The sequence below is a fragment of the Schistocerca americana genome, chromosome 11, assembly GCF_021461395.2.
Source record: "Schistocerca americana isolate TAMUIC-IGC-003095 chromosome 11, iqSchAmer2.1, whole genome shotgun sequence".
Taxonomy (NCBI): Eukaryota; Metazoa; Arthropoda; class Insecta; order Orthoptera; family Acrididae; genus Schistocerca; species Schistocerca americana.
In genome coordinates this window covers 25,957,751-26,101,929 of record NC_060129.1, presented here as the reverse complement: position 1 = coordinate 26,101,929, position 144,179 = coordinate 25,957,751, and the positions used below count along the sequence as shown (strand labels likewise).

Here is a 144,179-nt window from a genome sequence, read left to right as displayed (position 1 = left end):
GCGTGCGGAACGATTTGAAGTGGAATGATCATATAAAATTAATTGTTGGTAAGGCGGGTGCCAGGTTGAGATTCATTGGGAGAGTCCTTAGAAAATGTAGTCCAACAAAGGAGGTGGCTTACAAAACACTCGTTCGACCTATAGTTGAGTATTGCTCATCAGTGTGGGGTCTGTACCAGGTCGGGTTGACAGAGGAGATAGAGAACATCCATAGAAGAGCGGCGCGTTTCGTCACAGGGTTATTTGGTAAGCGTGATAGCGTTACGGAGATGTTTAGCAAACTCGAGTGGCAGACTCTGCAAGAGAGGCGCTCTGCATCGCGGTGTAGATTGCTCGCCAGGTTTCGAGAGGGTGCGTTTCTGGATGAGGTATCGAATATATTGCTTCCCCCTACTTGTACCTCCCGAGGAGGTCACGAATGTAAAATTAGAGAGATTCGAGCGCGCACGGAGGCTTTCCGGCAGTCGTTCTTCCCGCAAACCATACGCGACTGGAGCAGGAAAGAGAGGTAATGACAGTGGCACGTAAAGTGCCCTCCGTCACGCACCGTTGGGTGGCTTGCGGAGTATAAACGTAGATGTAGATGTCATTGACAAATATTTTCTATTAAATGTTCTGTTAAGTTAAACAGTACCGAAGCATTTCACCTTTCCCCGTCCCTACTCACTTCCTACATGCGGCCTACCCTTCAGTTTACAGGAGTAGATCCACACGCCGCCCATCCAGGCGGGATACAAAATTCCGTGTACACGTGCCTCGTGCCTGCAATGGCTATTCAGCTGCACACAACCCGCTCCACTCTATAGCGTTAAATATCACTTTAGTACTACAAGAGCGCAGATTTAAAAAAAATCTCTGCTGGGCTGATTCACGATGAGAGAGCATTCCCACTCTAACGCGTTTACATCCACTTGAATTTAGGGTGAATGACGTATTCCAAACGTATAAGTATACCTGTTGCGATGTCTGTGTTGGAGGTTACTCTAGCTGCTCATCTGGAAATCGGAGAATAAAGCGAGTTAAGTCAGAAGCCCGCAGCACACTAAACCTTAGTGTATATGGCAGAACACTGATGATGTTTACTTTTTAGGCGTAGCCTGACGTTTCGTAGTGGTCATGTTACCACGCCGATTGTGCTTTGCAAGCTGAAACCATCACATACACTGCTGGCCACGGTAAATGCAACACCAAGAAAGACAAGAGGTAGCACAACAAGATTTAATTTGTAGATAACATGTTGACCAAGTATCAAATGATTACGTTTACAGACGTCTGTGACATGTGGTTCCTGCCAGAATCAGTAGCCAGAGTAGCCGCCATTGTTGGAGATCACCGCTGCCACAAGTCTCGGCATTGAGTCAAAGAGACGTTGGATGTGTTCCTGGGGTACAGCAGCCCAAGCAGCTTCCACACGTTGCCAAAGATCATCTGGTGTGGCAGCTGGGGATGTAATCTGGGTCACTCGTTGAGCAACCGTGGACCACATGTTTTCTATCGGCGAAAGATCCGGAGAGCGAGCCGGCCAGGGAAGCAATTCAATCTGGTTATTGACGAAGAACCTTTGGACAATGCGTGCCACGTGTGGTCGCGCATTATCCTGTTGAAATATGGCTGTGGCCGAGCCCTGAAGGTAAGGAAGGACAACTGGCTCCAGCACCTCGGATATGTAGCGCCGGCTATTTAAAGTACCGGCAATGCGTACTAGAGGCGTGCGAGAGTAATATCCAATACCGCCCCATACCATAATACCCGGTGCAAGACCAGTGTGGCGGTGCATAATGCATCTGTCCAGCATCCTCTCTCCACGGTGTCTCCACACTCGAATCCGACCATCGTGGTGCTGCAGACAGAAGCGTACCTCGTCAGTAAAGACAACGTCATTCCATTCTGCCGTCCACATCCGTCTGTCATCGCACGTCTGTGGTTCTGCGTCAATGGTAGACGAAGCAATGGACGTCTTGCGGACAGACCACTCTGCTGTAAACGGCGTCGAATGGTACGCGCAGTCACTGGATGATGCGTTACAGACCCAATGTGCTGTGCTATGGTTCGGGATGTCACTGAGCGATCCGTCACTGCCATGCGCACAATTTGCCTATCAGCAGGCGCAGTGGTGCACCGAGGTGAATGCGATCGACCACGTCGGTCCGTCGTACCCTCCTGCATCCAACGGTCACATATCCGCATTACAATTGTTTGGTTACGTCCAACACGACTAGCGGTTTCTCTGTATGATAATCCACAATCTCGGTAAGCCACTATCCTTCCTCTGTCGAACTCGGGTACTTGATCAAAAGATGTTCGCTGATGTCTACGAGGCATAACTGATCGTCTTGTGAAACAACCACAAGGTAAACACACGTGCCGAACGTACGCTCGTCGAAATCGCCAAGCCTTAAATGGCGCTATGAGGTGGCGCCACAGGCGCGCGTGATGTGCGTCTGCGCTGAAATTCTAATCAGTTGCATATCTCATCGCTGCAAACCCATGGTGTAAATTTCACTTGATTCGGATGCTTCCTTCAGGGTGTTGCATTTACGGTGGCCAGCAGTGTATTAATGGTATATACAGGCCGTTCCAAAATAATGTATACACTCTTTGAAACAGAATATCTCTTTACTTAAAGGAAACAGAAATACAATTTTTATGGGTAATAATATAGACGGCGGTGAGAAATATAACTATGCTTTCTTTTGTTTCAGGATTCTCAGCAAACATGGCGTTATAATTTGAAGAACTGGAATGGGTGCTGAAGCCTTGTTGGAAAAACAGAGAATGTGAGTGTAGTTCCCCGACGTTGGAACACCACCACTGACAAGAGTAACAGTTACAAGAATCAGAGACAAGTTTGAAGTCGAAGGAACGGTGCACGATATGAAGAAGGGACATAGTGGACGAAAGAAAAGTTCAACAGACAATGAGAGTGTTAATGCAGTAATCCACGCATGAGTTGTTCATTAACAGATGTGAAGAACAACGTGTCCAAGATCGAATTCTTTGATCAGTTGAAGTGACGTTTAAACTTGATAGAACAATTAACCGCCATAATTGCGTGTACTGGGCCCTGGACGATCCATACGTAGCCGAGCAGAGGCATGTTAATCTGCCAGGAATAACAGTCTGGTGTGGTCTGCCTTCTAGAGGGTTAATCGGGCCGTACTTCTTTGACAACACTCTCACGGGCGACTCGTAATTGGAAATGATAACTCCTGGTCTTAGCGTTGTGTTTGAAAATGAAGATTATTACTTTCACCTGGGTGTGAGGTCATTTCTCAATCGTACATTCCCTGTCAGATGGACAGGACGGAGAGGGAATGTGGGGTATCCCGCTCGATCTCCAGATTTAACTCCTCTAGACTTCTTTCTGTGGGGTACTCTCAAGAACGCAGTTTATGCTGCGAGACCACACACACCTGATGATCTAGTGTGGTCCCCTTAATCCCACAAACCAACCAACCAACCAACCTGATGATCTTAGAGAGAAAATTGAGCAAGTCTCTGATGTTATTCCGTCGGAAACAATAAAGTTACCATGTCGCTCAGTTGTAAGTCGTTGTCGACGGTTTATTGCGATGGACTGACACCAGTTTGAACATTTACCACCTTAAGTCGCACCACGAGGCACCTGACACCACTAAATTGTATTTCTAACCCCTTTCAGTCAAGGGATGTTCAGTTTCAAAGAGTGTATACATTATTTTGGGACACCCTGTCTATTTATTTCGCAATGTCACGTTGGTATTTCATGGGAAAATTATGGGTCATGTGTTATTGTGGCTGAAGGTAAGGGGCAGGAACCTAACGTTAGAATCTTTGCTAGTATAGGAGATTGTGTGCATGTCTTACAGATAAGTTACCACAGCTCTATGTGGAATCGACAGTTAAATCAGTTGCACTATACCGATCACACGACTTAAGTCACTTTTTAAGTGAATGATTCTCCGACAGGAATTGCCTTTAATGTACGATTGTCACCTTCGAGCTTCCTTATTCACTAATTGTGTTCTACCAGCTTTTGATCAATGTATTTTTTGATCAGCACATCTCAGTGTTCAACACGAACTGTCTCGCTGCGATGTCGAAATTTGTAATCGTGCAGGATATTTCTTCGGAGCAGGCCAGTTGCTGCCTCAATAGTAGACTGCAGGATGCGAATGTGCGGCAATAGCAAGCAGGTTTAGACAAACGTCCTCTGTCGCGACACCTAACTACAGACAGGGCGAAAGCCGAGCAGGTTATGACACATCGAGAGTTTCCAATCACTTGAACACCTTTCAGGTTTTTCATGCGTCCTGGCCAGCACAGTGTGCTGCCGAAAGTTACACTCGGTTTCTGATGTGTCCGGTAGCCATTAGTGGATGCCGGGTAGCTCCGTGCGACAGCTGCAGGCGACCAGAGTGAGTAGCCAGAAGTAGGGTGGTGGGGAGGTGGCTGTTGCTGGAACGTCACCCAGACTTCCCAGCCCGTCCCTGGTCAGGTGGATAGTCAGTTGGTGTTGAGGGACTGGCTGCTCTGAGCGTCTGGCCACAGCAGTGGCGCCAGCCTGTGTGAAGCATTACACACAGAGCAGCCAAATAGACTGCTACACCTGCCTAATATTGTGTAGGGCCCCCGCAAGCATGCAGAACTGCCCCAACCCAACGTGGCATGAACTCGACTAATGTCTGACGTAGTGCTTGAGGGAACTGACATCATTAATTCTGGAGGGCTGTCCATAAATCAGTAAGAGTACGAGGTGGTGGAGATCTCTTCTGAGCAGCGCATTGCAAGGTTTCCCAGATATACTCAATAATGTTCGTGTCTAGGGAATTTGGTGGCCAGCGGAAGTGTTTAAACTCAGAAGAGTGTTCCTTGAGCCACTCTGTAGCAATTCTGAACGTGTGGGGTGTCAATGCAGCGGCATCACAGATTAAGATAGCGAAGTTAGATTTGATGCAATATTTCGGAGCGCACAAGTTACAGCCAGGTGTGGTCGAGATTGCAGTAAGTTACACTGGCCAGTGGTTGCGAATGTAATGGAGGCCACAGGGGCCATCGAACCGCTGAAAAGCGTAAACGCAGCAGTTTGCATGTTGCAAGCTATAGGCAGAGGGGGCCCACTAGCACAGCCGGGGTGTGGGCCGTACGTGACTCGGTGCAGCCGAGTATGAGTAGGTGGCTCATTCAGGTGTGGCAGCTCTCCTGGGTGGCGGCGCGTGTCACACCACCAGGCTGCACGCAGGAACAGCTGGGCTGACAGTGTCCCAGTCCATGGCGGGTCGTCGGTTCGACCCTCTGAGGTCGACACGGGGTCCGCAGCCAGCCAGGGCGGCCCACTCTTCGGGTCGCTACCGCGGGCAGTCGTCTTGTTTCCTGAGACTTACAAGGCGAGGGCCGCCAGCCGAGGAAGAAGCAGCAGCGGGGCCGGCCTACGGCTCCCTGCGGAGCAGTGCGGAGTCAACGGGGACGGCGGCCGCTGGCGCAGCCGTCCTGACGTAATCGGAACTCTACAGCTGGCGAACAAGGCCGGCACGACACAGTGTTGTGTTGCACAGGCCGCTGGGGGTACTTCCTCAGCAATGCAGGGCCTGTGACACGGACCGAGGTGAACAAAGCTCTGTAGTGGAAAGTTATCGCCGAGTTTTAATACGGCACCTCCTGGCACCCATCCACTACAGTATTGTCCTGCTGGAATTTCCCAGTCTGTCGCTATGCGCATTGCACATGAATGGATGCAGGTGATCACACAGGATGCTTACGTACGTGCCACCTGTCAAGAATCGTATCTAGACGTATCAGGGGTCCCATATCACTCCAACTGCACACGCCCCACACCGTTACAGAGCCTCCACCAGTTTGAACACTCCCCTGCTGGCATGCAAAGTCCATGGATTCATGAGGTTCTCTCCATACAGGAACGCGTCCATCCTCTCGATATAATTTGAAACGAGACTCGTCAGATAAGGCAACATGTTTCCAGTCATCAACAGTTCAATGTTGGTGCTGACGCCAGCTAGATGCACACCTTTGTGTCGTGCAGTCATCAAGGCTACACGAGCGCCCTTCAGCTCCGAAAGCCCGTGTGGATGTCGTTTCCTTGAATAGTTCGCATGCTGACACTTGTCGATGGTCCAGCACTGAAATCTGCAGCAGTTTGTGGAAGGGTTGTACTTCTGTCACGTTGAACGATTCTCTTCAGTCGTCATTGGTCCCGTTCTTGCAGGATTTTTTTTCCGGCTGCAGAGAAGTCGGAAATTCGACGTATTACCGGCTTCCTGATATTCACGGCACACTCGTGAAATGGTCGTACGGGAAAATCCCCACTTCATCGCTAACTTCGAAACGTTGCTGTGTCCCATCGCTCGTGCGCCGACTATAACACCACATTCTGACTCACTTACATCTTGATAACCTGCCATTGTAGGAGCAGTAACCGATCTAACAAATGCGCCAGACACTTGTTGTCTTATGCAGGCGTTGCCGACCGCAGCGCCGTATTCTGCCTGTTTACGTATCTCTGTATTTGAATACGCATGCCTATACCAGTTTCTTTGACGCATCAGTGTATTTTTACATATAAAAAAATTTCGAAGTGCTTTCCTTGAGCAAATGTGCACTCTTTTCTTAAGGAAATGTTTCATATTGTCTGCGAAGAATGCAATGAAACGTGTGCGAACTGTGAGTTCAGATCGACGATTCCACACAAATCAAGCTGTGCCTGACTTGAATAGCTAGGAGAGTAACTTCAAATGTTTTACAACAAAAATGAAAGTGAGAAGAAAAGCTCGTCTCTCAGTAGACTGTACTCTGAATAGGCTTATTTTATATAACTCGCATTATATATAATTAGTTTTGATTTAGGATTAAATATGTTTAAAACTGGTTATGTTTCTGTTCCATTTAAAATGAAATGTACTCCCCATAATGATTAAATGGTACACCATTTATGGTTCTTGTGATATTTGTTTCAGAAAGGCTAGCTGCACCCGCGAGCTCGGCAGATCGTGGTAGAGAGGCGCGAAGTGCCGAATGCAGTCCGTGTCCAGCCATCGACTTCAGTCTGCTATAGCAAAGCGCATCCCTCCGATTATTTGCGGATCATTTAACATCGACTTCCGATAATTTTGAGTAAGCACAAATTACGAATTATCTGGTCACAGTCTGCGATCTGTGAATCTGGTGCTCTCGTTTCAGCCGGCCTGTGTGGCCGAGAGGTTCTACGCGCTTCAGTCTGGAATCGCGCGACCGCTACGCTCGCAGGTTCCAATCCTGCCTCGGGCATGGACGTGTGTGATGTCCTTAGGCTAGTTAGGTTTAAGTAGTTCAAAGTTCTAGGGGACTGATGACCTCAGATGGGAAGTCCCATAGTGCTCAGAGCCATTTGAACCATTTTTTTTTTTTGCTCTCGTCTCTGTTATATGCAGGGCCCACAGAACTGACTGTCGTGCTAAATTACTATGGCTCATAAATGGTTAAATCTTCAGGAGCCAATTTTATTTTGAAATCATTGCAGGCTTTTTACACTAAAGAGGCAAAGAAGCTGGTACATCTGCCTAATATCGTGTAGGGTCTCCCACGAGCACGCAGAAGTTCCGTAAGGCTACTTGGCATGGACACAAGTAATGTCTGAAGTACTGCTCGAGCGAACTGACATCATGAATTCTGGAAGGCTGTCCATAAATCCGTAAGAGTGCGAGGGGGTGGAGATCTCTTCTGAACAGCATGTTGCAAGGCATCTCAGATATGATCAATAATGCTCGTGTCTGAGGAGTTTGGTGGCCAGCGAAAGTGTTTGAACTCAGAAGAGTCTTCCTCGAACCATTCTGTAGCAGTTCTGGACATGGGGGGTGTCGCATTGTCCTGCTAGAATTGCCGTCGGTATGTGCAATGGACATGAATGGTTTCAGGCGATCAGAAGGATGCTTACGTACATGTCAGCTGTCAGAGTCGTATTTGGACATATCAGGGGTTTTATGTCACTCCAACTGCACACGCCCCACGCTATTACAGAACATCCACCTGCTTGAACAGTCCCCTGCTCATATGCAGGATCCACAGATTCATGAGGTTGTCTCCAAACGTGTAGGCGTCCATCCACTCGATACAATTTGGAACGACCAGGCAGCATGTTTCCACTCATCAACGGCCCAATTTCGGTGTCGATGGGCGCAGGCGAGCCGTAAAACTTTGCTTTGTGTCGCTTAGTCATCAAGGGTACACCAGTGGGCCTTCAGCTCTGAAAGCCCATATCGACGACGTTTCATTGAATCGTTCTGTGGTATCGATAGCTGCGATGCCACAGCATAGGTGCGCTCTGCTGAGAGCTCTACGAGCCCCGCTCCAGATTCTGCCCATTTCATCAAGAGCAGACGGCCTAGAAACATCTGTTCAACCTCACAGGGTGCTGGCTTGCTATTCAGACTATGTACTACTTACGACGGGTCTAAGGCTTTGCACCTCAGTGTATAGTTATGTATTCAGTTAATATTGTATTACAGTAAAACCATTTCTAAGAGCAGTACCGAGAGATTTTCACCTTCTCCTGCTCCTACTCACTTCCTACATTCGGCCTACCCTTCAGTTTACAGGAGCAGACCCACGCGCCGCCTTCCAGGTGGGATACAAAAGGTTCACACACTGACACTTGCTGATGGCCCAGCCTTGAAATCTGCAGCAATTTGTGGAAGGGTTGCACTTCTGCTACGTTGAACGATTCTCTTGAGTCATTGTTGGTCCCATTGTTGCAGGATCTTTTTCTAGCGATGTCAGAGATTTGATGTTTTACTGGATTGCTGATATTCACAGTGTATTCGTGGAATGGTTGTACAGGTAAATCCCCACTTTGTCGCTACCTAGCAGAAGCTGTGTCCCATCGCTCGAGCGCTGACTATAACACCACGTTCAAACTCACTTAAATCTTGATAACCTGCCATCGTAGCAGCAGTAACCGATCTAACAACTGTGCCAGATACTTGTTGTCCTTCATAGGCGTTGCCGACCGCAGCACCGTATTCTCCATGTTTATGTATTTGCAAATTCATGCCTGTACTAGTTTGTTTGGTGCTTCAGCGTAGACACGTATGGGTAGTAGGAAGATTGCCCACCACCATCAGTAATGACCGTTGCTCCTTTGCTCAATGAGTGGAAAACAATATTCATTTGTGGACTTGATTTTTACAAATCCTGTCACTTTATTCAAATACCAGAGCAAAAGTAACACATCAGTAGGCAGCAGCTCCAGCCTCAGAGCGATGCTGAGGCTCCTGGCACCCACAGGGCAGTGCTGGTCGATGCCGTGGTGCGGCGCCAGAGTCAGCCACCGAGGTGTGGCGGGGGAGGCTGGGGCAGCGGGAGGGGTGGGGGGCAGTGGGGATCGTTACCCCCACCAGCGACGGGATGTGTCTTTGTTTATACAAACTTTGAGTATGCAGTGACTGTACACCTCTGAGTGAATAGTAGCACTGAGCCAGAATCTCCAGTCTGCCGCAGAATTCCACACTGTTATAAATAGCCCGACAGGTTCGAGCTGGATTGTGATATCCAGAGCTGTGCCAGTACTGGCCATCTCGTATTGCAGGTCAGCCATCTTGGATTCTGACATCCTAGTTAGGCTGCTGCTCATTAGAGATGGGTCGTTCGCGAAGTAACGGTTCCAAAGAAACGGTTCACCAAGATGAACGGAACGAGCGAGGAACAAATTCCAAGGAATGGTCTTTCATAGTTCACTTCGGTCGCGGATTTCTACTTATAGTTCCCGGGAACGGGAAACGGTCGGTCTTGTTCCCGCAACGACACATCGGCCGGTCTCGTTCTAGCCTCGGTCCCATTCCCGCCTGTCTCGGCCTTGGTCGGCTAGACTCATCCTTCTTCCCCGTGGCCGCTCGTCGCAGTTCCACTGCCGACTGCTCATAGTTCAGTACCGATTTGTTGTTGTTTGTATCGTTCACTTCTGACCCCCACTGTAGATCTGTTTCAAACCTTGTTTGAACTCTGTACTTTTGGTCCTTTTCATATTCTATTCAGCGTCCACAACCGGTAAATAAAATGGATTTTATAATTACATAAAAATTACGTGGTATGTAATACATACCGGGTGATCAAAAAGTTAGTATAAATTTGAAAACTCAATAAATCACGGAATGATGTAGATAGAGATGTACAAATTGACACACGTGCTTCGAATGACATGGGGTTTTATTAGAACCAAAAAATACAAAAGTTCAAAAAATGTCCGACAGATGCTGCTTCATCTGATCAGAATAGCAATGATTAGCATAACAAAGTAAGAGAAAGCAAAGATGATGTTCTTTACAGGAAATGCTCAATATGTCCACCATCATTCCTCAACAATAGCTGTAGTCGAGGAATAATGTTGTGAACAGCACTGTAAAGCATGTCCGGAGTTATGGTGAGGCATTGGCGTCGGATGTTGTCTTTCAGCATCCCTAGAGATGTCGGTCGATCACGATACACTTGCAACTTCAGATAACCCCAAAGCCAATAATCGCACAGTCTGAGGTCTGGGGACCTGGGAGGCCAAGCATGACGAAAGTGGCGGTTGAGCACACGATCATCACCAAACGACGCGCATCTGTCGGACATTTTGTGCTTGCTGTTGGTGCGGAGGCTTTCGTGCCTCAGCGATACAGATAGCCATACTGTAGGTGCAACCACAACGGAGGGGTATCTGCTGAGAGGCCAGACAAACGTGTGGTTCCTGAAGAGGGGCAGCAGCCTTTTCAGTAGTTGTAGGGGAACAGTCTGGATGATTGACTGATCTGGCCTTGTAACAATAACCAAAACGGCCTTGCTGTGCTGGTACTGCGAACGGCTGAAAGCAAGGGGAAACTACGGCCGTAATTTTTCCCGAGGGCATTCAGCTTTACTGTATGATTAAATGATGATGGCGTCCTCTTGGGTAAAATATTCCGGAGGTAAAATAGTCCCCCATTCGGATCTCCGGGCGGGGACTACTCATGAGGATGTCGTTATCAGGAGAAAGAAAACTGGCCTTCTACGGATCGGAGCGTGGAATGTCAGGTCCCTTAATCGGGCAGGTAGGTTAGAAAATTTGAAAAGGGAAATGGATAGGTTAAAGTTAGATATAGTGGGAACTAGTGAAGTTCGGTGGCAGGAGGAACAAGACTTCTGGTCAGGTGACTGCAGGGTTATAAACACAAAGTCAAATAGGGGTAATGCAGGAGTAGGCTTAATAATGAATAGGAAAATAGGAACGTGGGTAAGCTACTACAAACAGCTTAGTGAACGCATTATTGTGGCCAAGATAGATACGAAGCCCACACCTACTACACTAGTACAAGTTTATATGCCAACTAGCTCTGCAGATGACGAAGAAATTGAAGAAATGTACGATGAAATAAAAGAAATTATTCAGATAGTGAAGGGAGACGAAAATTTAATAGTCATGGGTGACTGGAATTCGAGTGTAGGAAAAGGGAGAGAAGGAAACGTAGTAGGTGAATATGGATTGGGGCTAAGAAATGAAAGAGGAAGCCGCCTGGTTGAATTTTGCACAGAGCACAACTTAATCATAGCTAACACTTGGTTTAAGAATCATGATAGAAGGTTGTATACATGGAAGAACCCTGGAGATACTAAAAGGTATCAGATAGATTATATAATGGTAAGACAGAGATTTAGGAACCAGGTTTTAAATTGTAAGACATTTCCAGGGGCAGATGTGGACTCTGACCACAATGTATTGGTTATGACCTGTAGATTAAAACTGAAGAAACTGCAAAAAGGTGGGAATTTAAGGAGATGGGACCTGGATAAACTGAAAAAACCAGAGGTTGTACAGAGTTTCAGGGAGAGCATAAGGGAACAATTGACAGGAATGGGGGAAAGAAATACAGTAGAAGAAGAATGGGTAGCTTTGAGGGATGAAGTAGTGAAGGCAGCAGAGGATCAAGAAGGTAAAAAGACGAGGGCTAGTAGAAATCCTTGGGTAACAGAAGAAATATTGAATTTAATTGATGAAAGGAGAAAATATAAAAATGCCGTAAATGAAGCAGGCAAAAAGGAATACAAACGTCTCAGAAATGAGATCGACAGGAAGTGCAAAATGGCTAAGCAGGCATGGCTAGAGGACAAATGTAAGGATGTAGAGGCTTGTCTCACTAGGGGTAAGATAGATACTGCCTACAGGAAAATTAAAGAGACCTTTGGAGAAAAGAGAACCACTTGTATGAACATCAAGAGCTCAGATGGAAACCCAGTTCTAAGCAAAGAAGGGAAAGCAGAAGGGTGGAAGGAGTATATAGAGGGTCTATACAAGGGCGATGTACTTGAGGACAATATTATGGAAATGGAAGAGGATGTAGATGAAGATGAAATGGGAGATACGATACTGCGTGAAGAGTTTGACAGAGCACTGAAAGACCTGAGTCGAAACAAGGCCCCCGGAGTAGACAACATTCCATTGGAACTACTGACGGCCTTGGAAGAGCCAGTCCTGACAAAACTCTACCATCTGGTGAGCAAGATGTATGAAACAGGCGAAATACCCTCAGACTTCAAGAAGAATATAATAATTCCAATCCCAAAGAAAGCAGGTGTTGACAGATGTGAGAATTACCGAACAATCAGTTTAATAAGCCACAGCTGCAAAATACTAACACGAATCCTTTACAGACGAATGGAAAAACTAGTAAATGCCGACCTCGGGGAAGATCAGTTTGGATTCCGTAGAAATATTGGAACACGTGAGGCAATACTGACCTCACGACTTATCTTAGAAGAAAGATTAAGGAAAGGCAAACCTACGTTTCTAGCTTTTGTAGACTTAGAGAATGCTTTTGACAATGTTGACTGGAATACTCTCTTTCAAATTCTAAAGGTGGCAGGGGTAAAATACAGGGAGCGAAAGGCTATTTACAATTTGTACAGAAACCAGATGGCAGTTATAAGATTCGAGGGACATGAAAGGGAAGCAGTGGTTAGGAAGGGAGTAAGACAGGGTTGTAGCCTCTCCCCGATGTTATTCAACTGTATATTGAGCAAGCAGTAAAGGAAACAAAAGAAAAATTCGGAGTAGGTATTAAAATCCATGGATAAGAAATAAAAACTTTGAGGTTCGCCGATGACATTGTAATTCTGTCAGAGACAGCAAAGGATTTGGAAGAGCAGTTGAACGGAATGGATGGTGTCTTGAAGGGAGGATATAAGATGAACATCAACAAAAGCAAAACGAGGATAATGGAATGTAGTCGAATTAAGTCGGGTGATGTTGATGGTATTAGATTAGGAAATGAGACACTTAAAGTAGTAAAGGAGTTTTGCTATTTGGGGAGCAAAATAACTGATGATGGTCGAAGTAGAGAGGATATAAAATGTAGACTGGCAATGGCAAGGAAAGCGTTTCTGAAGAAGAGAAATTTGTTAACATCGAGTATAGATTTAAGTGTCAGGAAGTCTTTTCTGAAAGTATTTGTATGGAGTGTAGCCATATATGGAAGTGAAACATGGACGGTAAATAGTTTGGACAAGAAGAGAATAGAAGCTTTCGAAATGTGGTGCTACAGAAGAATGCTGAAGATTAGATGGCTAGATCACGTAACTAATGAGGAGGTATTGAATAGAATTGGGGAGAAGAGGAGTTTGTGGCACAACTTGACCAGAAGAAGGGATCGGTTGGTAGGACATGCTCTGAGGCATCAAGGGATCACCAATTTAGTATTGGAGGGCAGCGTGGAGGGTAAAAATCGTAGGGGGAGACCAAGAGATGAGTACACTAAGCAGATTCAGAAGGATGTAGGTTGCAGTAGGTACTGGGAGATGAAGAAGCTTGCACAGGATAGAGTAGCATGGAGAGCTGCATCAAACCAGTCTCAGGACTGAAGACCACAACAACAACAACAGTTTTTTTACCTCTCTATCTATATTCCGTGCTTTATTAAGTCTTCAAATTTATACTGACTTTTTGATCACCCGGAACATCTTTTCAGGTAGCAAAACGCTGTATCAGCAGAAGAAATACTAGTAAAAAGTCAAGACTTTTTGTTGGTACACGTGCAAAGGACGTCGGCATGGCACACACGAGTGGCCATTTTCCGTCTTTTTTTGATGCATGGTAAAACAGCATGTTCATTGTTATGGAAGGTAGACCGAATGAAGCCCGTGCTTCCTAATCGAGTCTATGGTGTCTCATTTTGTAAAGAGAATATGATAACTCCTTCAATATTATTCCAGTGGTACAGGGTGGCGCACGAAAAATCGGCTCCGGATACTAGACTGCTCATTGTCGCCCACCAATCGTCATCTATTGTTTCGAAGTTGTTGTTTGCGTTAGCTTCTTTGTCATTTCTTCACTGACTAATTATTACATGTTTATCTATTCTGCTCGTAGCAGTCAACAAATCGTGCGTAGTTGGCGAGCAGTCTGTACTCGGGGACAGTTTTTTGTGTGCCACCTTATATTATTTCACTGCCATCAGCCACATAACGTTGCAGTTGGCTAAACGAGTTGTTTTGCAGATTCACGAAAATTACAAGTGTTTGAGATTTCTCTTATGAATAAAAACTCTGTACTCCTGGAGGGAGGGAAGTGCCCCTGTTGGCGCCTTCCATCTTCAGTCACCTACGCTACTAATTTTCAGTTTCTCATAAGAACCGTATACCAAGCACAATGAACAGTGAACGTAAAAAATGAACGGTTCCCAAAAAAGAACGATCACCAGTGAACTAGTTCCCAAGAATGAACGACTTTGCCCATCTCTACTGCTCATATTCCACGTCTCGGATAGTGTCATCAAAAGCCTGTCCTGGTATTCCTAGTCAGCAACCATCACAATGTATCATTTCTAACTTCTCCCAATTTATACTGTGCTGGTGTAAGCTGTTGCCAACATACTGCTCAGAAATGGTGAAGTGTGAAGATCGATTAGTAGCCATTGGATCTAGCGTGCCTATCATGAGAGAGGCCAGAGACACACCGACAAGTGACATGCCGCCAACGCCACATCGACAGCGCGTATTTTGGCCGCCCCCACTGACCGCAGGGCCCTCACTCACTCATTCAGACATCCAGTCTGGCATCTGTCAGTTTGCTCGCAGAGCTGATTTAATGCATCACAGGCTACGATACTACGTAGTGGCCAGATCAGTGATTGCTGCGGGACTATTGCTGATGAGCTTGTACCACAAAGATGGGCCCTATTCAAGTTAAATAAGTGTTTCAAGTTCATGTAAACAAAGACCTATACTAACCCACGTGTGCATTTGTGTTGTAGACAGTGGATACCAGCCACCCACAACAGCATCCTCTCCCTTGCTTCCTTGTGGTACAGGACTACATAGACTTATGACAGCAACAGGCCTCCTCCCGAGGGAGACATTAGTGCAAATAGACTGTTTTTTTAATTTCTCGCCGACATTCGAATTACCTCCATTTTATGCATAGGACAATCGGCCCTTGGCAGAGAGGGGAGGGGTGGGATACACCTATGACTCATTGATGAGATAAGCACACCAACACTTTACTGTCTGTCACCTGTGCACTGCTTAATACTAGATGGAAAAACTAATGAGAGGAACATCTGCCTGTTCACCAGGCTGTATGTGATAATTCCACTAATCGAGTTGAGATACAGGGGAAACAATTAGCCTGCTTCCTCAGACCGCACCTTTCGAATGTAAGTGCTCTCTGGCAACTCGTCCAAAATGGTGTTACTACGAAGCCATCCTTTGCCCGTTGGCTGCTCATTACTAAATGGGAAAACTTGCGAAACGAACATCACACACTGTCCCCTGAAGTATCGTGGAGACATGCAGATTTTAAATATTATTTCTTGTGATTATGTTGAATAAATTATCACTGTATTCAAAGTAAATTTATGTAGATGCCACTACACATTTGTTGTAAGTTGATTATAACCTCTAACTACCATTTATCATTATTCATTTAATTCAAATTTGTGTTTATTTAAATTTCGCTTAACTGGCCAGTGTTGTAACTATTCAATGAGAATATCACAATCCAAAATTCTTTCTTCAACTGTCTCAGTCAATCAGCACGAAAGCTGGCACGCACCACTGAACCCTTCATAATGTCGAGACACATTTTCTGAACAGTGACGCCCACTGGCCGAACACCGACGGACTACCAATCCCTTGATTTGGTGTATCACAAATATGGTTTCTCGTCAGGCAATCTGATTAGAGGACCAGGGATAGATTTCCCAAAGATGGTAACCCCCAAGTTTTCATTATTTACGGTCAATTACCACCATACAAATGTCTTATCTAAGTTATTTTGCTACTGGTTTTGATCTTCTGACGACTCTACTAGACAGTAAATGATAGCACCTTCTGCAAACATAGGGCTGCTCAGATTGTATCTTAAGTTATTTATATAGATCACGAACTATGTAACACCGCCATGGGGAACGCCAGACATCGCTCTTGCTTTCCATCGATTATTGTGTACTGTAACCCTTCTGAGAGAAAATCACGAATTCAGTTGCACAGCTGATGTGGTATTACACAGGCAAGCAACCTGATTAGAAGTCTCCTGTGAGGAACCATCTCAGAAGCCTTCTGGAAACCTAGAAATATTTCTAACGCCCCTACTTGTGAGAAGTTATTCTGACCCAGGAAACTAATGCTGAATTTAATGTTCGCTGCAGTGAGGGGGGGGGGGGGGGAGCGGTTTACTATCCATCCTTACACTTCCTCATACCATACCGAGTAACGTGCACAAGGTTCAGTCACAAGAAAAACTCGATGTCTTCAAATCCACACAAAAGAATTTGTGAGCGTTGTTTATGCATGAAAGAAAAGAGAGTGTTATCTTTTATGACGTTGCCGATTGAGACTACAATTAGAATCTGGTATCGTATTATGCCTCATAAGCCTAAAATGTTTATTTTCTCACTTCATACTGGAACAAGTGCAGTGAAACGAGAGAAGGAAATGAAGTATATGCTTATCAGAAAGGCTATTTACATGTGTACTACTATCGAGTCCAGAAAAGCTATACTATGTGATGAAAACTATCTGGACAGCCCCAAAAACACACGTTTTTCATATTAGGTGCATTGTGCTGCCACCTACTGCCAGGTACTCCATATCAGCGACCTCAATAGTCATTAGACATCGTGAGAGAGCAGAATGGGGTGTTCTGCGGTTTCAAACGTGGTCAGGTGATTGGGTGTCACTTGTGTCATATGTATGTATGAAAGATTTCCACACTCCTAAACATCCTTAGGTCCACTGTCTTCGATGTGACAGTAAAGTGGAAACGTGAAGGGACATGTACAGCACAAAAGCGTACAGGGCGACCTCGTCTGTTGACTGACAGAGACCGCCGACAGTTGAAGAGGGTCGTAATGTGTAATAGGCAGACATCTATCCAGACCATCGCACAGGAATGCCATACTGCAGTAGGATCCACTGTAGGTGCTATGACAGCTAGATGGGAGGTGAGAAAACTTGGATTTCAAGGTCGAGCGGCTGCTCATAAGCGACACAACACGCTGGTAAATGCCGAACGACGCCTCGATTGGTAAACATTGGACGACTGAACAGTGGAAAAACGTTTTGTGGAGTCACGAAATATTGTACAGAATCTGGCGATCCGATAGCAGGGTGTGGGTATGGAGAATGCCCAGTGTTCGTCATCTGCCAGCGTGTGTAGTTTCGACAGTAAAATTCTGAGGCGGTGGTGTTATCATGTGGTCGTGTTTCTCATGGAGAGGGCTTGCACCCCTTCTTGTTTTGCGAGGCACTATCACAGCACAGGGACGGCAATTGCATCTTTCAACACGATCGAGCACCTGTTCTTAATGCACGGTCTGTGGAGGAGTGGTTACACGACAATAACATCCATGTAATGGACTGGCCTGCACAGGGTCCTGACCTGAATCCTATAGAACACCTCTGGGATGTTTTGGACCACCGACTTCGTGCCAGGCCTCACCGACCGACATCGATACCTCTCCTCAGTGCAGCACTCCGTGAAGAATGGGCTGTCATCAAGGCTAAGGATGTGCCAACATCATACTGAATTCCAGCATTACCAATGGAGGACGCCACGAACTTGTAAGTCAGTTTCAGCCAGGTGTCCGGATGCTTTTGATCACAAAGTGTATTTAATTCCTTTTGACGCAGGGTAGATATGAGTTAGTGTTCGAATGTGGATCCACCCCATGCTATACCTGGAATGGCCTCTAGAGGTGAACCCACAATACGTTATGTTCAGCACAGGGCTCCAAAGTGCATCCACCCTACATTACACACGGAACACTGTCTAGAGGAGGATCCACAATGCATTACGTCTGGGATAGAGTTAGAGGGTGGATCCAACAGTGATAGGACAGACTCAGGTTTATGGGAGCCATGCACGACACTTGCGTAGACATAGACATACTGAAAATATAGCAAATGCACTGCATCTCTAGAAATATGGTTGGTTGTAAGTGACTGCGTGCGTTCTAGTACAGAGCTATATTATATCCTCCGACTAACGTGCTGTTTTATCTCGTACTTAAAAATAATACGCATGAAGGACTGTCTCCCTCCATCCAACAGACGTCTAGCACGCAAAATAGCCGAACTGGAACGATCGCGTGGCGTCATCATGGATCTTTAAGTGTGTAAAAGGAATTGCGATAGGTATATCAGGATGCTTTGTTTCGTTGCTATTACTGGAGAATCTAGACAATCTTGTTACGAAATATTAGTAATATAACTTGCATAAAAGATTTTATGCTCTTTAGCAGGAGGAATTCAAATGTGCTTACACCCCCTACAGAACCGTTTTTCGTTGAGTTTTTCGCTATTAGCAGGGCTGTTGCACTGTCGAAGATAACGTACAAGTGGTTGAAATCGAGACTTCCCGATTGGTGATATTCATGGAGAGTCTGTGTGTGTATGTGTGTGTGTGTGTGTGTGTGTGTGTGTGTGTAGAGCTGTCAGTGGCGAAGGTTGCGGTTCGAATCCATAACATGCTAACTGTTCGTCTATAAATTACGCTGGTGGGGAGACGCGCTCTGAATGTAGAGGGAAGGGAAACATTTACTGTCTAGGATGCTAAGTGCAGTCGACACGCTGTCAATTAACAAATAACGTATTAGTAGGGTAAAAAAATACCCTAAATCTGCAGTTTGTAGATGTCCTGACAGGGTTGTGGGCATGTTGAAAGGTATAAACAGAAGTAGTGAAGCTCATCTGGTAAGTAAGAAGAGCATATACTTAACGGGAAAAATTTCCGAGCAGCAACAGAAATCAACTCTCTACACATTTCAGCCCACTGCTGCAGATACCCACACGATACAGTGGAAGTCAAATGAACATGCAGAACTGTTTCCAGACTTGAAGTTTCAATCAACTGCATCACTACTTCAGTCTACAGACAGGCTTTGTGATGTATAGTAGTATTACACGGAAATTGTTTCCAGACTTAGAGTTTCCAATGTATCCGTCTTCTGCGCCACTTTCAAGTTCTAAGGCCTCCGATTTTTTTTCTCCGGACTTGAAAGAGATAGAAACATGCGCATTGTTTTAAAATGAGGCCGCGTTCATTGTCAATACGTCCCAGAGATGGCAGCACCGTAAGGCAGATGGAATATTACCGCCAGCGGCGAGAATGAGAACTGTTTTAAATACTTAAAATGGCGACGTTTTCCTTACTTCAACAGCATGCAATCATTCGTTTTCTGAATTTGCGTGGTGTGAAACCAATTGAAATTAATCGACAGTTGAAGGAGACATGTGGTGATGGAGTTATGGATGTGTCGAAAGTGCGTTCGTGGGTACAACAGTTTAATGAAGGCAGAACATCGTGTGACAACAAACCGAAACAACCTCGGGCTCGCACAAGCCGGTCTGACGACACGATCGAGAAAGTGGAGAGAACTGTTTTGGGGGCTCACCGAATGACTGTTGAACAGATCGCCTCCAGAGTTGGCATTTCTGTGGGTTCTGTGCACACAATGCTGCATGTCGACTTGAAAATGCGAAAAGTGTGATCCAGGTAGGTGCCACGAATGCTGACGGACGACCACATGGCTGCCCGTGTGGCATGTTGCCAAGCAATGTTGACGCGCAACGACAGCATGAATGGGACTTTCTTTTCGTCGGTTGTGACAATGGATGAGACGTGGATGCCATTTTTCAATCCAGAAACAAAGCGCCAGTCAGAACAATGGAAGCACACAGATTCATCGCCACCAAAAAAATTTCAGGTAACCGCCAGTGCTGAAAAAATGATGGTGTGCATGTTCTGGGACAGTGAGGGCGTAATCCTTACCCATTGTGTTCCAAAGGGCACTACGATAACAGGTGCATCCTACGAAAATGTTTTGAAGAACAAATTCCTTCCTGCACTGCAACAAAAACGTCCGGGAAGGGCTGCGCGTGTGCTGTTCCACCGAGACAACGCACCCGCACATCGAGCTAATGTTACGCAACAGTTTCTTCGTGATAACAACTTTGAAGTGATTCCTCATGCTCCCTACTCACCTGACCTGGCTCCTAGTGACTTTTGGCTTTTTCCAACAATGAAAGACACTCTCCGTGGCCGCACATTCAAAAGCTGTGCTGCTATTGCTTCAGCGATTTTCCAGTGGTCAAAACAGACTCCTAAAGAAGCCTTCGCCGCAGCCATGGAATCGTGGCGTCAGCGTTGTGAAAAATGTGTACGTCTGCCGGGCGATTACGTCGAGAAGTAACGCCAGTTTCATCGAATTCGGGTGAGTAGTTAATTAGAAAAAAGATCGGAGGCCTTAGAACTTGAATGCACCTCGTAGGTACGAAGCGAGTGTTGTTATACTACAAGGTATGGGTGTGTCAGCAATATGACCATACAAATACGGAGAACTACCGAAAAAAATTGAAAAAGACACAATATCGATAAAACTCGAGGAACAATTGGTATAATTACGACAAATTGATGGCAAATAACAAAAATTGAGGGAAATACGATGAAATATGTAAAATCATGAAAACCTAGCAAAATTACGTAAACTGACTGAGAATACATAAAAGTTGAGAAAAAGTACCATGAAATGCGGGGAATTAAGGTGGGTTGTGGGGCAGCCAGACACTCAAGAGCGAGAAAAGCTTAAAAGTTATGCTCTGTCTACATTCAATCTTAATGGGTTTTCGTAACACATACTTCAAGAAACGCAAAAGAAGTATTGTACTGAAGCGCTATATTAAAGCAGGCGAAAAATATATATTTCACTCCAGCACAGTGTTCTCACACATGCTGTCGAATATACACGATGTGATCAAAAGTATCCGGACACTTGGTTGGAAATGACTTACAAGTTCGTGGCGCCCTCCATCGGTAATTCCGGAATTCAGTATGGTGTTGGCCCACCCTTAGCCTAGATCACAGCTTCGACTCTCGCAGGTTTACGTTCAATCAGGTGCTGGAATGTTTCTTGGGGAATGGCAGCCCATTTTTCCTGGAGTGCTGCAACTGAGGAGAGATACCGATGTCGGTCGGTGAGGCCTGGCACGAAATCGGCGTTGCAATACATCCCAAAGGTGTTGTATTGGATTCAGGTCAGGACTCTGTGCAGGCCAGTCCATTACAGGGATGTTATTGTAGTGCAACCACTCCGCCACAGGCCGTGCATTACGAACAGGTGCTCGATTGTGTTGAAAGATTTAATCACCGTCCCCGAATTCATCTTCATCAGCTGGAAGCAGGAAGGTGCTTAAAACATCCATGTAGGCCTGTGCTGTGATAGTGCCACGCAAAACGACAAGGGGTGCAAGCCCCCTCCATGGAGAACACGACCACACTATTACACCACTACCTCTGAATTTTACTGTTGGCACTACACACGCTGGCAGATTATATTCACCATACACACACCCTCCCATAGAATCGCCACATTGTGTACCGTGATTCGTCATTCCCCACAACGTTTTTCCACTGTTCACTCGTCCAATGTTGACGCTCCTTACACCAAGCGAGGCGTCGTTTGGCATTTACCAGCGAGATGTGTGGCTTATGAGCAGCCGGTCGACCATGAAGTCCAAGTTCTCTCACCTCCTGCCTAACTGTGCTAGTACTTGCAGTGGATGCTGATGCAGATTGGAGTTCCTGTGCGATGGTCTGGATTGATGTCTCCCTCTTACACATTACCATCCTCTTCGACTGTTAGCAGTCTCTGTCAGTCGACAGACGAGGTCGGTCTGTACGCTTTTGTGCAGTACGTATCCCTTCACGTTTCCACTTCACTATCACATCGGAAACAGTGGACCTAGGGATGTTTAGGAGTGTGGAAATCTCGCGTACAGACGTATGACACAAGTGACACCCAATCACCTGACCACGTTCGAAGTCCGTGAGTTCTGCAGAGCGCGCCATTCTGCTCTCTCACGATGTCTGATGACTACTGAGGTCGCTGATATGGAGTACCTGGCAGTAGGTGGCAGCACAATGCACTTAATGTGAAAAACGTATGTTTTTGAGGGTGTCCGGAAATTTTTGATCACAGAGTGTAGATATTAGCGAATTAGGATTGGTTTTCACAATCAATGCTATTCCATAAGTATTCAAGTTGTTTTTTCGTCGCTCTGTTTCCTAGTGAGACATAGCCACACCCATCAAAACCGATACTACTAATATTACTAATGATAAGTATGACTGACATGGGAAGTTTAACTGAACATACGTACATTTCCAACTTAAAAAGACGTATAAAATCCTTTAATTGCATAAGAGACAGAACAACAGTCTCCACACTTTGTTCTAGTTGGTTTATAAGCAGTTCTAACTGTGGAACCACACTGACGATGCCCTCCTAGGACACCAGAATAGTGTAGAAGGAAGTAGTTTTCTCATCCTAAAATTTGTCACCATAGTGAGTGGGGTAACATACTTGTGGAATGAAAAAAATGGTTCAAGTGGCTCTGAGCACTATGGAACTTAACATCTGAGGCCATCAGTCCCCTAGACTTAGAACTACATAAACCTAACTACCCTAAGGACATCACACACATCCATGCCCGAGGCAGGATTCGAGCCTGCACGGTTCTGGACTGAAGCGCCTAGAACCGCTAGGCCACCGCGGCCGGCTACTTGTGGAATTATTGTACGTCTGATGTTGTACAAATACACTACTAGCCATTAAAATTGCTACACCAAGAAAAAATGCAGATGATAAACGGGTATTCATTGGATAAATATATTATACTAGAACTGACATGTCATTACATTTTCATGCAATTCGGGTGCATAGATCCTGAGAAATCAGTACCCAGAACAACCACCTCTGGCCGTAATAACTGCCTTGATACACCTGGGCATTGAGTCAAACAGAGCTCGGATGGCGTGTACAGGTACAGTTGCCCATGCAGCTTCAACACGATATCACAGTTCATCAAGAGTAGTGACTGGCGTATTGTGACGAGCCAGTTGCTCGGCCACCATTGACCAGACGTTTTCAATTGGTGAGAGATCTGGAGAATGTGCTGGCCAGGGCAGCAGTTGGACATTTTCTGTATCCAGAAAGGCCCGTACAGGACCTGCAACATGTGGTCGTGCATTATCCTGCTGAAATGTAGTGTTTCGCAGAGATCGAATGAAGGGTAGAGCCACGGGTCGTAACGTCCACTGTTCAAAGTGCCGTCAATGTAAACATGAGGTGACAGAGACGTGTAACCAATGGCGCCCCATACCATCACGCCGGGTGATACGTCAGTATGGCAATGACGAATACTCATTTGTAATGTGCGTTCACCGCGATGTCGCCAAACACGGATGGGACCATCGTGGTGCTGTAAACAGAACCTGGATTCATCCGAAAAATGACGTTTTGCCATTCGTGCACCCAGGTTCGTCGTTAAGTACACCATCGCAGGCGCTCCTGTCTGTGATGCAGCGTCAAGGGTAACCGCAGCCACGGTCTCCGAGCTGATAGTCCATGCTGCTGCAAACGTCGTCGAACTGTTCGTGCAGATGGTTGTCGTCTTGCAAACGTCCCCATCTGTTGACTCAGGGATCGAGACGTGGCTGCACGATCCGTTACAGCCATGCGGATAAGATGCCTGTCATCTCGACTGCTAGTGGTGCGAGGCCGTTGGGATCCGGCACGGCGTTCCGTATTACCCTCCTGAACTCACCGATTCAATATGCTGCTAATAGTCGTTGTATCTCGACCAACGCGAGCAGCAATGTCGCGGTACGATAAACCGCAATCGCGATAGGCTACAATCCGACCTTTTTCAAAGTCGGAAACGTGATGGTACGCTTTTCTCCTCCCACGAAGCTTCACAACAACGTTTCACCAGGCAACGCCGGTCAACTGCTGTTTGTGTTTGAGAAATCAGTTGGAAACTTTCCTCATGTCAGCACGTTGTAGGTGTCGCCACCGGCGCCAATCTTGTGTGAATGCTCTGAAAAGCTAATGATTTAGATGTCACAGCATCTTCTTCCTGTCGGTTAAATTTCGCGTCTGTAGCACGTCACCTTTGTGGTGTAGCAATTTTAATGGCCAGCAGTGTAGGTATATCCTCCATTAGAGTATTAAGAGCGTTGCATTTCACACAGACTAATACTTCGGAAACAGTATGGCTTTAACAGTATAGGGTGTTTAGGTGCAGAACTATGTGTTTATGCTCTATGATCACTTCTGTCATGCCAGTACCTTCCTGGTACTGACTCCGGACAGTGGAATAATGCTTCAGGATCAATTGCTCGGTTTACTTACGCGAAATGTTTCAAACTGCATATGTGTGGACCTCCATCATGTATATAAACCGTCTGTTAGCAACGCAACACTTTCACGTCTACTGTCCACCGGTAAGAGGTTCGACCGTCCTCGACACACACGCACCTGCGAGACCTTGTGCTTTTTGGATGGGTACCGTGGGTAAGATTATGGCTGCAGGAAGGATTGGAGGAGGAGAAAGTGGGAGGGATCTGTCAACTTCCGACTGTATCCTACAAACGCGACAATACTCTGTGGCGCCCATCCACACAGGGAAAGATGGCCAGTCTTGATAGTAAATTCTGCACTACGATCGATGTACTGGAAATATGTAGATAACCTCTTTGCATTGGTCGAGGACACTGTCTGCTATACTTTGGTGTATATGGTCGACTGGATGTACAGCACTGTCATCTAGCTGCATTCGCAATCTAATATATGATACTTCCATAGTAGTGGAGAAGAGATTTAGCAATGATTTAGAAATTGGGAAGCGCTCTACCACGTCATTGAATGGGGTTGAATTTACGGAACACATGGTAAACTTGATCGTTCTATCAACTGTAATGATTATTATAGCACATTGTCCCATATAGACGGTGTCTTTTCCATCCCTTCCATCCACTGGTATGCTGTTCATTGCGACATAGTGATTGACTGACACCACTTGTTTGAGATGGAGACAGCCTTGGAGGAGCTCTGGACATCTGCTACTTGTCACTGTGGAACATGGGTTTCAATGTAGAGGTCATCAGCGTCAGATAGCTGTTCGGAAATGTTGCCCAATGCAGCGGACTCGTGTTGTTTGCATATGCTGCGATGCCTGTCACAATTTTTTCCACCAATAAAATAACAGTACCTCTTTTTATTTCTACTACCCTGTGGAGATGGTCAACACTGTAATAGTGATCACGTACATGGCTGCAATAAGAGGAAACAATGTTCTCGGTGTCTTTGAAACAGGAAACTGAGACTCTGCTACCCCATCACTGTGGAAAATACAAGGGTCACTCCAAAAGAAATGCACACTATTTTCTTCTTTTAAATCCATCTTTTATTCTACATATTTGAAAGTGTGTAGATAGATCCTTTAGGAACAATGTTTTCATTTCTCCAAATAATTTCCATCCCTCTCAACTGCCTTACGCCATCTTGGAACCAGCGCCTGTATACCTGCACGGTAAAATTCTGGACCAGGCTGTTGGAGCCACTGTTTGGCAGCGTGCACAAGGGAGTCATCATCTTCAAACCTTGTTCCACGAAGAGAGTCTTTCAGTTCCCCAAAGAGATGAGAGTCACACGGAGTCAGATCAGGACTATGAGGCGGGTGTTTCAGTGTTGTCCATCCGAGTTTTGTGATCGCTTCCATGGAATTTTTCACTGACATGAGGCCGTGCATTGTCGTGCAACTGCAAAACATCCTGCTTTTGCCGATGTGGTCGAACACGACTCAGTCGAGCTCGAAGTTTCTTCAGTGTCGTCACATATGCATCAGAATTTATGGTGGTTCCACTTGGCACGATGTCCACAAGCAAGAGTCCTTCGGAATCGAGAAACACCGTAGCCGTAACTTTTCCAGCAGAAGGTGTGGTTTTGAATATTTTTGCCTTGGGTGAATTTGCACGATGCCGCTCCATTGATTGCCTCTTCGTCTCTGGTGAAAACTGATGGAGCCATGTTTCATCACTTGTCACAGTTCTTCCTAGAAATCCATCTCCACCTTTCTCGTACTGTTCCAAAAGTTCGCTGCATACCGTTTTTCTTGTTTCTTTGTGAGCCACTGTCAACATCCTGGGAACCCACCTGGCACATACCTTTTTTAACGCAAACACTTTCAGTGTTCTGCAAACACTTCCTTCCCCTATTCCAACGTAGCACGACAGTTCGTTCACTGTGATGCGTCTATCAGCAGTCACCAGTTCGTTAACTCTCTGCACATTGTCTGGAGTGTGTGCAGTACGAGGCCTGCCACTGCGAGGACAATCCTCAATATTGCCGTGGCCGCTTTCATCACGTAACCTGCTCGCCTACCGACTAACTGTACTGCGATCGACAGCAGCATCTCCGTACAGCTTTTTCAACCTCTCGTGGATGTTTCCCACTGTCTCGTTTTCACAGCACAGGAATTCTATGACAGCACGAAGCTTCTGACGAACGTCAAGTGTAGCAGCCATCATGAAGACGTCCTGTGACGGTGCCACTTACGGGAACAGGTTGAACTAAGTTTGAAAACAAGCGGGAAGGATGTATCTACACACTGTAAAACGTTCACACATTCAGAATGAAAACTGTATTTTTACAAAAATAATGTGTATTTCTTTTGGAGTGACCCTCGTAAGATTAAATGTATAGGGGCCATCACCTTCGGACAGCAGTTTGGCAACACTCCACAATGCCAGAACGTCTTCCAGTGTCAATATGTTGCGATGTCCTCCACATTTTTGTCAATAAGAAACATCAACTCTGTGTTTTATTTCCACCATTCTGTACGTTGTGGGGGCAACATAGTTTACACTATGTGATGTCCAGATTTCTGTGAGAGCCAATGGATCGAAACGTGTTAATTTCAATTGAGTACCTGACTCAGACCTTGCAGTCATAGTAGAAAAACAAAGTATTTGGCGGTGTAAAAAGCTGTAGTCATACACAGCTAGGATGCATTACAGCTGAAACAACTGTGCATCAAACTGTTTATGAAAGCCTCTTTTGTGATTGATAGTCTACGGGATATGGTCTTCCTCCAGCACAGGCATCAAAGCCTTATATAGGTCTTTGACTTCGATCACTGGGCACCTGCTCCAATAGACAAATACACGTATACGTAATATGGCCGATGTCAACACGCAGATGGTATTTGTTTTTCGATATATCGGAAGAGGGAGATGTGGTAAAATCTTATAGGGCGACGTTATTGAGATTCTATTACAAGAAACGGTAAGACTGGATAAAGTTTGGATACAGGTAGTTCATAGTTTTTTTCTACCTACTCTGGATGGTAGAAAATAATGATGAGAAGTGCTCTTGAACATAATAAAGAAATGTATATATGCTGACTTGTATCGGTGTTTCATACGTCTGAAATGAATGTAATGCCCTCGTGCATGACAACTTCTAACCTGAACACACAGAGCGCTCTCAAACTACACCGATGTAGCTCATAACACTAATGGAAGTCGACTGTATCTACTTTCGTCAAATCATGACTGTTTTCATTATTATCATCACGATTGTGTGCTTAAAATATGTAATACTGCAAGTGCTCCATTGTTCATACTTCGTAACTTCTAATTATAATGTAGCCAACACTTGAATTACAGCTCCTTGTGGAACCTAGCAATGATAGTGTTTCCTCCTACGTATGATTAAATTGCGTGAAACAGGCTGCTCTGTGATGACCAAATTGCTCAGTAAAACAACAACACAACAATCTGCTGCTATTGTGACTGACGGTCTGCTGGATGTTAACTTCTTCTTCAAGTACAGGTGACAGAAACTTTACACACAGGTCGGTATGCACCAAAAATGTCAGATGTTAGCACGCAGATGGTATTTGCTTTCAGTGCATCACTGAAATCTTATAGGGTTCTCTGCTAAGTGACATTAGGAGGTTCTATTACAGGGCATGCTCTCACGATTTGTTTTTTTGTGTTTTGTAGATGCCAGTGCGTTATACCATTGCACTGGTGAAATGTGACCTGCCACACTGCACAAAACAACAACATCCTCTTGAATTACAGCTTGTTGTTGCCAAACGTAAAATGACTGTGTTTTTTCTGACATGTGAACAGGTAGCAGAAAAGACTGTGTTCCCTAATGTTATCTCACATGTGTAAAATGTTTGTAATACCCACATGCTTGACAATTTATTTACAGAGTGATCCGAGCGCCAGAGATGCTCTCAAACCATGTAATTTTGTCCATCAACCTGAAAGAAATCGGTTAATAGAGATGTTTCGTTAGACTGTATGTTTTTTTCTTCAGAGTTTAAATTCTCACGTTTTCTTTATTCCAATGAAAGATTCGAAATATCAAAGACATTCTGCAGTGATTGGAAGTTTTTGCAGCAAATAGTGGAAGCTTTTTCGATTTCATGCAGGATGGACATGCATAGGAAGTGTGAGATAATTTAATACATCTGTCAGATGTGTCGCTATAGAGCTTCGACATCTGCAGTTCGGTCATCCGTAATCGGCGACAGTGCTGTAGCTTTTCGTCACATACTTGGAAGTCACAAAACACTGGGAGGAGGAGGGGGGGAGAAGAAATAGAGAGAGAGAAAGAGAGAGAGAGAGAGATGCGACTTTTATCCCGCAGTGCTTAGATGCCATTCTATATTGGTAATTCAATTGTCTGAAAAGAATGTAATGCCCTTGTGCACAACAATTTGTAATTTGAACATGAGGAATGCTCTCAAACTATACCAATTTTGTTCATAAAACTAAAAGAAAATGGACTGCGCCTATTTTTATTGAAACATTACTGTTTTTTGTTGTCATCGCGATTGTGTTTTTTTTTAATACACACAAAAAAAAGTTTCGCATCACCCCAGTTCTCAGAACCCCTGAAGGTAGACATTGACTGGATATTGTATCACAGAGACAGTCCATGTCCCTAAACCAGCGAAAAGATGTAAACAACTATGCGTGAGGAGCGCCTATGAGATGGAGAGGGTCCAACAGCCGAACAGTTCCAATCATTCCAGCAGGAAGGAGGTACACAACTCGTGTTGTCTGTAGTTCAACCGTGCCTAGACGGCCAATACCGCCGTTCGATCACGTCCGCATTGTTACTTTGTGCCAGGAAGGGCTCTCAAAAAGGGAAGTGTCCAGGCATCTCGGAGTGAACCAGAGCGATGTTGTTCGGACATGGATGAGATATAGAGAGACAGGAACTGTCGATGACATGCCTCGCTCAGGCCGCCCAAGGGCTACTACTGCAGTGGATGACCGCTACCTACGGATTATACCTCAGATGAACCCTGACAGCAACGCCACCATGTTGAATAATGATTTTTGTGCAGCCACAGGATATCGTGTTACGACCAAACTGTACACAATAGACTGTACGATGTGCAACTTCACTCCCAACGTCCATGGCGAGGTCCATCTTTGCAACCACAACACCATGCACCGTGGTACAGATGGACCCAACAACATTCCAAATGGACCACTCAGGACTGGCATCACGTTCTCTTCACCAATGAGCGCTGCATATGCCTTCAACCGGACAATCATTGGAGACGTGTCTGGAGGCAATCCCAGTCAGACTGGACGCCTTAGACACACTGTCCAGTGAGTGCAGCAAGGTGGAGGTTCCCTGCTGTTTTGGGGTGGTATTATGTGGGGCCGACATACGCTGCTGGAGCTCACGGTAGGTGCCGTATTGGCAGCATATTGGAGAGGCATGCGTCTTCATGGACGACAATTTGCGCCCCCATCGTGCACATCTTGTGAATAACTTCCTTCAGGATAACGACATCTCTCGACTAGAGTGACCAGCATGTTTTCCAGACATGAACCCTATCGATCGTGCCTGGGATAGATCTAAAAGGGCTGTTTATGGACGACATGGTCCACCAACCACTCTGAGGGATCTAAGCCGAATCGCCATTAAGGAGTGGGACAATCCGGACTGACAGTGCCTTGATGAACTTGTGGATAGTGTGCCACAACTAATACAGGCATGCATCAATGCAAGAGGACTTGCTACTGTGTTACAGAGGTGCCGGTGTGTACAGCAATCTGGACCACCGCCTCTGAAGGTCTCGCTTTATGGTGGTACAACATGCAATGTGTGGTTTTCATGAGCAATAAAAAAGTGCACAAATGATGTTTATGTTGATCTCTATTCCAATTTTCTGTACAGGTTCCAGAACTCTAGGAACCGAGGTGATGCAAAACTTTTTTTGACGTGTGTAGATGCTCGCTTATATGAGATGCGTTGACAATGAATACAGCTGTTACACTGAAATGTCTTCCCTCGCAGAACGGTGGGGGCCAGTGGACGCAACCAGTTACGGCAGGGGGAGGGGGGAGTGCTGTCGCAGCTGCACTCTCAGGCAAACAACTTGTAGTCTGGTGGACGATGAAGGAAGGCGGCAGTGGACGTTAGAAAAAGCGTTCCGGGGCGTTCTCTGGAATTTGTTGTTGTTCCAGAGGGGTTGTCTCTGTGTGGCACCAGCATCTTGTCAGTTGAACACATTTACAGGTAAAAATAAAGATATTACCCTCCACTTCAGCCTTTTCCCACTAGCCGTAGGTGAAGGTGAAATCCTATGTAGAATTTCACGACATCTGGCACTAGGTTCAAGTGGTACTGTGAAATTTTTTCCAAACAGGATAACACCAGTTGTATGATGTCAATTGAGCTGCATTGCGATTTTAGGCGCTCCTTGTGTAGCGCAGTACATATTGTTGTGTAATTAGGACCGGTCTTTACTTCAATTTAGCACTCAAAGTAAATACAAAAAACGAATCTAACCTTCCTGTCTTGCACCTGGACAGTTTCCCTGTGCTGGGATTCGAGTCCCTGAAATGGCACCGCCATTTTGGATTTCCCTCCAGTTCCCCAGTGAGGGGTGGAGTGGGACGTCAGCAAAGCCTCGGGACAAAGAAATTCCTATCACCTTTTGAACTTCCCGCCAAAATAGGGTTGATAGAAGAGATAGAGAAGATCCAACGGAGAGCAGCGCGCTTCGTTACAGGATCATTTAGTAATCGCGAAAGCGTTACGGAGATGATTGATAAACTCCAGTGGAAGACTCTGCAGGAGAGACGCTCAGTAGCTCGGCTACTGAGCTTTTGTTAAAGTTTCGAGAATTTACCTTCACCGAAGAGTCAAGCAGTATATTGCTCCCTCCTACGTATATCTCGCGAAGAGACCATAAGGATAAAATCAGAGAGATTAGAGCCCACACAGAAGCATACTGACAATCCTTCTTTCCATAACAATACGAGACTGGAATAGAAGGGAGAAGCGATAGAGGTACTCAAGGTACTCTCCGCCACACACCGTCAGGTGGCTTGCGGGGTATGGATGTAGATGTAGATGTAGAGTATAGATTTAAGTGTCAGGAAGTCGTTTCTGAAGGTATTTGTATGGAGTGTATCCATGTATGGAAGTGAAACGTGGACGATAAATGCTTTAGACAAGAAGAAAATAGAAGCTTTGGAAATGTGGTGCTACAGAAGAATGCTGAAGATTAGATGGGTAAATCACATAACTAATGAGGAGGTATTGAATAAGATTGGAGAGAAGAGAAGTTTGTGGCACAACTTGACTAGAAGAAGGGATCGGTTGGTAGGACATGTTCTGAGGCATCAAAGGATCACCGGTTTAGTATTGGAGGGCAGTGTGGAGGCTAAAAATCGAAGAGGGAGGCCAAGAGATGAATATACTAAGCAGATTCAGAAGGATGTAGGTTGCAGTAGGTACTGGGAGACGAAGAAACTTGCACAGGATAGAGTAGCATGGAGAGCTGCATCAAACCAGTCTCAGGACTGAAGACCACAACAACAGGACAGGAAGAGGAGGGGGAGTGGGCAGGATGCATGTCCTGGCTGTGGAAGACTCGTGACGTCATCTGGGGATGGAATGAGAGCAGGGGGTAATTAATTGGTCAGTTAATTAATTTGATATCAAATTGTTATTGAAGGTGTCCTCAGAAGCCCATTTCTGAACGACCTGTTGCACGGTCGTCCGCAGAAGGAGGAGGAGGAGATTAGTGTTCAGCCTCCCGTCGACATCGAGATCATTAGAGACGACGCACAAGCTTGGACTAAGGAAGGATGGGGAAGGAAATCGGCCGTGCCCTTTCAAAGGAACCACCCCGGCATTTCCTGAAGCGCTTTAGAGAAATCATGATAAACCTAAACTGGGATGGCCGGATGCGGATTTTAACCATCGTCCTCCCGAATGAGAGTTCAGTGCACCCTCAGAACGGACTCCTAAGGTGAACTTTTAAAAGCCAACCATATCTGTGCACTTGGTCTGTGTCGTCTGGTATGATTCTTCACCTCAGCACATCCCATCTGCATAAAATTCCTGTACCAGCCGGGTTTCGACGTCCGCAAGGGTATTTATTCGTATATAATTTTCGAAGTTCCTTTGAACATGTGTGTCCTATCAGGTCTGAATAAACCATTCCACACACCGTACCGAGCCTTTTGTCGAACTGTTGTCATTAAGCTTCACCCACGACATCCTAGAACACACGCAAACAAAACTTTGTGAGTTTATGTGTCTCAAAAGCCAAACAACGTGTACTTGGCACTCACATTCATAAAAAAGACACAGTTATGCGAAATTCTATTCCAGTATCTCAAGAGTTATCTACAATTTTGAAATGGCTGACAACTATCACAGATTTCAAACAATGATCGACGTTATTATGGAAACATGTGAAGCAATAAATGAAGTATTAAAATAATAGTTATTATATTGCCATTCCACTTGTACATCGTGCAAAGGCTATAGTTTCTTTTTATTTATGTCTTCCTGCACAGTACAGTATTTTGATAGAAAACACGCAACACCTGTTCCATTTTGGTAATGGCTAGTGAATTTTTGAATTTGTCCACATAATCCTTTGATATTAGGTATAAAGAGATAAGCAGAAACAAAAAAAACCTTTTCCAGTTAAAATGTGCAGTGAAACATCAACATTCGTACGGTTTCTCATCCCAAAGTCTGACAAGTAACTAGCTTTTTTTGACAAACGCAACCATACGTAGTCAGACTTATTTGCCAAACCTGTCACAAATCAAAATTTCTCCCATACATGTGAAATACAGGCCAGAGTTGACAAACACGTCAAATAAAGCAGTACACTGCCAATTAATTTGACAAACACATGAAGTTTGACGAATTGTTAGATCGTCTACAGGGACCTTTAAAATTGCTACTTAGGTACCTGTAAGGTTAGCGTCCACCAAGGAAAGCGACCTCGATCGTGCGACATTGACATTGGCCGAGGACCCGAGGGCCTGTGTGCGATTCCTATATCCATTCTGAAATTTTAATACATCACCAAACCCGTCACAATTCAAAATGTCTCTCACACATGTGAAATACAGGCCAGAATTGACAAACACGTCAAGTAAATCAGAAGACTGCCAATTAATTTGACAAACACATCTAACTAGCTGGACATAGCCACTTCCACTTAATAATGGGTTCAGTTGGACTAGAGGACCCGCTCCATTCCACGTAAACACAGCCCACGTCATTATGGAGCCACTACCAGCTGGTATACTGCCTTGTTGACAACTCGGGTCCGTGGCTTCGTGGGGTCTGCACCACACTCGAACCCTACAATCAGCCCATACCAACTGAAATCGTGACTGACCTGAGCAGGCCACAGGTTTCCAGTCGACTAGGGTCCTACTCACATTGTCACGAGCCCTGGAGAGGCACTCCAGGCGATGTCGTGCTGTTAGCACAAGCACCAGTCTCAGTCATCGGTTGCCAAAGCCCATTAACACCAGATTTCGCCACACTGTCCTGACGGATACGTTTTTCGTATTTTTTTTTCTTTTTTTTTTTTTGTTATCAGTCTACTGACTGGTTTGATGCGGCCCGCCACGAAGTCCTTTCCTGTGCTAACCTCTTCATCTCAGAGTAGCACTTGCAACCTACGTCCTCAATTATTTGCTTCACGTATTCCAATCTCTGTCTTCCTCTACAGTTTTTGCCCTCTACAGCTCCCTCTAGTACCATGGAAGTCATTCCCTCATGTCTTAGCACATGTCCTATCATCCTGTCCCTTCTCCTTATCACTGTTTTCCACATACTCCTTTCCTCTCCGATTCTGCGTAGAACCTCCTCATTCCTTACCTTATCAGTCCACCTAATTTTCAACATTCGTCCATAGCACCACATCTCAAATGCTTCGATTCTCTTCTCTTCCGGTTTTCCCACAGTCCATGTTTCACTACCATACAATGCTGTATTCCAGACGTACATCCTCAGAAATTTCTTCCTCAAATTAAGGCCGGTATTTGATATTAGTAGACTTCTCTTGGCCAGAAATGCCTTTTTGGCCATAGCGAGTCTGCTTTTGATGTCCTCCTTGCTCCGTCCATCATTGGTTATTTTACTGCCTAGGTAGCGGAACGCCTTAACTTCATTGACTTCGTGACCATCAATCCTGATGTTAAGTTTCTCGCTGTTCTCATTTCTACTACTTCTCATTACCTTCGTCTGTCTCCGAATTACTCTCAAACCATACTGTGTACTCATTAGACTGTCCATTCTGTTCAGCAGATCATTTAATTCTTCTTCACTTTCACTCAGGATAGCAATGTCAACAGCGAATCGTATCATTGCTATCCTTTCACCTTGTATTTTAATTCCACTCCTGAACCTTTCTTTTATTTCCATCATTGCTTCCTCGATCTACAGATTGAAGAGTAGGGGCGAAAGGCTACAGCCTTGTCTTACACCCTTCTTAATACGAGCTCTTCGTTCTTGATCGTCCACTCTTCACCCTCATAGAAGCTTTCAGTGTATTCCTTCCACCTATCTGCTCTCTCCTCTGCATTTAACAGTGGAATTCCCGTTGCACTCTTAATGTTACCACCGTTGCTTTTCATGTCACCAAAGGTTGTTTTGACTTTCCTGTATGCTGAGTCTGTCCTTCCGACAATCATATCCTTTTCGATGTCTTCACATTTTTCCTGCAGCCATTTCGTCTTAGCTTCCCTGCACTTCCTATTTATTTCATTCCGCAGCGACTTGTATTTTTATATTCCTGATTTTCCCGGAACATGTTTGTACTTCCTCCTTTCATCAATCAACTGAAGTATTTCTTCTGTTACCCATGGTTTCTTCGCGGCTACCTTCTTTGTACCTATGTTTTCCTTCCCAACTTCTGTGATGGCCCTTTTTAGAGATGTCCATTCCTCTTCAACTGTACTGTCTACTGCGCTATTCCTTATTGCTGTATCTATAGGGTTAGAGAACTTCAAACGTATCTCGTCATTCCTTAGTACTTCCGTATCCCACTTCTTTGCGTATTGATTCTTCCTGACTAATTTCTTTAACTTCAGCCTACTCTTCATCACTACTATATTGTGATCTGAGTCTATATCTGCTCCTGGGTACGCCTTACAATCCAGTATCTGATTTCAGAATCTCTGTCTGACCATGATGTAATCTAATTGAAATCTTCCCGTATCTCCCGGCCTTTTCCAAGTATATGTCCTCCTCTTGTGATTCTTGAACAGAGTATTCGCTATTACTAGCTGAAACTTGTTACAGAACTCAGTTAGTCTTTCTTCTCTTTCATTCCTTGTCCCAAGCCCATATTCTCCTGTAACGTTTTCTTCTACTCCTTCCCCTACAACTGCATTCCAGTCGCCCGTGACTATTAGATTTTCGTCCCCCTTTACATACTGCATTACCCTTTCAATATTCTCATACACTTTCTCTATCTGTTCATCATCAGCTTGCGACGTCGGCTTGTATACCTGAACTATCGTTGTCGGTGTTGGTCTGCTGTCGATTCTGATTAGAACAACACGGTCACTGAACCGTTCACAGTAACACACCCTCTGCCCTACCTTCCTATTCATAACGAATCCTACACCTGTTATACCATTTTCTGCTGCTGTTGATATTACCCGATACTCATCTGACCAGAAATCCTTGTTTTCCTTCCACTTCACTTCACTGACCCCTACTATATCTAGATTGAGCCTTTGCATCTCCCTTTTCAGATTTTCTAGTTTCCCTACCACGTTCAAGCTTCTGACATTCCACGCCCCGACTCGTAGAACGTTATCCTTTCGTTGATTATTCAATCTTTTTCTCACGGTAACCTCCCCCTTGGCAGTCCCCTCCCGGAGATCCGAATGGGGGACTATTCCGGAATCTTTTGCCAATGGAGAGAAAATCATGACACTTCTTGAATTACAGACCACATGTCCTGTGGATACACGTTACGTGTCTTTAATGCAGTGGTTTCCATTGCCTTCTGCATCCTCATGTCGTTGATCATTGCTGATTCTTCCGCTTTTAGGGGCAATTTCCCACCCCTAGGACAAGAGAGTGCCCTGAACCTCTATCCGCTCCTCCGCCCTCTTTGACAAGGCCGTTGGCAGAATGAGGTTGACTTCTTACGCCGGAAGTCTTCGGCCGCCAATGCTGATTATTTATCAAAATTTAGGCAGTGGCGGGGATCGAACCCGGGACCGAAGACGTTTTTGATTAAGAATCAAAGACGCTACCCCCTTTTTTTTTAAAATCTCATTTTGTTCGTGTTTGTTCGTTGTATCTGCTCGGGGCGGACGTCGCAAGACACCCGTTTAAGTTCGTTGTTGATCGATTAACTCAGTTTTTTTATTACAGAGGGCTGCTAACCTTCTGACCGAACACGCTGAGCTACCGTGCCGGCTGTGCGTAAACGCTGGTGCTCTCAGTCGTTAAGTGAAGGCCATTGGCCACTGCATTGATCACGGTGAGATACCTCCCACCACGGACAACGCAGTGGCCCTCAAATGTGGCATTCTCGGCACAGTTTTGATACTGTGGATCTCACAATATTGAGTTTCCTAACGATTTCTGAAGTGGAATATCCCACGTATCTAGTTCCAACTACTACTGCGTGTTAAAATTTTGTTAATTCTCAGCGTGCAGCCGTGAAGTTGCCGGGAACCTTTCCACACGAATCACCTGAGTGCAGACGACAGCTCCACCAATGCACTGCCCGATTACATCTTGTGTACGCGATACCACCGCCATCTGTATACGTGCATATCGCTATCCCGTGACTTCTGTCACCTCAGTGTAAGAACATGTCAAAAATGGAATGTTAAGTTTTGGATCCAATATACACTATCTGATCAAAAGCATATGGACACCCATATGTAATTCGGAACTGAGCACCAGATGTCGCAAGGGGCAGACCCGACAGTATAAAACGAGTTGGGGAATTTTGTGTCAGTACAGAAGTCGTAACAGCAGAGTGAGTCGCTCAGGAGAGCTCAGTGGCTTTGAATGTGGACTGGTCACTGCATGTCACCCTACCTCTGTGCTGTGTTGATGTCACCTGAGTAATAAATCTATCAGGGGTATTTCAAACCTTCTGAAGCTGCCCAGATCTACTGTTGGTGGTGCGATTATGAAGTGAGAATGCGAAGGAGCAACCATTGCTAAACTGAGACTGCGCAGACCTCATGTAGTGACAGACAGGGGACAATCGATCGTTGGGAAGGCTTGTTGTAAGAAATCATATGAAATCGGTGGATGGAATCACTCTCGAGTTTCGAAGTGCTACCAGCGTACCAGCTAGCACAATGACTGTGCGTAGGGAGTTAAAAAGAATGTGGTGCACGGGCTCAGCTTCCTCTCAAAAGCTACACGTCTCTGTAATCAGTGCTAAGCAACATTCGAGTTGGTCTAAAGAGTGACGCCACATGACAGTGGCTGACTGGAAATGAGTGATTTGGATTGATGAACCATTCTACTCCCTGTGACAATCCGATGGAAACATTTTGTTCTGGCAAATGCAAGGAGAATGTTACCTGCCATCACGTGTAATGTCAGCAGTGAAGTACGGAGAAGGTGGTGTTACAGTACAGTGCGTTTTTCAGGGTTAGGGTCTGGTCCCCATACTGTGCTTAAGAAAAGGATAATTGTTGAGGGATATGAACAGATTTTACATCATCGTGTACTGCATACACTAGAGTAACAATTCAGAGACGATGATTGTATGAGCATGACAATGCACCCTGCCATAAAGCAGAGTCTGTGAAGCACTGGTTTGTGGACGCTCCTGAAATGGACTGGGCTGCCCCGAGTCAATATACAGGGTGGTCCATTGATAGTGACTGTGCCAAATATCTCACGAAATAAGAGTCAAACGAAAAAACTACAAAGAACGAATCTTGTCTTGCTTCAAGGGGGAAACGAGATGGCCCTATGGTTGCCCGCTAGATGGCGCTGCCATAGGTCAAACGAATATCAACTGCGTTTCTTTAAATAGGAACCCCCGTTTTTTATTACATATTCGTGTAGTACCTAAAGAAATATGAATGTTTTAGTTGGACCACTTTTTTCGCTTTGTGATAGATGGTGCTGAGTCACAAACGTATAAGTACGTGGTATCACGTAACATTCTGCCAGTGCGGACGGTATTTGCTTCCTGATACATTACCCGTGTTAAAATGGACCGTTTACCAATTGCGGAAGAGGTCGATATCGTGTTGATGTATGGCTATTGTGATCAAAATGCCCAACGGGCGTGTGCTACGTATGCTGCTCGGTATCCTGGTCGACATCATCCGAGTGTCCGGACCGTTCGCCGGATAGTTGCGTTATTTAAGGAAACGGGAAGTGTTCAGCCACATGTGAAACGTCAACCACGACATGTAACAAACGATGATGCCCAAGTAAGTGTTTTAGCTGCTGTCGCGGCTAATCCGCACATCAGTAGCAGACAAATTGCGCGAGACTCGGGAATCTCAAAAACGTCGGTGTTGAGAATGCTGCAGCAACATCGATTGCACCCGTACCGTATTTCTATGCACCAGGAATTGCATGGCGACGACTTTGAACGTCGTGTACAGTTCTGCCGCTGGGCACAAAAGAAATTACGGGACGATGACAAACTTTTTGCACGCGTTCTATTTGCGGCGAAGCGACATTCACCAACAGCGATAACGTAAACCGGCATAATATGCACTATTGGGCAACGGAAAATCCACGATGGCTGCGACAAGTGGAACATGAGCGACCTTGGCAGGTTAATGTATGGTGCAGCATTACGGGAGGAAGGATAATTGGCCTCCATTTTATCGTTGGCAATCTAAATGGCGCAATGTATGCTGATTTCCTACGTAATGTTCTACCGATGTTACTGCAAGATGTTTCACTGCATGACAGAATGGCGATGTACTTGCAACACGATGTATGTCCGGCACATAGCTCGCGTGCGGTCGAAGCGGTATCGAGTAGCATATTTCATGGCAGGTGGATTGGTCGTCGAAGCACCACACCGTGGCCCGCACGTTCACCGGACCTGACGTCCCCGGATTTCTTTCTGTGGGGAAAGTTGAACGATATTTGCTATTGTGATCCACTGACAACGCCTGACAACATGCGTCAGCGCATTGTCAGTGCATGTGCGAACATTACAGAAGGCGAACTACTCACTGTTGAGAGCAATGTCATTACACGTATTGCCAAATGCATTGAGTATTATGGACATCACTTTGAGCATTTATTGCATTAATGTGGTATTTACAGGTAATGACGCTGTAACGTCATGCGTTCTCAGAAATGATAAGTTCACAAAGGTACATGTATCACATTGGAACAACCGAAATAAAATGTTCAAACGTACCTACGTTCTGCATTTTAATTTAAAAAACCTACCTGTTACCAACTGTTCGTCTAAAATTGTGAGCCATATGTTTGTGACTGTTACAGCGCCATCTATCCCAAAGCGAAAAAAGTGGTCCAACTAAAACATTCATATTTCTTTAGATACTACACGAATATGTAATTTTAAAAAATGGGGGTTCCTATTTAAAGAAACGCAGTTGATATTCGTTTGACCTACGGCAGCGCCGTCTAGCAGGCCAACCATTGCGCCATCTGGTTTCCCCCTTCAAGTTAGACGAGTTTCGTTCTTTGTAGTTTTTTCGTTTGATGTTTATTTCGTGAGATACTTGTCCCGGTCACTATCAATGGACCACCCTGTATAAGGATGGTCCCATAAGTACCCAGCTGACCAAGAGATAGCAGTCGTTATTGAAAAATATCTCTGGATCAGAAAGTATACCATCTATGAAGCATATGTTTCAAGTTTGAAGACGCCACATTGTTTAGTATTCGTTTGGCAGCCATCAGTAGTGAACATTGTGAGTGAACCTGTGAAAATGGAGAAAACTGTTAATCGTTATGTGATACAATTCTACTTTGAGAGAGTCTGCTCCTTCTTTGACACCAGTAAAATATTGGGTAGCTGAGTTTAAACGAGGCCATACGAGCTGCCAAGACGAGCATCGCAGTGGTCGACCAAATGAGGTGAGGACTCGAGAAATGGTGAAGAAAATCCATGAAGCGGTACTGGATGATTGTAGACTGAAAGTGTGCGAGCTAGCAGACATGGTAGACATTTAAAATGTGCGGTACATAGCATGTTATCTGAAAATTAGGACACGAAAAAACTGTGTGCAAGGTTTGTGCCCCGTTTGTTCACATCACATGATGTCGGCAGTTAATGGCTGTTTTGAAAAGTTTCACTGTTCTCATTATAGAAAGGGTATCGAACTTATTGAATATCGCTGGGAAAAGTTTATAGAGCTGAAAGGAGATTATCTTAAAAGATAAATACTTTTTTCCAATTTTTTTTTTGTTTTCTCTGTTGGGAGGGTACTTATGGGACCATCTTCGTACAGATATTAACACACACAAATCAAATTTTTCGGTCATCGTCCGACCTGACTCCAAAGGAAGCCATTTTGGGATGAGATAGAACATCAACTTCGCTCCAGATGCCAGCATCCAGTATCACTACCTTCTCTGGTTTTGCCTCTTGGACCAGAATGTGATCCTATTGCTCCAAAGACATTCAGACACCTCACTGAAGGTGTCCCCAGCGGAGTTCTTTACGTCATAAAGCCGAAGCTAAAAACACCACATACACTACTGGCCATTAAAATTGCTACACCACGAAGATGACGTGCTACAGACGCGAAATTTAACCGACAGGAAGAAGATGCTGTGATATGCAGATGATTAGCTTTTCAGAGCATTCACACAAAGTTGGCGCCGGTGGAGACACCTACAACGTGCTGACACGAGGAAAGTTTCCAACCGATTTCTCATACACAAACAGCAGTTGACCGGCGTTGCCTGGTGAAACGTTGTTGTGATGCCTCGTGTAAGGAGGAGAAATGCGCACCATCACGTTTCCGACTTTGATAAACGTCGGATTGTAGCTTATCGCAATTGCGGTTTATCGTACCGCGACATTGCTGCTCGCGTTGGTCGATATCCATTGACTGTTAGCAGGATATGGAATCGGTGGGTTCAGGAGGGTAATACGGAACGCCGTGCTGGATCCCAACGGCCTCGTATCACTAGCAGTCGAGATGACAGGCATCTTATCTGCACGGCTGTAACAGATCGTGCATCCACGTCTCGATCCCTGAATCAACAGATGGGGACGTTTGCAAGACAAAAACCATCTGCACGAACAGTTCAACGACGTTTGCAGCAGCATGGACTATCAACTCAGAGACCCTGGTTCCGGTTACCCTTGACACTGCATCACAGACAGGAGCGCCTGCGATGGTGTACTCGACGACGAACCTGGGTGCAGGAATGGCAAAACGTCATTTTTTCGGATGAATCCTGGTTCTGTTTACAGCATCGTGATCGTCCCATTCGTGTTTGGCGACATCGCGGTGAACGCACATTGGAAGCGTGTATTCATCATCGCTATACTGGTGTATCACCCAACGTGATAGTATGGGGTGCCCTCGGTTACACGCCTCGGTCGCCTCTAGTTTGCATTGACGGCACTTTGAACCGTGGACGCTACATTTCAGATGTGTTACGACCCGTGGCTCTACCCTTCATTCGATCCCTGCGAAACACTACATTTCAGCAGGATAATGCACGACCGCATGATGCAGGTCCTGTATAGGCGTTTCTGGATACAGAAAATGTTCGACTGCTGCCCTGACCAGCACATTCTCCAGATCTCTCACCAATTGAAAATGTCTGGTCAATGGTGGCCGAGCAACTGGCTCATCACAATACGCCAGTCACTACTCTTGATGAACTGTGATATCGTGTTGAAGCTGCATGGCAACTGTACCTGTACACGCCATCCGAGCTCTGTTTGACTCAATGCCCAGGCGTATCAAGGCCGTTATTACGGCCAGAGGTGGCTGTTCTAGGTACTGATTTCTCACGATCTATGAGTCCAAATTGCTTGAAAACGTAATCACATGTCAGTTCTAGTATAATATATTTGTCCAATGAATACCCGTTTATCATCTGCATTTCTTGTTGGTGTAGCAATTTTAATGGCCAGTAGTGTATTAATGTCCACTAATAGGTGTCCACATACTTTCGATCAGATAGCGTACGTCTTGAAAATTTGATGAAAACGTGTACTACACCCACAGTAATCGAAATTACAAGCAGTTTCTGACTGACTGATAGTAATTCATGATGGAAGTAAAAAACTTATAGTACTTCGAAATCAGACATACAGAAAAACAAATGAGTTCAGATTCAAAAGTATAGTTCCACAACACTGATAATGACTGTAAAGCCACTGTGGAAGTTTGTGAACATGCAGACATATGAAAACGTGGAAAAAAAACCATAAATAAACTAATTTAGTATTTCAAAAACTGTCGCCCATAACATTTATCCCACTGTGAGACAAAACAGTCAGTGCCTTCATGGAAATAGTTTTCGGTTAGCTACAGCGGTAAGATTGTACTGAGGTGTACACATCTTTGTCCAAAGCAAACCGATGACCACGAAAGTCTTTCTTCAGGGCTCCAAAAATATGGAAATTGCGTGGGGAGATATGGAGACTGTATGGAGGATGTGTGAGGACTTCCCAGAGAAACTTCTGGAGAAACCTTTGCAGCATGTGGCCTGGCATTCTCCCGCAGCAGAATGGTGTTACCCTTCAACATTTAAGCTTGCTGACGAGCTTTCCGCTGTGTCTTAACTTTGGCGCCATGTTCCGGAATGTCACTGAGCAGCAGGTGCTGGCAGTTAAAAATTAAGGTCATCATGACTTTCCCCGAGACAGGGTTTGTGCTGTTACAGTATGTTACACTGTATATAAGGAGAAATGACATTGTAATGGGAAAATCAGTAAAAACACTTACAGCATCAATGAGATATTTGACAACTGGCGGAAGTTACTATGCTTATCCGAAATTTTCTGCTGTGTGAACACCTTCTTCGTTGAGCCACATCATTCTGAAAACACATCTTGCCATACATGTAGCACTTATCTGGTCGATTCATCTGGGCTGCATTAGTTCAAGCGCTGCCAGACTTCGCATAGGCCGATTACCGACATTAACACCGACACGTTTTTCCGTCACCGATTCATCCACATGCAAGGATTTGTCTGTGAAAACAATGTATGTTCAGATAAGTCCGTGCAAATATCTGGACCCGTAAAGGGTGCTTAATCTTTACATTCGCGCCATATTTAAGCGCACTTTGGCATATTCAGCGCCGTTTTCGTCATAAAAACTAAAACTGCAACACACGTTCCGAAAGCGTTGATTAGGGAATGGACAAGTCTCCGACGAGTATTTTTATGTAGGTGTATTACGCACATTTGTCGCACACAAACTATGAAAAATGCAAGGGGATGTTCCACTATGTAACATCTACCGACTGTTCCATGATATATCGTGCAAACTGGCGGAAGTCGTTAACTAGCTTCCACGATACTTCGGAGCAGAGTCTTCTAGCCATCTTCAGACACCCTTTTACCAGTATACGCTAGGTCTTGGCTATGGCAAGAAGATACGGCGTCCACATATTGCCGCAGGAAGTTCCGGCATCCGGCAGTTCGCCCGAAATTTCAGAAACAGTTTTATGCATGTGTAATATTAAAACTTTCTTTACAGTGCCAATGTCAGGTATGAACACCGTAATTCAGTTGGAAAAATGCAGTACGAAATTGTTAGTGGCAAACTGCAACTTGTGACACAAAAAGGAAAAACACTGCAAGTGCTTAACTAGCAGACGCTTGTAATGTCAAAGTATTTCCAACCTCAAAGCACGATATGCACTCGTGCCAACATCAAAATGCAGACAGGCGACAGCCATTTGTTGAGTAATGTAAATTATGCGGGTTACTATTTTCAAACATTCTGTGTTTACTCGTAACAGTTGCGTTCGCTATATGTAAATAACATGTTCTATTATACAAGAATGATTTTAGCTTTATTGGTTTGTATAATGTCGAATGGTTATATCAACTCTGAAAACGTGGTAACATGTTCTTTGAATCTGGCATGTCGTGTTCTAACCTATGTAGATAGTAATTTGTGAGAGGTTGTGTCATTGTTACACCTAATTGCATAGGATTTTATGATTAGATCTGTGTATATCTTTCATTGATATAGGAGTCATATTTATAATTTACCTTAGCAGTAGCGAAATATTTATATACTGAAGAACATGGGTAGCCCAGCTGTTATTAACGGAGAACTCGTGAGTAAATAAGATTATTATTTTGTATATATGTATTTATAATACCGGCAGATTTTGAATCATTAATTCTAAATTTTTTGCTCGTTAACTATTATTTGATGTCACCGAAATAATGGTAGGAATGTCAAGTGGTTAAGTAACGTTAATTCTAGTTTTATTGCTACATTTATCAAGTGTGTTACTCCACTCATCATGTGTGTTACTCCACACAGTTTGTGTACCTGCTTTGATATGCAGTAACGCTCCTTTTAACAAATTGGTTTATAATTTCTTATAGGACTTGACGAAGTTGACACCCCTCTCACCTGAAGTCATAAGTAAACAGGCTACAATTAATATCGGTATGTATACATTAGCTTTAAAATATACTTTCATCTGTCATTATAGTTTCGTAACTTAGTTTTCAAACATTCACGGGTACAGTTACTCTTGAATCGTTATGAGAGCTTTATAAGTAGTTTTTTAACATTTCTAAGACCCTGACTTCAACCATAGCTATTTTGTGTAATACGGAAACCCAATGTAAAAAAATAGTGTGCACACACAACATTTTTCCGCTGTTTATAAATGAATTTGTTGGATATTTCGCAGACTCCATAACAAAAGTTGTGTGTCAACTGATCTAGTGTGAAAGATACCGATAATTCGCAGCTGGACAATCTGTTTTGTTGAAATTTGTATGAACTCCTGAAGTTTCAGCTTTGTGTGTTGTTTAATGTAATTTCTAGAGCAGTTTTCTCAAGGGAACTTTCTTCGCAATTTTAAACATGCGAAAAGGACCCTAAAGTTCACTTTTCACAGACCCAATATGGCTACTAGCCATCCTGATATTTTTTGTGCAGGATAAGAATAATACCAGAAACCAATCCTCATGGCACAATTTCTCTCCAGCTTTGCTTAAAAAAATTGTTACAACAAATTTTGCTCAATTTTTTAAACGAATAGTTGCCCATAGTGTGTAAAAGGCACTGAAACATGGTCCTTCGTCAGTGCAGTTAATCTTCCTGTAGTAAAATTAGTAAATTAAGAACTTTGCTACAAAAAGTTCATTATGTGTTTACAACTTTTAAAATTACCAAATACACCAAATTTGACCTAGCTATATTTAACACCATGTATCTCAAAATGGACAACTCTCATTTTATAAATCTTAACTCCACTGAAGATTAAACACTTTATTTTCATATAGGTGCCCTTTCAGTTAAGTTGCAGAAGTTTGATCTAATTTGGCATTAATTCCAAGGTCAGTCTGTACCAGAATTTATAACTTCACAAAGATAAAGCAGCATGTACATTTATAATTGCTGTATCGCCCATTCCAGCCCAAAGTGCATTTGTGCGTGCATGCGGTCGTTCGTTCGTTCGTTCGTTCGTTCGTTAGTGTGTTCAAAGTTTTGATTATGTTCTGTTTCCCATATTTTTGCAGGAACCATTGGTCATGTAGCGCACGGCAAATCAACTGTGGTAAAAGCAATCTCTGGGGTGCAGACTGTCAGATTCAAAAATGAACTTGAACGGAACATTACGATTAAGCTTGGTTTGTATCTCTTATTATTATTATTATTATTATTATTATAAAGCTGTTTCATATTATTGTATTACATATTAATGGCTTCAGAAGCAGAATCTTGCTGTGGCTGTTACTGTTGGCCTAGATGTCATGTGATACATTGTGAAAGATGATGATGATGATGATGATGATGATGATGATGATTGGTTTGTTGGGCGCTCAACTACACGCTCATCAGTGCTTGTACAAATTCCCAATTTTCACACATTCCAATCTAACCATTGTCACGAATGATGATAACACAAGCACCCAGTCCCCGGGCAAAAAGATCCCCAACCTGGCTGGAATTGAACCCAGTAGCCCATGATCCAGAGGCAGTGATGCTAGCCACTATACCACGAGCTGTGGACGGACTCGAGGTCTCAAGACCCGCCAGCACTAAGATATAGGATGCTCAATGACAGTGCTTTATTGTGTAAGTTTTCCACAGAATATTGATCTTTGAGCAGTCTTCAACATGAGTAAAATTTTCTTGGTATGAGGCATACAACTTTTTTGGGGGGTGGGGAGATGAACACCAATATTTAAGCCATTCTTACAGGAAGATTGCATCAAGTTGACAATATATAATTACTAAAATTACATCACTTTTTAAGGAATTCAGTTTCAGGTTAATCTATTTTGATTGAACAATTGAATCTAGAATTTAATAATGATCATATTATGAAACGTATACATTGCTACTTACTGAATAGCGGAGATGCTGATGTGTATCTGTTATGCAGCAACTGACTAAAATGTACATAAATTTGTGATTCATTATTTGTTAATTAACATTTATAGTAGTTAATAAACATGAAATTTAAATAAAAATAGGAAAGAGTTGGCAAAACGGGTCGACAGAAGCGTCCGATGCCACGCGTTGGCTTTGACCCGTGACGTAAGGGTGTTGTCGTGTGTGACGTCGTGACGGCGCGGAGTTTGGTTTGAGTGTGGCTGTCTCCAGTTCTGTTTTATCTAATTTTATTTACTTTTCTGATCTGTTCGTTCTATCTCGTGAGAATTTTTTTTTTTTTTTTTTTTTTTTTTTTTTTTTTTTTTTTTAACCACTTATTACTTATTTTAATTATCTGTTTTCTCGAATTTCTGTTTTAGTTTATTATATTTATCTTTCTGATCTGTTCATTATATCCCGTGAGATTTTTTTTTTTAAAGACAAAAAACACTAATCAGCTACTGAAGCATCTTTATCTTCTATGGGTTGCAGGGGTTATGACCCCTGGGGAGGTGTGTGGGTATTCATGCATGGCTGTCTTCACTTACACGTTGTAGCTATGCAAGGCGTCTAATTTTGTTTATATTTAGTTTGCCCCCAACCCAAAACACCCCATTTCCCGCGCTTGTCCCGTTAGTGTCATTAGGCTTCTTGTGGAAAGTGTGTGTGTTTGTTTTTGTTTCCGCCGTATGGAAAGGTGGAACATCGGTTGCTATCATTAGATTTGATTCTTGAAATATATAAAGATACAAAGGTTTACAAGACAATAGATCTACAATACAATGACTAGTCCATAGATGACGAGCCGTGACCGCTATGAAAGTCTGTAGATGTTATGAAGTTGCGCGCGCGCCCACACACACACACACACACACACACACACAAACAAAATGGTCTCAAGTACATGGATGTTTGAACTTAAGTAGACCCACTGCTGGAGTTCCACAGAGAGGATGTTTGTGTACCATCGGCAGTGGCACAAACGTTAGTGGCAGTGACCTCGTGCCGGGGTGTTACCTGTCGGAAATGTGGCAACATCACTGGCGGTGCACCTATTTTGAAGTTTGTCCGACCGGGTGGTGACTGATACCACAGTTTCCTTTATTGGTTACCCCGTGTACATATTGAATAACTCCAGGAACACGTAACAACCCATTTCACCCTCTTCTGAACTACTGCCAGCTTTTCGTGTCCTTAGACTGTTATAACTACTGTTTTATCCCTGCTACCTCCTGATTTCAAAGAGTGTATTGCAGCCATCATTGTCCAAACCATTCTGTTAATCTACAAACAATGTAATTGTATGTTTGCCTTTCTTTAATCCATCCTCTAAGATAAGTCATAGTTAATATTGCCTCGTGTGTTCCTACATTGCTCCAGAACCCAGAATGATCATTTGTATGTAATAGGAAGTCTCAGTAGTGGTGACACATTGATCTGGTGCGTGGATTGCAGTTTGGGAGAAGATGATAGTCTAATTAGCTGTGAACAAAAGACAGTGCTTTAACCAGAAACACAGTTTATTCACTTATTGTTTAACATTAAAAACTTGTATCGGCTCCTGCAATCAGAAGTGTGTCATGTTGTCATTGCTCACTGATGCCGTCATCAGTCTACACTTCAGAGTAGATGCATGGATGGAGTTTTAGCAGATGTTGTACCCAATACATTATTTTATGAGGCTTCCAGTATGTCTGTCTGCATGAAAGACAACTGATTGGATGTGAAATAGTTCTTTATTCCTATATATTCTTATTTTTCCTGACCTTAGCCTGCATCCTCACAGGGCTGTCATGTTATTGTGGATTTGGGAATGTTAGTGACAGAACTTGGTTGGCTGCAGTTCCTGTTTCCACCTCTTTTTCACCCAGGGGATAGAATTTGTGTACCTCAACTGTCTGTGTCCCATTTGAAAGTGTGGAAAAATGTTCAAAATTTTTGTGAATCATATAACTGATTCAACAATATAGGAAAAGATGGATTGTTTGATTGTAAAGAAGACATGTTGAGCTGCAGACAGACAAAGTTAAGACACTTACATAGAGCTTTTCGCCACAGCCTTATAACATTGATTGTCTGTGCTGTTCAACTATTACTTAGGGCTGCCAACATAATTTAATTTCTGCATCACGTACATACTAGTAGTGCGTCGTAAATCAGAGGCAGGGAATAAGAATATAGGTAGGGGAAGGGCGACATGCGCGAGTAACAGTTCAGTAAGCAGTCGTAGAGTGGACCGACATTCGGATAATTGCTGCTCTACTGTACTTAATTGCAACTCCACCCCTTAAGTTTTGTACAATTTAATGTGTAACCAGAATTTAATGATATTTTTTAAGTGCTCCATTGGTGCTTCACACTTCTTACTGTTCAGGGTCAATTAGCACTTTTCACACCCTACAGGTAGCTGGTCTAAATCATTTTGTAAATTGGTTTTGATTTTGTGATGACTTAACTAAACAGTAAACAGCAACATCATCTGCAAACGATCTATAGGTATATGTTTTGCTGAAATTAGGAATTACCCCAGAATGTTATCCGGTGGAATGTTGTTGTTGTTGTTGTTGTTGTTGTGGTCTTCAGTCCTGAGACTGGTTTTATGCAGCTCTCCATGCTACTCTATCCTGTGCAAGCTTCTTCATCTCCCAGTACCTACTGCAACTTACATCCTTCTGAATCTGCTTAGTGTATTCATCTCTTGGTCTCCCTCTACGATTTTTACCCTCCACGCTGCCCTCCAATACTAAATTGGTGATCCCTTGATGCCTCAGAACATGATCTACCAACCGACCCCTTCTTCTTGTCGAGTTGTGCCACAAACTCCTCTTCTCCCCAAATCTGTTCAATACCTCCTCATTAGTTATGTGATCTACCCATCTAATCTTCAGCATTCTTCTGTAGCACCACATTTCGAAAGCTTCTATTCTCTTCTTGCCTAAGCTATTTATTGTCCACGTTTCACTTCCATGCAGGACTACACTCCATACAAATACTTTCAGAAACGACTTCCTGACACTTAAATCTATACTCGATGTTAACAAATTTCTCTTCTTCAGAAACGATTTCCTTGCCATTGCCAGTCTACATTTTATATCCTCTCTGCTTCGACCATCATCAGTTATTTTACTCCCTAAATAGCAAAAGCCCGCATCTCGTGGTCGTGCGGTAGCGTTCTCGCTTCCCACGCCTGGGTTCCCGGGTTCGATTCCCGGCGGGGTCAGGGATTTTCTCTGCCTCGTGATGGCTGGGTGTTGTGTGATGTCCTTAGGTTAGTTAGGTTTAAGTAGTTCTAAGTTCTAGGGGACTGAGGACCACAGATGTTAAGTCCCATAGTGCTCAGAGCCATTTGAACCATTTTTTTTAAATAGCAAAACTCCTTTACTACTTTGTGTCTCATTTCCTAATCTAATTCCCTCAGCATCACCCGATTTAATTTGACTACATTCCATTATCCTCGTTTTGCTTTTGTTGATATTCATCTTATATCCTCCTTTCAAGACACTGTCCATTCCGTTCAACTGCTCTTCCAAGTCCTTTGCTGTCTCTGACAGAATTACAATGTCATCGGCGAACCTCAAAAGTTTTTACTTCTTCTCCATGAATTTTAATACCTACGCCACATTCCACCTATGTGGAATGTTATTGAATGAGAATATGCAAAATACTTTGGAATACTGAATTCTGTGTCCCTGATGGTGGCTGTCACTGTTGTGGCAGATGTAACTGAACCTAAGTGTTCAGCAGGACTGCTGTGTTGTTTTTTCTGTTTGTAGTGGGAATGAAGGAAAATTAGGATGGAGCACTGTATCGACAAATGAGTAATTAGTTACAGAGCGCGATCTCGGATTCGGGAAGTTCGGCAGAGGAAATTGGCCGTGTCCTTCTCAAAGAAACCATTCCCAGTGTTCGCCTTATCATTTTGGGCAAACTGGTGAAACTAGGATTTCAACCACTGCCCTCCCGAAAGTGAGCCCAGTGTGCTAAACACTGCCTTAGCCAACTGGCTCAGTTTTTTCCAATTTAAATTTTCATCACAAGAACTTAGAAATACAAGGTGCAGCTGAAAAGTTCGGTAGATGGTCTCAAAAAGTAAAGAAAACAAGAGTTACAAACCAAGAACTGTGGTCACGCGTTGTTGGATATCCGCAATATGTGCACATGTTGAACAGTAGTGCCTACACTGTCTTTGCTTATCTTAAACTGTTTTGCTGCCATTATTAAAGACAACTGCTGATCGTCTGCAAGCATCCATCACACTTATATCATTGCAAAATGTAGCAATGCGTGAATGTGAATTTTTGCTTCAAATTAGGGAAAATGGCATCGGAGACTCATTGAATGTTAGTACAAGTATACTGTGTTGAAGTAGTGAGTTAGAAGTGTCTGCTTGACTGTTTTAAATTCCTGAAAGATAGAAGTGTGGTGTTGAAAATGAGTCACATTTGGGTGCACAACTCCAAGACAGTGTGATAGATGCTTGCGGATGATCAGTGGCTGTGTTTGAAAATGAGAGCAGGAGAGCCGAAGATAAGCAAAGATGTTGCAAGAGCTATTGCTCGTGAACATTTGCAGACATTGTGGATATCCATCAAAATGTGACTTGGAACTACATCTGTGCTCTGCAAAGCACCGTGGAGTGCACGGCAAACAATACGGCCCACTGTACTAGTTACTAATGTTTTTTTCCCTTACCATTCACATATGGAATGCGGGAAGCACAATTGCTGAAAATTAAATGATTCTGCATATGCTGTGAGTAATCTAATCTTGTCCTCTCGATCCCAATGTGAGCAATATGTACAGAGTTGTAGTGTATTCTTAGGGTTATCATTGAAAGCCAGTTGTTGAAATTTTGTCAGGAGACTTTCTCAGTATAATTTATGCCTACCTGCAAGTGTCCACCAGTTCAGTTTCTTCAGCATCTCCGTAACACATTCCCAAGGGCCAGATGAACATGAGAGAATTCGTGCTGCCCATCTCTGTAGACATTCAATATCGCCTGTTGGTCCTATTTGGTATGAGTTCCACACACTGTACCAGTGTTCGATAATGGGTTACACAAGTGATCTGTAAGAAGTCTCCTTTGCAGATGCATAGCACTTTTCCCCAGCAATAAACTGAAGTCTGCCACCTGCTGTATCCACGTCTGAGCCTATGTGATCATTCCAGTTCATATACCTACAAAATATTACACCACAGGTATTTGTAAGAGTAGGAAGATTCCAACTGTGAGTCATTAATATCGTAGTCATAGCCTACCATGTTTTTTTTCTTTCTTTTTGCAAAGTCCACAGTTTTATATTTCTGAACATTTAAAGCAAGTTGCCATTCTGTGCACCACTTTGAAATCTTATGAAGATCTGACTGAATATTTGTGCAACTTCCTACAGACAATACATCATTATGGATAACTGCATCATCTGCAAAAAATTCTCAGGTTACTTTTAATATTTGGCTTTGGTTGGTTTTGGCTTCTTCAGACAGAAGACTTGAAGGGGAAGGGAGAGGTTTAGGAAAAGGGGTACTGTTGGGAAATGGCCCAGGACCTGTGTCGGGGGAGACTTACCAGATGGGATGAGAAGGAAAGACTGACTGTTTGGGATTGCACTGGATGAGATTTGAAGATGGAGACCTTAAAGGTGGAACACAGGATAATATGCTAGATAGTAATTATTGCTAAACATCATGCAAAAGTTAATAAGAATGAAAATCTAAATGCATTGTATGTAACAGAGGTGGGAGGAGGTTAGTGAATAATAATCATGTCAGAATGTGAAACATGTAGAGAAGAAAAACTGATTGAAGAAAGGAGTAGTTACTTTAAAGAAAGGCTGAGACAGAAGGAAGTAATATAAATTAAGGCCAGGTGGGTGGCGAGAACCGAGGACATGTTGTAGAGCTAGTTTCCACGTGCAGAGTTCTGGGTAACTGGTGTCTGGGGGAAGAATCCAGGTGGCATTTGTGGTGGAACAGGCACTGAGGTAACGGCTGTCGGCTTTGCAACAGGGTATCGTGTTTGCAGAATGAGATTTTCACTCTGCAGCGGAGTGTGCGCTTAATCTGCCAGGAAGTTTCAGGGTATCATGTGTTGCCGGAATACATCCTATGCCTATACCTCAAAATCGTCTCTTCCAAGCATTCCTCAGGTCCCTACAATATGACCATAATCTGCCCCCTGCAGAACTCAAGGCTCTACGTTCCCCAAAAGCTGACAACCCTTTCATTATCACCCCAGCAGACAAAGGGTCTAAGGCTGTGGTAGTTGACTGACAGGAGTGTGTTAGTGAAGGTCTGTGCCAGCTGTCTGACACCTCTACACACAGCATTTGCCATCAAGATCCCATCCCTGTGATTCAAACTGACCTGCTGTCCCTCCTTAAAGCCTCAGGCCCCTCACAAGGACTAACATCTCAATCCATACAACTTCCTACCCCATCCAAACCATGCTCTCCCACTTTTTACCTCCTTTGTAAGATCCAGAAACCCAATCATCCTGGCCATCCTATGTTGCTGGCTTCAAAGCACTGCATTGATCAGCCTCAACAACCTATAGTAAAAAGACTCCTATATTAAAGAAACAAACCATTTCATAGATTGTCTGAAATCCTAGTCTGTCTGACTCCCAGCACACCTTGCTTATCACCATTGATAAGGCTTGCATTCATTTTCTGACCATTGATTACATCTCTAATATTTGACTGTAACGTAATTCCTCAGATGTCAGTCTGAAGCCTGTCAAATGTTGCCAACATCCCCCAAGTACATGTTCTGTCTCCTGCTGAACATTTCCTCAGTCAGTGCCCACCTGATTCCAAACCTATGACGTCCTTCCTGCCCACCTTAATCAACTTTATATTTGGTAACATTTACTTCACGTTTGAGGTGCAGACATACAAACAGCATTAGGGGTACGTACATGGGAACCAGCATGGCTCCCTCCTGTGCCAACCTTTTCATGGGTCGCTTGGAGGAGGACTTTCCTGGGACCCATAAGGCTTCGGGCCCTTGTTTGGCGTAGATACAAAGATGACATCTTTCGCGTAAGGACTCGTGGTGAGGCTGACAGGTTAAAATTCCTGTAATTTCTGAATACCTCCTCCCAGTTGAATTTCACGTGGTCCTATTCAGAATCCCATGCCACTTTCCACGATGTTGATCTTATCCTCACTGAGGGTCAGCTGCACATATCTGTCCACATTAAACCTACTAACAAACAACCGTGCTTACATTTTGACAGTTACTATCCTTTCCATGTCAAATGTTCCCTCACATACAGCCTTGGCATTAGAGGCAAATGTATTTGTTTGGATACAGCAATGTTCCACCACTCTAACATCAGCCTTCACTGGATGTTATTACCCCACCAGTCTAGATCAAAAGCAGTTTTCCCGGGCCATCACACTCAATCCTGTTACTGCTGACTCCTCCAAAAACATCACCAGAGCACACCACTTGAAATTCAGTATTATCCTGGTCGGCTACTTCGAAAAGGCCATGACTTCCTAAAATGATGCCCTGAAATGAGATCAGGTCTGTCTAAGATTTTGCCCATTACACCTACCTTACCCCTGTGAACATCCCTTGTGCAAGACTTGCCCTATGCGCCCCTCTACGACCATCTATACCAGCCCTGTAACTGCCAAAAAACAAAAAAAAGGCTATCAAAGGTGAAACAACATGTCATATACCAGCTGTTATGTAAACACCATTTGGCCTTTTATATCAGCATGACCACCACCCATTTGTTTGTTAGGATGAGTGGGTGTAGGCAGAACGTGTACACCAGCAACACACAATACCCTGTTGCAGAGCATGCTCTGCAACATGACAGTTGTGACCTCGGTGCCTGTTCCACCACACACACCATCTGGATTCTTCCCCCAGACACCAGTTTCTCAGAACTATGTGCACGGGGGAACTAGCGTTACAACGTATCCTTGGTTCTTGTCACCCACCTGGCCTTAATTTACATTAATTTCTTCTGTCTCAACTTTTCTTCACAGTAACTACTCCTTTCTTCACTCTAATTTAGTTTTCCGCACCTTTCATTTTCTCACCTGTCTATTTTTCGCCATCCCCTCCGACCTCTGTTACACACAATGCACTTAGCTTTTCACTCTTATTAACTCTTGCACGATGTTTTGGCAGTTATCTCTGCCTTGCATGTTATCCTATCTTCCACGTTTAAGCTCTCAGGTTTTCAAATCTCATCCGGTGCAGTCACCCGGCAGTCAGTCTTTCCTTCTCATCCCACCCAGTAAGTCTCCCCCGACCTGAGGTTTTGGGTGACTTACTAATTGTACCCCTTTTCCTAAACCTCTCCAGTTCTTTTCCTTCATCCCTCTTCCTTCCCCTTCAAATCTTCTGCCAGAAGAAAGAGCTGCTGGCTCTGAAAGGTTGCATAAGTAAAACCTTTTTTTAATGTGTGTGTTCTCCTGCTGCTGCTTGGTGAATAGATGTTTTTTTATCTGTTCAGTTACATTATATTGTCAAAAATTGATTATTTTTGTTGTTATATTAATATTGTGTTTAAGATCAATAATATACAAAATGAAAAGAAGAGTGCCAACACTCTTCCCTGGGGCACACCCAAAGTTACTTCTAAATCTGGCAATTACTCTCCATCCGATATAACATGCTGCGTCCTCCCTACCAAAAAGTCCTCAGTTGAGTCACAAATTTCAATTTATACCACATATGATTGTACTTTTGACAATAAGCTTAGGTGTGGTACTGAGTAAAATGCTTTTCAGAAATCATTAAATATTGCATATACCCGACTGCCTTAATCCAAAGCTTTCACTATGTCATGTGAGAAAAGTGCGAGTTGGATTTCACGTGATGTATATTTTTGGAATCCATGGATGAAGTCATTCTGTTAGAGATAAATCATGTTTGAGCTTAGGTATGTTCTAAGATTCTACAATAAGTTGATGTTAAGGATAGCGGACAGTAGTTTCGTGGCACACTTCTAGTGCCCTTCTTGCAGATGGGTGTAACCTGTGTTTTTTTTTCCAACTACTGGTGCAGTTTCTTGTTGGAGGATTCTACAATATGTAATAGAGGTGCTAACTTAGCTGCAAAATCAGTATAGAATCTGATAGGGTTTCCATCAGGTCCTGGAGATTTGTCCAGTCTTAACGATTTCATATGTTTCTCGGCACCACTGACACTGGTACTTATTTCCCTCATATTTTCACTTTTATGAGAATTAAATTTGGTCTATTCTCCTGGGTTTTGCCATGTAAAAGAACACCGAGCTAAGAATTTCAATTTTCGTTTTGTAACCCTCAATTTCAGTACCTGTCTCATCCACGAGTGACTAATTGCTAAATTAGATTCTACTAACAGCCTTTGCATATGACCAGAATTTCTTTGGGGTTTAAAGATCATTTGCCAAAATACTGCTACGGTAGTCTTTGCTCTCTTGACAGCCGAATGTGTTTCATTCAGCATCTCTCTATCTATTGTCCTGTGTTTTGTCATACCCGATTATGCTATAGTCTCTGCTGCTTTAGAAATTTCTTTACTGTGCTTGTATACCATGGAGGGTCCCTCCCATTTTGTTCTGCTGGGTACATATCTATCTCAGTGCATGGTCAACTATTTTTTTAAACTTGAGCCATAGTTCTTCTACATGCTCCTGCCCTGTGCTGAAAGTTTTAAGTTCCTCATTGAGATATCACACTACTGATTTTTTATTTACTTTATTGAACATATATATTTTTCTGATTGCTTTAGTTGTCCTTTGATAATCACTGTTGCCACACTTGGGTTATGGTCACTGATACCAGAGATCAGGTCTATTTGTTGCCATTAGATCCGATATATATCTGTCGTGAGTGGGGTTCCTATCTATCTGTTCTAGATAGCTTTCAGAGGAGGCATTAGTAATGTTTCATAGGATCCCTTATCATGCCTACCACTAACAAAACTGTAATTTTCCCATTTAATTGTTGGATGATTAAAGTCTCCAGTGAAGATTATAGTATGATTGGGGAACTTACGTACAATCACACTCTAAAGTTTTTGGTTAGTTAAGGAGATGAGTGTGGTTGATGATATGAGGACCCATTACTATTTTATGCCCATCCCTGATACTGAGTCTTTCCCAAACAATCTCGTGACAACGGTGCTTCGAGCAGTTCCACAAGAAGTGTTTGCTGACATTTTCTGACAGCTTTACAACCAGTGTGAGAACTGTGATGTAGCCAGTGGCGATTACATTCAAGACCAGTAAAGGTATTTTGTGTGTAAATCTTGTTTCCTTTATTTTATGAGATCATTCACTGAACTTTTCAGATAGAGCTTGTCTCTGCACTGTGTTATTTTTGGTTGGAACTCTGTATTAATAGGAAGAGGGGAATTTGATTGTATAAAACTAAATGAGTTTGTGGTTTCCTAATTTAAAAACTTTTGTGCCAAACTAAATAACAAGTTGAACCAAAACATCATTTACTATTTAGTTAGTTTTCAGTCACAGTTGCATATAATCCTCAGTGGTCACTAATCTCAAACGGTTGCATTCATATGCAAACCATTGATTGATTTGACTGTAACATAATTCCTCTGTTACATTCCACAGTTGTCCATCTGAAGCCTATTAAATGTTGCATTGTAAGTATGCTACAGGCAAATAATAGAAATGTAGGTAAAGGTTGAAAATGAACACAAGTGTTTTGAAACTAGCACCATTAAAGATTATACACAACTGTGATGGAGAACTAAGTAAATTGCGTTGCTGGTTCTTGATGCCAAAACATTTTGGAATTGCCCAAAAACACAGTTTACTACATTTGCTGCTGCTTCTTTGCTTCACTTGACAATAATGTTCTGTCACCTGCAGAAAGACAGAGGAAGTACAGGTCTATGCCCATGATAGATGTTTTTTAGTCTAGGCAGTAGTTTGCGGTACTCTCATGAACACTTTCCAGTCAGTAAGCATGTAGGGTAATCAGACTGTGTTCAGAGTAAAACAGTTCAACTGTAACAATTTTATCAGTAAATTGTCAAAATATTCGTAACAAAGTTCCCATATTTACTGCCTTCCCGGAAAGTTCTGAGCCTTGAATTATTCTTGGGACTGAGAGCTGGCGAAAACACAAAGTAAAAATCTATGAGACATTTAGCAAGCCGTGGAATGTTTTATCGGAAAGACGGGTTGGACAACATAGAAGCGGCAGTGTTCACTGTTGTCGACAAATATATTGTCTCCTCTTAGGCTGAAACTGAATGTGATAGTGAAGTTATCTGGTAATGTATATCACGTCTAAGTGAAACAAAGTAAATTGTTAAATGTTTTTGCCAACCACACGAGTCGTCTGTGACAGTTCAAAGAAAGTCTATGGTTAGAGGTCTGCGTGGATAAGAAAAGTGCAATCTGCATCCGCAAGGTACTAATCCGCAACCGCATCCGCATCCACAGCAATTAATCCGCATCCGCAAGTTCCTTATCCGCATCCGCATATATTTAAGTTTTGAATGAGTAATTAATAGTAATAGACAGTGGTACTTAGAATTATGGTATGTAATGACATAGTTATTGTTAGGGTGCCATTTCTGCAACAACTTAACTACTTTTGACTTCTTAAATCACAGGAAATGCTCTATACCTACTCTAAAGCAGACCATTCCAAACAGGAAAGCATTGGCGCTTCGGAGCACACACAGTAGCGGCTCGGATCTCGTGAGATTAGAAACGCTATTTAAAAAAATTAAATTCAATGTAATAGTATTAAATGATGAAAATACAAGTATAAAAACAATTATATTTCGCTGCTCTTGTGCCAAGGCAGCTGAAAATGACGATGGTTTTAAACTGTTACTAGCACATTGCATCATTTACAGACAGTTTTTTTGTACTCACTGCTTGGATGTGTCAAATTTTTGAAGCCATGCAGTCTCGAGAAACCCAGATCCACACGCAACTTCGAATGGTAAAATGTCTTTGCTGACAATATTGATAAGTTTTTCTGTCGCGGCTGTCTTCAAATTTGGCGGGACTTCAGGAAATTTCACGTATCTCTTGGTATTTAAATAAGTAATTATGCTACTTTGTCCAGCATCACACGAATGTTTTAGCAAATTTGAAGTTCCACTTCTGTGTCTAGTGTAGGAATATACTTTTTTACATGCAAAACAAGCCACTATATCTTTTATCTTTTCGTTGCCATCGAATACGTATCCGAATTTTTTCCAAATTGGCGATTTCAATTTGTTTTCCTTCACTAATGTAAAATCACCTTTTTTCACCTTACACGAAATCGTATCCATTTGAAGAAATAACTCTCACTGATATTTGCTACGATGCACGTTGTTACTCGGTCACTACAAAGCGCTAACTGAAGGCAGCGGAAAATTGCAACGGGCACCTGTCTGGTAGACAGTGGGCAGGTTTGCCACCCAGAGAGCACTTCACAGGCAGCACAAAAGACACGGTCACGGAAACGGATTAGACGCTGTTCTCTTGGGTACAGCTACGTCCGTCATAGCCAGGGGCTAAGGACAACAGACATTCGCTCTACCCGGGCCGTGCAAGGTTCCAAGAATGTCAACAGACTTGAAGTTTTCAACTATCATTGCAACGTACGTACTGGGCAGATGCCTTGCTCATTATCCGCAGATGACCCGCGGATATCCGCGCTGGTCGCGATTTTATCCGCCAAGTAACAAATACCGTGGATATCCGCATCCGTGCAGACCTCTATCTATGGTCAATATGAGAGTCATTCAATGACAGTTTATGGTCACTATGTAAAGGATAGTTGCTACTCACCATATAGCAGAGATGCTGAGTTGCAGATAGGCACAATAAAAGACAGTTACAAAATGAGCTTTCGGCCAATAAGGCCTTTGTCGAAAACACACACACACACACACACACACACACGAGCGCATGCATGCGTGCACACAGTCACTGTAACGCAACTCACACACAAATGTCCACTGTCTCTGGCAGCTGAAGCCAGACGTGTGTATGTGTGTGTGCACGCGTGCGCTAGTGTGTGTGTGTGTGTGGGGGGGGGGGGGGGTATTGTCTTTTTTTTTGACAAAGGCCTTGTTACATTCCATCATGGATTTTCCAAAGTCTGTGGTCATTGTGCGTAAATACCCGGATCGTTCGATACTAGTTGGTGTCACTCTAACCTACGGAGTATAGGCTGGGACATGTATGGATTCATTGCAGGATTACAGTCAGTCAGTCTTGTGAAGTACTTTTGAACACATTTTCGGAAAATTGTTTTGAACAGCTAGTTTGGCAGCCCACTGCAATGGAAGTATCTCAGACCATGTAGCTACAAACAGATTGGACCTTGTCAATGGTGTCAGTGTAGAGACTGGGAGTAATGATCATGATGTCATCATAACAGCTATGGTTATGAAAATTAATAAATCAGTCAAGAAGGCTAGGCGAGTGTTTCTGTTAGAAAGAGAAGATAAGCAGTTGCCAGCATCTCATTTGGACAGTGAACTGCAATCATTTACTTCCAGAATGGTGGCCATAGAGGAATTGTGACAAAGTTTAAACAGATCATAAATTGTGCTCTGGGCAAGTATGTACCTAGTAAGTGGATTAAGGATGGGAAAGACCCCCTGTGATTTAATAACAAAATTCAGAAAATACTGAGGAAGCAAATACTGGTGCGCTCACTGCTCAAGAGAGGACAGGCAAATGATGACAGATAAACACTAGTAGAGATTTGTGTGTCTGTTAAAAGATCTATGCATGAAGCGTGCAGCAGCTACCACCACCATACCTTGGCTTAAGCTGTGCTGGAGAACCCAAAAAAAAGAAAAATCTGATCCTATGTAAAATATTTAAGCAGGTCTAAGGCTTCCATCCAGTCATTTGTTAACCAGTCTGGTTTGGCAGTAGACGATAGCAAAAGGAAGGTCGAAGTTTTAAGTTCTTCATTTAAGAAATCGTTCACACAGGAGAAACATACAAACATACTGTTGTCTGACCATCGCACAGAGTCTTGTGCGGATGACATAGTAATAAGCATGGTGTAGAGAAACAACTGAAATAGTTGAAAGCAAATAAGCTGTCAGGTCTGAATGGAATCCGAATTTGTGTTACAAAGAGTACTCTGTCATTTGGCCCCTTACTTAGTTTGCATTTATCACGGATCTCTCGACAAGCGCAAAGTGCCAAACGGCTGAAAAAAATTGCAGGCGACTCCTGTATATAAGAAGGATAAAAGAATAGACCGGCAAAATTGCAGGCCAGTATCCTTAACATCGGTTTACTACAGAATTCTAGAGCATATTCTGAGTTCGAATACAGTAAATTTCCTAGAGATCAAAAAGCTCGTGTCCACAAATCAGCACACCCTCAGAAAGCATTGCTCGTGCAAAACTCGGCTGGCCCTCGATAAAATCTTCTCGGGTCGACTGCCGAGTCGATGCTTCGTTCTGTGGCAACGTTTCAGCAAGTTTCTTACGTGCCACCTTCAGTTGAAGATGAAGATTTACACTTCACGTGAAGATTGCAAGTGAGAAACGTGCTGAAATGTTGCCAGATAGCAACACACTGACTCGGCTGTCAGTTCGATAAGATTTTATCTTCAAGATTTGCCAAGAAAACCTGCATTCTCATATCAACTTGCCGTTTTTTCACATGATATACTGCAAACTGTGGATGCAGGGCAATAGGTAGATTCCATATTGCTAGACTTGACACGGTGCCCCATTGCAGGCTGTTAACAGAGGTACGAGCATATGAAATAAGTTCACAGATATGTGAGTGGCTTGTAGACTTCTTAAGTAATAGAAGCCAGTTTGTTGTTGTTGTTGTTGTTGTTGTTGTTGTTGATGGTGAATGGTAATTGTAGACGGGAGCAACATCAGGAGTACCCCAGGGAAATGTGACAGGACCATTGCTATTTTCTATATACATAAATGATCTGGCAGACGGGATGGGCAGCAGTCTGATATTGTTCGCTGATGATGCTGTGCTGTTTATGACCTAGACAAAACTTCTAGTTCGTGTGATGAGTGGCAGCTGGCTCTCAATGTAGAAAAATGTAAGTTAATGTGGATGAGTAGGAAAAACAAACCCTTTCAGCCTTAGTAGTGTTCTGCTTGGCACAGTCATGTCTTTTACCTATCCGAACAATATAAAGCGATATGAAATGGGACAAGTGTGTGAGGATTGTGATAAAGAAGGCGAATGGTTGCCTTTGGTGTATTGGGAGAATTTTAGGAAAGTATGGTTAATCTGTAAAGGAGACTAGTGTGACCTATTCTTGGGTACTGCTCGTGTGTTTGGGATCCGCACTTGGTCAGATTGAAAGAAGACATTGAAGCAATTTAGAGGCGAGCTGCGAGCTTTGTTACTGGTACGTTTGATCGGCATGCGAGTGTTACGGATATGCTTCGGAAGCTCGAGTCAGAATCTGTGGAGGGAAGAAGACATTCATTTCTAAGAACACTACCAATTCTACTGCCACTAAGATACATTTCGCGTAGGGCCCACAAAGATAAGATTCGAGAAATAGGGGCTCGTGCAGAGGCATATAGACAGTAGTTTTTCCCTCGTTCTGTCTGTGGATGGGAGGGTACCGTCCACCGTGCACTGTACATGGCTTGCGGAGTACGTCTGTTCTCCCTACCTAAATAATGGGATAGCCATCTTTGCGCTACTGGAACATGCTGGTGTAATGTTCTGTTAGTAAAACAGCTATTCTGATGTATGTATGTATGTCATTTGCAATGGTATTGCTTGCAGACTTATTAAGTTTCTCAAATTTGTTCTCTCTCTGAGCTGGAAATCTCCACTAATTTAGAACATTTTAATGTTTTTTTACAGGCTACGCTAATGCGAAGATATACAAATGTGACAATGAGAGGTGTCCACGGCCAGCATGTTACATATCTGGTGGATCGGGCAAGGACGATAGCTTTCCCTGTCTCCGTGCGGCATGTTCCGGACGTTTCCAGGTGGGAACTTTCAAACATTCTATTCCAGACTTATGAGGACTTGTTTGTGACAGGAATCATTGTAGCTTCTTTTGTAAAAGCTGATATTGCATTATACTTTGATTTTAATCAGACAGTCTCTCTCTCTCTCTCTCTCTCTCTCTCTCTCTCTCACACACACACACACACACACACACACACACACACATTTTGTTTTTAATGCACCAAAAACATTTAAATGTTACAATTATATACAGGATGAACCTGAATGCCACTAACGAAATTTTGAAGGTTGTTCAAGGATATTTTCCAAGTATTTTGGTACATGGACCTGTGGTCTCTGTGGTTCATTAGGGTAATTGCATTGCATTTGATTTCTAATCCCCATTTATCTTTCAACTGTGCTCTGTGGCTCCAGAAGCAGACAGCAGTAACAGAGGACAAGTTTGTTAGTCTGTTTCAGGGACAGTCACATTTTAGGGTATCAGAAAAGCTAGACCATGTGTTGTTATTGTGACGTGAAAGTATTTGATTTCTGATGCCGTCTACTGGGGAGCACGTGCACTGAGGAGCTGAACTGACACGCTAGATGTCAGTGGCAATCACATTAGTTGTCTGGATGCAACCAAACCAACCAGGCATACAAAAGACTTGAAATGGTCATGTAGATGGATATTGTAGATATAAAGGTACTTTTACATGGGCCATTAAAATTGAATATTGTAGACAGTATATCCCAATAGTATTGTCTGGCAACATTCCACACACATCAATTGCAGTCACATCTACAACAACATTACCAGCCACGGTTGCTGGCAATGTTGGTGGCAATACATTTAAGGGTCGGAAGTGCTCACAAAGGGCAACACAGTTGAGCTTTGTAGATACATTCTTTTTTAAGTGGAATGCTTCAAAACTGTCAGGGGCTCATGCTGGACATGTACCTCTTCCAGAATTTTATCATAATCTTGAAACATTATTTTGGATATCTCATACAGGTAGTTGTCAAAGAACTGATAGAAATATGAGAGAGCGTATACCAATTCCAACCAGATTGGCGACCGCCTTCCGGTTTCTAGCTACTGGCGATCTGTACAGAAATTCAGTGTGTCTCTCTTCTAATACACTGTTCATCAATAAACCTCTCGGTATCAGAAGCATGCAGTGCTTTGGTAAAAGGAATGAAAGATTTCATTATGGTAACAATTTTTATCTATATTTTATTATTGTTCGCAAGTGCACACCACGTTTTACAGGTATAGCGTGTATCTGAAATGAATGTAGAAAATGAGAGGGTTGGTAGAACGGATGATAACACACAGACACCCATGTCCGCATCCCTTAGCATATGATGCTACGCATCATTGGAGCAGCATCGCACTCCGCCAAGAGGGTAGGCGCAAAATGTGCCATCGGAGCCGTCACTGTAGCAGGTCTGCGCGGCATGGCAACGTTTTTAATCTATTTGTGGCAACAGGGTAAAAGAGAAGTCGGTGTGAAGTTTTATAACCGTTATTTGAAAACAGTTACAAAAAGTGCTCAAGATTAGGCCATTGTCCGTGAATGTGCTCCGTGCAACGACTCTGAATTGACTGACGCACTCTTTCAAACACTTCTAGCAAAGCGTTAATTGAATCGGAGGCTGCCATAATGTGCCATCAGCTCCTCATCAGTGTCAGATTTCAGAAGGCCTCAGAAGGAAAAAAAAAATCAGTGGGTGTCAAGACGGGGGAATGTGAAGTCAGTGCCACCAGTCCACTGCGCCCTATTCAGTTCTCACCAACGGTTTAATCCAAATTCATTCTCACTGCATGTGCGAAGTGCACTATCATGTAGGTATCAAATTTGCTGTCGCACTTTGAGTGGAACATATTCCAACAATTCGGGCAAAGTTTCTCATAAAAAGATTAAGTATCTCTTTGTGGTCGGTCGCCGGGGAAACGTGAGAGAGCCGACCAGATTATAGCCTGCCATACCGGCCCAAATGGTGACGACAAAGCAACATTGGTGGTGACAATGAACAAAGGCGGTGGGCAATTTTTCCGTGCTGACACGTGTTGATTGCAGCTGTCAAACATACTGTAAAAGGTACACGGTTTGGAAAGTCTGGTTGGATGGCACACCTTTGCAAAACCCACTAACAGAATTCAATTGGACATAAAAAATTACCTGGGTTAAGGGCTCAGATCTTCCGAAGGTGGTAGGAGTGCAAATCATTTTCATACCACACACACTAAATTGTGTAATGGCTTACACCCCTTTCTCGTGCGGTATACTGGGAGCTTGTTTAGGACGTGTCCTGCAGCAGTGCTGATGCCTCCTCTTCGAGCCGTGGTGTACGCACTGTGCGTCGACGACCACGTCTGTGGTGCCGTCGCACCTGTAACACAAAGTTAATACACCGCGTTTCAAAGTAGGCCTTAAATGCGCTTATGCCTCTCCCTCTGGGAAATGTACCTCAGGTGAACCTTTCTCTCGTAGGGATCTGGGAATGGCAGTAAATCCACACGGATCTGTCACTCGGCGATTTGGAAACTGCCGAATGTGCAAACGGTGGGCAGTGTGAGCATTTCCATTCGCCGCCCGGTGAGCACAGTGCACGTCTGCCCTTTCCAGCCAAGAATAGTGCTCAGTTTCCTGTACACTCCACACAGTAACAGACACAGGAGTGCCCCGGATAATGACAAACTGAGCCAGGATGAACCGGACTGCAGTGTGCACAGATACGGGCCTCTATGCGACACGTATGAAACAGGCCCTTGCCCAGCCAAAAGCAACCTGTTACATCCCAGTAAGAGGCAGAAAACCCGTAATGTCCCACCTGGAATATCCGCGACTGTGTTGACTACAGCACTTGCAAATAAATATCACAAAACTTTGATCTCGATGGTGCACGATGCTGTTCAATGATGCCTAATGCTGTACCCGAAGGGATGCGGACATTGATTGCTGTGTGAAATATGCTTGTTATGACCCACTATGCCAGCCCTCTCATTTTCTACATTAATTTCAGTACACCCTGTAAATTCCTGCTTCAGGCACATCTTGCGATAGAATGAAACTCGTGGCATCAAAAGCAAACCGAATTGCACTTCCCCTATTCCTATACAAATTTTTTGACTTGCAGTTGGCAAAAGTTTGAAGACCTTGTAATTTTTTTGTACTTTGAGAATGATTCTGAGCTCGTTGACAATAGTTTGGCAAGTGTACTTGTCTGGTTGCAGTCTTTGTATACATTTTTTTTATGTCCCAAACCTCTGTTCATACATGAATAACATTTATGAAATGTGTGGTTCTCTTGTTTGCCCACTTCTGCATTACTGTACACGAAATGCTCACAACAACAAACAACTGACAAAACGTGGAGCTATATGTACACGTGCAAACTTTAGAAGGGAAGTGAAAAAGTGTTGTTTTCTTTTAGACATTTGACTGTAGCGACATCAACAGAGCTGAGAGCGAGAGGAAAGCATTTACATTCAAAGACAAATATAGAAATTGCCATATAATATGATCCACACTCCTCAGCAAAACATGCGCAACTATCAGCAGTATTGCCTGACCATCCTGTGTGTATTGCATCCGCATTGCAGCAATGTTGGCAGCAGTGCTGTCGAGGCCAAATACTGCCTTAAAATGTGGGCCTCGTAAGTGTACTGCAAGTCAAGTTGAGGACGATTACAACTGTCTACAGTTTTCATTACTCGTGACTCGCAAAAATAAGGGTTCGTTAAATCTGGAGATTCTGTTTCCTGTGGGAGTGTACTACAAAATTTCTGGACAGCGTACAGAAAAGTAGCAATCCTCCTGCGTGTTGTGGAAGTATTTCCTACCCAGTTCAGGAGCTCGTTCAGTTCTTCACTTCATTATGATAAAGTGTAGGCCCAACTGTACTGACTGGTCGCCATGTTGTCATCAGCCCTTAGGCATCACTGGATGCAGATACAGAGGGGCATCTGATGAGCACACCACTCTACTGGCTGTTGTCAGTTTTAGTGACCTGTAGCGCTACTTCTCGATCGAGTAGCTCCCGAAATGGTCTCGCGAGTGCTGTGTGCACCCCACTTGGCGACAGCACTCGGCAGACCTGTCGGAGCTCTAGCAGATTCCGACGGCACTTAAATTTGGTGGTAACAGGTATTACCACTGCAGCAATGCCATTGGGAATCTCTTTGACATATAACCCTGTATTAAATTTGGCAGTGTCATGTTCTTTCAATAGTTTATACTTTCTGTAGCCAAAGCATCGCTTTCTCCACTTCCGTTTTGAAACAACAGATTGTGGCGTTTTTTTAAAACAGTCCAATCAGTCATGATATTTTCAATGCTGATCCTCAGGGCAGTTTCACAGAGCTTGTCTTGCAATATGTTTCTGCATATAGGAGTGCTGCCACTTCTCATTCCTTGAAACTGCTTTAAAAGAATATTTTCCACATCATTGAATGTAGATGTAGAAATGTTCATTCTTTTGGATCAAGAATCGCTAGCTTCGGCCTTTAAGAACGCTTCCTTACTTTTCAGTGTGCCGTACATGCACACAGAGCCAAATAGTATTTCCGTGGTGTGTCAGATAGTTTTAAGTTAAGATACTCATTGACACAGTGATCGTAAGCGTTTGCTGAACTGTAAGTGTTCTACATTTGCAGGGTGTAGCTCCACAAAATTAAAATTGGTGATTTCAGGACTTCAGTAAATGAATGACTACACTTTAACATTTCATAGACTGCATGATGGTGACATCAGATCACGTGGGCTAAGTCGCATGTTAGCAGAGCAGAAATAGATTTCAGATTCATTCAGTGCACATGCCGATACCACTATAAGTGAAGTAGCGGTATTGACTACGGGTTAGGCATGTGTTGACCAATAGAATCGATGACCATTAACTGCGTCACACAGTACAAGGTACAATGCCTGAAACTGAAAGAAAGTGGAAGTTCATTCGGACATGTTAAGGTTTGAGTAAAAAATTGGATTTTAATTTGCAGAATGTTTAGAGTTTATTTCTTAAAAGCAGAATCTTGGTTAAAATGGGGTACGGTAAGGGGACCTAGAATGCAAAAAGAATTTTTGACATTTTTGCAATTTTATCCCATTAGCAAATTTGCAATTTTCGTAATAAAATGGTAGATAAAGCACTTATAAATTTGCAAGGGAAGTGTGTGTGTGGAAATGAGGGAATTTCAAACATATCAGGGAAAAATCTCGTTTTCTTCTCGGTAGCATGAAATTTATTGTTTACTGAGATGCTTTTTTGCTGGCTAGGTGTAGCTGAGTACGTGCGCCGCTTCCCGACTCTCTCTTTCCTACTGCTCCTCCCCTTCCCACCCTACACCTGCCCTCAGCTTGCAGTCACTGCTGCCACCGCTACTTGCTGCTAGCCTAGTAGTTGCCGATGAGAGGCAGGGCGGTGTGAGTAGTAGTTTGCTCGGAAGACACGACGGCCGGAGACGACGGTCGTGTGTGCACGAGTTGTGCCTGTGTGAATATGTGTGCGTTCTGTTTTGCTGACAAAGGCTGTGGCCAAAAATTTTGTAGTGAGAGTGCGATTGTCTTTTCTATGTGCCTGTCTGTGGATGGGCGATCATCTTCAGTCACTTGCTACCTGTGCTCATTAGTATTGATTCTCAGAGTATTCACGGAAGGTACGTGTTGCTCAGATTGGTCACTGCAGTCCCATTTCATCAATACAGTGTACACGACACTCAAATAGCTGGCCACAAGATTGGACTTCCGTGACGGGCCAAAACCGCAGGCCATTTCTGTGGGTGTGTCTAACAGATCGGGCCTGCCGATCTGAAGCGCACAGTTTCCCACCGATGTGCGGGCTCTGCCTGTCGGATCTAGTCTCAGCGATCGGCCCGCAGGCCGGGTGTAATGTGGTGGATTTTCACAGTTTATCCACAGGCCAGGACTGCAGTGCTCATCGGAAGGCCAGAGGCCACGGGTGATGGATTTCAGGAATTGCGACTGTCTCACCACAATGCATTGTACAGTCTGGCATTTTATAGATATTTTATTTGTTCTAGTACATTTTGGCACTTCAAAAGTAGTTTATATATTGGAAAGTATGGACGATAAGAAGAAGAAAATTGTCAGTCACTGACAGTTTGTACGCTATGTATTCGTAGATTTCTCGAAAGAAAAATCACAAAATTGTGTAAAATAATAGATATAGCACATTGGGTAATAATTGACAATAATGGACATTGTAGAACCAACATTTTATTTGTGGACACATACAGTGTTGGTTTACACAACTCTTCCCCACCTTATACATTTCTTTCAAGAGGCCTACTTTTTTGTGGTTATTTCTGAAAGCAGTGAAGGTATTTGTAAATCTTTCTTGTGATTCCAACGAAATGCGTATTTTTACCACCAAATCTGTTTTGCTTTATTGGAATAAAATTACGTCAGTGGTCTTACTGAAACATATATACCATTTGGCTTACTTTCTCCATTTAAAAGCAGTTCATGACACAAGATGTTGATGTTTGTACTTAAGATTTTTGCTCACATGTGTAGAAAGACAGAAAGCCTTACCTTTTTTTTTTTTTTTTTTTTTTTTGTCAACTTTTGTCTTTTTTTACCCTTGAGATCTCAAAATTTGCCAGGGAAAAGTGCTAAGACTATTCTGGAAATAACAGAGAATTTCACTTGGGGAAACTTGTGGCAACCCTGATAGAAAGATGTTGATTGCAATATTACAAAAGTGAAATTATGTTGTTTTTGTGTATAGTAGTGTCGAAAACAGTACTGCAGCTTTTTGTAATCTAAACCCCTGCAGTATGTTAAAGTTTCAAGAATTCTGTTGCTGTAGCATCCAGTGTGGAACTGGAAAGGTAATTGACTTTCAGATATTGAAAAACATTGTTATAAATTAAATCAGTGAGCTAAGAAAAACATACCTGTGGCCTTAACTATGAAGGTACAGGTGATGTAATGGAAGCCTCTGCAGCTATTTGAAGTTTTTGGTCGGTCCGTGATGGAAACGGCTGTGTGTTACTGTTGAGTTCTTAGGTGGTGGAGACTCAAAAGCATGCAACGATGCACTAGGAGGTTTGCGTGATGGTAATAATAATATCATCATCGCAAAGCTGGAATGTGTAGAAATTTCCTGCCAGATTAAAACTGTGTGCCGGGCAGAGATTTGAATTCAGGGACGTAGCCTTTGGCGGGCAAGTGCTCTACCATCTGAGCTACCCAAGCACGACTCGCACTCTGTCCTAACTGCTTCACTTCTGCCAGTTTCGTATCGGCACACACTCCACTGCAGAGTTAAAATCTCATTCTGGAATGTGTTGATCACCTAGAGAAGGGTATGGGCCCCAGGCCGAGGGAGTTGACACTAAGTTTGAGAAACCAGGAACTTTCTGACAGTAAAGTCGTAAGTGGTTGTTTGGCAGACAAAGTTATTGATGAAATACAGCAGTACTGTAGGATAACCATTAGGAATAACATTGATGATTTGTTCAGAGTAAGGCAGCCACAAACTGTAACAGATGACAAACCAATACATCTACATTATCCTGTGGGACCAAAATCGTGGTGCAAATAATGCAACAGCTAGTACTCAGACACTTCATACAGCAAGAAACATTCTATCCCAGCAGCAGTCATGGAAGGCATAAATCCCACTTACAGAGACCTGGCTCATCCTGATTTGTTGAGGAAGTGTCCACAAGGACAGACACAGAACCCATACGAGCCCTTCATCGATCTCGTATCTGCTCGCGTACCAAAAGATGTTTTTGTTGGGAGGATGACACTAAAATGAGGGGACATCTGTGATGCTGTTATTGTGTTTAATGATAGCAGTAATGCTAGGGGAAAGTGCTACAGCATATGGGAATTATTCCTAGAGTAAACTGAATCAAATTATTTCAATGAATGGTAAAGTTTCGCATCATAAATAGGTATACCCAGCAGAAATGGCCACTAAGTAGTCCAGGAGGGAGAAAAGAAAGAGGTCCATGGAAAAATGATCCAAAGGGTGATACACTGTATGGCGCAAGGTGCTTCTGAATGAGTAAAAATAAAAAATAAAACTATATATGACGGTAGTATCTGTTCCCGAAAGAACAGTTACCGTGGATGACCATGCAGCTTTGTTAGAAATGAAATGAGGATATCCTCTGTGCCTGCGGTGGCTCAGATGGATAGAGCATCTGCCATGTAAGCAGGAGATCCCGGGTTCGAGTCCCGGTCGGGGCACACATTTTCAACATGTCCCCAATGGAGTAGATCAACGCCTGCTTGCAGCTAGGGTATCCATTTAATCATCATTTCAAAAAATAAAACCTTTATTTAGTAAGGTGTCCGTTTCAAACTTAAGAAACCATTTTTGAAAATTTACATTTTCATTTGCATTATTTGCTAATTCTCAGGAACCATGTGGAATAGAGTATGCAAATTTTCAAGGAGTTGCAACAAATATACTGAGTCTACTGAGCTAAAATAGAAACATTATGTCAAGTATAATTAAAATTGTTTTGGAGAAGGTACAAGAAGTCATGCAAAATTTTAACCATGTAGTTACAAAATTATATTTCCCAAACCACAGGCTGAAATGGAATAATTTTAGTTCAGTACACGAAAAACATATTGTATAATGTCCTGTAAATGTTTCATTTTCATTGCTACAGTGGTTTCTAAAGTACAGGAAACTTAAGTGACAGAGTTTAACATTGTTGACACTAGATGTTCAACTTCCCGTTAAAAACATAGAGGAATAAAATTGTTTTTATGGGATTTTTTCCAGGACTGAAGGACATCTTCATTAAAAGTGAGATTTCCTTAAAAGCAGGTTCATTAATCAGGGTTTTATTGTTGAGAGTTTTGCAAAATTCTTGATCACAGCTACGCTGATACTTTGAAATGCCAGCCAGTCAAGAAATATTTTCGGGAATTGGCTTAAAATTTTTTATTTCAAAGGCCCCAGTTAAGTCTGTACAAGTTATCTCCCTTAGCAACTTCAGCTATGCATACGTTATCCGAGCTGCCTGCTTTTGGAACCGAAGCAGTTCTGTGTGGTTAAATCTGCTGACACCAGACGCCTTCAGCCCTCTGCCAAAGTTCGCTGGCGAATTCGTCACATCGCTTTAGCCAATAGTGAACTCGTGAGGCAGGTCACGTGTTTGGACACTGGATGGTTTGGAGAGCAGAACTCATTTGATCCAGGCCTCTACTAAAACAGATGTGTTTCTGGGGGGCAGAGCATCTGCCTCTGCGTTCCACGACTGACGACCAACAGAACGTAACATGAACTGCCTCCTCTCCCATTGCCTACTTTATTTAGTTTGTTGAACCTTCTAGAATGGCCTACACCTGGTAACTTCCTACCCGAGGCATGCCCCATGCATCCCTTACATTGAAATATATTCTCTTTATTTTACCATTTAGTATCAGCCCTGGACGCCCACTCCCAATTCCTGACAGCTCGACTACCTGTACTATACCGTCAGTGGAGCAGACATGGAAGAAATATTTTGTTTCTCAGTTTGATGTTAGTGAGTGAACATAATAGGACCTGGTGATTGGTTAAAGACTTTTATCACTCATCCGGGTCTCAGCTGGCTGCTATGCTATAATCACTGTAGGTTTTTTAATATGTGTGCAGTATAGAAATATTTGGTGGTCATGCTTGCATGATACATTTAGAGGTCTAATGATGAAACATATCATCAGATACCACTTTGAGGATTAGTCACATTACACATCCAGACTCTGCAAGCCATCTGACATGAGTGTGAGGATGTGGTTACTTCTGGAATCACTAGCTAATCCCAAAATTCCCTTTTTCATTGAGGAATGGTGTGTGGGATGAATGATTGTCGGTAGACGTCTGTACGAACTCTGATTTCTCTTGATTTTCTCATCGTGGTCATTTTGCAAGAAATTTGTGGGAGGAAGTAATATGTTACCAGACACTTCGTCGAACGTTTCCAGAGCAATGCTATCCGTGATGCACACCTGTGTCGTATTGTCTACAAATTGAATCTGTTGAGCATCTCTAAAGCTACGTTTACACTGGGGGATTTGTTCCGGAGATTTGTGCCCGGCACAGGCTGCAGAGAAAAGTATCTCGCGACCTAGTCCAGAGACATGTGCCTGTCACAAGCAGCCGACGTGAGTGTTCTTACTGGTGACATGTTTCACGGAAAATGGTGTCCAATGCAGAACTTCTATTTCTCTGTGTTAGCACTGTGAATATAATTGTAAAAAAAGACAATAATCTGAGAAATGAATGTAGATGTTGGGATGCGTAACTTTTTCCATAAATGATGCAGTCGTGGAGCTTACTGTTCAGTGACGAGTGACCCGAAAGTTGAAGACAAACAGGATTTCAAAAATTTTGTTCGTGTCTCTACAATGGACTTTGAAGTATTACTAAATATGATAGCTCAATACTACACACTGAAGGATACAAAGTTTTAGAAGCTGTAACTGCTGCTGAACAGCTTGCAGTTACATTACATTTTTTAGCAATTGGAGATTCGTACAGCTCCTCGATGTACATGCGTAGCATTTCCAACCCCAAAATCAGTCAAATCATTATAAAAAGTTTGTCAGGCTAATAAAGGCACTTAAAAGATAAATTGAGGTAGGAACTTGTTATGCTTACTGATATTTTATTTAAAACTAAATGCCATTAACTGCAGTTATAAACAAATTGATTTGGACAAAAAAACATTAGTTGTCCTCAGTTACATATAAATATTTTCCAGCTGCCCCTCATTTGTGTCAGCTGGTGCAGAGTTTCCGTTATTGCCCTTGATTCATTCTGTAATTCATCTAATGTTTCAGGTTTGCCTCAAGAATGTTCTTTATCCTCTCCTACAGTATCGTAAGGCATTTTATGTTTCAAAATTCTCGATGTTAACATTCCATATATTTTGCGAATGATGTAAACTTAGGATAAGTTTGGCCTTCTTGCGCTGTGGACTTTGAGGTGGCTCCGAATAAGTACTCGAAGTACTGGTACTTCATTCCTCCTCCAGCAGTTCTGTTTCCTCTTTGACACTTGTCTCTTCTGATGTAACCCCCCCCCCCCCCTCCCCCAAAAGAAAAGGAAAAACACATTCTTCAGATTTTTTTGTTTATTTTTGTTTATTATTGAGGATACCGATTGCTGGAGCACAGTTGAACGAAACTCCTCAAGAGAATTTGAGATTAGGTGGAACTTTCCTCACTGCATAAGGGCTTTAGGTGGAAAACATTTGCAAACTACCGAGCGAGGCGGTGCAGTGGTTAGCACACTGGACTCGCATTCTGGAGGACGACTGTTCAATCCCGCGTCTGGCCATCCTGATTTAGGTTTTCCGTGATTTCCCTAAATCGCTCCAGTAAATGCCTGGATAGTTCCTTTGAAAGGACACGGCTGACTTCCTTCCCAGTCCTTCGCTAATCCGATGAGACCGATGACCTCGCAGTTTGGTCTCTTTTTCCCCAAACAACCCAACCCAACAATTTGCAAACTGTTAATCCTGCTCATGCTGGAAGCACTTGCTGCAACTATATAGACACATTCTGCATGGTGTTAATGGCATTAGTGGATGCCGATTACCAGGTTCTTTATGCAGGTGTGGGAGTACAAGGGTGTTTTTCAGATGGAGGTGTATTTAACCATGCATCCTTTAACAAAGCCCTTCAAGCAGGTGAGCTGCACATACCAGGACGGTAATCTCTGTCTGGTAGAGCACCCCTTATATAATTGTTGCAGATGATGCTTTTGTACAACAAGAATATGTCATGAAACTCTTTCCAGGTAATCATAACAAAGGAAGAATATTTAACTACGGCTCTGTAGAGCCTGGCGAGTTGTCAAAAATGCCTTTGGAGTATAACTCTCTGTTTGCCATTTTCTATGAAAACCTATTAATCTTGAGCCCCATAAAGCAACTATTGTGACTTTGTGCTGCGTTCATCTTCATAACTTCCTAAGAAGAAACTGAGAAGCTTGTATACTTTATTCACCACCTGGCAGTTTAGATACTGATAACTTAGCAGGGGCGACTGTAGAACCAGGGAGGTGGAGAGCACCCCCCCCCCCCCCCCCACCCCCCCACCCACCCGTACCACCACCATTTACATTGCTATGAAGACTCGGTAGAAATGTTGCCGAGGACGGTAAGCAAATTAGAAATGAGTTGCAGCATATTTTGTCACTACTGGCAAGTGGAGTGGCAAAATTTGTTTGCTTCGCGTCGATGATAGTTCAGTGATAACTATGAAGTTCATTGAAAAGGCTTTCCCTTTCAAGCACTACTGTAAACAACACATTTACATTCTTCGTTGTTATGCAGATAAATATCTGTGATAAAAATGATGTAAAATAAGTATGCTCTAACTTCCCTCAAACGTGTGTAAACTCATTCTCAGGCTGTTTATGTCCTTGAGGAAGTGCAGTGAATTGTATGCCTGAATATGTAAAACTATTCTCTGCCGGATCCTGATGTGTTTGAAGATAAAGATTTATTGTATTCTCGGAGGAATTGGGACCTGAGGTTATGAAGTTTGCTGTCTCTCTCCCTTTATCCGACACGCTGATTAAAGACATTAGCTGGTGAGTTTCATCATTTTTGGAATTGCGGGTTTCATGATCTGGGGATGTTAGATCCCACAACGAGCATCTTTTGTGAATTCTTCAGTATGTTTTACTGTATTATTTTTTGTCCACTCCATCTTGACAAACAAATGGAAAACAAGGTTATTCTGATTACTATGGAATGTATACGGCTATAATCTACTTGTATGCTTGTACCCAAGATGGAACATCACAGGTCTGCCTGTGAGCTGCGCATGTGCAGTTGATGATGTATCTGGGATTTGTGCGGTGTTTTAGACGAGCCAACGGATACAGGACCATGTGCCAGAACGGAGTATTTCTCAGAGTTCTAGCATCAGATGTTGCAGGAACTTGCAGCTTGGGCCACGCCTCATTGGCTGCACGAGCCGGGCATAAATCTCCACAACAAATCCCACAATGTGAACATAGCTAACACTCATGCTTGCAGTCTCTCTCTCTCTCTCTCTCTCTCTCTCTCTCTCTCTCTCTCTCTCTCTCTCTTCCCCCCCCCCCCCCCCCCTCCTTCTTCTGTAAATCATACTTGGCTATGGGGCTGACAAACAGTACTAGCAAATCGGACGATCGAGTGTTTTATAAGTCACTTCTTTTGCGAATGAAGTGCATTTCCTTAGGATTCTTCCAGTAAATCTCAGCCTCGCATGATCTTTCCCTAAAATTTTTGTTACTTGTGTGATACACTGTTTCAATAATGTTGATACAATGTGTCCACTAAACAGACTTTTGTAATTATTCTGAGAAAAAAAAGTAATGGAATGGTGTGTTCACTTTACTAAAATATAATTTTTTTTCTTAGCTGATGGTCTTGAAGGTGCCATCATCTTCTTTTCAGGGATCATCACGGTTACTTTCTGGAGAAAGAAATAAAAATTTTATGGGATTGTAAATATTAGTTGGGTCACTAACAAAAAGGTGAAAAAGTTTTCACACTTTTAATATCTATATTAGGAAACATTTGTGTGATTGACAGAACATGCAGTCTTCAATTTCCAACTTTAACTCTGTTACATCTATGTAACTGTTTGGGCACCCTCTATTGTGAATTGTGTTTGTTTCATCTCACTTTATCACATACTCTACAGTGGTGAACTACCTGTAACGTTTTGTTTGACCTTGCACTTGAAGCCGTTGCATTTTTTCCAATAGTGATGTTCCTTAATAGAAGTATTTTTATAGGTGTAAACTTGGAGTGTGTTTCAGGATTTTCTCACCAAATTTTCCTGTGAAATTACGCATTACTTTTTCTTAGTCGTTTACAGAGTTGTGCGATGCTTGGTGGTTGCAGGTCGTCCGGCACGTATCGTTTGTGGATTGCCCGGGTCACGACATTCTTATGGCGACCATGTTGAACGGTGCCGCCGTGATGGATGCAGCACTCCTGCTTATAGGTAAGTGGATATTGTGTCCCTGTCTCCCTGTACTGTGCGTAATGTGATTTAGCACACTTTTTCCTTAAAAATGTTGCATGCGACAAAAGAACTTCTGATTCTTATACATGCAGTGACCAGGGCTATATAGAAGTAGGTTTTTGCTTTAGTACATATGTGTGTGTATATTATTTAAGTCAAAACAGTTACAACTTTTAGTGTTATTTTTTGACAGCATAGTTTTCTGTTCTTAAGAAGTTAAAGAATGAACAATTTATATGTTTATAAAAATCATTGTAACAGTATTATGAAAGGGAAAGTTCCTACTCACCATATAGCGGAGATGCTGAGACGCAGGTACTCACAACAAAAAGACTGTCACAAATAAAGCTGCATGTCTACCCTCTTGCTATTTTTTCCCCTCCCTTGGGGAACATGTCTGGGGTGTTATTGGAAATGTTCTGCATTGTCCGTCACCGACATTAGAACCGTCTCACCACCAGTTATTCGTTCCCTTATTTTTCTTTGTTTCCCTTCTCCTGTCCTTGCTCCGATTTGGTGTTTGAGGATCCTCTTTTTCTTCTTCCTCCCTGTGCGCTCCTGAAGGCCGGCCCAGGCGTCTCAAGCGCAACATGTGAATGGGTAATGCGTAATTCCCAGCCCCGGGTCGACAGGTAGGGTTCGCACGCAGCCCCTGGTACAGGCCGGGCCCGGGGAGGGGTGATTGCCTGAGCTGCTACCTTCCAAAATCACTGATTGTTCCCTCTGTCAGGTGTTCAGGATGTGTGACCTGAAGTCTGAACAATCATCTAAGGCAGGTGTGCCCCCTTGTGAAGTGGGCCCCAGTTGGAAGGAGTGTGCCATTACAGACGCTGGGAATCGTAGGGGATTTTCTCACAGTGAACCAATCACCTACACAATCGACATTTATGAAACGTAAACGGAATTAGGCTAACGATTGAAAGACTCTTTCAGCTGCTTCACAGTTCCTAGTGGTTTCACGTACTGAAGACAGTCAGTCCTTTGCAATGGTAAATCCGTTTATTATTCAGAAAAGTGTTGACGCAGTTGCCGGCCCTGTGAAATCCTGCTCTCATTTACGGACTGACGCTTTGCTTTTGGAGGCTACTTCTGATTATCGAGTATAACAACTGCCTGTCACCGCGCTTCTCCATGGCTATCCTGTTTGTGTCGAGGCCCGTAGAACTTTGAATTCTTTCCGTGGTATTATTTACATTTGGCTGCTTGACGGTCTGACCGAGGCTGAAATCCAGTCTTGACGCAATTCGCGCACGGAGATGTGCTCTCCACATTTTTAAGTCATCCTACGATGGCAAACTGCATTCATTATAGGCAGATGCATGTCAGGGTATCATTGTCGTCCATCAGGTGATGAAAAATGTAGATACCTTCTTAGTGCACTCTCTCACCTCTGTTAGAGTTTTGCACCATCCGAGATGAAAGCAGGCTATGAAATTATCGCAGTCCGGCTGTACATTGCGAACTCGATGCACTGCTACCGTTGCCATCCTTTCAACCACACTAGAATTTCTTGTCAATACCCAGCCAAATGTGTAACCTGTGGTAGAGATTCACACGAGGGTGACTGTCCGCCACCTCCTACCCGCCGTACCGACTGCAGTGGCGGCCATGCCTCCTTCTCTGAGGATTGTTCTGTGTATCTTGAGGAGTGGGCTGTCCAGGAGATCTGGGTAAAGGAGAAAGTGGCTCACCCAGTCGCTCGCAAGTTGTTAGCCAGTCACAAACCCTGTGTTCTCCCGTCTGGCACTTACAGTTCTGTTGTTACTCTCGCTCCGTGAAGGACAGGGTCACTCATACGTGTGACCCCAAATTCAGCTCTGAGGTTGTGAAATCGCCCAGTGTCGAGGTAGCATCACCGTCCCCTCGTCCAGCTGTGCGACGAGCCGTCAAGCTCTCGCCTCGAGGGGAGGAGCCAGCGGCTCCACGACCGGCCGGCCAGAAAGGACAGGAGTTCTCCCATGAAGACTTCCTACGTCCCTCCGGCCAACTGACACCCGAGTCTTCCTCTGCTAACCGGAAAGGCTCAAAGGAGGCCAACAGAGGCAAACGGTCTTCTCTTTCGCCGACTCGAAGATCCACTTCGACGGTGTCGCCACGTAATACACTAGCCCGGGCGGCCTACGTCTCGCTGGTGTGCACCACCGACTGTTTTTCTGCGCCGCACTCTGCAGACTGACAGCTCGAGAGAGCCGATGCTTATGTGAAACTCGTGAAGCGGGATCCTTCTGCTTCTGTGCCCTCAAGTGGCGAGTCTTCGCAGGCTGTCATTTGGCAGCCGCCCCCCAGGGGATCCACAACTCTTTTGTGGATACGTGCGTAGCGAGCACGGGACCCCGAGCTAATGTGGCCTTCCTTCCTTTCCGGGCTGCATACCTTCCCTTTCTGCATCCTTTCTCATCCCCCATCTTCGCCCCCCCCCACCCCCCCCCCCTCACCTCTGGCTCTTTCCTTCCCTTTCTACCCCTTTGGGAGTATGGTTTGTGCCTACGTCCGGAGACTGACGCTTGTAAATGTACCGCATTCTTCGCCTTCCTTGCTTGTATGTCTTCATCTTTCCTTTGTCCTTCTCTTTTCCTTACCTCTTCTCTTTACCCTTTTCTCCACTGCGGCGTTTGAGACCTCTCTTCTTTCCTTTCCCTTTCTCTTTCTTCCTCCCTGTGTGTGTCTCAAGGCCGACCCATGCACTTCCATGCGTAGCCGGTGACGGGGTAACGCGTAATTCCCCGCCCCGGGTAGACAGGTAGGACACGTACGTACCCCCTGGTAACGGCCAGGCCCAGGGAGGGGTCATTACCCGAGCTGATACCTTCCGAAAGTGCCGATTGGTCCCTCCGTCCGTTTGTCGGGAGGTGTGACCTGAGGTGTGAACAATCACCTAAGGCGGGAGTGCCCTCAGAGAGGGCCCCCACAAGGGAGGAGAGCGCCACCGGAGACGCCGGTAATAGTGGGGGATTCTTCCGCAATGGTTTCCTCACCTTCCACTATGTCTGCTCACAAACGTAAGTTCATTGAGTCTCAGCCACAGTCAGTTCTTCCATCATTGCCACAGTTCCTTGTTGTTTCTCGGTCTGACGAAGGTCACGACTTCTCCACGGTCAACCCTTTCATTATTCAGAAAGGTGTCGACGCAATTGCAGGTCCTGTAAAGTCTTGTTCCAGATTACGGAATGGCACCCTGTTGTTAGAAACAGTCAGTGCCCTCCAGGCACAAAAATTGCTGCGTACCTCACTACTACACACCTTCCCTGTCTGGGTGGAACCGCACCGTACTTTAAATTCCTCGCGTGGAGTCGTTTATACACACTCCCTCGATGGATTGTCCGACGAAGAAATTCAGCACTACCTGTCTGACCAGGGCGTAACGGCTGTTCATAGGGTTATGAAAAGGGTTGACACGAACATAATTCCAACCCGCACTGTCTTCTTGACATTTGACAAAGTTCAACTCCCATCAAAAATCAAAGCAGGCTATGAGATAATTTCTGTTCGCCCTTACGTCCCAAACCCTACGCGTTGCTATCGGTGTCAGCGGTTCAATCACACCAGCGAGTCCTGTTCCAATCCGGCCAAATGTGTTACGTGTGGCAGGGATGCCCATGAGGGTGCTTGTCCACCTCCATCCCCTTGCTGCATCAACTGTATGGGTGACCACGCTGCTTCCTCTCGAGATTGTCCCGTTTTTAAGGACGAAAAGCTCATCCAGGAAATTAGAGTAAAGGAAAAGGTGTCGACCTTTGCTGCTCGAAAATTATTCGCCAGTCGACAGCCTACCGTGCCTCAGAAAGGAAAATACAGCACTGTCCTTGCTTCTCCTCGGCCAACAAAGGAGGCGGCCACGCAGACTTGCGACCTCACCTTTAGTGCCACGGTCGTCAGATCGGCCAGCGCAAAGATCGCCCGTTCAACCTCACCACTTTCGCCTGCCCACTCTCTGGCTCACCCTTCGTCGAGTTCTGCTAAATCTCGAGCCCAAAAGTCAGACACCAAGACTTCGAAAAAAGAGCATACTCGTGAAGAGTTTTTACGTACGGCAACTTCCCAACCATCGGTTCCTCCTTCCTCTAAACATCATACTTCCAAGAAGGCTACAAAGAAACCCAGTTCCTCTCCTTCTCCGCCAAGGCGTGTCTATCTACAGCACCACCTGGCGGAAATCGCCCTCAGCCGTCTTCTGTGTCGCCGAGGCGCACTGCTGGCGGCCGATCAACCGGCCGATCGCTGGTGGCAGCAGCTGCTCCTGACCAACCTATGGATCAGGATCTTCTGCCTTTGGCTGAATGCCATTCCATGCTGTCGGTCACAAGCTCAGAGCAGTCGTTGAGTTGACAGCGACCTTGGTCACATTCCTCCATTTTCTCTTCACCCTATGTCGATTATCTACTGGAATATCCGCGGTATTCGAGCCAATTGGGATGAATTGTCGATCCTCTTACGATCCTACTCGCCGGTCATCTTCTGTCTTCAGGAAACAAAGCTGCGTCCCCATGACCGCTTTGTTCTCCCTCATTTTCAGTCCGTCCGATATGATCTCCCCTCTGTTGAAGGCACTCCAGCACATGGAGGACTCATGATTCTTCTCCATGAAACTCTCCATTATCACCCAATCCATTTAAACACTTCCTTCCAAGCTGTCGCCGTCTGTCTTTCCCTTTCCGGATACACGTTCTCTCTTTGTACTGTATACATTCCATCGTCCACACCAATGGCACGAGCTGATCTCCTTCATCTTCTTGGTCAGCTTCCACCCCCATATTTGCTGGTTGGGGACTTCAATGCCCACCACCCGCTTTGGGGATCTACACATCCTTGTCCACGTGGCTCACTATTGCTAGACGTCTTCCACCAAGCAGATCTAGTTTGCCTCAACACTGGGGTCCCTACATTTTTGTCTGCCTCCACAACAAATTTATCTCATTTGGACCTTGCGGTCGGTACTGTTCCGCTAGCTTGGCGCTTCGAATGATTCGCCCTTGATGATACACACTCGAGTGATCACTTTCCATGTGTCGTTAGACTGCAGCCTCAACTGCCCTACGTGCGCCCGCGACGCTGGAAGTTTGCCCACGCCGATTGGACACTTTTTTCGTCTCTAGCGACATTCGATGACCATCACTTTCCCAGCGTCGACGATGAGGTCACACATATTACCGACGTTATTCTTACAGCTGCGGAACATTCAATACCACGCACCTCCGAATTGCCCCGGCGCCCCCCAGTTCCTTGGTGGAACGAGGCATGCCGTGATGCAATACGTGAGCGGCGACGTGCTCTTTGCGTTTTCCGCTACCGTCCTACTGTGGCCAACTGTATCCGCTATAAGCAGTTCCGAGCGCGATGCCATCGTGTCATCCGCGATAGCAAGAAGGCAAGCTGGAAATTCTTTATTAGCTCATTTAACACCTTCACTCCCTTTGGAGTCAGCTTCGACGGTTCTCAGGCGCGCCTAGTCTCTCCCCGGTCTCTGGGCTCACTGTCGCGCATGACACATTAGTGGACCCCGTCGCAATTTCTAACTCGTTGGGTCAACACTTTGCTGAGATTTCGAGCTCTTCAAATTACCCACCAGCGTTTCTCCCGAAGTAACGTGCAGCGGAAGTGCGACCTCTTGCTTTCTCCTCTCAAAATCGCGAAAGCTACAATACTGTTTTCTCCTTGCGGGAACTCCAACATGCACTCTCTTCTTCTCGCTCCTCCGCCCCAGGACCGGATGGTATCCACGTCCAAATGTCGCTGCATTTATCAACCCATAGTCTGCGTTACCTCCTTCGCCTTTATAATCGAATTTGGGCCGATAGTACTTTTCCCAGACGATGACGGGAAGCTATCGTCGTTCCTGTTCCGAAACCTGGAAAGGACAAACATCTCCCCTCTAGCTATCGCCCCATTTCTCTCACGAGTAGTGTCTGTAAGGTTTTGGACCGTATGGTGAATTACCGTTTAGCGTGGTGGCTGGAATCCCGCAGTCTTTTAACACCTGCCCAATGCAGATTCCGAGAGCATCGTTCTGCAGTTGACCATCTTGTTGCTCTCTCCACTTATATCATGAACAATTTTCTTGGGAAACGCCAAACAGTAGCAATATTTTTTGATCTGGAGAGAGCATACGATACGTGTTGGAGGACAGGCATCCTCCGCACACTGTTCTCTTGGGGCTTTCGAGGTCGGCTGCCCCTTTTTCTTCGCGAATTTATGGCAGAGCGCACGTTTAGGGTGCGGGTGAACACTACTCTCTCCCGTACTTTCTCCCAAGAAAACGGGGGTACCCCAGGGCTCCGTGCTGAGTGTTGTACTGTTTGCCATTGCCATCAATCCAATTATGGATTGTCTCCTTCCTGATGTCTCGGGCTCCCTCTTTGTGGACGATTTTGCGATCTACTACAGCTCTCAACGGACCAGCCTTCTTGAACGACGTCTTCAAGGATGTCTCGATCGCCTCCACTCTTGGAGCATTGAAACAGGCTTCCGTTTTTATCCCAGTAAGACCGTTTGTGTTAATTTTTGGTGACGTAAGGAGTTTCTTCCACCCTCCTTACATCTAGGTCCTGTCAACCTTCCGTTTTCAAACGTCGCTAAATTCTTGGGTCTTATGTTTGACAGAAAACTGTGCTGGTCCTCCCACGTTTCCTATCTTTCGGTTCGCTGTCTGCAATCCCTCAACACCCTCTGTGTCTTGAATGGTACCTCCTGGGGAGCGGATCGAGTGGTCCTTCTACGCCTCTATCGCGCCTTAGTGCGCTCGAAATTGGACTATGGAAGCATAGTCTACTCCTCTGCTCGGCCGTCTATTCTTCGGCGTCTCGACTCTATCCACCACCGTGGATTACGTTTAGTGTCTGGAGCTTTTTACACCAACCCTGTGGAAAGCCTTTATGCTGAGACTGCTGAACCTCCACTGTCCAATAGGCGAGCCATCTGTCTTCCATCCCTGCTAATCCAGCCCATGACATTTTTTTCGACGCCTCCTTTGATGTAGGGTATGCAGGCCGCCTCTCCTCCCTACTACCACCGGGAGTCTGCTTCCGTGAACTGCTCCATTCTCTTTCCTTCCGCTTTCCTAAAACCCTCTTGACAACTTGGGGTACAGCACCGCCTTGGCTCCGTCCCCAGATCTGCCTGCTCTGTGACTTTTGTCGATTTCCCAAGGATGGTACCCCTTCACTTGTTTATCGTCGGGCATTTGCTGCTCTATGTGCACAAATGACGGACGCCACATTTATTTATACCGACGGCTCGAAAACATTGTTAGGTGTAGGGAGTGCCTATATTGTTGGCAACACCCCAAATCACTTTCGGCTTCCCGACCAGTGTTCGGTTTATACTGCGGAGCTTTACGCTGTTCTCCAGGCTGTCCACTACATCCGCCGCCATCAGCGGATACAGTACGTAATCTGCTCAGATTCTCTCAGCTCTCTCCTTAGTCTCCACGCTCTTTATCCTGTGCACCCTCTGGTCTACCAGATTCAGGACTGTCTGCGCTTGCTCCACCTGGGGGGCGTCTCGGTGGCGTTCCTCTGGCTCCCGGGACACGTTGGTATCTGTGGAAATGAGGCGGCCGATACTGCAGCCAAGGCTGCAGTCTCTCTTCCTCAGCCAGCTATTCAATTGATTCCCTTCACCAATCTACGGAGCGTTCTATGTCGACGTGTTGTTCATTTATGGCACACGCATTGGTCGACACTTACCCATAATAAATTGCGGGACATAAAAGCTCTTCCTTGTGCTTGGACCTCTTCCTCCCGAACGCGTCGTCGGGAAGAGGTCATTTTAACTAGACTCCGGATAGGGCACTGTCTTTTTAGCCATCGACATCTTTTAAGCGGCGATCCTCCCCCACTCTGTCCCCACTGCTCTCAGCTGTAGACGGTAAGACACCTGTTAATTGAGTGCCCCTATTTTAATCCGTTACGCACCCGTCTACAGCTATCGCCTGATATATCGTCGATTTTAGCAGATGACACGCGCTCAGCCGACCGCGTTCTCAAGTTTATTAGTGCCAGTGAAATGACGTCAGTCATTTGAAGCTTTTTTTGGGGACAACCAACCCCTTTCTGTAGTGGATTTTTAAGCCTTCCTTCTGCTTTTAGTTTCTCCAATTTTATGACTTTCGTTCCCATTGCTGCTGGTTTTCAATTTCGGTTTTTTACTGTTTCCTAAGTCACGGACCGGGCGCTAATGACCATAGAAGTTTTGCGCCCTAAAACCAAAACAAACAAACAAACTTGGCAGCCGCGGTGGTGACACCTCTCCGTTTCTTCCTCGTCGTGACTCTCCTCGGACAGAATGTTTGTGGCCTTCTGTCCCACAAGGGGGATTTACTGCTGCTTTTAGCAACCCAGTCTCCCCTTGTACTCCGCCTTCAGGAAACAAAATTGCGTCCTCACGGCCACTTTGAGCTTTCGCATTTCTTCCCTGTCCGTTTTGACCTTCCCCATAAGTCGGCATTCCATCTGACGGGGAAGTCGAGCTACTCGTACGGGATGACATTCGTAGTCAACTTGGCTCCCTGACTACCCATCTTCGAGCTGTTGCAGTTTGCTATTTTTTTCCTCACCTGACTTTTTCCTTTTGTTGCATTTATCTCTCTCCATCATTCGAGGTCACCAGGACTGACTTTCTTCAGCTTATTGGGCAGCTACTTCATCCGTTTCTGCAGCTCGGTGACTTTAACGCACATCGTCCTCTTTGGGGTTTTCCCAGAATCTGTCAGTGAGGTGCCCTCTTGGCTTATCTTATTAATCAACTTAACCTCTTCTGCCTTAACAGTGGAGCACCCACATTCCTTTCTGACTTCTCACACACCTAGTCCCATTTGGACCTATCCTTCTACACTGCCCAGCTTGCCCATCGTCTCGAGTGGTCCGTTATTTCTGACACCTACTTGAGCGACCATTTCCGGTATGCTATCCGTTTGCTGACTCCTACCCCACCTGCGTACACACCCAAATGGCAGCTTACTAAGTCTGACTGGTGGCTTTACTCCTTCCTGGTGACCTTTGAAGAACGAGGTTTCCCAATTGCAATGACCAGGTTGAATATCTTACAAAAGTTATCCTTACTGCTGCGGAATGTTCCATTTCTCACACTTCCTCTTTACCGTGCTGTGTCCCAGTCCTTTGGTGGACCGAGGTGTGCCGTGATCCAATTCACGCGTGGAGACGTGCTCTCCACATTTTTAACCGTCATCCTACGATGGCTAAGTGCATTCATTATAGGCAGATGCGTGCAAACTGCCATTGTGTTGTTCGGGATAGCAAAAAAGCTGTCTGGATTTCATTCACTAGTTCTTTTTACAGTTCCATCCCTTCCTGTGTTGTGTGGGCCAACCTTCACGGGTCTCTGGAACCGAAATCCGTTCCTCACTTTCTGGCCTGACAGTAGCTGATGATGTCGTCACGGACCCTATTCCTGTCTCTGACACCTTGGGTCTCCATTTTGTGGAAATTTCGTGCTCTTCCCACTATCAGCCTGCCTCTGTCCATCGGAAACAAGTGGAGGAAGCTCAGGCGATACTCTTCTCTTCTCAGAATCGTGAGTGCTACAGTGCTGCCTTTACTGTGAGGGAGCTAGATCGTGCTCTCAGTTTACCCCAGTCCTTTGCCCTGGGGCCAGATGCTGTCCACATTCAGATTTTGCAGCACATTTCTCTTGGAGGGAAGCACTTTCTGCTTAATACATGCAACCGCATCTGGGCAGAGGGCACGTTTCCCGGACGTTGGATGAAGCCACCGTAATACCCGTACCTAAGCCCGGTAAGGACAGAAACCTTCCTTCTAGCTACCACCCCATCTCCCTCACCAGCAGCGTTTGCAAGATGATGAAATGTATGATTTGTGCCCGGCTGGTATGGCGGCTCGAGTCTCACAATTCACTAAGCACTGCAAAATGTGGATTTTGAGCATGTGCTGTTCTGCAGTTTACCATCTCATTGCTTTGTCCACCCATGTCATGAAAGAGGTCTTCTGTTGAAATCTGGCTGTGGCTGTGTTATTTGATTTGGAGAAGGCCTATGATACCTGCTGGAGAACTGGTATCCTCTGTACACTCCACATGTGGGGCTTCTGTGGCCACCTGCCTCGATTCCTTCAGGAATTTTTAATAGGTAGAGTTTTCAAGGAGCATGTGGGTTCTGCCTTGTCTTGGACACCTTTATCCAGGAAAACGGTGTGCCTCAGGGTTCCGTCTTGATCGTCGTCCTCTTTGCTATCGCCATTAATCCTATAATGGTCTGTCTCCCGCCGGGCAACTCCGGCTCCCTTTTTGTTGACAATTTTCCCACGTATTGCAGTCCTCCGTGGACTTGTCTCACTGAGCAGCGTCTTCAGCATGTCTTGATCGTCTTTACTCCTGGAGCATCAACAATGGCTTTGTTTTTTCACTGACAGAACTGTCTGTATGAATTTCTGGCAGCGCAGTTGGATCCTCCCACCATCTTTACATCTTGGACCTGTTGCCCTTCTGTTCGTTGAAACTGCAAAATTCCTGGGATCATGCTCGATAGGAAAATATCTTTGTCCTCCCATGTATCTTACCTGGCAGCTCGCTGTACGCAGTCCCTCAGTGTCTTACATTTCCTCAATGGTACTTCGTGGGGTGAAGGTTAAAACACTGCCATCCATTTGAACTGGTCTTTTGTCCATTCTTAGCTAGACTATGGGTGCTTTATGTGTCTGCACGTCCATCCCTCTTACCCCGTCTCGACACTATCCACCACCGTGACATCCATTTGGCCACTGGCACCTTTTACACCAGCCCAGTTGAGAGTGTGTGTGCTGAAGCTGCTGAACTACCACTGTTCTACTGCCGTGACGTTCTCCTCAGCAGGTAAGCGTGCCATTTGTATACTGTGTGTGGCCATCCATCCTATACCTCCTTCTTTGATGACTCCTTTGGTCGCCGCTATGTTACCTCCTGGTGTCTACTTTTGGCACTTGTTATGGCGGCATACCTTCACACAACTTTCCCGGTGGGTGTGAAACCCTCACAACCTTGATTTTGCGCGGCAGCCTGTAGTCACCTTGGCCTTAATTCTCTTCCTAACGACACCCCTCCAGCCTCGGTCTATTGCCTTCAGTTTCATGACCTTCTCGTGGAACTGATGGCTCTCGGACTGATCGTGGTGTCAGGAGTGCCTTCGTCATTGGCACTGGCATTTTTCGATATCGGCTTCCGGCACACTGCTCAGTGTTTACAGGCAAGCTCTTCGCCCTGTATCAGTCCTCAGAGTACATATGGCGACACAGCCTTTTCAATTGTGTCCTCTGCTCAGACTCTCTCAGCGCACTTCAAAGTCTCTGTTCGCTGTACACCGCCCATCCCTTAGTGCAGTGGGTCCAGGAAAACCGTCACTTGCTCACTGTTGGTGGATCTACTGTGATGTTTCTGTAGGTCCCCGGTCATGTCTGTCTGCCAGGAAACGATGCTGCTGACGCTGCTGCCGAGGTTGCAGTCTCGTACCTCAGTCCACCGGTTCCTAGATTCCCTTCGGAGATCTCTGTGTTACCGTCTGTCAGGAGGTGGTGTCACTTTGGCATCACCATTGGTCCTTCCCTCATGGTAATAAGCTCTCGATTATTAAGCCCCTCCCAGCGGCTTGGGTAACCTCCTCTCTGCCTTCCTGCCAGGATGTGGTGATCCTAACTATGTTGCGTATTGCGCACTGCCTTTTTAGCCATCACCATTTGTTAAGTGGCTCTCCCCCGCCACTTTGTACACATTGCGCTCAAGTTTTACCTGTCCAACACTTCCTGGTGGAATGCCCATTTTTTAACAGTTAACATTTCCACTTGGGTTTGTCGTCTGTATTTTACAACCACTGCCTTCAGAATTTCAGAGAGAGTATTCCAATCAACAGTGTCAAAAGCTTTCTCTTAAGTCTGCAGATTTGTATTCCCTTTCCCCCGTCTCCTTTGCTGATTTTTATATTTTCTCCTTTCATCAGTTAAATTCAGTATGTCCTGTGATATCCAAGGATTTCTACTAGGCCTTGTCTCTATATGTATTCGATTCCCTCTGCTGCCTTTACTATTGTGTTTCTCAGCATTAATTTAGTTTAGTGACACTATATTCAGAAATTTTATGGACGCACAAAAGTGGGAGAGCTGTCTCATGTAATAATTGAATTAATCTTTGTGGAAGTCGACATTACTTAATACTTGTATAATTAGTTACACTTTCCGTGATATAAAAACAAAAAGATTTTACACATTCCTCCACTCGTGTTACACAAATCAAAACCAAACCACATATTCAGTTAAGGAAAATAGAACATTGATTGTCTGCACTGTTTCAGTTCTTGTTTGTTTCTCACACCTGCTCCACTCAGTTTTCTCCACATGACGACTCCCACTTCTGCTTCTTACAATTTCCTGATCCATTCTTGATCATTCAGTATCTCCTGGCTAATCAGTCTTGTCTATCACCTGCTGCTGCTCTCCAGTGGCAAACACGAGAGTTGTCCAAGTGTATTTTATGAACTTGTCCCATTTCGAGCTCATCCTCTGAACGAACTGATTGATTTTGATGAAACCTGTCACAGTTTGAGAGACGCAGTTCAGTGTCAGAAATTGCTTTCACACTAATACACTGTAACAGGGCAGTTCTTTAGTAATGCTAAGAATCAAATTTCCTTTTTATCACAGTAATATTGAACTATAACTGTTTGGCCCCAGCCTTCATTTCTTCCTTTGGTATGTTTTGTTAGTGAGTTACTAAAGGAGAGTCTACAGAAGTACGGCTGGAGTCAAAGTAAATACAAATGGAGAGATTCAACTAATTCTATGCACAACATTAATAATGTGCCATGCTGTGTGTGTCTCTATACATCCCACTCTGAAATAAAAATTATTGAACCAGGAAAATCTAAACACTTTCTTCTAGCTGAAATGATGTCAAGCATATCTACATCTTCTCTCCCCGAGCATCTTTCAGCGTTTGGGTAACCCTTTCCTGTCAAATTAGGAAATGATGCAGAGGAAGAACAACTGAATGAGAGCCAACAAGTTTAAGATTTTCTCATCTTGCTCACTTGACTACATGCACACGGGAGTAAATAACATATTGCTCTACTCTTCTGCAAATGTATGCTCTCGAAATTTCAATAGTAAACCACTCAGTGGTGCACAGTGCCTATCTCGTAGTATCTGCCTCTGGAGTTGGCTCAACATCGCAATGATGTTTTCTCATTAACTGAACGAGCTCGTGATAAAAATGCGCTGCTCTTCTTTAGACATTATCTCTTTTCTGTATTGATCCTACCTTATGAGGTTGACAGACAGAGCAGCGCTATTGGAGTAACAGTGAAAGTAGGGCATTTAAAGCTGGTTCTTTCCTGCATCGACTAAACTTTGTGGTGATCCGTCCAAGGAATCTGTCGCCTGCCTCTCCTAGGACTAAATATTGTGAAGTTCTGTCAGAGTGTAAATAATTTAGGAGTAAAAGTAACAACTAACCAAACAGTAGAGGCATTGTGTTGCTGGCAATCATAAAAACAACACTGAAAACTTTGGTAACTTCCAGATGAATTCTTTTTTGAGCTTAAGTATGTACATTAGTGCTTGTGGTCCTCCCACTCACCACACACACACACACACACACACACACACACACACACCTACCTCTATTTCTCACAGGTGCACTAATGACCTCAGGGCTTATCACTATAAACACTGGCTGCGTTGCATCATACTGTATAAGTTTATCTCACATTTATTTACAAAGGGCTACCCTAGCAGCAATAGTGGCTTTAGTCACCTACAAGTAGAATACCCATAGAATGCCATACAGAATCGTGCTATCCACATGCCCTAACGGTATGTTTCAGCTGGGAACGAGTCTTGTCCGCAGCCGCAGACGTCGGAGCATCTGGCGGCCATCGAGATCATGAAGCTGAAGCACATCCTCATCCTGCAGAACAAAATTGACCTCGTCAAGGAGGGACAGGCCAAGGAGCAGTATGAGCAGATAATAAAGTTTGTGCAAGGTGAGACCACTTACAGGCTGTCTTACAAGTGAAGTAAAGTTTCCATTTCTTGTCGGGTAGGTTCAACAGTTGGTATGCTGTATTGGTGACAGTGTTTGCCTCGAGATAAATCCTGTTGGGAAATTAATCATCAATACATTGCAAGGAATTGGTGTCTTTCCTCATTACTCTTCTTTGTTTGTTAATTAAAACTTTGAAGCCTGGCGTTACGTTCCTTGAGTCAGTGTTTCCCAACTGTTTACTTTACCAGTCCATTCAAATTCTATGTGGTCAGAATGTTAATTCTCACCCTCTTCTACATTATAATAATTGTAAATTTTCCACCATTTACACTTATAAATGTCAATAATGGAGAGAAAAAAAATCAAAACGGGCAGCTTGTAACTGAGGTATAGTGATGTTGGCAAGGCGTTTTAAAAACGTTACACAATATAATTAGTTGAGCACTAGCCTCCCTAGTTCTGAATCAGTAGAAATTGTTAGAAGTTGGAACAGCTTGTGCCATTTGTGCTTCTTCTTCCAACACTTCTATCCTAACAAGAACCACACTGTGTGTAGTGTTGTTTGTATTCACGTAACTGGACAAAGTATTCGGTTGGGCTAAAACTTCAGAATTAGCTTGAACAAAAGGAGAATTGACAAAAAGCTGCACGAGCTACTGTATCAACTCTTTCGGATAGTCCGCAGCTCGAGGTCTCGCGGTCGCGTTCTTGCTTCCCGAGCACGGGGTCACGGGTTCGATTCCTGGTGGGGTGAGAGTGTTTCACCTGCCTACAAGTTGTGTGTAGCAGTGTATTCTAAACAGAAACATTTGTTCTAATTACGAGATAATACTTAGTGCTTCATTTCCTTGGTAACGACCGAACTATGTACGGATAACACACGTACCTTATAGTAAGCACTCGGTCTCTTTTTGCCCTGAGCTTGTTCGTGGCACTGTAATTTCAGTTGTCTTTTATATTATGAACTGCATATAAACTAGTGTAACTACTACTAGCTATACTACTAGAAATAAAAGGATGATTTAGGTGTGGAATATTGATGTACGAACTGACGTGTTGTGTCTTTTGATACTGCTCGCTTGTAAAATTTACTCACACAGATCTGCCCCCTTTTCTCCTGCGGAGTGCATTTTGTGAACTCGTCGTACGGTGTCACAGGCACAGTAGCCGAGGGAGCGCCGGTGATACCCATCTCGGCGCAGCTCAAGTACAACATAGAGGTGCTGTGCGAGTACATCACGACCAAGATACCCGTCCCGATGAGGGACTTCACGAGCCCGCCACGCCTTATCGTCATCCGTTCGTTTGACGTTAACAAGCCGGGCTCGGAGGTTGACGACCTGAAGGGAGGTGTCGCCGGTGGCAGTATTCTCAGGGGTGTGCTCAAGGTACTGTATCGTATCCAGTGTGCTCGTGGTGTAGGCGGACTGAGGTGTGGTGGATGTTACGCAGCATGAGGAGCCCAACTTCTTCACTTCAAATAACTTTTGGCTCATTAGATATGTGTAATTTCCATTGCACCTAGACAGATCGTAACTGCCGGCTCGACAAGGGAAGTATGCTATTTTTTTCAGGTATAAAGTTTGACCCAAACATGTAAAATTACTGATAGGATAACAATGTTTCATTTTGCATTGTTCAAGTATTAACTTTTTCCAAAAGGTTCTTATATAGTTTACCTGAAGATGAGGGCCTGCTATTTAGATGTGTTGTGCAGTTTCTGATTTTATCACAGATTATTATGTGGTTGAGCCAGATTTTAATAGCTTACATCAAAATGTCAGGTCCAGCTAAATACAAAATTTTAAGCTGGCACTAAGGTGTGGTGTGTGTGTGTGGTGTGTGTGTGTGTGTGTGTTATATATATGATGTGACTTACCAAATGAAAGTGCTGGCATGTCGACAGACACACAAACATACACACAAAATTCAAGCTTTCACAACAAACTGTTGCCTCATCAGGAAAGAGGGAAGGAGAGGGAAAGACCAAAAGGATGTGGGTTTTGAGGGAGAGGGTAAGGAGTCATTCCAATCCCGGGAGCGGAAAGACTTACCTTAGGGGGAAAAAAGGACGGGTATACACTCGCGCGCACACACACACACACATATCCATCCACACATATACAGACACAAGCAGACATATTTAAAGACAAAGAGTTTGGGCAGAGATGTCAGTCGAGGCGGAAGTGCAGAAGCAAAGATGTTGAATGACAGGTGAGGTATGAGTGGCGGCAACTTGAAATCTCTGCTAATTTCAAGTTGCCGCCACTCATACCTCACCTGTCATTCAACAACATCTTTGCCTCTGCACTTCTGCCTCGACTGACATCTCTGCCAAACTCTTTGTCTTTAAATATGTCTGCTTGTGTCTGTATATGTGTGAATGGGTGTGTGTGGTGTGTGTGTGTGTGTGTGTGTGTGTGTGTGTGTGTGTGTGGTGCGCGCTCTCCCTTAAAACCCACATCCTTTCGTCTTTCCCTCTCCTTCCCTCTTTCCTGATGAGGCAACAGTTTGTTGCGAAAGCTTGAATTTTGTGTGTATGTTTGTGTGTCTGTCGACCTGCCAGCACTTTCATTTGGTAAGTCACATCATCTGTGTTTTTAAATATTTTTTCCTACGTGAATGTTTCCCTCTATATATTCAATCATAGAGAGAAGAGAGAGAGAGAGAGAGAGAGAGAGAGAGAGAGAGAGAGAGGGGAGGGGGGGGGGGGGGGGGGGGGGGGGGGGGGGTTCTCCCCCCGTGCCCTTCATGGGAATAGCAGATCTGTACTAGACAAATTTAAGTCTGACAAGAAGTTAATCAGTAAAAACACACTGAATGTAATGGTCCATGTGGCATGTGGTGTTGTTGCTGCAGCCTGCATTTCCCTTTATGATGATCCAGCTATTCCCTCGGTTCAACTTTTTCCTTTTGCTTTTGTGTCCCATGTTTCCACTTTCCGCTTGGTGGGGCTTGGGGCTGTTAAGTATCCGTCTGACAGAGACCCCAACTAGTGATGTTGGCCTGGCAAATGCGCAGTGGGCAAGACATTTATAAATCGACATTTGCCCAAGCAGTTTTAAATGCCCAAAATCTGGGCATTTATAAAAAAAAAGTACATTTTAAAGTTTTTATGCTGGAATGCATAATTTACCAACTAAAATAAGGGATGAATGATACTCTCGATATTAGAAGTTGGTAAATGTTTACATTTAAACATACGTACGTCCCTCATTACTATTATTACTAAAAATGAAAAGAAGAAAGTGAGAAACATTTTTTTACTAGCATTTCAACTTGTTGCACCAAGGAAGGGTGATAAGCTGGTATTTAAAGAAAAAAATTGTCCTTAGATTATAATCGCTGAATATTACTGAAGAATGATAATTGATAGCAAAATTATTACTGATAGTATTAAGCAGCTGGCATGTGTCTCTTGATAAACGGTTTGCAGTGGGGGCAGGTTGGGAGTGTAAGAATGCTTTTGTCAGATGTAGTGACATTTGAGACGGGCTATATTTTTTTGTTCTCCTTCTTCCTTTATCTACTTCCCTATAACTGCACTGTTGTGAAGATAAAATGAGAACACTAATGTAAAAAAAAAAAAAAAAAAGATTTAATAACAAAGAATCGATGCTGAAGACGACGGACTCATTGAGTTCTGATGCTAGTCGATTCTCAGAGAATTGGCTATTCTTGGACTTGTGGAATTGGAATCGGCACATGACTTGTCCCTAATTAAAATCATTATGGATAAACTTTTTTTACTCTAACATTTTTACTGTAGTATAGTATAAGTAAAAATACTACGTACAGGCTACCTACTTAAAGACTTACTTTTAAACTTGAGTTGTGTTTTCTTTTTTTTATTATGTACTGTCCCAAGAACTAATTTCATTAAAAATGTATAGTTACATTTACAGTCCAATTTATTTCCCCTTGATAACTCTTCCCTTACTCTCGAGCAGCTTTTTCAACTCGGTTAGACAACTGCTACAGAACCAGTGTTGCAAAACACCTTTTCCACTAAAAAACATCAGATTAAATTTTTTTTATACGTGCCACTTATCAGTTAATCTTTAAAATGAATAAATGCCCCCCAAGCATTTATGAATGTTGGGCTCTTACCAAGGCATTTATCCTGGACATTAGCCCCTACTTATAAATGCCCAAGCATTTTACATTACTACCCCTGACAACACAGCGATCACTTTTCTAGTACTTGAGCTTTCACCTCCTCACGTATGCCTGGAAGTGGCTGCTCATCTCTCCGGTGCATCGGAACTCCCGACAGTGACCGCCGTGCCGGGTGGCCCGTGCTGGGACTGGAGGGATCCGCGGGGCGAGCTCGGACTGGGTAGCACTCGCGTGGTGAGCCTGTGATCGGAAAGGGTGGTACTGGGGATAGATACACTGCAGGTGAAGCGGGCTGAGCTCCATTCTTCTGGCCACTCTTCTGTGGCCGTCTCTCCGGACGGGAACGGTTCACACTCTGCTCCTACGTTTGCTTGTTCGACCTTCCCCTCCTCGGCCACCCCGTCGGAGGAGAGCCAGGCCTGCTGGTTCGGGGTGAAACCCTTCTCCCGTTACATGGTTTGCTCCGGGACTGACAGAGACGTTCACTGCTACCAAACTGCTCTTTTTTTGTAGAACATGTGGAAGGTAAGTTTGGTGAAGTCGACTCGATAAGACGAGATCTGGTTCCCTGCCGATTAAAATTTCTTCTGCCAGTCATTTGACAGCCCTTTGTACTATTGAGTGCTTAGGAGACACGCCAGTGTGCACCACTTCTCAACAGTCCTTAGGTATGACTCAAGGCATTATCTTCCACAGACTCTCCTACAGTCTGACGAGGAACTCGGCACTAACCTGGCACGGAGCGACGTTCATTTTTTGCGGCTTGTCCAGAGAGGTCGTAAGGACATTGACATCAATACTGGCACTTTCAGTCTGTCTTGTGAGGGGATACCCATCTGGAAAAAGTCAGTTATAGTGTACAGTTGCAACGTGCAGCCTCGTATCCCACCTCCCACGCTCTGTTTCCGGTCTCTCTATTTTGGTCACACGTTTTCACAGCACGAGCTGAATCCTATTTGCAGTGACTGCGGCTGCCCTCTCCATCTGGGACGCCTTTGCACTCCATTACCAAAGTGCACGAACTGTTCTGGCCCACATTCTCCTCGCTCACCGAATTGCCTGAGATATAACGAGGAAAGGAAGTGTCAGGAATTGAAAACTCTCGACCGTATGTCCTACTCTGCAGCCTAACAGAAATTCGACCGTCTTTACCCGGTGTCTTTAACGTCTACCTTTGCTTCTGTTATGTCTTTTCCTCCTCCACTTCCTCCTTACCTCTGTCGTGTCCTCCTTCCCTTTCCTCCTCCCTGACAGTTGCTGTTCCCTCTTGTCGTGGAACTGCTCTTTCTCCACAGCCAGAGGAGAAACTCTGTTTTCTGGCACCTGCCGGACATCTCCAGGATGAGGAACTTGTTACTTCGAGCTGGAAACGGGAGCCACGATCTGGGCCCCGAGGCTGCTCGTCCTCTTTCAGATCCTGATATTATCGGAACTTGTTCTCTTCCTGACCACACTTCCTCTCACTCTCCGGAGGAGAAGTAGAAGATACGTAAGTCTCTGAATGAGCCCCCGATATCCCAGGAGCTGTCACCCCTTTCCTCAGGATCCAATCTTACAGTCACAGATGTCACTCCGTCCTTACCAGTTACTGGCTCGTTCGATGTCCGTCCGGCCTCTCGTATTACTCTCTCTAGTGGAATTGTAACGGCTATTATCATCACTTTCTGGAAGTGCAGTCTCTTCTTTCTCTGTACTCTGTAGCTCGTGTTGTATTACAGATTTCATTTTGTGGATACTGACTCGCTGACTCTTCACGGTTCCGAGCTTTCTGCCAAGGGTTGGCCCTTTGCGAGCCTCTGGTGGTATCTGCGTGTCAGTCTGCAAGGACATAGTTCTCGGGTTCCTCTTCATACTGTATAGGAAGTTGTGGCCATTTGGGTCAGTTAAGATGCTGTAGTAACAGTATGCTGTCTTTATCTCCCCCAGACTGGCCTCCTGCTCTTCTGACCCTCCTTAGACAGCTCCCTCCCCCGTTCCTTCTCCTTGCAGATTTTAACACCCGCAACCCTGTGTGCGGTACTACGACCACTGACGGGGCAGGATTGTTGAAGATCTGCTGGCACGGCTTGATCTCTGCCTCCTCCACACTGGGTCCCCACACACCGTGTGGCACACGGCACTTTCTCAGGTACTGATGTTTGTCTGTAGCTCTGGATTCCTCCCCTCTGTTCGACAGAGAATTCGTGACAATTTGTGTGACATTGATCATTTTCTGACCGTTTTACCTTACCTCCGGCACCACTCGCCTGGACGCCCTTGTGGGTGGATCTTTACTAATGCAGACTGAAATACCTTTTCCTCAGCTGTCATCCCGTGTGTTGCACCACACGATGGCACTGGTCAGTCTGTACGAAGTTTGACGAATGCCATCCTTTTGGCAACTGCTTTGGCGATTCCTCCTTCCTCAGCTTCTCCCCGACGGGAGACTGTCCCTCGGTGGACCTCAGAACTTCTGCAGCTATTGCAGACCGCTGTCATGCCCTCCGGTGCTACAAACGGCATCTGTCTCTCGACCACCTCTCGGTCTTTAACTGGCTCCGTGACTGGGCCCTTTATCTTATTAAACAGGAGAGAGAGATTTTTTGGGAGCACTATGTCGCTGCCGTAGGGCCACAGTGCTCTCTGCCCGGACACGGCTCCTGGACCAGACTGGGTGCAACTGTTTCCCCAATGACGAGAAAGTGCCGTTACCCCAGTTTCGAAATTGGGTAAACTACTTCATCAGATGCACAACTGTAGTTTAACTGATGTCCTCTGCAGATTACTTGAATCCGTGATGGGTTGGAGGCTGTATTGGATCCTTGAATCCTGGGACCTTTTATTTATTTATTTATTTTCTGTCCATATAACAAAAAGTTTTCGGACATTGTCAGGAAAATTTAGATTACATTACGCATATACAGTAAAATATTTACATTCTTTCATAACAACATATGGATCAGACACGTCTGTACACATTATTTTTCAAAAGGGCACTACTAGTAGATTCCTCTATAGTGTAACACAATTTAGCTTATATTTATAATAGTACAGTACACATAATACAGTGTATAATTACATTATTTCATACCGCTGATAGATCGGAGACATTGTCTATATACGCTGTTTTCCAAGATGGCACTACAACTTAAAGTCCTCTATAGAGTAACAACACTTCTCTATTAATAATTGCTTCAGTCTACTCTTTAGCATATTTTGATTTACTTTCTTGAGTTCACAGGGTAGTGCATTGTAGAAAATTGCTCCCATTCTGTGTGAGCTGAGGTCCGTTGCCTTTTTATTGGTCACAATTCTATGAAAATTTTCCCTTCCCCGTGTATCATAGTTGTGTACTTTACTGTTTCTCATATTAAATTCAGGATTTTGTTTCACAAACATGACTGTCTGCAGTACATACATGGAGTACAACCGTAATAATTTTATATTTTCTAGAGATGTCTCTACAAGGCTCTCTCTTCTTTACCTTGGTTACCATTCTGACTGCCTGTTTTTGTAATCTAAAAAGTCTTATCTATATGAACTGCTGATGTCCCACCCCATATACCATACTGAAGGTGTGCATGAATTAACCCAAAATATATTTGCCTTGAAGTATCATGGTCCAAGAAGGCTGAGATCCGTTTCAGTAGATACACATTTCTACTGATTTTCTTGCAAATATTATCTACATGGTCTTTCCATGATAAGTGTTCATCAACAACGATGCCCAAAAATTTGTGTGAATTTGCATATGCAAGACCCAATGGGGATGTAAACACAGTATCAGTTATGACAGCATTATAACTGAGGATGAACTTCATTATTATCGTTTTGTCTTTATTTACAAGAAGCTCGTTTGCTGTAAGGTATGCGGACAGAATACTGAAACTGATCTCGGTACTGTTAGCTGCAGACTGCATACCACTGCCACAGCTGATGAAGGATATGGCATCGGCATAGCTTACAACCGTGCAATTTTGGGGTTCAAATAAGTTATTTACATATACGAGGAACAGAAAAGGCCCTAGTATGCTTCCTTGAGGCACGCCACATTGAAGTGTCCTGAAGTTTGATTTGGTTGTTTAGGAGCTGCTCATTATTTTGATAAGTTAGCTTTACACACTGTTTCCTGTCTTTCGAAGAGGAGGTAAGTAGTTTCAAGGCTAGTCCTCTCAACCTGTACTCTTCTAGCTTACACAGAAGAATGGTATGATTCACAGTATCAAAGGCTTTACTCATATCTAGGAAAGTGCCTATTACCTTGTCACTTTTGCCCAGCTTATTTAATATTTCGTGTTGCTGTTGTAGTAGATCTCCCTTTTCTAAATCCATGTTGTAGGTTGTTTAACAGATTGTGTTTGGTGAAATATGATTCAACTTGATTTAGTATTACTCTCTCTAACAATTTGCCTAGTTCTGAGGTTAATGATATTGGCCTGTAGTTTTTAGTGTCAGTTTTTAATCACTTTTTATGCACTGGTATAATTTCAGTAATTTTCAAAAGGTCAGGGAATACTCCATTTCTGAGGTAGGTATTTATCAAGTGAGTCAGGGGTTTCACTAATTCATCCCTGCATTCCTTTAGCAGTTTAGGTGAAATGTCATCCCAGCCACAAGACATTTTTGGTCAAAGTGCTGATATGATTGCTAGCACGTCCCTCTCAGTAATGCGGTGGATGTAAAAGGACTGGCTAGATTTTGCAAGACTAAAATTTTGTGGCTTGACATGAACTTCATTTGTACCAACTGTACTGAACTTTTGTATAAATTTCTCACACACTTCTTTTGGGTCATTTATTTCTTCACCATTTTCTTTTTGGCTTTGACCCAGGCCGGTTTTCGCCGAGGCCACTCTACTGCAGATAATTTTGTTCACCTGGAGTCTTCTGTCTGAACGGCTTTTGCACGGTGTCAACATCTTGTTGCAGCCCTCTTCAATCTGCAGAAAGCTTATGAAACAACACGGTGCCACTACACCCTTGCTCTCTGTAACCCATTCCAGATTTTTATCCAGAACTTTCTTCCGTGTCTTACTTCTCAGTTACAGGTTGGTGTCTCCTGCTGCACCATCTAGCTCCTCCAGGACCATAAAGATCTGCAGGATTCTGTTTTGAGTGTACCTCTATTTTTAGTGTCTTATCAATGGTCTGGTGGCGGCTGTGGGGCCTGTGGTGTCCCCCTCTCTGTATTGTGATGATTTTTTAATTTATTTTTGTTCATCCACGGTATAAGTCGTCGAGCGCAGACTGCAGTTACCAATACACTGAGCACAATCTTGGGCTCTCACTCGCGGCTTCCAATTTTCAGATGCATAGATCCGTGTAATCCGTTTCTGTCGTCACCACACAGTCCGTCTCCATCCAGATCAATAACTTGACGGGCAATCCCTCAGTGTTTTGGGGTCTTATTGTTTTTTGGGACCGGTCTTTGAGTCCCACTTGACACGTCTTCCCCATCTTTGCCAAGTAAAGCAGGCCTGTTGGTCGCACCTCAGTGCCTTTTGATGCCTCAGCAACTCCAACTGGGGCACAGGCTACTCTGCCGTGATGCGGCTCTGCACGGCATTTGTCCAGGCCCGTCTAGAATACGGGAGTCTCGCCTACAGCTCGGCATCTCCTTCAACGTTACGAATGACGGGTCTGATACACCATTGTGATGTTGTGGCACAGTCAGTCGAGTCAAACATTCTACAGTGACAGTATCAACAAACTGACCTCATTGGGAGAAGTGTGTTTGTGAGCAGGATGACTGTATTGAGAAACAGGTATGAAGGCATGAAGAATAAAGATGTAGAATGTTAATAAAAAAAAATCATTTAACATGTTTGAAGAATTTAAAAAAAAATTTGGAGGCATTACTTTTCATCACACTATCGTACTATAGAGAAATCCTTATAAGCTGCAGGTGACAAACTGTACCAAAATATCATCTTTACTAGAGATAGTAGATAACTGTAGGAACATCAGTATGTGCTAATAAGGCGTATACTTTGTTAAAATGTTATGGAACATAGTGGCCCCGATCCAAAGGACTGTAAGTTTTAATACAGCTTTTTTACCTGTTTTCATCGGAGAATAAATGAACCCACTGTGGTGGTGAAGTTGCACAGAAACATGTAAGGGTGGAAAAAAGTTGGAATCTTTTCCTAAATACATTTATGTAATTTATTACCACTCCCATAACATCATTTGGCATGGTTATGACAATTATCCTGTGTTATAGTAATAAATATTTTTGAGGGTGTTGTGTCTACAACAAGAAGTAAAAAGACACACTGTGTAGTCTGTAATGTATGAACACACATGCAGGTTATTGATCTCTGCTATAGTGTAGTGATAATGTTGTGACAGGTGGAGCAGGGAATACCGTGTAAAGGGAGCACGTGAACAAAGTCTGTAGATCTTGACATGAAAGAGAACCCTCTTCGGGTTAGAAAGACATGAAATAAATGAATAATTTATGCAAGAGCTACCTATATCGTAAAACTTCTAATATTTTGGAAGTGTTCACTACATCAAAGTCAGACAAATTGCCGATTCAGTTGAAATGTAAATAAGTAAAAATACAAAATGGGCAATTACTATTCCAGAAGTCAGTTGTCACATGTTGAAATGTTCCTCCCCTTCACTAACCGTAATCAAAATATACACAAATTGAATGAAACACAGTATTCTTTTTCTTGATGTTCTTGTTTCCGGTCCGATTATGAAAAGTTAATATCACTATATGCGTAGTTGGCAGTGCATCTTAACATAGCTTAATTGATTTTAATAGTGTAAACTTACATTAAAAAACTTGCTGTTGTGATCCTCAGGTTTTGATATTTCCAAATCGTACTCTTTTTTGATGTTACATTCCGTAGTTGTCCATAGCCAAGCAACCATAATGCCAGCAAAGAAATGGGTACAGCAGCCATCAAACTCGTTGCAGTCAAGAGAAAGATAAAAACAGGCGGACCCTACAGCCACCGCTGTTGAAAATTATACAATTTTTATGATTAAAACTTGTCATCTTTTGTAATGTATTGCTAATACATAGAAAGAAGGATCCTTTATTGTATGATTATATGATAGAGGAACAAACACTGGTAGCAGTTACTTCTGTAAAATATCTGGGAGTATGCCTACGGAACGATTTGAAGTGTGAGATTCAATGGGAGAGTCCTTAGAAAATGTAGTCCATCAACAAAGGAGGTGGCTTACAAAACACTCATTCAAACTATACTTGAGTATTGGTCATCAGTGTGGGATCCGTACCAGGTTGGGTTGACAGAGGAGATAGAGAAGATCCAAAGAAGAGCGGCGCATTTTGTCCCAGGGTTATTTGGTAAGCGTCATACCGTTACGGAGATGTTTAGCAAACTCGAGTGGCAGACTCTGCAAGAGAGGCGCTCTGCATTGCGGTGTAGCTTTCTGTCCAGGTTTCGAGAGGGTGCGTTTCTGGATGAGTTATCGATTGCTTCCCCCTACTTATACCTCCATAGGAGATCACGAATGTAAAATTAGAGAGATTTGAGCGCGCACGGAGGCTTTCCGGCAGTCGTTCTTCCCGCGAACCGCACGCGACTGGAACAGGAAACGGAGATGATGACGGTGGCACGTAAAGTGCCCTCCGCCACACACCGTTGGGTGGCTTGTGGACTAAAAATGTAGATGTAGGTACATCATTTAAAATTAATTTTATTAAACAGTTACAATTTTTTTACAGTTTTTGCCTGAAATTTAATATTTCTGTGTAAAATTATTAGCGTTGTCATCTTTTATACAGTTACACTCTTACTATCATAAAAACATGGTTTTCTATTTCTCTCATTATGATTAACATGATAATTTTCACACTTTTAAAAGGCTTCAACAGTTGCCCACTTGTCTTCATAAGTTTCTCATAGTTATGTAAAGTATGCATGCTTGGTTACTTCCAGAAGTCACATGGGTAAAGCTGAGTATTCCTTTGTACACCCTCATACTGTGTTTTTTGTGTCTTAACTGTATCAACTTTCATATTTATGAAAAATAATTTCAAATTGAAATTAAACCTCTTATCATCCAAAAATATTACCCCACACCATAACAGCATTTGCAAATACTCAAAATTTAGAAAGGAAAACAATTAATTAAAAAAAATGTGTGTGTCCAGTACTCCACTAGTCTTTCGGATGAGATATCTTATTAACTGCTAGCTGAGACAGTCGCATTTCAATGTGCAGGTGGGCATGGAGATCGAGGTGCGGCCCGGGCTGGTGTCCAAGGACAGCGACGGCCGCCTGACGTGTCGGCCCATCTTCTCGCGCATCGTTTCGCTCTACACCGAGCAGAACGAGCTGCAGTTCGCTGTGCCGGGTGGCCTCATTGGTAAGGGAGTGTGCCGTCTCTCTGGCACGTGGCCGTGCGAGTGGAAAGAGAATATATAATTCCAGGATGGAATGTGACAGTATTATGAAAAGGATAGTTGCTGGTCAACATATTGGCCAGAGACTGTGATCATGTTTGTGTATGTTGTCTGTTCCCGATAAAGGTCTTGTTGGCCGGAAGCTTAGTCCTTTATTTGTGCCTATGTCCAATTCAGCATCTCCGCTATATGATGAGTAGCAACTGTCCTTTTCATTATATTGTCGGGTGCAAAGTTTTTACTTCATTCTCTTCTGTGAACCAGCACGGAAAATCGTGTACATTCTTCACTGTACGTCAACAGCGCAGTGTCTCATGAATTGTTGACATGCAGCGAGATGTAGTATACATTTTTTGCATCAGAATGCCACGTGCACTCTGTTATTCTCACGCTGTAAGCAGGTTCTTTATCTATAAGTATTATATGCAAATTGAAGGGAATCACTTGCTGTCAGCTACAGTGGGACATTACGTGGAATCACAGCGATGAGAGAAAATGTGTACCGGACTGGGATTCTAACCTGGGATCATCTGCTTGCGGTGCGTTAACCACTGCACCATTCGGGACACACCATTATCGCAACTGTGTGGGCTATTTCAGCACGCCTTGTAAGCATAAGATCCCGGGCTCAAATCCCGATCTGGTACACATTTTCGCTCGTTGCCACTGATTCCGCTTAATGTCCCGCTGCAGCTGCCAGCAAGTGATCCCCTTAAATTTATAATGTTTCACAGCTGTGGATTCTGCATGATATCTTTTCTTTCGGATGTGTCCAAAAGAACATAGAAATATAGCAATAGAACACACATTTTGTACAGAAACAAATACAATGAAGAATGAAATAATTTTGTATTACTTCATGAGTCTGTGTATGTAATCCCAGTCATGATCTTTAATTCTTCCAGCCCAAGGTGAGAGGGTTTCAGTTTTCTTGGCCACAAGTGAGAAAAGTAGACAGTTTCACAACAAGGTATTGTAATATGGTTCCTTAACTGTTTCCATTAAACAATGGCACTCTGTATCTATAGAAACGGCGGCAATTTTCGCTTCAGCACAGGGCGCTTTTACTGGAAACTGTCAGGAGGGGGCTTGCTGGATACATGAAGGGAGAAGACCAGACAGGATGTGTCCAAAAGAACAGACACCACACATTCACGTAATACCTACAAATAATCTATGAGTAAAGGTAACAACTCGCTGAATAGTGGTCGTATTAAGTTGTCGACAAGAAAATAAATGAGACTATCTATTTACTCTCGTCAGGAAATAAATATAGGATTCTAGAAATCTAAAATTTCAGGTAATGAAATAGAAGAAATTTATACATATACAAAATTGAAATCGGACAGTTTTTGCCCAGGAACGAGTAACGCTACAGCATTTTCTTGTATTGTGAACAACTCCTCCGTATTACAACAATCATGGCAACATAAACACTGACGTGGATGTTTTGTTGTCTGTATTTCTCCACATTCACTCAGTGTAGGTCATTATAAGTGTCGTGGTTATTCCATGCCACACTGTCTAGAGGCTCCCACGTGACCATAACAGAAGTCCCTGAAGTTTTGTGTGAACTTTCCCCACATGTTCCCAATAAATACCGGTAAAGTTTCACAGTCATTAATTCAGTACTTACAGAGAGTAATCATTTGTCTGACACCATAATCCAGCTATTGACAGTGTACTCGTGAGTTGTGGACAGTTTTGAGACATAACGTCTCTGTCAATACTTTCTTGAAAGAAACAAAACTAGGCCATCCTGTTCAATCTTTTGTACTCTCTTAAGCTAAATAATAAAAAATATTTAGGGAGCAATTTTTGTAAGGGTAATTTGAAGCAAAGTCGGTCAAAAAATAAATGCTTGAAAAAATGTGAAATTTAGCTTTTTATGCATGCAGAGGTAATTGTGAGATAAACCTGAAACTTTACATTTAATAACTTATCAATGCGTGGTTGTAAAAGATGAATTTTCATTCTCCTACTGTTTCCAATAGTTCGCAAATTGAAGGCAAAGTTGACAGTTTTCCTAAAACTGTCAAAATAACCAGTTTTAGCCCAGTTTCACAAAAAAGTATCTTCTGCAAACTTTCTTCAACCATCTTTAATAGAAAGGCCATGTTCTAAACCAGCTAAAACTAATTATGGTTTTACAATTTGAGCATATAAGGCTCTGAAAAGCAACGACAAGATGGAGGTGCATTGAAAATTGACTTATATTTCACTGGTTCACAAATTAAATTAGACATCCTTTGTTCTACAGTTTTTTAGTTTTTTCCATGGAAGGTACTATCAAAAGTCCTGATGACTAAGGAATGAACTTGAGTCAGAAAAAAACTGTGCAGCATTCAGATCTACAGAATTCTTTTTATAAAACATTAAATGGAATAAAGAATCCGATATGCAGGACAGTTTTCCCTTTTGTGAAGATCTAATAATTTGGGGCAATCAGATCTGAAAAATATAATTTTTGGGTTCTGTCATATCAAAATTTCTTCTCATACAGTCCCGTCAGTGATGTCATACAGCCACCAGTATAGTTTTCCTCGTGACACTCGACAACAAATTAATGAAACCTGTAAAAAAATTCAAGTAGCTTGAAGTAAACTTAAGCTTAGGATCCTAAAAGAGATCTCTTCTAGCTTTGGCCTGTGACACTTATAAAAATGTATCATCAGGCTTGGTACCCTGGTTAAAGAGACCCACCCATGGCTGATGTTGCACAGCTGTCAGGCATGACCCCTATGGGGATGCCGATTTTCTCACTAAAAAAGAACCAGCAGTGGTTCAGCCACCATGGACCATCACACTTCAATGTTCCACATAAACTGCAAACTATGCTAAGAAGAGATGTTATCCTTAAACCAGAATTACACTATCACTTCAATAGCATTGCACAAGAATCATACTAATAATTCTCTATAGCAGGAATCCATTTCAAAAAGTTAGGAAGAAATTTGCAACAATGATGTAAAACCTGAAAGCTATTTGTACAATGTGTGGTGCAGCTGTCATGCAACAATTTTGCTACCTTGATCTCCACTGCCTTGGTAATGCACAGCAAAAACTACGACCATATAAGGCCCTAAAAATCAACAAGGTGGAGGTAAATAGGCTCATATTCCACTGGTACTCAAATCTGAGATCTCTTATGATGATCTACAATTTTTTGTACTCTCTGGGGAAAGCAACTTCTGAATTATTGATGACTGGGAAGTGCAATTAAGTCCTAAAAAAAAAAAAAAAAAAAAAAAAAAAAAAAAAAAAAAAAAAAAAAAAAAAAAAAAAGGAGGTGTCTTATCCTGACTTATTGTGACAAATTTCAGTCTGTTTTTCTGCTACAACTACAGAATCAAACTCGTTATGAACTTCACAATTTAACTGTGCAGCATTTAGATCTACGGAATTCTTTTTATAAAAAATTAAATGGAATAAAGAATCCAGTATAGAGAATAGCTTTCCCTTTTGTAAGGCTCTCCACCTTGTTGATTTTTAGGGCCTTACATGGTCGTAGTTTTTAGGTGGTTTAGAACGTGGCCTTTCTAATGAAAATGGTCTAAAATAGTTTACAGAATACTATTTTATAAAAATGGGTAAAAAATATCCATTTTTGGCATTTGTCAATAACATTGTCAACTTTGCTCTCAATTTGTAAACTATTGGAAACAGGAAGAGAACGAAATTTTATGCTCTACGACCTTGTATTGGTAAATTATTACATGCAACGTTTCATGTTTATCCTGCAATTATTTCTGAAGAGATAAAAAGCTAACTTTGACTTTTTAAGCATCTATTTTTTTAACCAACTGCTTCAAATTATCCATATGAAAAATGGTCAAGAAATATTTTATTATTTTGCTTAAGAGCACTTAAAAAGTTGCATGAAATAGTATAGTTTAGTTTCGTTACTGTCGAGAAAATATTGATGGAAATACTACTTCTCAAAATTGCGGAAAACTCGTGGGTGCACTGTTGACAGCTGTGCTGTGGGGTCAAACGAGTGCCCATATCTGTACAAGTATTGAATTGGTGGTAGCAAAACCTTGCCAATGTTTATTGTGAACATCTGCAAATGGCCTCACAGAATTTCAGCAAAATCAGTGATGGGCATGTGGCAACTTTTCTGAAAGTAGACCACTGGGCACTGATTAGGCCATCCACAGTGCTTTGGGTTGTCCTCAGTTTTTCCACTGCTCATCTGTAACTGTTCAGTGATCTGCTTCTGGTGCAGTCAGTTCTGTCTGGGTGGTAATGATCCTGCTGGCTTTACTGTAGCTTGGAGAAAACTTATTTTGGCTTTCTTACATGTTGTATTTTGTGTAAATGTTGACAGTAAAGCTCTTCCTCAGATTCAACCTAGTTCTCAGTGGAGTATGTCTGTGCATTGGGTGTACCTCATGTTCTTTGACTTTCTTCCTTTCAGCATTTGCAGCTAGTTTTCAGCATACATCAGGAGGAGAGATCTCCTGCCATGCACTACAGTTTATCTCCAGGAATCAATTTTGGGTGCTCATAATTAGCCTTGCTGTTTCGTTAAGGGCTAAACCTACTTGTTTTGTACGCTTGTATTTATACCACACTAAGCAGATACATCCACCAGCTCAGAAACTGAGTGCCGTTGTGGAAATACAGACCTTCCCCCCTCCCAGGCACCAGAGTCAGTACCGGCAAACTTCTGGAAGATGATGTTTCAGGCTGACACTCACGTTCAGTATTAAGGGTGTGCCGCTGGTGACTGAGTGAAAGGTATTTGGGTGTTAAACAGTGCTCCATCTTGGTGCCTTCAAAATCATTTTCAGTTTTCTACCTCCCAGCCTTTGTTGTAGGTGGGAAACACAGACCTGAGTTTTTTGTCGGTTTGGCTTCAGACCGCTCACGTTACAGTAATCGGAAAACATTCCTAGAGCTCTTTTCAGCACGTGTGTCACATCTTGAAAATCATCTGTCTGTACTGTCAAAGTGAGGCCTTCAGTGTATATGAAACTTTTGCACGGATTATTTGCCAGCTGATAGGTTGTGTAAATGTTAAAGAGCACCAGTGACAATACAGTTCCTTGGGATAGACCATATTGGGTTCCTCCTGTCATTTGACCCACCAAACACTTGCTGCTGTGAATGAGCTACCCAACTCTGAATGTGCTCTGTGTGTGTTTCCCTCCCCAGTGTTTACTTGAAAACTGGCTGAGGTAAACCTCCACCTAATGACAGTAGCAGTTCCTGTTATCTTTGAAATAGATTGTAATTGACGAGACACAACACTCGTATTGGGTCACTGTCGGTTAGGATCTTTTTACAAATGCCGTTCTTAGAATGCATTATGTGGCTGCAAGTGATGCGCCGTTCCTCGTACAGGTGGCTAACATGTTACTGGGTTGCCAAATTGGTCAGTTTCATTCACAGTGCAGTCAAAGGCACCTCCAAACAAAATATACCCTTGCTGCTGTTCTGTCACATCTGTGTGTGGAATTACCTTATTGCTCTGGTTCCGTACAACCGACGGTCACGTATACGTCACTCGACTGCTGTGACACATCAGGAGCAGAGGGTCACTTGATGGGTACGTTCCAAAGCAACGAGTGTACTGTAGGAAGTGACTAAGATTTTTTTTCCACATATCCCTTTCCTAGTGGATAATGGGACAACAGCTGTTATATTTAGGTGTAGCAACAGCTGGGTTTATTAATTTTGTTTAACTGCAACCACTTTCAGTGATACAAAAAAATTAAAAATATCATTATCACACTAGTGGTTAACTGAACTGATTTATATAATATCTGTGCATGTGCCTATCACATTATCAAAACAAATAAATCAATGAAAACAATCATTTTTTGAAAATAGAATGTAATTGGATGGACCAAAAATCAACTTGCCAAATGGTGGTAGGAGCAAACATACATTCTCAGAATTAAATTTCGTACGGTCCTGTTCCAAATCCCTGGTTGTAATTACCCTGCCAGCCTAGTTCGAAAGCAGATTTCCAGGGCCAGCACATCCAATCCTGGTATCGCTGATCCTTCCAAAAACAGCTTAGGAGTACACTTCTTGTCACTCCCTACTAATGTGGTCTCAAATGTATTAATCAGCAACTATGACTTCGTAAAATGATATCCTGAGATGAGGTTCTTTCTGTGTGACATTTTGCCCACCACACCCAGAATAGTTTATCACTGCCCTCCCAGTCTCCGCAATACCCTTGTCAGACCCTATGCTCCTTCTGCACCCATCTCCCTACCCTATGGTTCCTACCTCTGTTATCGACCCCACTGCATGACTTGCCCTATACACCCTCCTACCACTACTTATACCAGCCCTATAACTGGTAAAACATATGCTATCAAAGGGAGAGCTACCTGTGAAATGAAATGACACATATCATGTACCAGCTGCTGTGTAAACACTGTTCATCCTACTACATTGGCATGAATATCACTTGGTTATCAGTCAGGATGAATAGACATTGAAGTGTGTATGCTGACGCGACCTCAGTACCTGTTTCAAGACACGTGCCATCTAGATTCTTCCCCCCAGACATCAGTTTCTCAGACCCCTGCAGGTGGTAACAGGCATTACAACATGTCCTTGGTCCTTACCATCTACCTGTCTATTTTTTTGCATGTTCCTCTTGCACAGTGTTTTGTCACTTATCTCTATCTTGCTTATTACCCTATCTTCCCCTTTCGAGCTCTCACATTTTCAGAACGCATCTGTGTGCAGTCCCCAACCCGACAATCAATCTTTCCTTCTCATCCCGTGCAGTTAGTTTCCCCTGACCCAGGGTTCTGGGCAACTTTTCCAAACTCTCCCCATTTCTTAAACCTTACCAGTCTTTGCCCTTCATCCCTCTCCCTGACTCCTCCATTCTTCTGCCAGGAGGAAAAACTATTGGCTCTGAAAGCTTGCATATTTTTTAATGTTTTATATGTTTAGTCCTGCTGACACTTGCTGAGTAGATTAGTCTATCCAGTTAAACAATGTTACTACTATAACTGACAATAGCTACTGATACTACTCCATAGTAACATACATTTAATAGCTGCTAGAACTAAACAGTTTACACAACAAGTGCGTTACACAGTATGAAAACCACATACAAATAACTGAAAGGGATGTACGTATGTTTGTTTTGTAGGGTCTAAGAACCGACTAGGCTAAAGTAACTGTATGAGGAGGATTGTGTTCCTTTTTTCATACATATAATGCTGATAAAATGCCGTGGACAACAATGCGTCACCTGCACGGGGTGAGATAAGAATGTATAACGAAATATGTATATCTCAGTTGCTTTAAACTGAGTTGTCGTAAAAAACTATCTGTACAAGGTACAAATAATATTTGTGATGCAGTGCATATTATGCATAGCTACCTGTGATGCTACATTGCATCAGAAATATTATTTGAATCCTGTAGGGATAAATTTTTACCAAAGCTGTACATATTTCATTTTACATTTTTATTCCACCCCCTTGTAGATGACGCATTATGCAGCATAGCATTTTATCTGTTTTATGTGTATGACAAAGTAAATACAGTCCTCATTATGTTACTTTAGTCTGTTTGGTTCTTAGACACTATGAAAAAGACATATGTACACCCCTCCCATTTACATGTATGTACTGTGCTCTTGTTGTTTTTTGTTTTTGGGACGTACAGGTGCATAACGGTGTGTACTGTTCTTACTGAGTGATACACTTGTTGTATATGTTGTTTCATTGTAGCAGCTATTAAATTTATGTTACAGTGGAGCATTATCAGTAGCTATTGTCTGTTACAGTTTTAGTAGTGTGATGGTGGACCGTTTCCCAGTTCTTTATTTCCCTAAAGGGGGTTTTAGGAGTGGACTGTTGAAACAGTCCAGTAGTCAATTCGTAACTTCCGTATCTTGCTAGGTTTCTTGCTGCTCTTACTTTTTCTCACAGTTGCTGTACATACCAGTGGTGAAAAGGTCTTGCTGTTCAGTAGCATCAAACTGTCAGACAGTTTCTCCCTAGTGGAAATCAATCTGTTGCATCGAAAGGGCAGAAAGAATTTTTTCTCGTTCTGGTGGAATAACACATTTGGAGAAGTTGAACCCTACATACTTCTTATAATGTACTAGTCAACATTATCTTAATGAAATGACTACACGTGTGTTACATTCCAGCTAGATGTTGTTGTGAGTCCGCCCCACACGAGACTCGGAACAGTAGTACAATAAAATTCTTTACACGAATGCTGTGACAATTTCTTCGGTGTGACGGAGGTCACGTGCTCTCCGTGCCTTTCCCTTACGGCCCCACGGAGCGAACGACTCCACCCGGCAGACGAGAGGGCCGGTCCGCGGTCGACGTCGCCGACAGCACGGGATCGGTACAATATCGATACGTGCAGACCGTCGAAAAACTTCCCGAAAGTGGGGCGCTTCCTACTTTCTACCTACCTTGAGCCACAAATGTCTTTTGTTGGAAAAGTGACACTGAAGACGTGGAACATCTTATTCTACGAATGACGTGTTATACCTCGATAGTCGTGTGCACGTATATAAATTATATCAGCTCAATTGATGAATGGTGATATAACGATACATTTGCCACATCTACCTAGGGGACAGCTTGCGGTGGACTGTATTGCCAAAACGGGTCGCAGTTAAAGGAAACTAATACACTCGATTGACGGTGTTGCTGTCGCTACACGTTAATACTATTTCGTTCGGTGACACTCCGTGCGGACGGTCGCTCCGTAGCCCGAAAGCTACCGACATTCCCGGCGACAACTCAGTCCCTCGACTACCCGACCGTCCGGCGAGCTGCCGCGCGTGCTCCTCAAATCGTGTACGTCGTGCCGAGGACACTCCGTGTGCCCGCAGGTGTGGGCACGAAGATCGAGCCGACGCTGTGCCGCGCGGACCGGCTGGTGGGCCAGGTGCTGGGCGCGGTGGGCGCGCTGCCGGAGATCTTCATCGAGCTGGAGGTGTCGTACTACCTGCTGAAGCGGCTGCTGGGCGTGCGCACCGAGGGCGACAAGAAGGGCGCCAAGGTGAGTGCCGGCAGCCTGTGGCTACACCGTCGAATATTGCTACTTACAATTATTTCACGCCGTAAACTAACATCCACGTCACAGATGTAGTCTGTCATTAATGGCAACTCTGTTAGATTGTCGGGAAAAGCTTTCTGTGACAGTCTTATATATTGTTCCATTAGTGTAATTAAATCTTGCTACTTTCTTTTGTTATGTCCATACTAATAGATTATATATCTAAAAACAAAGATGATGTAACTTACCAAACGAAAGCGTTGGTATATTGATAGACACACACACACACACACACACACACACACACACACACACACACAAAATTCGAGCTTTCGCAACCTAAGGTTGCTTCGTCAGGAAAGAGGGAAGGAGAGAGAAAGACGAAAGGATGTGGGTTTTAAAGGAGAGGGTGAGGAGTCATTCCAGTCCCGGGAGCGGAGAGACTTACCTTAAGGGGAGAAAAGGACAGGTATACACTCGCGCGCGCACACACACACACACACACACACACACACACACACACACACACACACACATCCATCCGCACATATACAGACACAAGCAGACATATGTAAATGGTCAGTGTATCTGGACATGTGTTTCCTCAGATACAAGACTTGCAACCCAACATCATTTTTCAACAGGATGGATCTCCGCCCCATAGATCAGTGGCTCGCCCCTGCGGGTCCGGGGTTAGAATAGGCCCGCGGTATTCCTGCCTGTCGTAAGAGGCGACTAAAAGGAGTCTCAAACGTTTTGGCCTTAATGTGATGGTCCCCATTAGGGTTTGACCTCCATTTTTCCAAATTCCACAGAAGTACGAGCCTTTTGGGGAAGGACACCTTACATGGTATACCACTGGTCCTAAGTGCACTAAGACCTTGGCACTCAGCATTGCACTGGCGTTGTAACCATACCCACTATTCCTCAAATTGGGCCTCAACGCGTGATGGGTTGTCCAAGTTACGCCCATAGTGCGTCTCCATCTGCACCACCGATCATGATGGACTTTCCATGGCACCAGAAATCCAGCACGGTAGCCAGCCCGTTGTGGTGGGGTCGTCATGTACCATCTAGGTTGTAGCCCCCTGACAACACAGGGATCGTACTGCCGATACCTGAGCTGCACCCTCCCCACGTCGGCCAAGGAGTAGATGCCCGTCTCCTTGGGGCATCAGGACTCCCGGCAATGGTCATCCTGCCAGGTGGCCCTCGCTGCGGCTGGGTGGCGCCCGTGGGGAGAGCCCCTGTTCGGAGTGGGTGGTATCGGGGCGGACGTTTCGCAGATGAAACGTCAACGTGTATCAGGTCGCTCTGCGGCCGAGTCTTTCAAAAGAAAAGGTACCGTTTCTAGTTCTGGTTCTCCTGCCCTTTCCCCCTTGGCCACTCCATGGGAGGAGGGACAGGCCCGCCGGCTTGGGGCGAAGTACTTCCCTCGCTATTTGGTCTGTTCTCGAACCGATGGGGGGACGTTCGCCACCTCCAAGCCCATGTTCTTTGTTCAGCACATTGAGGACGTCTTCGGGGAAATCGAGGCTCTCAGCAAGATGCGTTCAGGGTCCGTTCTTCTCAAGACCACCTCCGCCACACAGTCGGCGGCGCTCCAGGCGTGCGACCGCCTAGGGGACATCCCAGTATCAATTGTCCCACATCTGGCACTAAATAGGACACAGGGGGTTATTTTTCATCATGACCTCCTGCTACAATCTGATGAGGAGCTCAGGGCCAACCTGGAGCGCCAAGGCGTGCATTTCGTCCGGCGAGTCCAGCGCGGCCCCGAAGACCGTCGCATCGACACCGAAGCCTTTATCCTTGCCTTCGAGGGGGACGTTCTCCCGGAGAAGGTAAAGGTGATGTGCTACCGGTGTGACGTGCGACCTTACGTCCCGCCTCCTATGCGCTGTTTTAGGTGTTTGTGCTTTGGGCACATGTCGTCACGGTGTGAGGCTGAGCCCCTTTGTGGCGACTGTGGACGTCCTCTTCGTGAGGAACATACATGCACCCCACCACCTCGGTGCGTTAATTGTCCTGGCGTCCACTCGCCTAGATCCTCAGACTGCCCCGCCTATCAGAAGGAGAAGAAGATACAAGAAATCAAAACTTTGGATCGGCTCTCTTATTCTGAGGCCCGGAAGAAGTACGACCGCCTCCATCCCGTGTCATTGACCACTTCGTTCGCCTCAGTTGTGTCCACTCCTTCCGCGGTATCCTCACCCCTCTCCTGTCCCCCCTCCGCCTCCTCCGCCCATCAGGGGGCTCTGCCTCCGCCTCCCAAATCCCTCCCTTCCAAATCCTCCTCCCCCGGGGCCCCCATCCCCTCTGCCCCAGGGGCGACCCTTCCTCCTCCTCCTCCTCCTCCTCCTCCTCCTCCTCCTCCTCCTCCTCCCCCCCACGCCACCTGAGAAGCGATCCTCTTCTCAGGCGTCCATCGGGGCAACGTTCCGGACCCCAGCTTCCGAGGTCCGGCGTTCCAAAACGGACCCCGCGCGTGAGGACCTTCTTCGGGTCCAGCCCACCATCTCTGTGCCTCCTCGGCCTTCAAAGAAGGCCTCCAAGAAGAAGTCTCTATCCCCCTCTCCACCCCGGCGCGTTTCGTCTGACGCTCCATCCGTGAGTCGCTGCTCCCGGCCGTCCTCAGTTTCGCCGGGACGCTCTGCTGCCAGGCGCTCCGCCGGCCTTTCGTCGGCAAATGATGCGGCCCCTCCTACACAACCAGGGACAGCGGCCGCGGCTGGCGACGAGTCGATGGAACCGGATCCGCCTCCCGTCGGTTGTAGCGTTGTTCCCTCGCAACCTGGCCCTCCGCGGCCGTCGAGGTGACCAGCTCTTCACCCGTCTCGTTCCCCCAACCTTTTAACTAGCGATGGCGTTGTTTCATTGGAACATAAGAGGTATTCGATCTAATCGGGAGGAATTACAACTGCTCCTCCGCCTGCACTGTCCGCTCTTCCTTGGTCTCCAGGAAACCAAGTTGAGCCCGACTGACCGTATTGCCTTTACCCACTATCCCTCGGAGCGGTATGACCTCACCCCTGTGGACGGTATCCCAGCTCATGGTGGGGTCATGTTGCTCGTTCGGGACGATGTCTATTACCATCCCATCCCATTGACCACCCCACTCCAAGCAATAGCTGTCCGCATTACTCTTTCTGCTTTTACTTTTTCAGTTTGTACCATCTACACTCCACCGTCATCTGCTGTTAGTCGGGCTGACATGATGCACCTGATCGTTCAGCTTCCCCCGCCGTTCTTATTGTTTGGCGACTTCAATGCCCATCATCCCCTTTGGGGCTCTCCTGCATCCTGTCCAAGAGGCTCACTCTTGGCGGATGTCTTCAACCATCTCAATCTTGTCTGCCTCAATACCGGCGCCCCGATTTTCCTCTCGGACTCTACTCATACCTACTCCCACTTGGACCTCTCGATCTGTTCTACCACTCTTGCCCGTCGGTTCGAGTGGTATGTCCTTTCTGACACCTATTCGAGCGACCACTTCCCCTGTGTCGTTCGTCTCCTGCACCACACCCCATCCCCACGTCCTTCGCGCTGGAACATACTGAAAGCTGACTGGGGACTTTACTCCTCCCTGGCGACCTTTCCGGACCACGATTTTTCCAGTTGTGACAGTCAGGTCGAATACCTCACGGCTGTTATAATCAATGCTGCCGAACGTTCCATTCCTCGTACTACTTCTTCTTCACGTTGTGTTTCCGTCCCCTGGTGGAACGAGGCTTGTAGGGACGCTATCCGTGCTCGACGACGTGCTTTACGCATCTTTCGCCGCCATCCTACGTTGGCGAATTGTATTGAATACAAACGACTCCGAGCGCAATGCCGTAGAGTCATCAAAGACAGCAAAAAAGCTTGTTGGGCCTCTTTCACCAGCTCCTTTAACAGTTTTACTCCCTCTTCTGTCGTTTGGGGTAGCCTGCGCCGGCTGTCGGGCATTAAGGCCCACTCCTCAGTACCTGGCCTGACCTCAGGTAATGAGGTCCTTGTTGATCCTGTGGCTGTCTCCAACGCCTTTGGCCGCTTTTTCGCGGAGGTTTCAAGCTCCGCCCATTACCATCCTGCCTTCCTTCCCAGGAAAGAGGCAGAAGAGGCTCGGCGACCTTCCTTCCACTCGCTGAATCTGGAAACTTATAATGCCCCCTTTACTATGCAGGAACTCGAACGTGCGCTTGCACTGTCCCGGTCCTCTGCTCCGGGGCCAGATGCCATTCACGTTCAGATGCTGGCACACCTTTCTCCGGCGGGCAAAAGCTTCTTTCTTCGTACCTACAACCGCGTCTGGACCGAAGGTCACGTCCCCATGCGTTGGCGTGATGCCGTTGTTGTTCCTATACCCAAACCCGGGAAGGATAGACACCTTCCTTCTAGTTACCGCCCCATTTCTCTTTCAAGCTGTGTCTGTAAGGTGATGGAGCGCATGGTTAATGCTCGGTTAGTCTGGATTCTTGAATCTCGACGACTACTTACTAATGTCCAATGCGGCTTTCGTCGCCGCCGCTCCGCTGTTGACCACCTTGTGACCTTGGCGACATTCATCATGAACAACTTTTTGCGAAGGCGCCAAACGGTAGCCGTGTTCTTCGACTTGGAGAAGGCTTATGATACCTGTTGGAGAGGAGGTCTCCTCCGCACTATGCACAGGTGGGGCCTACGCGGTCGCCTGCCCCTTTTTATTGATTCCTTTTTAACGGATCGAAAGTTTAGGGTACGTGTGGGTTCCGTATTGTCCGACGTCTTCCTCCAGGAGAACGGAGTGCCTCAGGGCTCCGTCTTGAGCGTAGCCCTTTTTGCCATCGCGATCAATCCAATTATGGATTGCATTCCACCTACTGTCTCAGGCTCTCTCTTTGTCGATGACTTCGCGATCTACTGCAGTGCCCAGAGAACATGCCTCCTGGAGCGCTGCCTTCAGCGTTGTCTAGACAGCCTCTACTCATGGAGCGTGGCAAATGGCTTCCGGTTCTCTGAAGAGAAGACGGTTTGTATCAACTTTTGGCAATATAAAGCGTTCCTTCCGCCATCCTTACATCTCGGTCCCGTTGTTCTCCCATTCGTGGACACAACTAAGTTTCTAGGGCTCACGTTGGACAGGAAACTGTGTTGGTCTCCACATGTCTCTTATTTGGCGGCCCGTTGTACACGTTCCCTTAATGTCCTCAAAGTTCTTAGCGGTTCATCTTGGGGAGCGGATCGCACTGTCCTGCTTCGCTTGTATCGGTCCATAGTCCGATCGAAGCTGGATTATGGGAGCTTCGTCTACTCGTCCGCTCGGCCATCCCTCTTACGCCGGCTCAACTCCATCCACCATCGGGGGATACGTCTTGCGACCGGAGCCTTCTACACTAGTCCTGTCGAGAGTCTTTATGCTGAAGCTGCCGAGTTACCATTGACCTACCGGCGCGACGTACTGCTGTGTCGGTATGCCTGCCGGCTGTTGTCTATGCCCGACCACCCCTCTTACGAGTCCTTCTTCGCCGATTCTCTCGACCGTCAGTACGGGTTGTATGTGTCTGCCCTGCTGCCCCCCGGAGACCGCTTCCGTCACCTGCTTCGACAATTGGATTTTGCCCTCCCTACCACCTTCAGAGAGGGTGAGAGCCCGGCACCACCTTGGCTCCATGCTCCGGTCCCTATTTATCTCGACCTCAGCTCACTCCCGAAGGAGGGTACTCCGGCTGCAGTGTGTTGCTCACGGTTTGTCGAACTTCGTGCTCGACTTGCCGGTCACACCTTTATTTACACCGATGGCTCCAAAACTGACGACGGTGTCGGCTGTGCCTTTGTCGTCGGGGCCGCCACCTTTAAATACCGGCTCCTCGACCAATGTTCCAGCTTTACGGCCGAGCTTTTTGCTCTCCATCAGGCCGTTCATTATGCCCGCCGCCACCGCCATTCGTTCTATGTACTCTGCTCTGACTCACTCAGTGCTCTTCAGAGCCTTGTAGCTCCCTATCCGGTCCATCCCTTGATTCAACGGATACAGCAGTCCCTCCATTCTTTCGCTGATAATGGTGGTTCTGTCAGCTTTCTGTGGGTTCCCGGACATGTAGGTGTGCCTGGGAATGAGGCTGCGGATGCTGCAGCCAAGGCTGCAGTCCTCCTGCCTCGGCCAGCCTCCCATTGTGTCCTGTCATCTGACGTTTGTGGGGATGTATGTAAGAGGCTTGTGTCGTTGTGGTGGGATGCTTGGTCATCCCTCCAAGGAAACAAGCTCCGGGCAGTTAAACCGCTCCCAACTGCTTGGACAACATCCTCCCAATCATCTCGGCGCGAGGAGGTCCTTCTGACCAGGTTGCGGATTGGGCATTGCCGGTTTAGCCACCGCTACCTGCTCTCCGGTGACCCAGCCCCGCAGTGCCCTTGTGGTCAGGCATTAACAGTGCGCCATGTTTTATTGTCGTGTCCCCGTTTTAGTCAATTTCGTGTTATCCTGTCCCTGCCATCTACTTTACCGGATGTTTTAGCTGATGACGCTCGAGCAGCTGCTCGTATTCTGCGTTTTATAACTTTAACTGGCTTGTCCAAAGACATTTAACCGTTTTACTTATTTTATCCGCATCTTTGTCAGGTCCTTCTGATGACTCCCCATCCCCTTGAGTTTTAGCAGATTCCATGTGCTCTAACACTAGTGACTGGGCGCTAATGACCTCAGCAGTTGAGCGCCCTTAAACCCTACCAAAAAAAAAAAAAAAAACAAAAGATCTGTGGCTGTTTCCAAGTTCCCCCCCCCCCCTCCCCCCCCCCCCCTCCCCCGTCGTCTACAGGTGTGAGGATGTTCACGTGACCACTGATATTAGCATTGTCGCACAACTGACACAGCATGTTGTACTTCTGTAGCGATTCACCTTTACATATGTCTACTTGTGTCTGTATATGTGTGGATGGATATGTGTGTGTGTGCGCGCGCGCGCGCGCGAGTGTATACCTGTCCTTTTCTCCCCCTAAGGTAAGTCTTTCTGCTCCCGGGATTGGAATGACTCCTTACCCTCTCCCTTAAAACCCGCATCCTTTCGTCTTTCCCTCTCCTTCCCTCTTTCCTGATGAAGCAACCTTTGGTTGCAAAAGCTCGAATTTTGTGTGTGTGTTTGTGTGTCTATCAACATACCAACGCTTTGGTTTGGTAAGTTACATCATCTTTGTTTTTACTAATAGATTATATTGTGGATAAAATGTGAGCAGCTTTTTGAAGTGTGTTCCCACTGTTTGCAGTTACAACTTGACCGTCACCAAAGAGAAATGTTGTAGATTATATCCTTTCTGTGAGGTCACAAGCATAAAAATTTATATATCCGATGCCTCAGCATGTCATCAATATGAATATTAAATTTGTCCTGGTCTTAGATTTTTCCATTTCCTGCAATGGAGATTTCTGACCTCATGGTACATGCTTTATACTAGTGTTATTATGTGCAGAGGTATTTCTGTTTTCTTCGTTATCTCCCATAGCTATTCTTTGTTTACTTGGCCTAAAGTTTTCACGTAGTCTACAAATAGTAAGTGTGTGTGTGTGTGTGTGTGTGTGTGTGTGTGTGTGTGTGTGTGTGTGTGTGTGTGTGTGTATCGTATTACCCGTGCACTCTCTACCTTTCCTAAAGTGCAATTGCGTTTCTGGCAGAATATTGTCAACAATTCTGCTGTTCTGTGTGTTACTATTTTAGCATATATTCTACACTCTTGTGTTTAGCAGAGAGACACCCCTATGATTTCGCAATTACTTCCCTTTTCTTGTAAATAATACATTTGCCATATCTGCTGAAATGGTCTGCATTTGCTACACTCTATTCCATCCAGAAAAAAATGCTAATACTTGAGGAACGAGACGCACTGCCCACATGTGGCCTAAATGGCAACAACTGCTGCGTAACTCTGTAAACTGTAGTAACAACAAACTATGATTACCACTAACTACTCAAACTGATAATTAGGTTTAAAAAATTTATTCTCTAATTATGTCGTTAGGATGTATATTGTTTGGACTTTGTGACAACATTTTCTCTTCTATTATACGATCCATGCACTCGATAGATTTAGATGCCATATTTGTTTACAAAATATGACAGTATACATGTGATGTGTTAAGACTGTGAAAGGAACCTGTGACCACTGGAGGTACTTTATTTTACTTACTTTATGTTTACCATTCGATACATGTTTATTTTTTTGTCAAATTTCTCCACTAGACAGTTCCATAAGTTCCTCCAAAAAATCGTAACACAATACACACACAAGTGTCATATTAACAAATGTAAATCCACCTGATGACGGAGGGCTAAACCTTTGATACATGTCATGGAGATAAATAAACAGTGTCTGGTTACAGTAAACTTGTTGTTTCATTTAATGTCAATAACAGTCACGATAAAGCCTAACCTAAATTTTTGCATTTAAAGGTGACCATATCATATCTTTTATGTATATATTATAAGGGAGCAGTCAAATGAAAACAAGGCAAATGGACAAAAAGTGAGTAAACTAATACATTTATCCCAGTGTGATGCAAAATGGTCATTGCCTTTATGAACACATGTTTATGGTTATTTATGGAATTGAGATTGTACCCATGTGTGCTTATCTTCATCTAAAGCAAATCGATGGCCACAAAGTCTTTCTTCGGGACTCCAGAAATACGGAAATCACACAGGGAGAAACCGTGACAGTACGGAGGATGTGTAAAGACGTCCCAGTAGATCCTCTGCAATGTTGTCAAAACAACTTTGGCAACAGAAGGTTTAGTAGAGGTTTTAGTAGACAAATATAACTTACCTTGCTGTGGTTATCTCGTCCTCTAATGTGTCTTCATTCCTGTTAAGGCATTGCAGTGAAGGGGTCCAAGGCGTTGCAATTACAGATCGCTGGCACATTGTTACTCTTTGTCACTGTATCAATGTATTTTTACATTCCTGACACATTTTCTACACCACCAAATGTTAAGTAAATACATTGTGCAACACTTCTACGCAATACAAAGAATGTTATTTCTCAGATAGTAACATGGACCCGTCTCAGTGGCTGCTAAAACCACTCTGGCTCAACTCAGGTGCACTTGGCGCCAAATATACGTCATCTAAAAGTCCAGCGGTCTAATACCTTGTAGAACAGGATGTAGTCAATTTAGTATTTGGCTCTTCTAATTGAAATAGCTTTTCAGATATAACTTACATAGTGGTCTCTGGAAATCAGTATTTGCGTGAAGATTTATGCACCTAGTTGTTAATAATAAATGTTGCCTTTTTTGACAATCTGAAAAATATCAGTTCCCTGTAAGCATACCTGGTCGACTGTATCAATTATAATGAAATTATAAAAATTATAAATGAAAACGTTTTTTTTTTTTTATGAAAACTGATGTTTAATATTATCTTTACAGTAAAGTAGTGGAAAATTTGATTACTAATTATCACAGTTCAAAATTGGTGTTGTGAAATGGATCTATATGAAAAATAAAATTGTATTTTGATGGTCAGATATATGCAAAAAATCTTCAGATATGGAATAGTAATTTAAGTATGAAAATTAACTCAGGTCAGCCCAAAATTTATACGGAATTGAACATTTCATTTGACATGCAAATGTCCCGTGGAGGCAAGATTCGTTACAGTAGGCAACCACACGTGTTTTTCTTCAGAGGCACTGACCATATTGTCTCTCTGTATTAACAATTATGGCAATCTCTTTTGAAGTAATAAACTGTTTACTTAATTCTCTCCATTTGTCTCATTTCTATTTGATTGCCCCTTATAAAAGAAAAGCCACTATTCCTCCTCCTATACTACTCGGCTTATAACGGAAGATATATGACTACGGCCGCAAAAGGATTGTCGAAATAAAACGGTGGCGACAATAAAAATTTGTGCCGGACCGAGGCTCGAACCCAGATTTCCCGCTTTATGAAAGTGGAGCCTTAACTACTTCGGCTATCTAGACACACTTCCCAGCCAACCCAAACTCCCAACTTGTCGCATACTACTTCTGTCCGCCGTCCTCATTGCTCGCTGCTCGTGGCCCGATTCCCGCAGGTGGTCAGACCTGCGGTGCATCCACACTGAGGATATGTCGATGAAATGTCGTCAGTGCATATAGGTGTTACCATTATACAGAGTGATTCAAAAAGAAAGACAGACTATGGAAGATAGAAACACATTGCACATGTTACTGGATAAAGGAAGGTTCAAAGTTTTATGTCGCACACACACTGTACCTTATGAGAACCCCGTGCTGCTCGAGAAACATCGAAACGCCATTTCATTCCACTCGCAGATCGACAGGCCCCTGTTTACCGAACTGACAGCTCCGACAGTTCGATTTCCCAGATCTTGGAGAGTAGCTGCCATAGGTCGGACAAAGACTCCGTCTTTTATGTACTTCAGAGGAAAAAATCATTAGGTGTGAAGCATAGTTACCTGGGAAAACAATGAATAACATCGTTTTCCACCACTTGTAATCCCATACTGTGGGATTGTGATGTTAAGATAACACCGCACCTTGAGCTGAAAGTGATGTAGGGCACTGTCGTGGGTAAAAATTAAGTCCTTAGAATCTTCGTGAAACTGAGGAAACGACCAGTTTTGTGGCATGTCTGTCACAGTTTCTTCTGCGAAAAAGGAAGGTCCATAAACTTTGTGAACAGAAACGGAACCAAAGGGATCCAGTCTCAGTGAGTCTCTCTCCCATTCTACAATGATGCAAGGATTTTGTGACGACCAAATTCTTACAGTATGGCGGTTTACTTTACCCGATAGAGGAAACATCGATTAATCCAAAAAGATGAGTTCTTCACAAAAAGTGTCCTCTGCCATATCCTGGAGAACTGAAATGCAAAATTCCTATCCTCTGTTATGCAATTTCTGCAGTAACTGCATCGTGTAAAGCTTCATAAGCAGGTGTCATTTCAGAACACGTAACACCGTTGTCGAGGTACTGGCCTGCCCGTCTTGTCGATTTGAGAGGGCTCCACGTGTACACACCTCTTATATGATCGACATTTTCATCAGACGTGCGTGGCCGACCAGTGTTCTTTCCTTTGCATATGCGACCGACTTGCATGAATTTTGTATGCCAGTCGTAAATCTACTTGTGCAGAGCCAGTTTCTTGCCGAATCGATGGTCGAATGTACATTGCACTCGAAAAATGGATTGACGTTGCAAAATTCCAACACGCAAAGTGATTTCTCTTGTGAGGAAGTTGCCATGTTGCCACAAACAAAACAACAGTGCAGCAGTGTCAAACCTTGGAACCTTCTTAATCCGGTGACAAGCACTGTGTATTTGAATCTGTTACAGTTTTTCTGTAATAAAGAATTGAAATCTAGTCTTCCTTTCTGTCTTCCTGTATGTTTGGTGTCTAAAAGAACACACACCACACATACGATAGTAAGGTACTTAAAACAAAGCATTTTTAACATTAAGCAGATCAGCATTAGTTGTCTGTGTCTTAGCAAAGTCAGGATCTATCTAATACGAATGTCAGAGATAAATGAAATTTACATTCTCAAGTCCAAGTATTCTCATAAATTGTAGGAGTGGCTACTATGGTAGTCTTTTAAATAGAAATATTCAATTTCGTACCCGAAATTTTTGCACCAGAATGTGAACCTTATTTCTGAACCTTAGGGGAATCGTAGACTCTATGGAAATCATTTCCACTTCTAGTACTGTCATGATGAATTGTTGAGCTCATTCTAAATTTACTGTTGTTGTCAACCATAAATACCACTAGGAGATGTATGTACTGGCATAATGTAAGAATCTGTAGGTGCCTTAAGAGGCTTTCACAAGATCTTTCGTTATCAACTTCACACAATATTCTTACTGCACACTTGTGCAAATAAACAATTTTTTTTTTTTCATATTAACAGCAATGCCCCAAAGATTACGCTGCTGCTCAGGGTAGCCGTGTGGTCTGAGGTGCCTTGCCACAGTTCGCGTGGCTCCCCCTGTCGGAGGCTCGAGTCCCCCCTTGGACGTGTGTGTGTGTGTGTGTGTGTGTGTGTGTGTGTGTGTGTGTGTGTGTTTTGTCCATAGCGTAAGTTAGTTTAAGCAGTGTGTAAGCCTAGGGACCGATGACCTCAGCAGTTTGGTCCCGTAAGACCTTACCGCAAATTTCCAATTTCGAAAGCACTCGTGTCGCTAACTCCCCGTTCGCGTCGTTCTCGCAGGTCCAGAAGCTGACGAAGGGTGAGGTGCTGCTGGTGAACATCGGGTCGCTGTCGACGGGCGGGCGGGTTCTGGCGACCCGTGCCGATCTGGCCAAGATCTCGCTGACCAACCCCGTGTGCACTGAGGTCGGCGAGAAGATCGCCCTGAGCCGCAGGGTGGAGAAGCACTGGAGGTACGTACTGCTCTCTTGCTCACTTGAAAAAATGTTAAGATTGGTCATCTGTGTGTCTGGAGATAAGTTTTCAAAAAATTACTTGCAATCGAGATACCATCAGTTGGACTGTCTCCACACATATAAGATTGCATCGAAAGAAAAATTTTCTCGAGAACACTGTAAAGTTGAGAGACAGAATTGCTTGCCAGTACTGAGGTGGAGTGTGTAGTGTTGCTGTCGTTGTCGTCGTCGATGACGACGACTTCGTCGTCATCATCGTACTTCGAAGACTGGTTTCTATGGAGCTTCCCACTCTAGATAGGCTATCCTGCGCAGCCCTCTTCATCCCTGTGTAAATGCTGCAACCTACAGCCTCTTAAACCTGAGTACTGCAGTCCCTCTACAGTCTTTATCCCACAGTTTCCCTCCATCACCAAATTTGTAATTCGTCAATACCTCACGACGTGTCCTATCCGATGGTTTCTTCTTTTAAGCAAGTTGTGCCACATATTTTTCTCCCCAGTTTGATCCTGCACCTCCACATTAGTTATGTTGTCTTTCTGTCTAATTTTCAGCATTTTTCTGTAGTACCACATTTCAAAAGCTTCAATTACCACATCTGAACTGGTTATTGTCTACATTTCCCTTTTGTACGAGACCACACTCTGTTAAATCATCATCAGATAAGAGTTCCTAACACTAAAATTTATGATGGTTACTCTAAAAGAAATGAACAAGATTCCCCCTCCCAAAAATCCAGTTTTTGTTCTACATCTTTTCTATTCGGGAAAGTCTTAGAAATATTCTTTCCGCTTGTAGTTAAATTTAATCCATCCCGTTTCTGCAAATCGCATTGTCATAGAGCTCCATCAGAGGAACTACTGTGCTTCACGTTCGTCTAAAGCAGCGTTCTGACGAGTTCCTGTGTTGTGAGAACGGGACGGTGACGAACATTCACGAGAGATTTAAGAATGTGTATAAGGTTGACACTGTCTATTGCAGTACAGTTAGTCATAAAGCGAGCAGATAATTTGTTGAAAGTGTGCGCACTGATATTTGGGACCTCCCACCTGGTGGTAGACTGAGCACTGCGCACACTGCGGCGTGCGACGTATTCGAGGCCAGATTTTCCCTGACACGCACGTCGGTGAGTGAGCTGTCAGTGAGCAGGAGTAGAAGTGAGTGCGTGCACAATGTCGAGAAGGATCTGTGCCGAATAGGTTCTACGAATTGTTGACAGCTGTCCACGAGCAAATGCAGAAAACAGTGCACAGTGAAATTTTGGAATGATACGAGAATTCTAGAGATGACTTCCTTACAATAACTGTGACAGGAGACAAAACATTTTCGCATCACTTTGAACCGGAGACGAAAATCCAATCCCTGGAATGGCGGTGTGCAAACTCTCGTAAGAAGAAATCCAAAACTGTGCCTTCAGCAGAAAAAGTGATGGCTACCAATTCTGATGCATATGTGGGAGCTCAGTTGTGTCCTGTTTGACTACATTGTCAAAAACACGATACTTTACAAGGGCTATTCAGAAAGCTGGCAAAAGTTTCCGTCTGACGACACTAGGCGCGCGCTGATTGCGTATATTTTGGTACGTGCGTGCTTGGCAGCACAGTCGGCATCCCTCTGTGTCAGTGGGAACGTCGCTGTGCGTCTTTTTTTTTTTATATTAGAGCTTGAAATGTGTGCTGCAATTTAAAATCCTGCCAGTTGTGGGGTGTGGTCTGTGATACGGTTTTTGTTGGCAAAGGACCTTAAACCCGTAGAAATCTATCGTGAACTGTGTGAACTGTACGGAAACAGTGTAATGAGTGAATGTTCCGTCCAGAAATGGTACATTCGATATAAAAATGGCCGAACCGATGTTCGTGATGAAGAGAAGATGGATACCCGAGCATTGTGGCTGACGATTTTGTCACAAAAGTTGACTAAATGATTCGTGAAAACTGTCACTTCACAATAATGGAGCTTTCGCTTTATTTTCCACAAGTTTCACAGACTTTGTTGAATTGCCACTCAAAAGCTTGGCTATCACTAATTTTGTGCACGACGGATGCCCAAAATGCTTAGAGAGCACCATAAAGAACAGGAATGTAGTCGATGTTGACATTTCTGGAGGCCTACCACAAACGTGGTGATTCGTTACTGGATCGAATCGTAACCGGTGACGAGACTAGGGTGAAACACGTCAATTGCAGAATAAATTACAGTCCGTGGAGTGGGGGCACACCAGGTCCCCCCAAAAACCAAGAAAATGTTTGCAAACCTTGTCAGCCAGGAAGCTGATGGCGTCAGTGTTTTGGGATAGGCAAGGTGTGCTTCCTATTGATTTTCTTGAATGTGGAGCAACCGTAAATTCTGCCCAGTACTGTCAAACTTTGCACAGCCCCACAAGAGCAGTTCAAAACAAACAGCGAGGAAAGCTGACATCCAAAATTTTGTTTTTGCGCGACACTGCCCGACTTCACATGGCAAACTGCACTAAAGAACTCCTTAATTCACTCAAATAGGAAATTTTCCCTCATCCACCCTACAGCCTCGATCTTGCACCGAGCGCCTCTCCTGTTTCCCAAGATGAAGAAGTGGCTTGCAACGTAGCACTTTGATGACGGCACGGAACTCCAGTTGGGCATTACTCTCTGGCTGAAGTCTCAGGCGACAGAATTTTATGACGAAGGTTTTTCAAAGCATGCCCACAGCTATAAGTGCCTCAATGTGTTTGGTGACTATGTGGAAAATTAGTATGTCAGTCGCTCTTTCAGATGTCTATAATAAAATGTATTTTTTTTACTTAGTTTTTTTAAATGCTAGAACGTTCCCTACTTTCTGAATAGCCCTCATACTATTGCACGATAACACCAGGCCACGTGCGTATGAGAAAACCACCACAGAGATCACAAAGCTTGGGTGGACAACATTAGGGCCCTGACCTGGGACGACACGATTACCCCCTCTTCTGTAAACTGAAAGAATCGCTTTGCGGGATGAGGTTTGAAGGTGGTGACTTTCGTGTGAAGACCACCAAACAGGGGCTAGATTGCCTGGGTCCCAACTTCTGCCGTGCAGATATACACGGCTTATGTCCGTAATGGCATTAAGCAAATGAAAGGAACCGAGGTAATGTGGAAAAATGACAACATTTTGTCTCTGAAGAATGTACTGACATGCTGTAAAAATATCAGAGATATGGTCAACGAATTACATGTATAAACCTCGTTACAAGTTAACAAATGTCTATTATTCAGAAACTCCTTTTCTTACTGCAGTCAGTTTGAATTTTGCACACACTCTACTTGGGGCATCATGAATTATTTTACTGTCCTAGTAGCAAAACTCATGTTGTACTTTTAGTGTTTCATTTCGTAATCCAATTCATTCAGCATCATTATATTTAATTTGACTACATTCAGTTGCCCTCACTGTACTTTTCTCGACATTCATTGTGTAAGCTATTTTCAAATCACAACTTATTCTGCTCAGCTAGTCTCCCATGTTATTTGCCATCTCTGATAAAATTAAAATGTCGTTACCGAACCACAAAGTTTTTATTTTTTCTCCTGGAACTTTTGAATCCCTTTCCAAATTTCTCCATTTTATTTCCTACTCGTTGAATGTACAGGCTCTGTGTTGGGAGGCTACAACCCTGCCTCACCCCTTTCACTACTACTGCTTCCCTTTGCTTCCCTTTGACATCCTTTGAGTCTTAAAACTGCAGTTTGGTTTCTGTACTATATGAAGTGTGACTGGAAAGTTTTAAGAATGGATCCACTACTGCTTCTTCAATTGCTTTCTTCATTGCTGCTTGACTAATATCTTCAGTAGAAGATCCCACTAATTCATTATAAAACCCAAACTTGGTTAGTGGTTTTGGCAAGTTCATAATTCCACATAACATTGTCCCTGCAGCACTGCCCTTGCCAATGCAACGCAAGCCTTACACTAGCTTAACATTTACATCATACACCTTCTTTCCACTATTACCCTACAAGGAATACTGTTAGAATTAGGAAACGAAACTTCTGCATCACATTTGTTACACTTCAGTAACATTTTACATGCCAAACCAACATGTGAAGTTATTTTCAATTCCAGTCCTCTTCCTTTGCAAACTTGGCATAGTACGTAATGCTTCAAAATATTAGAGAGCAAGGAAATGTTAATTGCTTCATTCACGTCTTTACTGTCACTTTCATAGTTTTCAAATTTTTCTTTGCTGTCACAAAGTTTCTTGCTGGAAGGAGTTCTGTCACATTCATTTGGAGTAGTCGGTGAAGCAGCCTGAGCAGCATCTCCCTTCGAAACGACAAAAGATTTCTTCTTCCACTCGTTGTGCCATTTCTTAATCACTCGATTGTTGAAATGGGGCATGTTGATATCTGCAAACCAAATACGTAAAACAGGTACGAGCAATATTCGTCAAATACGCAAAATTGAACAGCTAACAACCGATAACAAACTCCACAAGTCAACACGCACGGTATAGCGTTTATGTTTACCAATACGAACAGTCTCTCGTCACTGAGATAAAAACCGTACAACATTGGAAAACAAAACACTGTCTAATTCCGCAAAGATATCCTGCTTGCATCCAGCGAGTGGCGCCGTCAGAGGTGACACACCGAGTCGCTACAACCGTTCACGCGGCGCGTCAACTTTGCAGCGATAAAAAACATACTTAGAAGGATGAAATTTGATTTGTTTTGTTCAAAAAACTCCAAATAATTTTATAATGGAAAAAAAACATTAATTTTGTCATTTTCATCATTCCGGCTCCCCTTAAGTAAAAGGAAACTAGGGTGTGTACCGAGGAATAGAGAGCTCGAGTTGTCCACCCTCGATTCACAAGTGGAGGAAGTCAGAAATTTCTAAGGTTGGTATGAGGGTCATTCAATAAGTAATGCAACACATTCCTTTCTGACAGCAGATTGGCTTTATTTAGGATTCCAATGCAGCACATTATTCTCCATCCTTTTGGCCACAAAACCTATTTTTGACAGAATCTCCGTTCAGTGCGATGGTCCTGTGCCACATTAATTGGAGAGCCAGTGTGTCCGCAACTGTACCACTTCACTGGTAGACGTCAGACCCGTCTTCCTGCTTTATCAGTAACCTCTCCATCGTCCACGTACTGCTACCCGTAAAGTGCATCCTTTTTGTATCGGACAGGTGGAAGGCAGAAAGTGCGAGATCTGGGCCGTACGGCTGACGAGGAGAACAGTCCGATGAAATTTTGTGAGCCCTTCGGGGTGCACAGTCTCGTGAGGCCTCGCACTGTCACGGAGGAGGAGAAGCTCGCCTGCGTCATTTTGGCGGCGAACACGCTGAAGGCGTTTCTTTAATTTCCCGAGGGTAGCATGATACACTTCAGAGTTGATCGTTACACCACGAGGGAGTACATCGAACAGAACAATGCCTTCACAGTCCCGGGAGATTGTTGCCACAACTTTACCGGCTGAGCGTAGGGCTTCGAACTTATTCGTCAGGGGAGAGGTGGTGCAGTACCACTCCACAGATTTCTGTTTTATTTCCAGTTTGAAGTGACAAACCCACGATTGTCACCCGTCGCAATGTAAGACATAAAAGTGTCACAATTGGCCTCGTAAAATGCAGACAATTCTGCAAAGGTGGTCCTTCGTTGCTCTTTATGTTCCTCTGTTACTTGACGGGGAATCCAGTGGGCACACAGGTTTTGAGTACCCCCAACTGGTGGACAAGTGTGTCAGCACTGCCAAAAGGGATGTCCGGTCGAGCAGCGAAGTGTGCGGTTGCGAGCCGTCTGTCACCTCGAACGAGTGTGCGAACGTTCCGACGTTACAGGAGTAACACCTGCGTTTGGCAGGCGGGAGAGCGGACAGGTTTCCACCACCTCGTCGTGATAGTGACGGACGCTTCATGCAGTGACTCGCTGTGCTTTCGTACACTACCGGGCCTCTGTAGACGTTCTGCGAGTTCCTCCGAATATCTGCGACAGTCTGGTCTTCCGCTAAAAGAAACTCGGTGACAGCTCTGGTTGGAATGCACGTCCGTTACAGACTCCAATTTGAAGGGTGCGTGTAGTACTGCCACCTGTCGGAACTTCGCGAAACTGTAGGGACGAAACGGGAATGGTCCACGGTGGCCCACAACAAATTCCACATTTTTTCAACTGAAATTGGTCAACCAAAACTGTTGCATTACTTACTGAACACCACTCGTATAAAGCCACTATCTGTACAGTGGCTTGTGGGGTTCTACGTCTATGTACTTGTGGATGGTGATCTCAATATTTTTATCTTAGACTCCAAAGGTAGTTTTGACACAGCTCTCCATGCTAGTCTGTGCGTCTTCATCTTGGCATAACTGCTGCAACTTAGAACTGTAAACTTGCTTTCTGAAGTTAAGTCTGGGTCTCCCTCTACTATTCCTATCCCAGACACTTCCATCCGTTACCAGATAGACGATTCCTTAATACCTACTTCATTTAAGTCTACATCTAGTTTCAGCCTTCGCCCTTGGCCATTTTCAATTATATCTGAAACGGCCATTGTTAGTATACCGTATAATGGATGTACATAAATATTTTAGATAACAGGGCACGAAAAACAAAATTTACACATGTGCGGTATAGGTACAGAAAAAATATACAGGGCAAGGCAGCTAAGACAGGCTCCCCAAATACAACCAGAACAAATAGAAATATCGAGGTGCAGTTTCACAGAGTTATAGAGGACAGTATGTTTTTAGTCACCAATTTATGACACCAATTTCATTTTTTTCCAAAAGGGAACTGTATAGTTTTTTCTGTAACACGTACAAGTCTCGATCGAGTAATACCGTGATAACAGCGCCACGAGCCACTGTACCGCTGTCAGGAAAAGAGGTTCCACAAAACATTTGGTCTGTTATACCAAATGTAAGCAAACACATAACTCGGGTATGTTCTCATTTTTACCTTTGTGTTTGAAGCCCATCGGTTTATCTTCTGGTGTTGTAGCGATTAGATAACTTGCTCGTAAACCTTTTGAGACATTCACAAAGCATATGACAGTCAGAAAGAGAAATATTGTTCATGGCAGATGTTGCCAAACTACTAGAGCAGTGGTGCAGTCGTAGGCTAAAGAGTATCCAGGTTGTGCCAGGCACTTGTTGTGTTCTTGTAGACATTATAAAAAGAAATTTTCTAGAAAGTGGAAGTGTGGAGAGTAATATGCCAAAGAAAAAGAGAGAGCAGCTGGTTAAAGAAATGAAACTAACACACAATGAAGATGTCACCAAGAAGCATCTCAGAAGTACTAGAAGAATCAACCGAACGTGTGTTCTCGGAACACTACATCCCGTCACATTTAAACCTCTTCGCATTTTGCTGCATCGACATCTTTGTGGCAGTGACTTCCAAAATTGGTTACATTTCTTTGAATGTTGTCTACAAAAAATGCAAAGTGATGTGACATATCTGTGCCAAATTTTGTTTAAAGAAGCATCATTTACAAAGCAATGGCAAGTCAGTGTTTGCTATAAGCACTAAACGTCGGCTGAAAACGCCCGTGGACTCGGAGAAGTGGATAAAAATAGTTCTCTCGGTCTGACAACATTTGGTGTGTGTTCTTCTGTTTTATTAATGGAAATCTAAATAAACTTGAGTATCTAGAGTTCCCGGTACATACTGCTGCTGCCGCATTTATTGGAAGACATCCTACTTGATACAAGGGAGTCAGTGTGGCATCAGCACAGTGGACGTCCCTCGCACTTTGTACAGGTAGTGACAGATCCTCTTGAGAGAGCAATGGTTGTTCAGAAAATTTAAACTGGTCTGCACACTCACCAAACTTAACACTTTTATACTTTTATCTGTGCCAAAATTAAAACAAGAGGTCTGTTAGGAAACACTGACGGTCCACAAAGGCATGAAGTGCCGTATAGCACAGGCGTATGCTGCTTTTCACCCCAGATGAAATTCAGCGTGCAGTACTGTTTCTCCAGAATAACTTTGTAGCACGTAAAAATGCCCGAGGTCAACATTTTTGAGCACCCAGTATGACTGCTGTGATTATAAACACACAAACCGTACCAGAGTTCTGCGTCGGTTTACATTTGTTGAGATAGGGCAGATGTTAGTGGAACTTCTTTTCCTGATGGTTGAACTGTGGTTTGCAGCGCTGATATCTCGATATTATTTGAAAGAGTCTCTCATGTTTTGTCGTTTAAGAACTCTTAGAAGCTTATTAGAAAAAACTATATATAGTTCCATCAGGAAAAAACAATTGGAACCATACATGATAAAAATTACTTGTGAGTGCCAGGAAGTTGGCTGTATTGCTCGCAACAACTTGGTAAAACTGCACCTCAATATATTTATTCATTCTGGATATATTTGGGGTTTCCTGTCTTAGCTGCCTCACCCTGTGTACCTACATTGAGTAGTTTTAAAGTAACATTATATGATTAAGAAAGTAATAGTTGGGTGGATTTAGAAGCGATATGCCCATTCGTATCATAGGAAAAGCAGTTCTCATTATAATAACTTTACAATTTGATTAATTATAAGTATTAGCATGCTTTAGCTTTAACTATTGTGACATGTTCAGAATTTCACATTGTAAGCTATTCCAATGAAAAGCTTAAAGAAATTTTTAGATTTAATAAAATTCTGAAATAGTTGCAGTTCAGATCGAGTGTAAAGTTGCATCCTCTAAGACTGAACGGATAAAAGGTAAAACATGGGTAACTAGAGGCTGCAGTTCCCTGTCAGATTCTGCTGTTTGCTGTACCAGCACAGCAATACTGTGTCAGCTAATATTACAAAGCCAGAGAAGTCAGTCACACAGATTATTGCCCCTGCAACTACTGAAAAAAGATTGCTAGACCGCCTCGGGAATCTTACGTGTGTTGCGTGATGGTGAGGATATTAAGCTACGAAATGAGATACCGAAGGTGGTGGTGGTGGTGGTGGTGGTGGTGGTGGTGGTGGGAGGAGGAGGAGGAGGAGGAGGAGGAGTTGTTCTGCTGTTTCTACAGCAGGATAACTGACATTAACAGTAGTAAAAAGGATGTAAAATGTAGGCAGGAAATGACAAACAGCTTTTCTGCAGAAAAGAAGTTCGTCGATATTGGATATAAATTTCACCATTACTGTATATTTTCTGAAGGTATTTGCCTGGAAAGTGAGACGTGGACAACAAACAGTATCAAGATTAGAAGACACACTCTTGATGTGGTACTACAGAAATGTGAAGAAGATTAGATGGCCAGATTGAATAACTAATGAGGAGATACTGAATAAGATGAGGAAAATGTTATTTGTGGCACAACCTGGCTAAAGGAAGGGATCATTTATGGGACACATCCTGAGGCATTGGAGGAATCACCAGTTTGGCAACAGAGGAGGAAGGTAGGGGATAAAGAGAGAAATTCTTTTTGGGTGGGGGAAGCTGAAAAAGAGGCAAAAGCAGAGCGACATCAAACCAGTGTTTGGAATAAAGACTACAACAGCAGTAATAGTAACTAACACTGCTTATTGATGTCTGATGATGATAATAATAATGTGGATTATGATAAGTCAACATCTAATCAGATTCAATACTGTATGTGCCATACATCAACATTGTTTGTTTCCCGTTTCATGGACACACAATGTTCTTGTCTCACATTGTGATGACGCCTCATAGATTAGACTAATAGCCAGCCTATTAATTTGTTGCCTTCATAAGCATTCGATGAAGGTATTATATTGTAAGGTGCACATGTTTTGCTGTGGGGCAATCTCTGTGACTGGAAATAGAGAACACGCTTAATATGCTGTGTTTACAGTATCAATACTTTTGTTGTTCCGAGATGACAGAACATGAAGATAATAAGGGGGGAGGGGAGGGGGAGATTACAGTTAATTTCACCTGTTATATAAAATACAATATTCCACATTCCACATGGGACTTGTATATAAGTGCCACATTGTCTTACTTGCAGTCAGAACACAAAAGGCACTCCACACATATACAGATCTTGGGGGGAGGGGGGGACAAAAACACACACACACACAAATGCACAGTTGATAACCACCTCATACCATCTATGCATATCAGCATCGGGCATAACTCTCCCAAGCTTCTCGCAGTGCACTGTCCTATGGGCAGAGTGTTAACATAGATATGGTAGATTCACTACAAACTTACCTCCATGCTGCTGGATATCATAAATAGTACACAATTATGTGCTGAGGTTACAAGCAATGAATAGCACGCACCAGAAAGAGAGATGGATTTTTCAGAATGCCCAATATAATGATTAGGAATGCCAGTTGGCCATGTGTTTAAATTTAATCCAGGCTTACTCTTCATATAAAATCTATAGTCATACATAAAAAAAAATTTAAAAGATAACCTATACCCTTAATTAACAAAGCAGCTAAAGCAACAAAGCAAATGAAGAGAGAACCACACAGGTGAGAACATGAATGCTAAGCTGGCCAGACCTGCAGGTGTTCTGCAAGGTGACACTCGTGAAGAAGGTTAGCGTATGCTACAATCACATGGGGCTGAACCTACTTCAGCAGTCATCTAATTCAGAAGCAAGCCCTATTGAGTACAAGGTGTCTCTTACAGAGTCAAATCGAAATGTGTACTATAAATAGTAATGTGGACAGCTACAATAAAGTATAGGTATGGATGGGTCGTAACAGTGAATATGTGAACAGGACCTGATGGTGCACGAAGGGTGTCTGCAGTCCAAGCTGTGCATCAGAAACTGATATAAATGGAGGCATTTCAGAAAATAGCAATGATGGAAATCAAATAACTGTACTGAGTCCGAGGTCGATATTTAGTATTATGGCTAAGGGTTGAGGCTGAATCTGTAAAACCTGCAGTCCCTCATGGTGATATGATGATGGTAAAGCTCAGATTAATGTACTAGATGATCAAATGATAACTGACTGTCATGTGAGATACCAGTTACACGCTGTGATGCAAAGTATTTATTTGTTATACAGTGAGACATTTACTTGGGGTTAGGTTGGTTTGGGCTAGTGACATGGTATCACTCATAAAAGGGGTTGTTCCATTACAAGCACCTATGTGTGTGTATATTCACACTTCGCGTATAAACCAAGCAACTTATTAACCTGCCACCTCTTCCATTGTCTTACATGAACTTGTAATACACCATCAAAAATGCTAAAAAATGTGGTGAGCTGACTTAGTTGCTCATTAAGAGGGTGTTCCGGGTATCTCTTTTTAATTTCTGTAAATTTGTATGTTTTTCAATATGCTATGATTATCGTCAATTGTACATTTTATCAACTATGTGTGTGTTTCATTAAGATACGTATATGTTGGAGTGCCTTTTGTGCTCTGACTTCATATAATGTGACATGATACTTGTTGTAACAAGTTCCATAAGGTGTGTGAAACAAGGCAATTTGTATGGCAGTATTATGAAAAGGATAATTGCTACTCACCATGTAGCAGAGATGCTGAGTTGCAGATAGTCACAATGAAAAGTCTGTTAAAGAAAGCTTTCGGCCAAACAGGCTTTCATTAACACACACACACACACACACACACACACACACACACACACACACACACGAGTTGCATTTGCGCTTTGGCCGAAAGCTTTGTTTGACAGTCTTTTCAGTGAGGCTATCCGTGGTTCGGCATCTCTGCTATGTAGTGAGTAGCAACTATCATTTTCATAGATTGTCACTATTCCATCCTGCATTTTCTGTTGTTTGTATTTTATAAACTAGGTGGAATTAATTGTGACTCCTTCCCCCACACCCCACTCTCATTATCTCCAAGTTCGCCGCTTAGATCTGGTGATGGCTGCGTAAGACTGTTGAAACATGTCATCTCAGGACACAGTGTACGAAGTGTGTTCCTCATTTTTGAAAATGCTGTATCTTATAATTGTATATAATGTAACACTTAATATTTTGGGTAGCTGTTTTTATATCCAGAGCACTTGCAAGTATGTGTCGAATACCACGATAAATCACCAGGTATTGAGTGTATTGTGTGTGGTTTTGGTGTGTGCAGAGCTATACTGTGTGTTTTGTTTGCCTCAGGTTGATTGGCTGGGGACAGATCCGCGGAGGGGAGAAGATCGAGCCCGTCAGCCAGTAAAAAAGGTGAGGAAGCTGCATCAGACGCGGCCGTGGTGAAACACAGCATTATCCCCTGCCGTCATGCGAGCTCGTCATTGTTTCAGCTGTAAAGCCGGCATCTTTTGCTGTGCGGTTTCTCCGCTACTAGTTGTCTTCTTTTGTTTGCAGTGAGAAATACTCACTGTAAATTAGTCAACAGTAAAAAAGTATGAGGCATATCCAGAAAGAAAGTGCGCTGAGCCTCTGACACTTTTAGAGGGAAGGTGTATTCCCCCTCCCGGTGAAGTTTGAAGCACTGCATTCGACGACAAGGTGTTGCTAGTAGAAAGCATGCTCATATGTTTCAGTCAGCTGAAAACTCTTGTTGAACTTCCGTGCTGAAATGAGTGTGTGTCTATTTCGAATCTCACCAGCTGCGAGCTGAGGAGTGTAATGGGATTTTTTCTCACAAAGGGGAAATCAGATATTGCAGATTTTTTAAGGAAATGAGAACCATTCATGGGGATGGTGGGGTGAACCGTACTAATATGTTCAAGTGCTATTGTGCTTTTAGAATTGAAAGAATGAATGTTAGTGACAAACAGAGGATTGAGCATTCCTCAATTGTTTCTGACGAGGTGGAGAACCGAGATTAGATCAAAGAAATGATACCTGACAACTGTCGATGGACTTTGGATAAAATGAACACGTTTTCAGAAATCTCCATATCTCTTATGCATGAAATTATTACTGAAACACTGTTTTTTCAAAAATTGTGAGGTATGTGGGTACCACAACAGCTCACAGATCACAACAGTTGACGGTTCACGGGAATTTCTCGAGCACTCGGACTGGGAGGTGAACGCTTCCTTCACTCTATTGTGACTGGCAACAGAATGTAGGTTCCCCACCACACTCTCGATAAGGAAAAATAGTCCGTGCAGTTGCGACATTGCTGTCAGTGAAAAAATTCAAAAACATGGCGTCTGTCTTTGATACTGTAAGGGAACTCTTCTCGTGGAGTTTTGGCCCCAGGGGGAAACAATTAAAGCCATGTGATGCTGTGAAAACTATGAAAATGTGTGTATGGTTGGCACAGAACAAAAGAAGGGGAATGTTAACAAAAGGAAGTGTGCTTGTTCCCACACAGCCAAAGCACAAAGCAACTCTTGAATTAATTTGGTTGGGACTTTGTGAACCATCCCACTCACAGTCATCTGCTCATCTGACACATCCAAGTTTTCATCTTCACCTCTCAGAAGATGTTTACGAGTAGAAAAAGGTTTTTTGTCGATCACGAGGGCTACAGTGCCATCAAACGATGTGCCAAACAGGTGCCTGAAGACTTTTGAGAAATGCATCAGAAAGCTCATCTTTGGATTGAAAATAGTGTTGAGATTGAAGCTGACTACATTGAAAAATAGTATTTGATGTAATTTATGAATTCTTTCTCCCCCCCCCCCCCCCCTTTTTTTTTTTAGAATGTATTGCATTTGCAATTTTTAAACACTTGAATACCCTTAACTTACGGACATGCCTTTTGTCGTCTGTTGTTTTAGTCACTAGCATAAACACTGGACAAGACTTGTAACATTGGACTTAAGCAAAAGGTGGTGTACCTTCTTTTCCCACTAGCCTACAAATTTGTAGAACTTCAGTTGCTGCTGCCTCGTTTGCCATAGCTGTTCTGTACTCACTCAGGACAATAAGGAGAGAAACTTCTTAAATGAAAGTAGCTTATTCTTCTGGTTTTAGTGTCCTTTACAATAACAGAAGACCTATATCATCCATCAGTTTCTTTGCAGTTAATACTTAGTATTTAAGAAACACAGTTTTGGTTATTTTAATGATAAATATTTGATGTACTTTCTCAATGAATATTAGGAAGTTTAAATTTCAGAGCCAGTGGTTGCTGTTGTTAGTATATAGTTACTACTATGTTCCTTCATCAACACTGCAGTGTGGTTTCAGATGCCTGAAACTGCAGTCATGTGTGTGTGTGTGTGTGTGTGTGTGTGTGTGTGTGTTGTTGGCAAAGGCTTTAATGGCCATAAGCTTTAATTGTGAGAGTCTTTTTGTTGTGCGTATCTGCCACACAGCATCTCTGCTATATGGTGAGTACCCACATGTTTTATGAAGATAGAATACTTCTAAAACTCTGAAATAAACTTGAAAGACATTCATGGCAGTTGATTTGCTTCAAATACAGAGGTGCACGCCTGTGTACAATTGGGGTTCCGTAGGCAGCCACAAATGTTTTTCCATTAACGCATTGAATGTCGTGTCACATTGAGATAAATGTACAGTAAAACATGCTCAAAACGAAATCATCTGGGACTAAAATAATTTTCCAAATTGGACAAGTTTCTGAACTATACACAACTCACTGGGTTACATAAAATTTGTCAGGTATCATGCACAAAAGTAAAGTAATAATTTTTAATTATGCTTATACTGTATTTATGTACCTTCACTCCAGCACAGTAGATGTTCATTTACTGTATATTGGACAATAGATCACTGGACTATTACACTAGTTGATAAATTAACACACATTCCTATATTTTTACTCAATTTTTAAATTCGTTTATTGTTGTACGTATATACATATTATTCCCATGTTTATTTGCTTTACATATCACCTTTTTTTTTTTTTTTTTTGCCACATATCGAGGAGGGAAACTTGTTTTAATTTCCTGTTCAAAATTGTTTTTTCTAGGCAGTTTTTTGCACAATACAATAGTTCCATTAAGTTGAGAGAATTTGTGTGTGCTGCAAATTGCATGACATTGGTTATGCATGCAATGGTTTCTTCAGGCATATTAATTTTTCTAGGGACATCATTTCCTTCCTCCTCTTCTTCCTTTGGTTCTTCTTCATCACATCTGAAATTACTTCATTCTCTGTAGATGACACTCTACCTGAGATAACATGCTGTGTCCTCGATACCAGAATCAATTCACAGATTTCACTCTACACCTCATACATTTGTATTGTCAATAATAAATGTAGATGTGGTACAGAGTCAAATGCTTTTTGGAAGTCACGAAATACTGTATCTACCTGACTGACTGGATACGTGGCTTTCAGGATGTCGTGTGAGAAAAATGCTTGTTGGGTCTCATGTGATCGGTGTTTTCAGAATCTTTGGTGATTGGTGGGAAAGAGATCATTCTGTTTGAAATACTTCATTATGTTTGAGCTAAGAATATGTTCTATGATGCTACAGGAAATGGATGTCAAGGATATTAAATGGCAGTTTTGTCTATCACTTCCGCTACTTTTCTTATAGTCAGGTGTGACATGTGCTGTCATCCAGCTACTGGACACGGTTTTTTGTTCGAGGGGTCTACAATAGATTATACGAGTAGTTAACAGAGGGGCTAACTCGACCACAAATTCACTCTAGACTCTGATATGGTTTCTGTTGGTCTCTGGAGCTTTGTTCAGTTTCAGCAATTTAAAGTGTTACACAACCTGTATCACTCATCTTTGCAGTGGTGCAAGAATTAAATTGGGACAATAGCCCAAGATTTTCCTTTGTAAACATTTAAAAATGAAGTGGAGCATTTCTGCTTTTGCTGTACTACCCTCAATTTCAGTTCGTCTTGTCCACGAGTGTCTTGACACTGATTTTGGTGCCACTAACAGCCTTTACATATGACCAGAATTTCTTTGGCTTTTGTGAGAGATCTTTTGACAGTATTCTCCTACAGTAGCCATTGAAAGTTTCGTGCATTGCTATCTTGTCAGCCAAACACATTTCATTCAATGTCTTATCTGTCTGTAGATCTTTGTTTTGTTTGACATTTATTATCGACTAGTATCTAGGATCCCTACCATCATGAACTGTTCTTTTGAAGTTGAGCCATAGTTCCTCTACGTGCTCCTGTCCTGTGTTGAAAGTTTCTGGTTCCTCATTGAGATATAACGCTACTGATTTTTTATCTAGTTTATTGAACAAATATATCTTTCTGCTTGTTTTAGTTGTCCTTTGTACTTTGATAACAATTCCTACCAGAGCCACGTCATGGCCACTGACACCAGTTTTGACATAGCCATCCTCAAAGAAGTCAGTTCTGGTTGTTGCCATTAGATCTAATTTATTTCCGTCGAGAGAGAGATCTGTTGTAGGTAGTTTAGTCTCCTTCGATGATAACAGTGAGATTGGGGATTGTGATTCTGATTGTGTTTCTGATTCCCAGTAATCAATCATTAGCCTATCATTTCAATATATGGTTGAATTTTATCCAAAAATTTGACTGCTATCAAAGTCCAAGTTTAACCGTATTTTTGTGACTACTATTATGTGAGCTTCAGTGCTTTTCAGGAGCCCTTTTACTGTGGCACTTCGTTGGGAATGCTTCAGCAGTTAATCTCTAGGATTTTAATACTATCATCTGTTGGGGCATTTCTTTCGATCCTGTACTGCCATTTCCACGTCCTCTGCATCCATCGTTATCTGGACTGGATGGAGAGTTGCCTAATATAAAAACCAAAAAGCAGCTTGTGTGCATCTCGCACAGCTATGCGAGTAGTGCACCCTACCCATTTACGGGAACCCTACAGGTCTGAACGCAATGGCACAAGTCCGGGAAGTTGCAGCCTAGCTTGTCACAGAGCCTTCGAAGTCTGTGGTTCCATCCCCTCACTTGACAGAGAACTGGCAGGCCACAATCAGTTTGAGGGACAGTGCTGCAAGTTGTAAGCTTCACTGAAACACTGTAAACAGTGCTGGTCTTCTCAGCCATCTCTGCCAGTCACCGAAACGATCAGAGTGTGACCTCGGAACCCCAACTGCGCAGGGTAGTGTAGCGGTTAGCGCACCGAACTCGCATTTGGGAGGATGACGGTTTGAACCTGCGTTCGGCCATCCTGATTTAGGCGAGGCCACTTTCCTTCTCTGTCCTTCTGTAATCGGAGCTCCTGCTCTGTCTCGAACGACCTCGTTGTCGACAGGACGTTAAACACTAATCTTCTCCTCCGAGCCCTGACGACGGGCGCTGTTTATTCGATCGTGCATCACAATCTGGAATTAGTTAAGTCCTGCTCCTACGGTGCCTAGTGGAATAGTCTCTTCAATAAGTCAAATTAGGTTCCCGGGCATACACATTGAATGCACTCGGTGTTTCTTTCCGTCCCCGGATGCCATTTCGTTGTACGTTCAAACTTCTGACGAGTAATAGACCCTTGTATTTACCTCCTCTCGACGCGGGACAGGTTTACCGAAAGGTGATGCGAGTCTCACTGGCACAGTTGCCCTTTCCGTCAAAGATGCCACTTTGATCTATAGTATCCCAAATATGCTCGGTTCCCGTGTCCCCTGTACAGGATGCCCAGTACTACTACTGACATGCCGCCCACTGTCATTGTAAGTTCTTGCTAGATCTTGTGAGTTCTGTTGAATGGGCTGGATGCACAGGAGAGAATAATGTTCGAGGTGTCTCTGCCGTCTCGGGTACGTGGCTCCGGGGACCAGTCCCTACACCCGCATCTACAAATACATTCTAGTGCGATTTGTAATTTTAAAAAAAAAACCTGATTCGGTACTTGTTAATTGTTTCCATTTGATAGTAAATATAGAATTTGAATGAAAGTAAAGAAAAAGTTGCTCCAAGCAAGATTTGAACTGCTGATTTTACAATAATAAGGTATTTATGTTACACATTCAACTGCTGGTAACTGTGCCAATGAGATACAAATGTTTTGAGTTGAAGAGTCCTCGAAAGTCTTCTAATCTTCAGAGGCGATTTTTGATAATTTTGTTGTGCTATTTTAAGAATTAATATACGGACACTGATCTTCAGATCCTGTAAGTATGAAGAAAATAAAAGTAGTTTGGTCTTAACAGTAATATGGAAAGGATAGCTTGCTACTCACCCCTTAGAGCAGACGTCAAGTTGCAGACTGGAACAGTAAAAAAGAATGCCAGACATATTGCAGCTTTTGACAGAGTCCGCCTTCAGGAGTAAACAACTTGCACATATGTGGCCATTGTAGTCTCCAGGCACTGAGGGCCGGGTACGTGCACCCGGGTGTGACAGTGGGCGTGCTTGTATGTGTGTGTCAAAGTAATCCAGACTGCATATACCTATGTGGTTTCTGTATAAGTGAAGTCCATAATAAAACATTTAAATTTATCTGCGCCGACTGTGTGATGTAGTAGTGTGCATGAAAACTGTTGTAGCCAAGTACAGAAATGAAATTATAATGAAATCCAGACCTTTAGCTGATGAGTATGGTGGTCAGGGGCACTAAAAATGTAGTGTGTGGACAGAAAGTTGGAAATTGTGGGTCTCACAGGGAGCGTGTCAGAGATAAGTCCCTGCAGTCGCACTATCAACTCTGTCATCAGTGAATCAGTCGGATAGAGCGTCTACCTTGTAAGCGGGAGGTCCCGGGTGCAAGTCCCAGCCGGGGCTCACATTTTTCAACTGTCCCCGTTGATATTTATCAACACCTGTAAGAAGCTAAAAGTCTGGATTTCATTGTAATTTCATTCTTCGAGAGCTGCAAGGTCACCATTGGTATTTGTACAGATACCAGCTTCATACAAGTAAGGAAATGGGTCATGAAAGTTGATACCCTCCTCAGCAAATGTTAAAAATGTAGACAAGTTGGCACGAATCATGTGCTTTAATGTTATGACTCTTTTATAATTCACATAGAACATTTCCTGCCGACACAAGAGGTGCATTGTGATTTACTGTTATAATTAGCATTCCTGACAGCTTGGATGTGATCGTGATAAGTTACATTCACTTTGTTGCAGGACTTTCTCCGGGCCTTGCAGCCAGGCAGCTGTAAGGAAGAAAAGAGAAGGAAGAGAGAGAGAGAGAGAAGAAAGAGAGAGAAACTACTGACTGAGGTGGCCACTTTGTGAAGTTCTTTCACAGTTTCGGCTGTCCTCGGTCACTGTTGCTATCGATATCGGCACTATATTCTAGGGATGTTGTCTGGACTGTGGTGCTGTTTCATTTTCTTTATGTATCACACGAGACTTAAATCAATAAAAAATATAGCTCAAAATGGAAAGTCTCAATATGTAACTGAGAATGTGACACCTGCGTCTGTACGCCCGAGTTCACCAACCTGTCAGTTGATCGGAAGTTGGGGTAACCTCGAGTGATTCCCACATGACCATAACAAGTCTCCCAGTTGGTGATAATACAAAACACTATTCCAGCAACACGTAGAGTGGAAGGTCTCAAAAAAAAAAAAAAAAAAAAAAA

The 144,179-nt window shown here is 43.8% G+C and overlaps 1 protein-coding gene and 1 non-coding gene across 2 annotated transcripts; both read left to right on the top strand.

Annotated features, from left to right (window-relative positions):
* Nucleotides 1–44,652: 44,652 nt before the first annotated feature.
* On the top strand, nucleotides 44,653–143,976 carry LOC124553896 (eukaryotic translation initiation factor 2 subunit 3). The gene is made up of 12 exons (XM_047127911.1): nucleotides 44,653–44,882; nucleotides 45,160–45,223; nucleotides 46,309–46,419; nucleotides 62,979–63,109; nucleotides 76,960–77,062; nucleotides 90,903–91,061; nucleotides 92,222–92,451; nucleotides 103,368–103,512; nucleotides 112,392–112,561; nucleotides 124,726–124,898; nucleotides 136,930–136,992; nucleotides 143,720–143,976. Exons 1-11 carry the CDS (start codon nucleotides 44,850–44,852, stop codon nucleotides 136,985–136,987), a joined length of 1,377 nt encoding a protein of 458 aa, XP_046983867.1. The 5' UTR covers nucleotides 44,653–44,849; the 3' UTR covers nucleotides 136,988–136,992; nucleotides 143,720–143,976.
* Trnat-ugu lies at nucleotides 71,228–71,302 on the top strand. The gene has a single exon. It is a non-coding gene; the product is annotated as a tRNA-Thr (tRNA).
* Nucleotides 143,977–144,179: the final 203 nt, after the last annotated feature.

Coding starts and splice junctions, on each gene's coding strand:
- LOC124553896 (XM_047127911.1), top strand. CDS start 44,850: ATGGGTAGCCCAGCTGTTATTAACGGAGAACTC. Junction 63,110..76,959: donor CATGTTCCGGACGTTTCCAG/GTGGGAACTTTC, acceptor TGGTGGTTGCAG/GTCGTCCGGCACGTATCGTT. Junction 124,899..136,929: donor AGGGTGGAGAAGCACTGGAG/GTACGTACTGCT, acceptor TGTTTGCCTCAG/GTTGATTGGCTGGGGACAGA.